Here is a 121,896-nt window from a genome sequence, read left to right on the forward strand (position 1 = left end):
GTGAGGTAGGTTTTGGCTGAGAAAAAAGAATGTCCCAGGATCCCCTGTAACTCAAGATGGGTTTTCCAAAGCCTGACACCCTACAAAATTTGGTTTGGGTGCGGAAGAAAGGGAGTTACTAGTGTGTTGTGAGAAATAAATATTAAGGGCCATAGCCCAGCGGTAGATAATCTGCATTGCAAGCAGAAGGTCCCAGGTTCTTGTCCAGGTTGGGTGGCAAGAGACTGCCTATCTAGGTCAGTATCCTCAACACGGACTGGCAGCAGTTGGAGAGCTGCTGCCAGTCCGTGAGCTAGCTAGACCAGAGATCTGATTCCGTATAAGGCAACTTCCTACATTCCTTAGAGTGAAGCAAGGAAAGTCTGCTGGGGTTGGGGCTATGGGCAGCGGTCTGAAGTGAGCCAAGAGTCCAGGAATCAGAAGCCGATTGGGCCAGCCAGTAGCCAGGACTGAAAGGCAAGCTCAGAGGCAGGTCTGTGGAAGAAGCCAGAAGGCTGAAGAATAACCAAGAACACTGAAACACACCATAACTCAGCGGGAAGACCTTGCTGCTTAAACAGGAACAGGAAATCCTCTTCTACCCCTTCCTGTCTAGGAGCATCCAATGGCCAGTCTGGGTGGGCGGAGCCAGTCCACCACTTGCAGTTAAGTGGCAGACCACATGAGGGAGCCACGCACCGCTCCAGCAGCTCCTGAAAGTCCATAGAGGAAGCTTCCTGCTGTGTCCTTGGATGAGTCCTTGCTCTGATTTGGCATCCTTCCAATCTGCCCTGCCTCTGCAATGGGTGGCATATGATCATTGTATTGCTTCTCATGCAGAGATGCGTTAAACGATCCATCCTCCAAGGAGGCTGCCCGTCACAGCTCTGTATGATGTACTGCTCTGGGTTTCCCTCCTTCCACGCAAGAGAAATACTCAAAACAGTGATTCACATGGAAATGGAAGAGAAATTCAATTCAGTTCACATTTAAAGGCAAACTTACCCAATGCTCATTCCCTGAGACAACATATGAACACAGCCATCCTTTGACATTCATACTTGAATTTTGCAGCGCAGTTCTCCAGTCAAGTAAAGTGTACAAAAATTCATATACTTGTGTAAAATGTGTATATAAATGCATATATTAGTGTGGCGCAGCAATTGCACATACTCTTGGATGAAACAGATTCTCTTGACCCAGTCCAATCTGGGTTCAGGCCTGGTTATGGGACTGAATCGCCCTTAGTCGCCCTCATGGATGACCTTTATTGGGAAAAGGACAGGGGGAGTGTGACCCTGTTAGTCTTGATCTCTCAGCGGCTTTTGATACCATCGACCATGGTATCCTCCTGGGCCGACTTGGTGAGATGGGTATTGGAGGCACTGTTTTACAGTGGTTCCAATCCTATCTCCAGGGTTGTTTTCAGAGAATAGCATTGGGTGATCCTCTTTCAGCTCCCTGGCAGTTGTACTGTGGGGTGCCGCAGGGTACCATCTTGTCCCCCATGCTGTTTAACATCTATATGAAGCCCTTGGGAACGGTCATCAGGAGATTTGGGGCGAGGTGTCAGCAGTACGCTGAAGATACCCATCTCTATTTCTCTGTAACATCTGAATCGGGAGAGGCCGTGCAAGCCCTGGACCGCTGCCTGGATTTGGTGGTGGGCTGGATGATGGCCAAGAAACTGAGTCTGAATCCTAGCAAGACAGAGGTGTTGTGGGTTGGTGGTTCCCAACTTCAGATAATTGGTCAGTTGCCTGCTTTGGATGGGGTCGTACTCCCTCTGAAAGAGCAGGTCTGTAGTCTGGGGGTACTCCTGGATCCATCTTTGTCTGTAGAGGCCCAGGTGACCTCCGTGGCTAGGAGTGCCTTTTACCAGCTGCGGCTGATAAGACAGCTGCAGCCATTTCTGGACCGGGATAGCCTGACCACTGTTGTCCATGCACTGGTAACCTCCAGGCTGGATTACTGTAATGCACTCTATGTGGGGCTACCCTTGAGGTTGGTCTGGAAGCTGCACCTGGTGCAAAATGCGGCGGTTAGACTGCTCACTGGGGCAGGGTATCGCCAACATGTCACGCCGCTGCTGAAAGAATTGCACTGGCTGCCCATTTGCTACCGGGCCAAGTTCAAGGTTCTAGTTTTGGCTTACAAAGTCCTATACAGCTTGGGACCAGGATACCTGAAAGACCATCTTACCCCTTGTATACCCAGCCGATCCCTGCGCTGTGCAGGTGAGGGCCTCCTGCAGGTACCATCTTATCAGGAGGTCCATTCTGCACAACATAGGAAATGGACCTTTAGTGTGTCAGCACCTACCCTGTGGAATTCTCTCCCCTTAAATAATAGACAGGCACCATCTGTGTTATCTTTTCGGCGCCTATTGAAGACCTTCCTCTTTCAACAAGCCTTTTAAGTTGAGACCTATCCCAGTCTGCGTCTGTGCTGAAATTGCTTTTTAATATGTTCTTAAACCTTTTAAAAAATGTTTTTAATCTCAGAAGATGTTTCGAAAGCTTTTTTTTAAAGAGTCTGCCTCTGTGTTGGAGTTGCTTCTTAGTTTGTTTTTAAACATTTTTTTAAAAAACAACAACACGTTTTTAACCTTTTTTTAAGATGTCTTCAAAGCTTTTTAAAAATGTTTCTAAAGATGTTTTGTTTTAATGTATTTTAAAGTCTGTTTTTATGATGTTTTAAAGTGTTTTTAATGCTTTTGTTTGCTGCCTCGGGCTCCTCTTTGTATACAAAATACCAAAATGCATTATATCAGGAAAAACGGCTTGCAAAAATGGGTATATTAGCATTTAGCATATGAAAATGTGTTTGTTAGGAGAAATTCACACTTCAGTGATGATGAACTTTCATGAGGATTATTTTAACTAAAATTTGGAAATTGCTATGGAAATGTAGAGAACTGAATTTAAGAATGGAAAAATTGAAAACTGAGAGAAGTGAATTTGACAGATACATCCATCCCTAACTGAGGGCAGGCAATCCCTCATCACCACTCAGCCTAACCTACCTCACAGGGTTGTTCCAAGGATAAAATGGGGGCGGGGTCATTTTTACACACTCTGTAAGTAAACAGCTGTTGCACACTTCTACGCCGTGCTGTTTGTTTGTGAATTAAGGGCCATTTTTACTATTTGCGCATTGTGAAGACCGAGCCAAGGATGATAAAGTGTTTCATGCAAATCCTAAACAAGTGAAACTCTCATTTGTGGGCAAGCGCAACGCTCCTGCTTTGAGTCCTGCTCTTGCGGATTTAGGAAAGCCAGCCCTGGGTATGGGTGCGGACTGCATACTTGAAGCCGTTGGAATGACCGTCACACCTTACCTGCGAAGGCTGAAAAGGGAGGGCTTGTGCTGGCCATTTGGGGGAGAGAAAATGTGGTGGGCATTTACGATGAGCGACAGAAGCGAGTATTTATTTATTTACTTATTACATTTATATACCGCCCCATAGCCAAAGCTCTCTGGGTGGTTCACAGCAATTAAAAACAAATATACAAATTTTGAAACACAAAAACAATTTAAAAACACAATTAAAAAAACAACAATTTAAAAACACATGCTAAAATGCCTGGGAGAAGAGGAAAGTCTTGACCTGGCGCCGGAAAGATAACAGTGTTGGCGCCAGGCACACCTCATCCAATCATTCCATAATTTGGGGGCCACCACTGAGAAGGCCCTCTCCCTTGTTGCCATCCTCCGAGCTTCCCTCGGAATAGGCACCCGGAGGAGGGCCTTAGAAGTTGAGTGTAGTGTATGGAAAAGTTATAATATTTGGGGCTTTTCAGTTTAGAAAAAATGGAAAGTAAGGGGGAGTCTTGACAGAGTTTTATAAAATTGTTCATGGTGTCCAGAGGAAAAAGCTGCCCCCCTCGACTTGAAGGCAGTCCATTTCCATTTCCCGTAATACTAGAAGGCAGTGAAGGCTGGACATTGGCAGATTCCAGGACAGACAAAAGGAAGGGCCTTCACACTGAGTCCACCAGCTGGGATGGCTTTAAATCAATGGAGGTGAGCAAGGCTTCCAATGGCTACTCGCCACCTCCATGATCAGAGACAGTACCTCTGAATGCCAGTTGCTGGGAATCGCCGGGTGGGAGAGTCGCTACTGCGTTCAGGGCCTGCTTGTGGGCATCCCTTTCAGGCATCTGTTTGGACACTCTGAAGCCAGGATGCCGGACTAGATGGGTCCAGCACTGCAGGGCTCTTCTGAAGTTCTTCAACTTGGAGCCTTCACTATACAAAGCAGGTGCTCGACCACTGATGTACATCAGATTCGAATCTGTTTACTGGCTCCCAGCCACAATGGCCTACCTCCATCACTGGAAGCAACATGCCTCTGAAGACCAGTTGCTGTGAATCACGGGGGGGGGGGGTTGCTGCTGCACTCAGGTCCTGCCTCGCCTCGCGGACGTCCCTTTTGGGACCTCTGGCTGGCCTCTGCGATGACCGGAAGCTGGACTAGATGGGCCCCCTTTGGCTGGCCTGATCCAGCACCGCAGGGCTCTTCTGAAGGTCTGATTGGGTGGAGGGATTCAGGGATCCTGCTCTTGCTTGGAGGGAGCAGTCGGGGGCCACGAGAGCATCCCTGACTACTCCCTACCTGCTCGACCTGTATATATTAAAAAGTCAATGGATGTTTATCAAACCAGGCAAAGGGTTTTGTTTTGTTTTGATGAGGAAAGGAGACTGACGCATTTGAGCTTCATTGGACCAGAACCCCTTTTGATTGGGGGAAATGGGAGAGCAATTATATTATTATAATGGCACGACTGTGCCTGCCATCCTCCCCCCTCCAATTTCCATCCCTGTACCAGGTGGGCCTCATTCCCTGCTAGAAGCATTGTAAGCCCTGCTGCTCAAGAAGACCTTCGCTGCAAAGGGGTTCATTAAGGAATGAATGGGATCCTTCTTTGGCAACTGGGTTCATTAGCAACCAGGACCCGAGTGGAATAGCAATTAATTGTGGGGGGCTGAGAGGGAGGGCGAGCAGAGAGGGTGGGTTTTGGGTGGGGGGCAGGCCAGAGAAAGTTTGCATATACACAGTCAGCTGCCTGTTTAGCATTGGAGAGGGGAGTATCCTGTCCTTTGTAGCGCTGGACACAATCTCTGGTTGAGAAGGGCTTGCAATCACCGGCAGACAACAGCCTTTTGAGGGAGGCTGCCAGTAGGAGCTTGCTGCATGGGGTGGTGCCACCAGTTGCATCCATTAACTGCTGCTGTTGTGGACAATGACATATTTTGAGACAAAGGGTTGTTGCACACAGAAATATAACATGATCTGTGCGTGTAACGATAGCAATATAGGGGTTTATCTAATCAAGTTCTGCTGGTTGAAGTGAATTGGCCTAAGTGAATCATGTCCAGCCTTTTCAGTGGGTCTACTCTGTGCAGGTCTAACACTGAATACAACCCATACTATAATCGGCTTGATATGGATTTATTAAATATAGATATAAATAAATATAGCATGCAAAATTATAACAGTATGTTAAAATTATTAAAGTATTTTAAAATACACCATAATACAAACCTTTTCTATGGCCATACTACCCTGAACACGTCCAATCTCGTCTGATCTCGGAAACTAAGCAGGGTCAGGCCTGGTTAGTACTCAGATGGGAGACCGCCTGGGAATACCGGGTGCCGTCGGCTTAGAGGGAGGCAATGGCAAACCACCTCTGAAGACCTCTTACCATGAAAGCCCTATGAATATATCTAAAAAAGATTCATAGGGTCGCCTTAAATCGTAACAGACTTGAAGGCATACAACAACAACAAACGTTTTATCTCTCATTCTGTCTCTCCTTCAAGTAAAACAACGGCATGCAAAGCTTCCTATTTGTTGTTAAGTCCTAACGCTTCTATACCTTTCCTAAACAGGGGTTTGCAGGGAAAAACAGAAGGGAGTAGAAAAAGAGGAAGGCCAAACCAGAGATGGCTTGATTCCATCAAGGAAGCCACAGACCTGAACTTACAAGATCTGGACAGGGTGGCTCACAACAGATGCTCTTGGAGGTCGCTGATTCAAAGGGTCACCATAAGAGAGTTGCTGTTGTGCTCAGGTCCTGCCTGTGGGCTTCCCCAAATAGGCATCAAGTTAGCCACTGCAAGAACAGGATGCTGGCCTGATCCAGCAGAGCTTTTAGAATAGAATCATAGAATAGTAGAGTTGGAAGGGGCCTATAAGGCCATCAAGTCCAACCCCCTGCTCAATGCAGAAATCCAAATCAAAGCATTCCCGACAGTTGGCTGTCCAGTTGCCTCTTGAATGCCTCCAGTGTTGGACAGCCCACTACCTCTCTAGGTAATTGATTCCATTGTCATATGGCTCTAACAGTTAGGAAGTTTTTCCTGATGTCCAGTCGAAATCTAGCTTCCTGCAACTTGAGCCCATTATTCCGTGTCCTGCACTCTGGAACAATTGAGAAGAGATCCCAGCTCTCTTGTGTGTGACAACCTTTCATGTACTTGAAGAGTGCTATCCTATCTCCCCTCAGTCTTCTCTATTCCAGGCTAAACATGCCCAGTTCTTTCAGTATTCTCATAGGACTTTGTTTCCAGTCCCCTGATCATCCTTGTTGCCCTCCTCTGAACCTGTTCCAGTTTGTCTGAATCCTTCTTGAAGTGCGGACACCAGAACTGGATGCAGTATTCAAGATGAGGCCTAACCAGTGCTGAAAAGAGGGGAACTAATACTTCATGTGATTTGGAAATGATACTTCTGTTAATGCAGCCCAATATAGCATTTGCCTTTTTTGCAGCCACATCGCACTGTTGGCTCATATTCAGCTTGAGATCAATGACAATTCCAAGATCCTTTTCACATGTCGTATTGCTGAGCCAAGTATCCCCCATTATTAAGTTCTTATTTCTATAGGGGGAAATGCCCACACCCTGTAAAAACCCCACACCTCTTCTTTGATCCACAAATGATGGCTGACTGGTCTGTAGTCCCGAAACTCGCTCCTGGGACTGCATCTGGCTGCGAAGCCATGCCTGTAAATCTTTACAAGACGGGATCCTTGTTCCTGCATTATTGTCCATAACAAGCGATCTCAGCGCCGGAGGCAGAGATGGCAGATTTATATCCCAAGAGACCCGAGGACGGGGGAAGGGAGTTGACGGGCAGCGCTTGAGAGATTTTTTTTCCCGTCATAAAATGCAAGCCCTGGCAACTAGAGAGTGCTTGGGGAGGGGAGGGCTGCTGGAGGTGTCGCTCTTGACTGGGAAATGGATAATGGCTGGGGGGGGGGGAGGACGGTTTTATGTCCTGTAAATTCTTGCAGAGAAGCATGAATGTTTTGATGGACAATCTGGAGGGGATTCACCTCTGCTTCTGAACACCAGTTAAGATGCTGGGAATTGCAAGTGTGGAGAGAGATGATGTTGCACTCAGGTCCTATTTCTGGGCTTCCCATTGGGGGCTCTGGTTGGCCACTGTGAGGACCGGGGGCTGGACCAGTTGGGTCTTTGGTTTGATAAGACCATGAAGATGATGGATCAGTCCAAAAGGGGGCCATCTGGGCCTCGGAGGCCCTAATGGGAAGCCCCCAAGATAGAACCTGAGTGCAACAGCAACTCTCTCCTCACTTTGGATTCCCAGCAACTGGAAAGGTGGGATGGAAATGTAATCATAAATAAAAAGAATCAAATGTCCTGCTTCTCCAGTGAAGTGCGCTGGTTTCTACATACATAGAAGCATAGAATAGAAGCATAGAATAGTAGAGTTGGAAGGGGCCTGTAAGGCCATCCAGTCCAACCCCCTGCTCCATCCAAATCAAAGCATCCCCGAAAGATGGCTGCCCAGCTGCTTCTTGAAGGCCTCCAGTGTCAAAGAGCCCACTACCTCTCTAGGTAATTGGTTCCATTGTCGTACCTCTCTAACAGTTAGGAAGTATTTCCTGATGTCCAGTCGAAATCTGGCTTCCTGCAACTTGAGCCCATTATTCCATGTCCTGCACTCTGGGATGATCGAAAAAAGATCCTGGCCCTCCTCTGTGTGACAACCTTTCACGTACTTGAAGAGTGCAATCCTATCTCCCCTCAGTCTTCTCTTCTCCAGGCTAAACCTGCCCAGTTCTTTCAGTCTCTCCTCATAGGGCGTTGTGTCCAGTCCCCTGACCATCCTTGTTGCCCTCCTCTGAACCTGTTCCAGTCATGGAAGTCAAGTTGTGCGGCAGGTGCAGGGCCCGCTTTGGAGCCGGTGCTCAGGGGCAGGGCTGATGCACAGACGTTGTTCCAGAAGCCCTCCCAGCCTAGCCCTGTGGTTGGGGGGCTGGAGCTGCTGGAACCTGTTGATCAGACAGACGTTTTCTCCCGAGAAGTCCAGGGATGCAGTCGGGGACTCCTCCGGACAGGCCGGGTCTCCATCTGGCATTTGAGGCAACGCCTCTCCCTTGGGCTCGGGACCCATTCAGCCTCGATGTCAGAGGCCGAAGTTGCCCCGGGTGCAGACGGCCTGTCCTGGGCCTTGTCACAGGATCCTGGCCCCTTGCCCTCAGATGGAGAGGGAGCCAGGACTGGGTCCAAGACCAGAGCCTCCTGGCCTTCCTCTGATGACGACTCCCCCAGCTCAGACCTGGCACTCTTGGCTTGTTGAGAGAGGCCACCAGGCATTAACAGACACTGTCCCTTGACTGTTGACCAGGCGCCGTTGGAAATCTGATCCCTGTTAAAAAAATTCGTTTCTTCCTCCCTCAGAAGCAGCCAGGTTCCGTCTTGACATCTGCCAGGGTGACACCTGCCCTCCCCAGAGCCCTGACTGAGGAATGTGTGGACTTTAATTGGGCCTCCTTCTCCCTCCATCTTTCACCTTGTCTCTCCTGGAGTTAATTTCTAAATCTGGAGCTGTCACTTCGGTGAGGTGCGCTGTCCCCACAGGAGGGGCAGCTGCAGAGGTTGACAGGCAAGGAGCCGTCGCCGTGGCATGATTCTTGACCTCCTCAAACCTGCTGTCACTTCCCAGCCGTTTCTCCAGATTCTCTTCCTTTGCACCTTGCAAACGGAGCGGAGGACCACTTCGTTTCATCCTTTGCAATCTGGCCACCCGGGAGAGCCTGGCTGGATCAGACTGAAGGCTTGTTTTCTCTCGCATCCTGTCCCCAGCAGTGACCAGTTAGATGCCTCGGAGGGGGTCCTTTTGGGGCATGGGCCTTTGGCGGATGCCCGACTATGCCAACCTTTGGCGCCAGCCCTGTCTGGGATGTCCACGGAGGGAATGGAGAGAGAGAGAGAGAGAGAGAGAGAGAGAGAGAGAGAGAGAGAGAGAGAGAGAGAGAGAAGACTGTATGGCTGCACACATTTTTTGCTCTAGACCTGCCCACCACTGCTTTCAGCTCTATCCTCATTTCGCCTGCAGGTCCTGATAGATTTTCCCCGAGGCAATGCAAGCTTCAACATTTAAAAAAAAGTTGCCTTCCCCTCCACGAACATACATGCAGGCCCTGGAGTAGGGATGGACTTAGGGATGGAGTTCGCTATCTGATTCCCTTCCATTTTTCCGTTAGTCAAATGGGCCGCCAGTTCCTATTCACTATGAATTATTTTTAACCTTTTTTCTTTAAGATGTCTCGAAAGCTTTAAAAACTGTTTTTAAAGATGTAATGCATTTTAAAGTCTGTTTTTATGATGTTTTAAGGTGGTTTCAGTGCTTTTGTTTGGTGCCCTGGGCTCCTGCTGGGAGGAAGGGTGGGATACAAATTAAATAAATAAATAAACAAATTGTGTTCCGCTAGTTATCACGATTCCCTTTTTATTGTTATTGTTTTTTCTGAAAAAATGATGTAATTTCCTCCATTATTCCTTATGCAGCTGTATATTTATTTTATTTATTTATTTATTTATTAAATTTATACCCCGCCTTATGGCCCAAAGGCCCTCAAGGAGGCTTACAAAAAAACACGAACATAATACATCAATAAAACATAATACATCAATAACATAATACAGTTCTCAAAATTAAATAACAATTCTCAAAATTAAATAACAAATAACATTTGCAGTAACTAACTATAAAATCTGGTGATTCCCGCATCATAACGTAAGTTAGCAAAAAAATAAAAACATAAAATGTGTACAGCGGCAGCAGATTACAAAAATAATTACGTAAATAATTACATAACTCTCGATGCAGATTTAAAAAAAAAAAAAAAAGCGCAGTGTCGCTAACAGCAGCGAACGCACCCAAAGAGTGGCAGCCTCTGACGATGAGACGGACTTGCGGATTATCCCAGAATTCGATACCAAATTCAATACTGCGAACGGTCTACACCATCCCTAGCTGGGAGACAAATTTGATGCAGTTCACATCTAAAGGTGAATCAGAGTATTTCCCGCTTGATGAGAAGGCCCATAGCTCAGTGGTAGAGCCATCCCTTTGCATGCACAAGACACCAGGTTCAATTCCCCAGTGGCACCTCCAGGTACAACAGGGATAAATTCCTGGCAAGACTGGCCTCGATAGACCAATGGTCTGACTCAGTTTAAGGCTGGCTTCAGATGTCTTGAAAAGATGTACCCTATCACCTACATTGGACCCTGCTGTCCTATATGTTTGAACCCCTAAATTCCGCTGTGGCGGGTGGTTCCATGTCAGTGGGGCCGTGGAATCTGCGCCAGGTTTTAGCCTGAACTCTCAATTTATTTATTTATTTTAATTTATTTTATTAAATTTATTAGTCGCCCATCTGGCTGGCTGTCCAGCCACTCTAAAAGTAAAAACATACAAATACATTAAAACATTAAAAATCTCAACAACAATAATAAAACCTAACCCACCCCAAAAGCCTGCCTGAAGAGCCAGGTCTTCAAGGCCCGGCGGAAGCTCATCATAGAGGGGCCATGGCGGAGATCATTTGGGAGGGAATTCCACAGAGTGGGGGCCACTACTGAAAAAGCCCTCTCCCTAGTCCTCACCAGTCTAGCTGTTTTAACTGATGGGATCAAGAGAAGGCCTTTTGAGGCTGACCTTGTTGGGCGGCATCCCTGATGATGTTGGAGGCGCTTCTTCAGATAGACTGGGCTGAAACCGTATAGGGTTTTAAAGGTCAGAACCAACACCTTGAATTGGGCCCGGAAAACAACCGGTAACCAGGGCAACTCCTTCAGCACTGGAGTGATGTGATCTCGCTGGCGGCTGCCTTTAATCAGGCAAGCAGCCACATTCTGTACCAGTTGCAGCTTCCGGACCATTTTCAAGGGTAACCCCACATAGAGCGCATTACAGTAGTCTAGGCGAGAGGAGACCAGGGCATGTACCACAGATGGGAGCAGATGGTTGGGAAGGTAGGGACACAGCCTCCGTATCAGATGGAGTTGATACAGCACCGCCCGGCTCACAGCTGGGACCTGAGCCTCCATGGACAGCTGGGTCAAGAATGACCCCCAGGCTGCAGACCTGGTCTTTCAGGAGCAATTGTACCCCATTGAGCACCAGGTCCACATCCCCCAGCCTTCCCTTGTCTCCCACAAACAGTACCTCGGTTTTGTCAGGGTTCAGCTTCAGCTTATTCCTTCCCATCCAGCCACTCACCGACTCCAGGCACTTGGACAGGGTTTCTACAGCCAACCTCGGTGAAGATTTGAATGAGAGACAGAGCTGCGTGTCATCAGCATACTGGTGACACTGCAGCCCAAATCTTCTGATGACAGCCCCCAGCGGCTTTATATAGATGTTGAACAGCATCGGGGAGAGGATGGAGCCCTGTGGCACCCCACAAGTGAGAGGCCAAGGATCCGAAACCTCATCCTCCAATGCCACTCTTTGGTACCTACCAGAGAGGAAGGAATGGAACCACTGCAATACAGTGCCCCCCATGCCTAACCTCTTCAGGCGGTCCATGAGGATAACGTGGTCAACGGTATCGAAAGCCGCTGAGAGATCCAGGAGGACGAGGAAGGTGCATTCGCCCCTATCCAACGCCCTCCTCATATCATCCACCAAGGTGACCAAGGCCATTTCAGTCCCATGTCCAGGCCTGAAGCCTGATTGAAATGGATCCAGATAATCTGCTTCCTCCAAATGCACTTGCAACTGCTTCACTACCACCCACTCAACCGCCTTGCCCAGGAATGGCAGACTTGAGACTGGGCGAAAGTTGTTCAGATCTTGGGGATCCAAGGAGGGCTTCTTTAGAACTGGTTTTATTACTGCCTCCTTGAGAGCTGATGGCATTACTCCCTCTTCCAGGGACGTATCTACCACCAACTTGATCCCCTCGCCCAGTCTGTCCTTGCAGCTCAAAATGAGCCACGATGGGCAAGGGTCGAGTAAGCAAAAAGGGATTGTGAAGAGCTCCAAAAAGATCTCTCCAAACTGAGTGAATGGGCGGAAAAATGGCAAATGCAATTCAATATAAACAAGTGTAAAATTATGCATATTGGAGCAAAAAATCTTAATTTCACATATACGCTCATGGGGTCTGAACTGGCGGTGACCGACCAGGAGAGAGACCTCGGGGTTGTAGTGGACAGCACGATGAAAATGTTGACCCAGTGTGCGGCAGCTGTGAAAAAGGCAAATTCCATGCTAGCGATAATTAGGAAAGGTATTGAAAATAAAACAGCCGATATCATAATGCCATTGTATAAATCTATGGTGCGGCCGCATTTGGAATACTGTGTACAGTTCTGGTCGCCTCATCTCAAAAAGGATATTATAGAGTTGGAAAAGGTTCAGAAAAGGGCAACCAGAATGATCAAGGGGATGGAGCGACTCCCTTACGAGGAAAGGTTGCAGCATTTGGGGCTTTTTAGTTTAGAGAAAAGGCGGGTCAGAGGAGACATGATAGAAGTGTATAAAATTATGCATGGCATTGAGAAAGTGGATAGAGAAAAGTTCTTCTCCCTCTGTCATAATACTAGAACACGTGGACATTCAAAGAAGCTGAATGTTGGAAGATTCAGGACAGACAAAAGGAAGTACTTCTTTACTCAGCGCATAGTTAAACTATGGAATTTGCTCCCACAAGATGCAGTAATGGCCACCAGCTTGGACGGCTTTAAAAGAAGATTAGACAAATTCATGGAGGACAGGGCTATCAATGGCTACTAGCCGTGAGGGCTGTGGTCTGCCACCCTAGTCAGATGCAGCATGCTTCTGAAAACCAGTTGCCGGAAGCCTCAGGAGGGGAGAGTGTTCTTGCACTCGGGTCCTGCTTGCGGGCTTCCCCCAGGCACCTGGTTGGCCACTGTGAGAACAGGATGCTGGACTAGATGGGCCACTGGCCTGATCCAGCAGGCTCTTCTTATGTTCTTATGTTCTTAAGTGGTTGGCTTTAAGGTTGAAAGCACCTTGTCCACTTCATCAGAAGGAAGAGCTCTCAAGGAGCAAGGTGCAAGGTGCTGAAGTTCAGACTAAAACCGGGAGCGGATTCCACTGCCCGACTGACATGGAGCCGCTACCGCCTGCATTCCTGCTTTTTATACTTACTGTTTTCTTCATGTTATCTTGTCTTTTTCTTTGAATTATTCTTATTAACAGTGAGAATAATTACATTTGTCAGGCAAATGATACAAAAGAAAAAGTCTCAAAGCGACTTCTCGAGATAACGCATGATAATTAAAAGCGACTCGAATGAGATTTTTATATATATTGCACACCACTTAGAGTTTTTTTAAAAGGTTAAGTGGTTTAGAAATGCTTTGAAATCAATAAAATTAAGAAGGAACCGGGAGGGGACATGGAATTGAGGAAGAGACATGGAGACACAGCCCTGGTGCCCTGGTGGAGGAATGTCTTCTCCGCTACTTCCAAAAAAATGCACAGCTTGGAAAAGTTACTTTTTTTGAACTACAACTCCCATCAGCTACAGCCAGCATGGCCACTGGATTGGGCTGATGGGAGTTGTAGTTCAAAAAAGTAACTTTTCCAAGCTCTGAAAAAATGCATCTTGCTTAAATGGGGTGCAGGCGAGGTGTTCACAGTACCAGCAGCATCCTTTTGGGAGGAAGAAGAGGGGAAAGGCAGATTACAAAAGCAAGAATCATACTTATCGTATTAGGACCGTGGCATGAAAAGCCGCCAGCCAACCAATTGCCGTGACGGCTGCCGCTGTGCCACTCAGCCGTATCGCTGCTGTCTGAAGAAGCAGAACTGGGCACCGTCTGTTTCCCTCAAACTCCAAATTAATTTTATGTATTTATGACATTTCTAGCCCACCTGCCCTCCAAGGAGCTCAAGGCAGGCATGCACAGCTCTCCCCCTCCCCTCCACATTTTATCTTCACGACAACCCTGTGAGGCAGCTTAGGGCTAGAACTTCATTTACTTATTTTTAAAAGCCTCGTGGAAATTCGTCTGCATTTTAGTGCGAATTGCTCCTAATAAGCACATACTCATATGCATTTTTGCCTGCTCTGCACCAAAGCTTGGAAGTAACTAGTTACAAGTAATGAATTACTTGTAATTTATTACTTTTTTGAGTAACGAGTGGGTAACTTCATTACATTTTGCTGGTAACAGAACGAGTAGTGACTTCATTACTTTTGAGGAGTAATTGTAATGTTTCCAGCATTACTTTTGCGCGTTACTTGGGGGCGGAGCAGGGGAAGTCTTCTGCTCCTCTGATTTGTGAATAAAGATCATGTGCTTCAAATTGGGCTTCTGTGCAGTGTTGTTCTTCCTTCATGCTCTATGGGTGCTCAGGAGGCAACGAGGAAGGAGATGGAGAGCGAGACAAGGTGGAGAAAACAATTGTTTAAAAATTGACAGGAGTGGAAGGAGAAAATTGTATACTGTAATCCACACTTGTTTGTATTTTAAATGTGGTTTTATCTTGTTGTACACCGCCCTGAGAGCTTGTTGCTATAGGGCGGTTTAAAAGTGCAATTAAATAAATAAATAAATAAATAAAAGAGCTGGAGGCAATATATATATACAAAAATATGTGTGTTGGGGTATCATCATTGCTGGGTGAGGGGATGTGAGATTCTGTTATGCCATTCTGTTAATCTTACAGATAAAAATAATTATTCTACAACCCTCTTGTGTGTATGTGCTTATTTTTAATGTTGTTTTAGGCTACTTAGATGTGCAGCAGCCAAGGCCAGCACCTTGTAGGCAATTTTTTTTAAAAAAGTAACGAAAATGTAATTGTAGCAATTACTTTTGAGTTAATCAGTTACTTTCAGAGCAATTGTAATTGTAACGGTAATTACTACTTTTGGGGGGCCATGTAACTGTAACTGTAATAGATAGATATAGACAGAACAGCCTTCACCAACCTTGCACTCTTGGGGTGTTGGTGGACTCCAGCTCCCATCATTCCTTGGCCAGATTGCCTGGTAGGACTGATGGGAGTTGGAATCCAAAGCATCTGGTTGGTGAAGCCTGCCCTAGGGCAACAAGCAGAACCTGGTGCATAATGGGCGGAGCCTTTGAGAATCTTAAAGTCGGGGAAGGGCTCAGAATAGAATTTGAAGGATGTCAGGAGGAAACAAGGATCACCTGATCACCAGACTAATTTTATCTCATTTTTTGATCAGGTAACCTCCCTGGTAGACTGTGGGAATGCAGTGGACATAATATATCTCGACTTCAGCAGAGCTTTTGACAAAGTGACCCATGATATTCTGATTGAAACAAAATTCAAAGTGATCTTGAAAGGCTGGAAGATTGTGCTGAAAACAACAGAATGAAATTTAACAGGGATGAGTGCAAAGTTCTACACCTAGGAAAAAGAAACCAAGAGCACAGTTATACTTGGCTCAGCCATGCTACATGTGAGAAGAATCTTGGGATTGTTGTTGATCACAAGCTGAATATGAGCCAACAGTGTGATGTGGCTGGAAAAAAGGCAAATGCTATTTTTGGCTGCATTAACTGAAGTATAGTTTCTAAATCGCATGAAGTATTGGTCCCCTCTATTTGGCACTGGTTAGGCCTCATCTTGAGTACTGCATCCAGTTTTGAACACTGCACTAAGTAGGATGCAGACAAACTGAAAGGGGTTCAGAGGAGGGCAACGAGGATGATCAGGGGACTGGAAACAAAGCCCTATGAAGGGAGAGTGAAAGAACTGGGCCTGTTTACCCTGGAGAAGAGGAGACGGAGGGGAGATGATAGCACTCTTCAAGTACATGAAAGGTTGTCAGACAGAGGAGGGCCGGGATCTCTTCTCAATCATCCCAGAGTGCAGGACACAGAATAATGGACTCAAGTTACAGGAAGCCAGCTTTCAACTGAACATCAGGAAAAACTTCCAAACTGTTAGAGCAGTATGTCAATGGAACTAATGACCTTGGGAGGTGGTGGGCTCCCCAACCCTGCAGGCATTCAAGAGGCAGCTGGACAGCCACCTGTCAGGGATGTTTTAAGCTAGATTCCTGCATTGGGCAGGGGGTTGGACTCGATGGCCTTACAGGCCCCTTCCAACTCTAAGATTCTATTAGTCTCAATGGTTGGGTTCTGTGGAGATCTGAAGTTCCCTGGTTTCCTAGTCCCCCTCCCCGAAAACTAGCTATAAGGTAGAACCAGTTATTTACCAGCCAGATACTGATTAATTGAACAATCCATATTTAAGTGAAAAAAGCCCACCAGGAATTAAACTCTGCCTTTGGAGAAGCCCCGGTCTAATGTGTCTGCCAAAGAAGACATGAGTTGCTATGGTGAAGTGGGGAGGGGGAGGAGAGGATAATAAATTCAGGTTTTTTCCTCTCCCTCTCTTCAGCCCACCCACAACCCACGAAGCCTACTCTTCTCTTGGAGCAGGAGGAGTCAAATCGATTTCGTTGGCCTCCAGGGAGCCCTGCAGATCAGCAAAGTCAGTCCAAAGGTGAAATCAGCAGGCAATCCAAGGCAGCAGTTATGCCCCCCTACCCCACCTGTTGGCTGTCTCTTCTTCAGGCACAACGCACACGCACACTAGGGGCTCTGCTCCTGCTCATAGAATCATAGAATAGTAGAGTTGGAAGGGGCCTATAAGGCCATCCAGTCCAACCCCCTGCGCAATGCAGGGATCCAAATCAAAGCATTCCCGACAGAATAGAATCATAGAATCGTAGAGTTGGAAGGGGCCTATAAGGCCATCCAGTCCAACCCCCTGCTCAATGCAGGAATCCGAATCATAGAATAGTAGAGTTGGAAGGGGCCTCTAAGGCCATCAAGTCCAACCCCCTGCGCAATGCAGGGATCCAAATTGAAGTATTGCTCACTTCGCTTGCCAACCCTGCCTACCAGTGCCAAATCCCCAGTTCCCCCCATGGGTTGCTGAAGCTTTCTCCTACCCCCCCCACCAAACCTGCCAATGAACCTGCTCCAAGGGTCTTCTCGAGCCTCCATAGTTGCCCCCTCACCACAGCGGTTGGCGCACCTTGCCTGTAAGTGTCACGCTAGCTCTGAATGCTGCTCTTCCCCCCTTTAGATGGTAATGTGCATTATTTCACTTACTTCAAAATATAGCTAGTCAGTTCTGCTATGTTGGGGGGGGGCTTCTAGTGAATGCTCCCTGGAGGTCCTCCTCAGTCCAACCCTGACGGCACCTTTTGGGATTTTGGCTCTGCCGACTAACACACTTGGCACCTTTCGAAGTGACCCTCATTCCTGTGGGCTCTCTAAGGGCCCTTCCAGGCTGTCGGTTATGATGGCAGTGTTGCAAGGTTGCAGATGTATTTTGCAACATGTCACTGTCGCCTTAATAGTGCATTTGTGGTGGATTTATCCTGGACCGTCCACACGTCATTCCGCTTTATTTATTATTTATTTATTTATTATATTTATATACCGCCCCATAGCCGAAGCACTCTGGGCCGTTGACAGCAATTAAAAACTAGAAAAACAAATATACAGATATTTAGCTCTTCTGCAACCCTTTCCCACCTATTTTATATTGATTTATTATTACATTTTTCCTCCAAGGAGCTCAAGGTAGTGTACAAACACGGTTCTCCCCTCCATTTGATCCTCACAACAACCCTGTGAGGTAGGCTAGGCTGAGAGGCAGTGACTGGCCCAAGGTCGCCCAGTGAGCTTCACGGCTGAGAGGGGATTTGAACCCGGGGCTCTCCCAGGTCATACACTCTAATCCCTTCTCCACACTTGTGCTATAATTACAAGTATGCCTCTATTTTTTAAATGCCAGGGTTATGGGTCCTTTAATATCGCAGTGGAAAACAGGGGGTGTATGTGATATGTGATCTAGCTCAATCCTACATGGCAGGTGTGGTCAGGGCCACCAACAGATAGGTAGAAAGGGTCCATTTCTACTGGGTCCAGGTCCAGCAGGGGTCCCAGACTTTCCCAGCTTTTGTTTATTAAAAAAGTTTGTAAGTGCTCTGGAACAAAAATTATACACCAACATGTGAGCTCCCCCCCCCCTGCAATTTCTGTGAAGTGAGCTAGCCGGCTGCTCCAATCCCCACCCTTGCAGGTTTTTAGCCAATGAGTGAAGTCAGAGCTGTGATTGACAATGGCTTTGTTAACAGCAAGGCAATAGCTAGAAACTCTTGCAAGTGTTGACAAGAGCTGCCTTTTTTTGCTTGTCTCTGGACACTGGTGAATAGCTTGCGTGCGCACATCAAGTGAGCTGAGTAAGCTTATAGCACGGAGCAGTAGCACATGCGCCTGTCTGCCCACTTTTCTCTGTGCGCACAGCCAGCATGAGATCCAGAAATGCACACAGGACACCAGAATCTTGGTAGGCATGCACAGTAAACAATTTCAGCAATGATGATAATAACAGTGTATATGTAAGGGTTTTTTTAATAATTATTTGCTAAAAAATAGCATATTATACATTTTATCTATCAAATAATTTTTGAACAGAAATAAAGTGTGCATGCAGTTTATGATGCCATTGCAAATGCAAATGGACTGCCTTCCAGTCGATCCCAATTTATGGCGACCCTATGAATAGGGTTTTCATGGTAAGCGGCATTCAGAGATGGTTTACCATATGATGACATTACAGTGTGTTATCGTTTTCTAAATATAAGGATTTATACAAGTTTAAATTTTCCTGGGCTGCTGAACAGGGCAGTTTAATCGTCTAATTCATAGCCTGTTTTGAAAACCTTCCCAACATGAGGCTTTAATCCTATACTCACTTTTTTGGGAGCAAAATTGCAATCCTAATCCAACATACCTGGGATTAAACCCCATTTAATTCAATAGGACCTACTTTTGATTAGACATGGTTAGGATTGTACTGTAAATTAATGGGACATGAATAAACATAGCATAGGATTCTGATGATAATCTCCCCCTCTCTACACCCTATCCTATTTTAAGGCAATTAGTCTGCATTTATTTAGGAGACACTGCTGTTATTTGGCAGGAAACTAATACTGTTTTTTTTTAAAAAAAAATCTACATTGACCAACTTGTTTTAACAATAAACGATTACATGGGCTGTATGTATTTTAACATCTCCAGTGTGTGTGTACAGAGTCTTTTCAACAACCCAGTGATGTAAATTAGGCTGAGAGTTGGTTCAGTCAAGCTGCACGTAGTAGAGTATTTGTGTGGGTGGCTTACAGTGTGTGTGTCTTTGTAAGGGTTTTTTTTAATGGTAATTTGCTGTAAAATATCAGGACTGTGAAATGTTGCCGTTAAAGCAATGGGTGGCTGGCTTTGTGCCTGTTTTCCCCCCTCACTGCATGGTTTGTGAATATAACATGAATAGAATAGAATAGAATTTATTGTAACAGTCCAAGACCAGCAAAGCAATATCATACAATACAATGTGATACAAAACAGTACAGTGACTCTAATTTAAAAGGAATACAGTATTGTTTGATATGAAAGTTAAAATATTTAAAAAGAACCTTGTGCAAGCACCCAGGCACGCTGTTTTATAGCTGCAGCGCAAAATCTCGCAGCCGCAAGCGTAACCCTGGGATCCACATCTGCTAAAAGATATTTTGTTAAAAACGCAGAGTCCCGACCGGGAAATTTCTGGATAAGGGGAAAGATATGGCGCTGTCTCATCTCGTTGTAAAATTCACATTCCAATAAAACGTGGCCAACGTTTTCTAAGGCTCCAGTGTCACAAGGGCACACACATTCCGATAATGGAATGTTCTTATATCTACCTTCTAATATGGCTGAAGGTAGCATATTATATTTAGCCAGCATAAAAGCTTTTCTGGTTCTGGGATTTTCTAAGCTCTTCAGATGGTTAGCTAGCATATAGGGTATAACATATGAATCCACATTTAAATTTGCATTAGCCCGCTGGGTTTGAACATCCATGTCTAGATTTCTTTGTGTGATTAATAGGCTGGCTTGATGATATCCTACTGAGAGCAGAACAGATGGGGATAAACCCAGGGAAGTAATTTTTGTCTCTATAGATTTCTTCCAATCAGATTGAAAGGAATCGGTGAGAACAAGAGGAGCCAATCCAATCGGAAGAAATACTAACCTTAGCCAGTATTTAAGTTTCAAAATCCAAATACGGGTTTCGATTTTGGGAAGTCCAGCTTCCAGGCGCAAAATGTTGTTTGAAAGACACGGAGGAACGCCCAGGATAGTTCTAAGAAATTTAGTTTGCACGGTCTCCAGTAAAGTAAAATTTGAGTACGTGCCAGCCTGGGCTCCATAGAGTATTTGAGAAACAATTTTGGCCAAGAATACCTTTATGATTGACGATATATGCTGCCCTCCCTTGTTATAATAGAAAGAGAGAAGGCTTTTACACATCTTTGGGCTTTAATTTGTGCATTTTCCATCTGGTTATGCCACTTGCCCGTAGAATGCAGTGTGATGCCTAAGTATCTATAAGAAGATACTTGTTCTATTACATTGCCATCAAGGCACCAATTATATTTCCTCCGCTTTCTTGTAAAAACTAACACCTTGGTTTTTTCATAATTGAGAACCAGGGATTCGTTCTTACAATAATTGTCCAGGGCTACAAGAAGACGTTTGAGCCCGACACGGGAGAGAGAGATTAATACAGCATCATCTGCATACATCAGTGATGTTTTGGGTCTGTTTGACAATGTAGGATGGTGCTATGGTATTTCGGCTAATTTCCTAATTAGGGAATTCACATAAAAATTAAATAACGTAGGGGCTAATATGCAGCCTTGTTTGACACCGTTTCCTGAGGATATTGGTCCTGTTAAGTTTCCTGCCCTGTTGCATCTAACACGAATCTGAGTTTTTTGGTAAAGCCGTCGTATCAGGACTAAGAGTCTCCGATCAATGTTTGTACTTTCTAGTTTTGCCCACAATTTGTCCCTGGGAATGAGGTCGAACGCAGACTTGAAGTCTATAAATGCCGCAAATAAAGCACCCCCAGGGTTCTTTAAATATTTATCTATAAGATGGTTTAAAACTAGAAGGTGATCTGTAGTAGAGCGATTTGCTCTAAAGCCAGCTTGCTCATCCTCGAGAATGTTATTCTGTTCAAGCCAAGATTGAAGTTTCTCGAGCAAGTGCTTCGCATATAGTTTACTGACTACACTTAATAGGCTTATAGGTCTATAATTTGCCGGATCGGCTCTATTTCCTTTCTTAAATATAGGGACAATGATGGCCAAGCCCCAGTCCTCTGGAATAATGGCTGTCTGATCGATACTTGTAAACAGTGTTGCCAATATGGGGGCCCACCATTTTGGATCAACTTTAAACATTTCGGCCATGATGTTATCGGATCCCGGAGCCTTGCCTGTCCTCATGCTGACCATTAAAGAGGTCACTTCTCTCTCAGTGACTGGCGGCCAGCTTGGGAGATCTCTTAGGGGGATCTCAGGGTAATTTGATTTATTCTGGCCGCTAGAGTAGATTTTATAAAAATGGGATTCCCACACATTCACCGGCATGTGAAAATCTAGAATATTTTGAGAGTTGGGCCACCCTCTGGCAACTAACTTCCAAAAAAGGGAAGTGTTCTTACTCCTAGCCGCCATAATCAGATGCTGCCAGTATTGAGATTGGGCCTCCATCTTTTTTTATAATTCTGTTTTAAGCTCTTATATTCGGGGGGTATCTCTGGCAGGTTCAGAGCCCTGTATTCCCTATATTTACACAACAGTAAATTTTTTTGAGCCTGGCATTCGTGGTCGAACCACCTTTTATTCAGTTTGGAGGCTCTATTCTCCCTTAAACAGGAGTTAGCAGTCAAACTAGTTTGAATAGTAACTATGGACTGATAGACCGAGATCGTGGATTCTCCGTGTGATGTAAATATAACATGATATATTTGCACCTCACTTTTCTTCCTGGCCCCCCCTCCTCCTTTTATCTTTGCAACAACCAGGTGAGGTAGGTTCGGCTGAGAGTCGGTTCAGTCAAGCTGCACAAGTTTTTTTTAGCTGCTCCTATCTTTTTAATGTTATTTTAATGTTTAAATGTTATTTAATAATTGTATGGTTATGGTTTTTGAACCATTTATAAATGCCTTGTGAGGGCAGGAACTCTGAAAGACAGGTTAAATCTGTTAAGAATATTATGGATTTGATTATATATGTATTTTTTAAATCTATCTAATCCACTTCGGGACCTGCATTCCAGGTGAGAGGCAGGCAATGAAAATAAATTTACTATTTATTATTATTAACAGAAGCCCTTGATACTGGAACATTTTCGTGTGGCTCCCAAAGAGCCTGTGAAAAGTTTATTTATTAATTAATCCCTTCCTTCCAGCTGGAGCCCAGGGCAACATCCCCCCCTACTTCAGCTATTTCCACACCAACCAGCCAGATATTTCTGGGAAGCCCACAAGGTGGGCAGCTATTCATGAAAATAGCATGCAAAATGCATTATATTAGGAAATGATTGCTTCGCAAAAATGTATATATCGGGCAAAATTGCACACAAACATAATCAATGAATTTTCATTAGGATTTTTTTATTTAAAAAAATCACAAAGTGATAGGGAAATGTGAAGAACTGGGAAAATGAGAAACCAGAACGGACAGATTTGCTGCCATCCCTAAGCTGCTACTCCCATCAGCCTTAGCAAGGATGATGCAAACTATACAACATCTGGAGGGGCCTAGGTTGGGAGAGGCTCAGCTAATACATCAATATTATAACATGCAAGAGGAGGAGGGGACTTTGTGGAGAAGCAAGACGGAAAGCATTATAAACCAGCCCTATTAATCGCTTAATGAATTAAATTGCAGGTTTGAAAACGGAGACTTTTAATTTGATTTTAATCAGCACCTTCCCCCTTGAAAGCACGTTTACACAAAAAGAGACAACTGTTGTAAACAATTTACATAATTCCCTTGATTGGGTAATGCATTTAGATAAGATTTTTTTTGAATAATACACTGATCATTATTCTTTTTTGGGGGGGGGGGATGCCAAGTCGCAGGACTTGCAGTTTGAACTAAGACTCCCAGCCAGGAAAGTTCAGCCCCTGAACCATGGCTTGGATCCAGACTTATAATGCAATCCAATAAACACTTACCTGGGAATAAGTCCCATTGAACCCAATGGAGTTTACTTCTGAGTAGGCATATATTGGATTGCAGCCTTAGTCATATTTAGAAAACAGAGCACCCACTGAAATGAACTTGTCCCATGGATTTCAGAGTGGGAGCAGATAAGAGAAAAATCAGCTCATTTGTAATGTGGTGCTGGAGGAGAGCTTTGCGCATACCATGGACTGCGAAAAAGACAAATAATTGGGTGTTAGAACAAATTAAACCAGAACTGTCACTAGAAGCTAAAATGATGAAACTGAGGTTATCATACTTTGGACATATAATGAGAAGAGATAATTCATTAAAAAAGATAATAATGCTGGGAAAAACAGAAGGGAGCAGAAAAAGAGGAAGGCGAAACAAGAGATGGATTGACTCCATAAAGGAAGCCACAGACCTGAACTCACAAGATCTGAACAGGGTGGTTCATGACAGATGCTCTTGGAGGTCGCTGATTCATAGGGTCGCCATAAGTCATAGTTGACTTGGAGGCACATAACAACAACATTTTTCCTCAAGCCTTCCTCAAACCGGCGCCCTCTAGATGTTTTAGAACACATTTCCCATCAGCCTCAGCTCTCCTGGGACTCAGGCAAGGCGCATTCCCAATCCCCACCCTTCCTGAAGATGACAGGGATTTAACCTGAGACCTTCTGCATGTGAAGCAGGTGTTCCATGAATTGGTGATTGTCCTTTCCCTCAAAACAAAGAAAGTTTCTAGACCTCAAGATTCCGAATAAAGAGGTGATTTAAACAGGAAGGAGACTCATCCTGAGTCAGACCATCCAGCTCAGCCTTGTCCACACTGACCGGCAGTGGCTCTCCAACATTTCAGACTCAACCTTTCCCTAAAAATAGAGCAAGATTCCAGTCCTCATGATTCTGAATAAAGGGCGGATTGAATAAGAATCTCATATCAAGTCAGACCATTGGTCCATCCAGCTCAGCATTATCAAGACGGACTGGCGGTGGGTTCTCCAGGGTTTCAGGGAGGGGACATTCCCAGCCCTGCCTAAAGATGGGAGGGATCACACCAGGGACTTTCTGCATGCAAAGCACCAATTTCTACCACCAAGCTATGGTTACTCTGTAGATTAACTCCTTTTTTTAAAAAAAGTCTTCTGTTTTCTTAAGAAGGGTGGAGCAATGGCTCAGTGTTATCTTTGCTGAATCTAGATATCCTCATTTGGATAGTTGGGGGGGGACCCCTGCAGCCCTACTCCAAAAAGCCTTCAGCCGCCACTGAGCTGATGGGCTGATTTGTTTATCTGGCAGGGAGAATGCAAGCTCGCTTGATGTATTCTGAATGCCCCCATTCACTGGCTGCTTTACAAAGACGCCTCTAAACAAGAAGCAAATGCTTGTGCCTCTCCGGAGTTAATTAGCGATGGCAATTGATTGATTGCCCATTTCCGGGGAGAGGCAGAGCAGAGCTGAATGCCGAAGAACAGAGTGGGCCTGTCCTGAAGTGTGCACTCTGACCAGCCTGCAGCTTGTGCTGGGGGGGCGGCATGCTCCTCTGATCCATTCCAGGTCTTACTGCTTTGAGTTGAGTTGGACAACGGTCACAAATTCAAGGAGAAAAAGGCAGCCCTTCTGAGGACTGAGCTATCAGTGGCCATAACTGCAAATTAAAAACAGTAATAATCAGTGTGGCGTAGTGGTTAAGGTGTTGACTACGACCTGGGAGACCACGGTTTGAATCCCCACACAGCCATGGAACTCACTGGGTGACCTTGGGCCAGTCACTGCCTCTCAGCCTCATGAAAAGCCTATTCATAGGGTCGCCATAAGTCAGAATCGACTTGAAGGCAGTACATTTTATTTTTAATAATCAAAAACCTTGGCCACTAGTAAATTGTGGGGTTTCTAAGGCCTTGCTTCAATTAGAATAATCATCCCTCACATTTCTCAAACATTCAGCATGCTCAGAGCGCTTTCCCTTGCATTATCTAATGGATGTTGTTATTATTTGAACTTGTTAGTCATTTGTTACACAAAAATGTCTTCAAGTTATGAAATATTTAAGAGAAGCACGAATAAAAATACTTTAAAATAAAAACACATTTACACAAAAACACATGTAATTCATTAAAAAAAATACGCAAAAACAACCTCCAATAACAGCAGCAGTAAGCAGAAAGTTGCAATCCTCATAACACCCCTGTAAGGCAGGGCAGAGTCTCCAGCCCATGGGCCGAATGCAGCCCCCAGTTTTATGGTTATGCCTATAATTATTATTATTGGGTTATAGCCAACTAAATTCTACTTAGAACAGACCCATTGACATTAATGGGTCTAAGTTAGTCATATCCTTTAATTTCAGCAGGTCTACTCCGAGTAGGATACAGCCTATATACTGCTTAATGCCAAAACAGGATTCTAACCATTTGCATTTTTATACAAGGTGGCTTAAACAAAAAAAGCCATAAATCAATGCGACTCAATGACCTGCCCGCAGCCAATGAGCTTTTCTGGCTATAAAGGGATTTGAACCCAGGTCTCCCCCCAGCCTAACGCCCTCTTGACCCCATGCTCTACAGGGCCTCCCCAGGACCATCCTCAGAAGTCTTCTCCTCCTCTGCTGGGCCATCTTATAAATTGTGGGGCAACTGCACAGCATTTGAGCAATACCGCCTGGATCCTCTCTGAGAATACGGCTTCAGCCTCTCTCTCTCCGCTCTCCGCTGCCTTGGATCCGCTGTCACCCGGGGCAAACCCTAAACATCTGTGGTTCTCATCAGCACTCTTCTCCCTTGACAGCAGAGCCAGAGGCAGCTTTGGTTTGGTGTCTGGAACAAGGAAGAGAAAAGCTGGAGTCTTGCACAGAGGATGCACAGAGCTGGCGCCAACGGTCAGCAGAGTCGGGCATCTGCCAAGGGCCCACGGCGCAGAAGAGGGCCTGGTGACAAGACCCTCCCTGGCTGTGTTTTTTCATGCCCACTGCATAACTCACTTGTCCATGTAGCTCAGTGTTGTCTACACTGACTGGCAGGATTTGAGTCAGGGGTCTTTCCAAACCCTACTTGAGCTGTGGTCCTTTCCTTAAACCTAGATTTTAATCCTCCTTGTTCAGAACAAAAGGCTGACTTGAACTGGAGCAGAAGAATCTGCCGTACACTCATTTCTTTCTCTCCCTACTGGTTCTGTATTGCCCAAAATGTTTTCCTTGCTGTTATATTAATTTTATCTCTCGTCGTACTGGGGAACTCAACATGCACTATGCTCTGGGATTAGAGATGCACAAAACTGTCAGTTTCAGCATCTCATGTTTCAACTCTTAAATTCAGCTGTCCACATTTCCACATCAGTTTGAGAAGTTTTTTAAAAACAACAACAAAACTACTCCTCATGAAAATTCATCAGCATTTTCATGAGGATCTCTCCTAATACGCACAATTCTGTATGCCATTTTGCTTAATATTCTCAGTTTTGCAAAGCAATTTTATTTATTTATTTATTGCATTTATATACTGCCCTGTAGCTGAAGCTCTCTGGGCGGGTTACAACAATTAAAAACATTAAAAACAAATATACATATTTTTAAAAAAACATTTTTAAAAACGCATGCTAAAATGCCTGGGAGAAGAGGAAAGTCTTGACCTGGCGCCGAAAAGATAACAGTGTTGACGCCAGGCGCACCTCGTCAGGAAGATCATTCCATCATTTGGGGGCCACCACTGAGAGGCCCTCTCCCTTGTTGCCACCCTCCGAGCTTCCCTCGGAGTAGACACCCGGAGGAGGGCCTTGGATGTTGAGCGTAGTGTACAGGTGGGTTCCTGTCAGGAGAGGCATTCCATCAGGTATTGTGGTCCCAAGCCGTGTAAGGCTTTATAGGTCAAAACCAGCACCTTGAATCGAGCTCGGAAACATACAGGCAGCCAACGCAAGCGGGCCAGAATCGGTTTTATATGTTCGGACCGTCTGGTCCCCGTTACCAATCTGGCAGCTGCATTTTGCACAAGCTGCATTTTCCGAACCGTCTTCAAAGGCAGCCCCACGTAGAGCGCATTGCAGTAATCTAACTTGGAGGTTACCAGAGCATGGACAACTGAAGCCCGCTTATCCCTGTCCAGAAAGGGACGTAGTTGGGCCACCAACCAAAGTTGGTAGAAGGCACTCCGTGCCACCGAGGCTACCTGAGCCTCAAGTGACAGAGATGGTTCTAGGAGAACCCCCAAGCTATGAACCTGCTCCTTCAGGGGGAGTTCCCTAATAAAATGCATATTTGGTATGTTATCTTCACAAACATTTGCATTTTTATGCAGACTCTACCCCAGACAGTGTGAATTTCGAAGGATTGGCTGTGTTCTGGTTCGTATCTTGTTTCAGAAAGTGTGAATTATGTAAATTCGCCTTTAAATGCAAACAAATGAATTCTGCCCCCATCCTTCCCTGCAACTGAACACCAGAGGGCTTCAGATATGCATTGGTCCCAGCTTGCAAACAAAACCAGGACTCCAAAATCCGAACGCGGCTTGGAATTTTGGATCAAGGAACATTTTTGGAATTGCTAACAGAAATCTCTCTTTTTCCCCCGCTGACAGTTCTGCAAAACAGGATGGTTGTTTTCTGGCATTTCCCCGCCCACACCACCCACCCGCCACGTTTAATAGTGTGATAATTAAATGTTTGTGGGGCTTTGCATCATTTCCTCCCCCCTCATTAATATTTTGCCTGACCCTCATGAAAACAGAACAGCAGCAGGCTCTGGAGAGAAATGACAGCCTGGCAAAACAATGGGATAAAAAAGGATCAACACAAAATAAAAGCAACAGATGGAATTTTCCCCATTGCTGGGATTCAGTCACCGGGCGGGTTTCACGGAGGCAAATCAGAGATATGAAAGATCTCCAAACAGGGTGGGTTTTTTTGGCATTAAACACCTCCACACACACATCAAAGGTAGAATTCAGAGGCAACTAGCCAGACCACCATCAAAAGTGTTATGTGATCAGTTATAGAATCATAGAATAGTAGAGTTGGATGGGTCCTCTTAGGTCATCTAGTCCAACCCCCTGCTCAGTGTAAGAATCCAAGTTAAAGCATCCCCAGCAGTTGCCTGTCCAGCTGCCTCTTGAATGCCTCCAGCGTTGGAGAGCCCACCACCTCCCTAGGTGATTGGTGCCATTGTTGTACTGCTCAAACAGTTAGGAATTTTTTCCTGATGTTTATAAGCTGCATTATATATTCCTCTTAAATCAGCCCTTTATTCAGAATCATGAGGGCTGGGACCAGCTTTATTTTGATGGAAAGGACCAGTGCTCAAGGGCAAAGCACATCCAAGGTTCAATCCCTGGGAATGTCTCCTGTCCAAAACCCCGACGAGCTGCTGCCAATCAGTGTAGACAACGCTGAGCAAAACAAACAAGCAGGCTGCAGTGGTGCAGAGGAACAGCAAGTCCAGAGGGAGGTGGCATCAAGTCCAGAATTAAGCTTCCGAAAAATATTTTCATCTTTCAAATAATTTTTTAAAAAGTTTCTGTTCCTCAATGTTGCAAAGATGCACTTGAAAATGCACAGCAGAGGAAGCTTTTTTCAAGCCGAGGGCCACATTCCCTCCTGCGCAACCTCCCAGGGGCCGCATGGCAGTCATGTGCATGGCCAGAGGCCAAAGTGGGCGGAGCAACATATGTAAGGTCTGCCTCTGTGCAGTCGGCTGGTTTCTACACACACTTGCACACCCCTCTCCGCATCCTCCAACACTCAATGAGGGTGCAAAGTGAAGCCACTGAGGAGGGGGCTGGGGACAGCTCCGAGGGCCAGATAAAAAGGCCTGGAGGGCCGCACTTGCTCCTGAGCTAAGAAAATGTCCTTGGCTTTCGTGGCACCCTCCAGGTTGCCGGGGACCCCTCTCTCCTCCGACTGAGCTCAGTTGGACATCCTTGCCCCTCTCTGCCCCCTCCCCGAATCATCCCACTTAGGTCTTGTTCGTGCATTCTTCTGTTCAGGTTATGTGCAGTCAGTGCCAAATGGAGCAGGAACGAAACCTGCAGATGATCGCAGGTTCAGTCCCCGGCAGTGACAAAACTGTTCTCTTACACTTTTGTATTGGAATGTCATGTTATTAATTAGATATGTTATGTTGTTAATTTGATACGTTTTAATTGATTGATAGCCCGTCTTATGATGACTTTAAATGGGGTAATGTTTAGGAAATCAACTGGAGTTATTGCTGGATTGTTATGTCTTGCAATGATTTGGAACGGTGGTTACATTTTCAAAATGGTTGTTACTGATGTAGCGATTTGCGTTTTGGTGCTGCTGTAAGCCACTTTGAGCATATTTATATGGAAAAGGGGGGTATAAATTCGCGTAATAAATAATAATAAATAATCTCCAGGTAGGGGCTGGAGACCCTGCCTGAAACCCTGGCGAGCCACTGCCAGCCGGTGTAGACAATGCTAAGCTAGATGGACAAAGGTTCTAATTCGATATCAGCCTATATTCCCATAGGAATTCCTGTGAGTTTGGTGTGCAACGTGAACCTGGGATCTTGTGGCTCCTGACTCATTCTCTGGAGAACTCATTCATGCCAAGAACATCAGAAGAGCCCGGCTGCTGGACCAAGCCAAAGGGTCCCATCCAGCACCCTTTTCTCAACACTGGCCAACCAGATGCCCTGAAGGGGAGCAAGAGCCACTCTCTGCTTGTGATTCCCAGCAACCTGCGCTCAGAGGCAGACTGCTTCCGACGGGATGGAGAATGTAGGCGTGCCCCTGGCTGTGGAGGATCCATCTTTCTCGTGCAGCTTAACAGGCTTTTATAGGGCCATCTGAGATCATCAGAAGGGGCCTCGCAGGATCAGCTCCAAAGGTCCATGCAGTGTAGGCCAGCATCCTCACCAAGAAAGAATCGCCAGCAATCCTCTCTTAACTCACCATCAAAAGTGTCCATATTATTCTGCCTTAAATTGGCTTTCTCGCTTACCTGCGCTCTGCTATCACCACCTAGTGGCCACTGCGAGGATAGGGCAAACTGGGCTCCCCCCGCATTGTTCATTTGGCAGAGGCGTGCTAAATGCCAAAGAAGTTGGCCGCCTTGTTTGGGGGCCGTGTCACTTTAAGAACTTCCACCGGAAGCAGGAAGCACGTGGAGCAGAGAGCAAGTTCCTCCTCTTTCCTCCCCCGATTTTAATAGGTATATTTTGCTTTCCTCCCTCGCTGGGAGAGACAGAGAGAAAAATAGGTGTGGCGTCCTAGATCTGGGCATGCACAGGGGCAGCCTAGAAGGCCAACTTCTCCTTGCAGTCTTTTGCAGGTTGGTGTAAGCAGGACGGTTGCCAACGTTTTCACTGGGCCCCTTCGTGAGTTTCAACCCGGGAACGGGAGGGGAGGATGGTGGCGATTCCTGCAAATTAAACTACTGTTATATATAATATGCCACAAGAACAGGTCCAGTGTGTGTGTGTACGTGTGTTTCTGGTAATCTGGCAACCCCTTTGATTTGAAAGCTGAGTCTGCACAAAGGAGCCGTTTCTAAATTTTGCAATCCTGGGTGTGCGTTCCTGGGAGCTAACCCCATTAAACACTGGTGGGTGCCTACTTCTGAATGAATGTTTGCACATAGGAAGCTGCCATGAGGCGCTAGTCCTCATGGTTCTGTATGAAGGCCTGGTAACTCTACACTGACTGGCAGGGGCTCTGCAAAGTTTCAAGCAGAGGACTCTTCTAGTCCTAGCTGGAAATGCCATTGGAGACTGAATCTGGGAACTTTTCCATGCAAAGCTCTGTCACTGAGCTAGGGCCCTGTCCCCAGACAGAATCACACCACAGTCCTTTTCCTAGACAAAGAGATTGTCTGTCTGCACCATCATTTAGGCCCAGTCAGGATGGAGCCCCCCCCCACCTTCCTAAGGGTCTTTCCTCATTTTAATTGATCAAGTTGCAGCACCTAAGGAATTAAGTCTCTGCCCCAAGGGGACTACAGTTTAGTAAGGGCAGGGATTTAAAAGGGGAGGGAGAGAGTACATTTTTTTTAAAATTAAACGGGATTCATGTACGGCATAATCAGCTATAACCTCTAAGAGGTTTACATAGAGTACAATGAGGCGTATTCAGCATTAACCATACTCAGAGTAGACCCGTTGAAATTAAAGAGCCAGTGTGGTGTAGTGGTTAGAGTGCCAGACTGGGACCTGGGAGACCAGGGTTCAAAATATCCGCTCAACCATGAAGCTCACTGGGTGATCTTGGGGGCCACTCACTGTATCTCTCAGCCTAGCCTAGCTTACCTCGCAGGGTTGTTGTGAGGATACAACCGGGGAGGGAGGAGAACCATGTTTGTATGCCGCCTTGAGCTCCTCAAAAGAAAGGCGGGATATAAATATAATAAATGTAAGGGCATGGCCAACTGAGGCTCTGTGTCCACACCATATATTTAATGCACATGGCTTCCCTCAAGGAATCCTGGGAACGGTAGTTTACTCTTCACAGAGCTGTTAACAAACTGCAATTCCCAGGATTCTTTGGGGGGAAGTAATGTGCTTTAAATGCATGGTATTATGCAGCCACAGATCCATTTATTTCAATGGGTTTACTCTGCATCTTGGATACACCCCCACATCTTCTCCTTTTGTGGGAGTTTTAACTGGAGTCAAGTCGGACTGCAAGTGGACGGGCACATCCAGATGTTGCCAGACACCAGTTCCCATCGCCTGTGGCCAGGGCTGGAATCCAGCAACGTCTGGAAGGCCACAGATATCCCCCATCCCTCATCTCTTTTCTCTCAGGCGGGCATGTCTCTTCTAAATAGAGGCATTCTTCTCTTTGCATGCAGGAGGGAATGCTTCTTTTTTAGACCAGGGATAGGGGATATTTGCACCGATCCCCATGTCGCTGGACTGCTGGAAATTGGAATCCAACAACACTGAGAGCCAGGGGTGGTGTAGTGGCCTGGGGCCTGGGAGACTCGGGTTGGTCAGGGCCAGTCACTGTCTTTCAGCCTAACCTACCTCAAAGGGTTGTTGTGAGGACCAAATCAGGAGGGGAAAGCTGTGTTTTGTATGAGCTCCTTGGGGGGAAAGGTGGGATATAAATGTGATAGTTACTGTTAACCGCCCGGAGAGCTTCGGCTATGGGGCGGAAATAATTAATGATAATAATATAATAATCTGAGGTGTCAGGTGGAATAAGGTCCACTATCATGCCCCTTCGAGGCCGGTGGTCTTGTTACCTGATTTTTTTTCTTTCATTCCATCTTGGTTCTCCCTGTGCAGTGGTTGCTCTGGAATAAGACACCATCACACACCTGTCTGATTTCTGCCTGCGTCTTCACTTGTGCGGCCAGGTTGCCGACTCTCTGGTGCCAGGATGGCAGACGCTTCCTTGATTTGCTCTGGGACAGTGAGCAGGTGAGTGTGTTTTGCTGTCCTTGGGGGAGGCAAGTTAAAGAGCCTTGCCGAGCACCCAGCTCCCAGCAGCCCGCGTGGGCAATGGTCGGGGTAACGGTGGGGCTTGGGGTATAGCTGCATTTGTGGGGCGAGCACAAAGGTTTCCCCATCTCTAACCTAAGATGCATGCGAGAGTTGGAAGGACGACTCTCTGCAGGAGAGGCATTCCCTCCTGAGAATGGATACATAGGAAGTGGTTAGGCCTCATCTTGAGTACTGCGTCCAGTTCTGGTCTCCGCACTTCAAGAAGGATGCAGACAAACTGGAACAGGTTCAGAGGAGGGCAACAAGGATGATCAGGGGACTGGAAAGAAAGCCCTACGAGGAGAGACTGAAAGAACTGGGCATGTTTAGCCCGGAGAAGAGAAGACTGAGGGGAGACATGATAGCACTGTTCAAGTACTTGGAAAGGTTTATTTATTTATTACATTTATATACCGTCCCATAGCCGAAGCTCTCTGGGCAGTTTACAGCAGTTAAAAACAATTAAGGTTGTCACATAGAGGAGGGCCAGCATTCCCGACAGGTGGCTGTCCAGCTGCCTCTTGAAGGCCTGCAGTGTTGCAGAGCCCACTACGTCTCTAGGAAATTGATTCCATTGTCATATGGCTCTAACAGTCAGGAAGTTCAGTCGAAATCTGACTTCCTGCAGCTTGAGCCCTTCATTTCCTAGGCTGCCCAGCAGCAGTGGATGTCCAATGATGTGCTCTGAAGGGTCTGGTGTCACTGGGTTGCCCAGAATCTGTTGTTCCAAATGATTCCTACCTCTGTGAATTTCACCAGGAGATATTTGGAACTAACAGCCTTTGCCTTCCCAGCAGCGTTGGAAGGTCTTGTTGCAAGCCGCTCAGAGCTTTGGCATATAAATTGTCCAGATAAGTAAATCTATGATAGTAGTCTTCAAATATCTGAAGGGCCGTCACTCAGAAGATGAAGCAGGCCCATTCTCTTGTCGCTCCAGAGGACTACAACCAAAATCTGCAGGGAAGCGGATTTTGTCTAAACATTAGGGACAGGTGGTGGGATCTTTTTTGCCTGGAGGTATTTAAGCAGAGGCAGGATGGCCTTCTGGCAGGGAGGCTATAATTGTTAAAACTTCCTGCATTGCAGATCCCTTGCTGGATAAGCTGGTTGGTCTAGATGACCTCCTGGATCCCTCCCACCTGTTGCAGATTTCAGTGCAACCCTGTTCATGGTGCTTTCTGTATTCCACAGAGTTAGCTCCGTGCTCAACCGAGAGGTGAAGCAGTTTGGGAAGAAATATATGTTTGATGGGAACGAGGAGACCTGCTGGAACTCGGACCAGGTGAGGCAGAAGATGCCAGCCAGAGTGCCTAGTTGTTGTTGTTGATGATGATGATATTATTAATATAATAATGATGATGATGATAAAACCAGAACATGCACAGGATTTCATGTTTATATCCTCACAACCCCCCCTGCAAGGCAGGCAAATATTCATATTGTCTCCATTTTGCAATTTTGACCATAGAAACCTTCTTTATACCACATCAGACCATTGGGGTCCATCTAGCTGAGTACTAATTTTCCTGAATTTCAGACCGGATTCTCTTTCTGGCTTCCCAGTTGATGCAGGGGATTGAAGCTGAGACCCTCTGCATGCAAAGCAGGTGTTCTTCCACTGACCCACAGAAGGGGTTTGTCCTGGGGGGGGTCAGAGCTGTCTTGGTCAAGTTAACGGCAGCGGTGAGATTTGCATCGGGACAGCCTAGTAATCAAACCTATTTGCAAACAGTACAGCCACACTGCTTCTTTCTCTCGTTTGCACTGGATTTTCAAAGCTCTAGGATTGCCAACCATTTTGTAGGGGGAGGCTGCTGTGCTTATAACAGCCAAACTGTGATGATGCCTCTTGCTTGTCTGGACGGAGAGAGGAGCCTGCATAGAAGCCTCTGATGCTTGTGTGGCCAGAGTGTGTTAAGAATCGCATCCTTCACCCCACCCACTCTTATCTCTGTGGCCCGTTACCTTCATGCAGCCCCCGGAAGTTTGTCCAAGAGGGAATGTGGTCCTTGGGTTGAAAAAACACTATCAGTGGTTCCCCGGGATGCTGGGCAAGAGTCTTTACCCAGCCCTGACTGGACCCTTTCTGCATGCAAAGGCATGTGTTCTGCCACCTTCCCTGAAAGGTAAAGTAAAATGCTAAAGATGCTAGTCCTCATGGTTCTGAATTAAAAGGCTGATTTTTAGGCAGGAATATAGGAAACTGCTTTATCCCAAGTCGGACGAAATCATCCCTCTAACCCAGTACTGCCTACTCTGTCTGGCAACAGCTTTCCAGGGTATCGAGCAGAGGGAAGCCTATTGGAGACTAAACCTGGGTATTGAACCCAGGATCATTTTTGTGCCAAGGAGGTGCTCTGCTGCTAGGCTGAGCCTAGTTATTTCACTTGCAAGCTTAACTCCTCTTGTTTCCCAGTGAGGGACCGCTTGCAATGTGCTTTACTTGGGCTGGAAACTGTAGCATTGGATTAAAAGTCCTTTAGTTTGAAAACTAAAGTTTCTCCATCATTTCCTGCTCCTGTTGGTTTTTTGTTGGTGTTAGGGCGCCACCCAGTGGTTGACGCTGGAATTTCCACAGACCGTCCAGGTTTCCCAGATCCTCATTCAGTTCCAAGGGGGATTTGCCAGCCGAAAGTGTACCGTGCAAGGTAAGGCGACCCACCGAGGCTGCGGGTTAGTTGGTAACAGTTGCTAGAGTCGCAAGAGTTCTGCATTGCAGAGCTGACTTGACCAGTGCGTTGGACTAGATGACCTCTAAAGTCTCTTCCAACTTTATTATTACGATCTTTGAGTCAGTCTTTGAATGGTTCTTCCTTCTCAGAACAGGCTGAATGGCCATTCCTTGCGCTCTCTTTCTCTTTCTCTGCAACTCCTTTTTTCCTTTTTGCTGTATGAGGCTGGCTTCGCGGAGATGCGCCACTGAACTCTCCTCTGCACATTTAAACTGGCAGCAGAACTTTCTCCTGCACTTTCCCTCTCGCCGTGCCTTTTCCCTCCACTCAGTCCAACTAGGTCTAGATATTTATAGAGAGTGCAATATTTGGGACAGGTTCTAGGGAGAGAGGGGTTAGGATGAGGCTGTCATTTACTGAGGGTGCAATATAAACAGGCAGCCATGAAAAAAATTATCGGTAGTAATTTGACAAGAGAAGAAAAGTCTTAAGAATTACCAGAGAGATTTCTGGTTTTATATACCTTTATTCAGATTTATTTATTAATTACAATATTTATAAGCCGCACTTTTCATCAAAACATATCAAGGGGGCATGACAAAAAAAAGTAATGGAATTAAAAACCAATAAAAACATCACTGAAAACAGTAATAAAAGCAGATCTTGGAAAAGTTACTTTTTTGAACTACAACTCCCATCAGCCCAATCCAGTGGCCATGCTGGCTGGGGCTGATGGGAGTTGTAGTTTAAAAAAGTAACTTTTCCAAGCTCTGAATAAAAGCATCCCTAAGTACCACACTGGTTGGAAAACAGAATTCCCATTAAAAGGCCTGTGTAAAATGTTCCGTATTCAGGAGACGCCTGAAAGAAAGAAGGGATGGTTCCTGCTGAACCTCCAGTGGCAGGGAGTTCCACAGGGCAGGGCCTGCCACACTAAAGGCTCAGTCCTTAGTGGAGGCCAACCGAACTTCAGGGTCCGTGTGAAGAACCACCAGAAGTGCCTCGTCAGAAGATCTCCATGATCTAGAGGGAACATAACTTATGCAGAACATTTTATTTTCATGATTTTAAATATTTGTAATAATTTTTCCCCTTTTTAAGGTGCATGCTATGATTTTTGCCAAGGAAATTCAGGATTCTACGTTTGTTCAAGGTTGTAGTTTATTTGTGTCCAAGTTAACATTCTGTCTTACTTCTATGTTGTCAAATCTTGTTTTGTAATGGTCGGACGACTGGAAACAAATGAATCTCTGATCTAACAGGAACAGAATCTAAGAAACTGCCTCATTCCGACTCAGACCATTGGTCCATCTAGCTCAGTATTGGCTACACTAACTGGCAGCAGCTCTCTAGGGCTTCAGGCAGGGAGTCTTGTCCCAGGCCTAACTGGAGATGTCGCTGATTGAATCTGGGACCTTCTGCATGCAATCAGGTGCTCCACCACTTAACTACAGCCCTTCACCTAAAGATAAAGTAAGGTTCTAGTCCTCATGGTCCTAAACAAAGGTCTGCTTTTAAATAGGAACCTTAAGAAGCTGCCTTATACTAAGTCAGGGCATTGGTCCATCTAGCTCAGTATTTTCTACACCGACTGGCCGCTGCTCTCCAGGATTTCAGAAACGGGACATTCCTACCTGGAGATGCTGCTAGGGATTGAACCTTCTGCATGCAAACCAGATGCTCTAATCACTGAACTATTTTTCTCTCTCTCCTTCTTCCCATTGCTGGGAATGTCTCAAGTTGGATTCCTTCATGGAGCAGGGGGTTGGACTGGATGACCTTATAGGCCCCTCCCAACTCTACGATTCTGTGATTCTCCCAAAGCTTTTGTCTGCCGCATCCTCAGAAACCTCCTGCCCCTTTCTCTCTCTTTTAAGTGTATTGAGATGTTCTTAATTGTTTTTTAAATGTTTTAAAGATATTTTAATTGTATTGTTTTTCTGCTCTGAAGTTTGGTGTCCTAACCCTTTGGGCGGAAGGGTGGAATAGACATGTAATCAATGATATTTAATATATTGTTATGAATCCTCTATATTCTGCCATGATGACCCCTAGCAATAAAGGGCTTAAAAATAATAATTAGTCACATTCATGGAGATGAGGTTTGTCACTGGCTGTTATCCATGATGGAACACCCAGCCTCAGAGGCAATCTACCTCTGAGTTCCAGATGGTGGGGAAAAAACAGCAGGCTGGTCTGATTAGGGAGGCTATTTTAATGACAGCTAATGATGGGTCCTCCTTTTTCATAGGTGGTTTAACTTTGATTATTGGGTGGAAACACATGCAAACTCTTCCTGGATGGATCTGTTTGGTCATGGTGTGAAATTAGATGCCGAACCAGACAGGGACTTTTGTCCAATCCAGTAAGATGGTTCTAAAGAGAGTTGAATGTAGCCCCCATCTTTAGGGGCAGTCTACCAGCCAGTGTGGCGTAGTGGTTAGAGTGTTGGCCTATGACCTAGGAGACCAGGGTTCAAATCCCCACACAGCCATGAAGCTCACTGGGTGACCTTGGGCCAGTCACTGCCTCTCAGCCTCAGAGGAAGGCAATGGTAAACCCCCTCTGAATACCACTTACCATGAAAACCCTCTTCATAGGGTCGCCATAAGTCGGGATCGACTTGAAGGCAGTCCATCCATCCATCCATCACCTGTGGTGGGGGGCAAATCACAGCGAAGGGCTTATTGGACTGGCTTCATGCGCTGCTTTTGGGCCACTCAGAGGCAAGCTGTCTTGCCACTATCTCAGGCTTTCCTAAGAACCTGAGCTTCCATTGCAGCAATTTGCACGGCTGAAGAGGCAAGCTGTTTTTAATAGGTAAGTGGCTAGCCTCTTCAGCTTTTGGAATCAACATCCAAAGAATTACTGTCATTGTGATGATCAGTGGGAGAACTGATGGCTCCCCATACCTCAATTTTTGAAGACTCTTTTCTCACCAAATCTTGTCCCACCTATGCCTCTCTCCTCTTCTCAAATTCTTCTTAGGCTGCAGGAAAGGAGAAGATCTTTCCCAGGTGGCTGAATTCTATCCCAAAGACACCAACTCTCTCCAAATATCCTTTTTTCCTCCCAGATCACTGGGCCGTGTAGCAAGGCTGAGGAAAGGGCCGTGGCTGCCCGGATCCTCCAACTCCCATCACCCCTGAACATTGGCCATAATGGGAGTTAGCAGTCCAACCACAGCTGGAGAGCCACAGATGTTTCCTCATCTCTGATCTAAGAAGAGGCATTCCCCTCTCGTAGGAGGGAGTGCATCTTCTAAATAGAGGCATTCCTTCTAGAGGCATGCTACCTTTAAGATCAGGGACGGAGAGTTATACGTGGCCCTCCAGATGTGATTGGACTCCAACTCCCATAATTCCTGCTGGGAATTGGAGTCCAGCCACAACTGGAGGGCCCCAGATGTTTTTCCACCTCTGGTCTACAGGCTTGTGGAAACTCTTTGCGTCGGCACAACTGAACTTGGAAAGTGAAATTGGAATCTGCAAGCAGGAAATGGATGCGATCAAATCCACGCATCCTTTTTTTCTTTTAACCATCTGTTCTGTCATCCCCTTTCATTTGTCTGGGAGGAGGGGCGCAGATGTTATTTTATGATGAAGTCAAATAAGTAGTAAGGTTTGATGCCAGCGGGGCTAATTAATGTGGCTTTTATTCAGATACCAGATTATAATTCAGCATTACATTAAGACTCTTCAAAGCAGATAATACTTTAGCAATCTCAGTTATGGGGGAAGGCCCCCTTCCCCATAGCATTGCAGGGAAAGAGCCTCCTATGGGTCAGTCCAGCAGCCCTCCCCAGGCCTTCACAGAGTCTGTACTATTGATGTGTGATGGTTGATGTCTACTGTCTCTGTGTATGTCTCCGTCTTGTGTTGTGACTTTATAGCCAGAGAGGTGACTGTCATAAACCCTCTACTTGTTGAATGAGTCTTCTCCTCTACTCTTTGAATGAATCTGTGCACTTTCAGGTCCCCCAAAGGGGCTACAAATAGGGCATTAAAGGGGTAGATTGATGCATTCCACATATTAACAGACAATGCAATGTCATACCATCTTAACAAAATTGGCAAGGGAGGAGTGCTTGCCAAGCACATTAAATCTGGAAAAGGTAGATCAAACAGGGATTTAGAGAGCCATCCCTCAGAGGAAAGGGTAAAACTTTTTTTAAAAAAACTTTCATACTCATTGGAACCCCTCCCTCGTCGAAGGGCTCCAGGGCAGTGTGTGTGGCCTTCTCCCATCCCCCTATTTTATTCTCACAGCAACCCTGCGAGGTAGGTTGGACTGAGAGACAGCGATCAGCCCAAGGTCACCTGCAAAGCATCATAACGGAGATGAGATTTGAACTTGTCTCTCCTTTGGCTGAATCGCAAAATGTTTTCTCCTTTTAGATTAAATGAGGAAAAGATACTTTTGATGACGTTCAGGGTAAGGGAGAGCGTTACCAAATTCTGCATGGTTCAGAGGAATGGGAAATATTCCTTCCTTGGTCACAAGCCCAGAATTTGTGAGGGCAAAGGCCACCTTAGCTTCTCTGGGTTATTTATTATTAAATTTATAGCCTGCCCTTCCCCCCCCCCCAAAAAGGAGCCCGGGGTGGCAAACAAATGACGAAACACTAAAAACATCATTTGGGGGGGGGAATCTTTAAAAACATATTTAAAACAATTGGGGGGGGGAATCTTTAAAAACATCTTTAAAACAATTCCAACACAGATGCAGACTGGGATAAGGTCTCTACTTAAAAGGCTTGTTGAAAGAGGAAAGTCTTCAGTAGGCACTGAAAAGATAACAGGAATGGTGCCTGTCTGATATTTAAGGGGAGGGAATTCCAAAGGGTCAGTGGCCACAACACGAAAGGTCCACTTCCTATGTTGTGCGGAACAGACCTCCTGATGAGATGGTATCTACAGGAGACCCTCACTTGTAGAGTGCAGTGATCATCTAGGTTATGCTGTTTTTCCGACAGTAACCTACCTTGCAGGATGGTTGTGAGGATAAGATGGAAGGGAGCCTGTGTCCTCCTCGCTGGTTTAAGCATTGGCATACAAAGTTGAAAACTGTAGAAACCGTGCAGCCAAAATCCCCTGGTGGTTTAGTTCAAGTCAATATTTAAAATTATGTCTTCTATTCCCCTTTTAACCACTGTCTCTGTTGCCTCTCCCCCCCGAAGCTTCTTGGGTTCTTGTCTTAAAAGCCATTGCCTGTTTTGCAATCCTCCCGCCCAAGACCTCTTTTCCAAGTCCTCCGACTACCCCACAAAGCAAGCTTAGCCTTGCCTCCAGGGTCTGCACAAGGTCTTAAACCCAGCCAAACGGATGCCTTCACCTTCCCTCTCAGAAAACCAAACTGCAGATATTCCAACAGCTTTTTGTTGTTGTAAAGGGCTGCCCTGGGTGTGTGTGTGTCATGTGATTTGATGGGCAATTTCCTCCAATATTGAGAATTCAGTATCTGTGCTGGGTTGTTTGTCCCCCTTCCCACCTCCCACCCCCGTTCCTTAACTGCTCTATCTACATGTTCACCCTCAAGGAAGCACTTTTGGACAAACTGAAGATCACCTTTGAAAACAGCACGGACTTCTTTGGGCGAGTTATCGTCTACCAGCTCGACGTTCATGGAGAGAAGCGTTGACCCCGGAGGACCTGAGATGATGATGGTGATCTCCATTTGCATGCTGTTCCCCCCACATAAACGGGTCCAAAGCGGCTCGCAAATGCAGATCCTACCGGTGCCTTGCATTCCTTTCCCCCCCAGAGCAGAATCATAGAATAGTAGAGTTGGAAGGGGCCTGTAAGGCCATCCAGTCCAACCCCCTGCTCAAGGCAGGAATCCAAATCAAAGCATTCCCGACAGATGGCTGTCCAGCTGCCTCTTGAAGGCCTCCAGTGTCGGACAGCCCACTACCTCTCTAGGTCATTGGTTCCTATCACCCCTTTGGTGACAGCTCAATCACATCCCATCATTTCAAAAGGTGCCTTTCCTTCCCAGTAGCTGGTGACTGGGACCGCCTGTCTCTCTTTTTGACCCAGGAAGGATGACCTTGTCTGTCTAGCTCTCCCTTTCTTTGGCGTTTGTTAGGCTGCATGCTCCTTGCGGGCGAGGACCTTGCTGTGCTGCCTGTGCAGCTCTGCCTATTGCCATACGCCCTAATAAAAAGAAATCCTAATATTACACGGAGAAGGAAACGAATGGCTACTAGCCACAATGGCCAACTTTTCCTTCCTCTGACGAGAGTTGCTGTTGCGCTCAGGGCCTGCTTGGGGGCCTTTCCCCATTGAGGCCTTTGCCTGGCCACTGTGAGCCCTTTGGCCTCATCCAGCAGCCAGGCTCCTCTGGCGTTCCTAACAGCTTGGGCTATAAGGTTGATGTGGAGGTAGCCCCACTATACGCAACGGGTGGGTGCATCAAAGTACGGCATCAAGGTGCTCTTGTTTTGGTCAAGTTCAGTCCTGGGAAGAGTGAACAGGAGGCATCTCGCAGGAACAGATGATGGTGCTTTATCTCAAGATTCCTGTTCTGCTCGGTCCCTGTATCAGGAACTATGGGCTCTCTGGCACGTTTTGTGGTGGGCACCTTCTCAGCTCTGCTACCTCTATTCAGCACTGGTTAGGCCTCATCTTGAATACTGCATCCAGTTCTGGACTCCGCACTTCAAGAAGGATGCAGACAAACTGGAACGGGTTCAGAGGAGGGCAACAGGAATGATCACGGGACTGGAAACAAAGCCCTGTGAGGAGAGACTGAAAGAACTGGGCCTGTTTAGCCTGGAGAAGAGAAGACTGACGGGAGATATGATAAGAACATAAGAAGACCCTGCTGGATTAGGCCAGTGGCCCATCTAGTCCAGCATCCTGTTCTCACAGTGGCCAACCAGGTGCCCCAAAGGGAAGCCGGAAGCAGGACCCAAGTGCAAGAACACTCTCCCCTCCTGAGGCTTCCGGCAACTGGTTTTCAGAAGCATGCTGCCTCTGACTAGGGTGGCAGAGCACAGCCATCATGGCTAGTAGCCATTGATAGCCCTGTCCTCCATGAATTTGTCTAATCTTCTTTTAAAGCCATCCAAGCTGGTGGCCATTACTGCGTCTTGTGGGAGCAAATTCCATAGTTTAACTATGCGCTGAGTAAAGAAGTACTTCCTTTTGTCTGTCCTGAATCTTCCAACATTCAGCTTCTTTGAATGTCCAAGAGTTCTAGTATTATGAGGGAGAAGAACTTTTCTCTATCCACTTTCTCAATGACATGCATAATTTTATACACTTCTATCATGTCTCCTCTGACCTGCCTTTTCTCTAAACTAAAAAGCCCCAAATGCTGCAACCTTTCCTCGTAAGGGAGTCGCTCCATCCCCTTGATCATTCTGGTTGCCCTCTTCTGAACCTTTTCCAACTCTATAATATCCTTTTTGAGATGAGGCGACCAGAACTGTACACAGTATTCCAAATGCGGCCGCACCATAGATTTATACAACGGCATTATGATATCGGCTGTTTTATTTTCAATACCTTTCCTAATTATCGCTAGCATGGAATTTGCCTTTTTCACAGCTGCCACACACTGGGTCAACATTTTCATCGTGCTGTCCACTACAACCCCGAGGTCTCTCTCCTGGTCGGTCACCGCCAGTTCAGACCCCATGAGCGTATATGTGAAATTCAGATTTTTTGCTCCAGTATGCATAATTTTACACTTGTTTATATTGAATTGCATTTGCCATTTTTCTGCCCATTCACTCAGTTTGGAGAGGTCTTTTTGGAGCTCTTCGCAATCCCTTTTTGTTTTAACAACTCTGAACAATTTAGTGTCGTCAGCAAACTTGGCCACTTCACTGCTCACTCCTAATTCTAGGTCATTAATGAACAAGTTGAAAGTACAGGTCCCAATACCGATCCTTGAGGGACTCCACTTTCTACAGCCCTCCATTGGGAGAACTGTCCGTTTATTCCTACTCTCTGCTTTCTGCTTCTTAACCAATTCCTTATGCACAAGAGGACCTCTCCTCTTATTTCATGACTGCTAAGCTTCCTCAGAAGTCTTTGGTGAGGTACCTTGTCAAACGCTTTTTGAAAGTCTAAGTACACTATGTCCACTGGATCACCTCTATCTATATGCTTGTTGACACTCTCAAAGAATTCTAATAGGTTACTGAGACAGGACTTTCCCTTGCAGAAGCCATGCTGGCTCTGCTTCAGCAAGGCTTGTTCTTCTGTGTGCTTAGTTAATCTAGCTTTAATAATACTTTCTACCAGTTTTCCAGGGACAGAAGTTAAGCTAACTGGCCTGTAATTTCCGGGGTCCCCTCTGGATCCCTTTTTGAAGATTGGCGTTACATTTGCCACTTTCCAGTCCTCAGGCACGGAGGACCCGAGGGACAAGTTACATATTTTGGTTAGCAGATCAGCAATTTCACCTTTGAGTTCTTTGAAAACTCTCGGGTGGATGCCATCCGGGCCCAGTGATTTGTCAGTTTTTATATTGTCCATTAAGCCTAGAACTTCCTCTTTCGTTACCACTATTTGTCTCAGTTCCTCAGAATCCCTTCCTGCAAATGTTAGTTCAGGTTCAGGGATCTGCCCTATATCTTCCACTGTGAAGACAGATGCAAAGAATTCATTTAGCTTCTCTGCAATCTCCTTATCGTTCTTTAGTACACCTTTGACTCCCTTATCATCCAAGGGTCCTCCCTAGATGGTCTCCTGCTTTGAATGTATTTATAGAATTTTTTGTTGTTGGTTTTTATGTTCTTAGCAATGTGCTCCTCAAATTATTTTTTAGCATCCCTTATTGTCTTCTTGCATTTCTTTTGCCAGAGTTTGTGTTCTTTTTTATTTTCTTCATTCGGACAAGACTTCCATTTTCTGAAGGAAGACTTTTTGCCTCTAAGAGCTTCCTTGACTTTGCTCGTTAACCATGCTGGCATCTTCTTGGCCCTGGCGGTACCTTTTCTGATCTGCGGTATACACTCCAGTTGAGCTTCTAATATAGTGTTTTTAAACAACTTCCAAGCATTTTCGAGTGATGTGACCCTCTGGACTTTGTTTTTCAGCTTTCTTTTTACCAATCCCCTCATTTTTGTGAAGTTACCTCTTTTGAAGTCAAATGTGACCGTGTTGGATTTTCTTGGCAATTGGCCAGTTACATGTATGTTTAATTTAATAGCACTGTGGTCACTGCTCCCAATCGGTTCAACGACACTTACATCTCGCACCAGGTCCCAGTCCCCACTGAGGATTAAGTCCAGGATTGCCGTGCCTCTGGTCGGTTCCATGACCAACTGGTCTAGGGAATAGTCATTTAGAATATCTAGAAAATTTGCTTCTTTGTCATGACTGGAACACATATGCGGCCAGTCTATGTCTGGGTAGTTGAAGTCACCCATTACTACCACATTTCCTAGTTTGGATGCTTCCTCAATTTCATATCTCATCTCAAGGTCTCCCTGAGTATTTTGATCAGGGGGACGATAGATCGTTCCCAGTATTAAGTCCCTCCTGGGGCAGGGTATCACCACCCACAACGATCCTGTGGAGGAGTCTGCCTCTTTTGGGGTTTCGAGCTTGCTGGATTCAATGCCTTCTTTCACGTATAGAGCGACTCCGCCACCAATACGTCCTTCCCTGTCCTTCCGATATAGTTTATATCCAGGGATAACCGTATCCCACTGGTTTTCTCCATTCCACCAGGTCTTCGTTATGCTCACTATATCAATGCTTTCCTCTAAGACCAAGCACTCCAGTTCTCCCATCTTAGTTCGGAGGCTCCTAGCATTAGCGTACAGACACTTGTAAACAGTGTGTCTCTTCAAGTGTCTTTGGCACTTGTGGTTTGGCCTGTGGTAATTTTGCTCTTCTGAATTTATATCCTGTGCCCCTGCTCTCACAATGCCTACCCCTTTTAAAATTTCATCATTTCTTTGGTTTTTATCCCAGGGGGGAGGTTTTTTCCGAACCGGACCTTCCTCAGCTCCTAAGATAGCACTCTTCAAGTACATGAAAGGTTGTCACATAGAGGAGGGCCGGGATCTCTTCTCGATCATCCCAGAGTACAGGACATGGAATAATGGGCTCAAGTTGCAGGAAGCCAGATTTCGACTGGACATCAGGAAAAACTTCCTAACTGTTAGAGCCATACGACAATGGAACCAATGACCTAGAGAGGCAGTGGGCTCTCCGATACTGGAGGCCTTCAAGAGGCAGCTGGACAGCCATCTGTCGGGAATGCTTTGATTTGGATTCCTGCATTGAGCAGGGGGTTGGACTGGATGGCCTTATAGGTCCCTTCCAACTCTACTATTCTATGATTCTACCTGGAGGGCTGAGCCCGAGACCTTTTGCATGCAAAGCGGCTGCTCTGCCGCTGAGCTACAACAGCCCTTTCCACTAAAAAATAAAGTAAGATCCCAGTCCTCATGAATAGGGCTTATTTAAACAGGAGCACCGAAAGCTGCCTTATACCAAGACACATCATCATTCCATCGAGTATTGTCTACACAGGCCGGCAGCAGCTCTCCAGCATTTCAGACAGTGGACATCCGCCTGCCTTGCCTAGGAATTGCACAGAGGACCTCCTCCACGCAGGGCAGTTTGTCTTCCACTTAGCCGTGGCGCGTTTCCCACAGGCAACTGGTTGGCCACTATGAGCACAGGATGTTGGACTAGAAGGGCCACTGGCCAGATCCAGCAGGCTCTTTTGTCTATAGTACAGTCCTCCAAAGGCCTGGTTTATTGACGGCTGTATCTTGAAGCACTGTGGGACAGATTTTCCTCCACCGCCGAAGTTTGGCACCTTGATTGTGAACATGGTGACACACCCACAATATCGAGACGTGTATACATATACTAAATTGTAAGACTGGACCAAGAAAAGGAGAATATGGGTTCATTCAAACACAGCTTGGAAAACAAAGTCTACAGACCAGGAGCCTTTGCCTTTATTATTTTATTGTTTAAAAAGCGACTTATTTTTCATCATTTTTTTACAAAAGCTTTCACACCTGCTCGCTTGGAGGGATTCCCTGTTCGCCCCAGGTGAGCGACTACAACAAGCCGGCAAAGAAAAAGCCGTTTTGGTTTGCTTCCTAGAGACACCACAGTTTCTTTGGATATCGGATGTGCAGTTGGTTTTAAAAAATAAAATTACTGTGCATACAGACTTTTTTGCTCAAAACGGTAATGGAAACCGACAAATTTCTCTCTCCCGTCACGCATCCCAGCTCAGAGGGGTTTGCAAAGTGCGGTGGGAGAAAAATCTGGTGCTGTTTTGCTTCTGGTTTGGGGCGTGGATCGCTTCATGGGCCACCTGGATTTTTTTTGCCTCTGTCAGCGTCTCCTTTGGTTGCGGTACGTAGCTCACGGGGCTCCCAGGGGGGTTAGTGGTTATCCCCTCAATAGCAGGAAGCAGGATGTTCAGGGAGTCTTGCCATCATAAATGCCCCATCATCTCTGTTTAAGAAGCCCTGCTGAATGCCCGCTGGGTCTCACATATCCAGCCGCTCCCCCTCTTTGCATTTGTACGTGTTGCCCCCTCAACCGGTCAGTTCAAAAGGGTACGTCTTGATCCAATCTTCAAAGCAGAGAAAATTCGGGGTGCGGAAGAGATAATCCTTGCCCCCCCCCCTCAGTCTGATGAAATAATCTTTTCACTCTGGTTCCTTGCTCTGCAATAACTCGAGAATATGTTTCTCGATCACGTGTTGGACTAGGAAATCAAGAGAGCAAACACGAATTTTATTTATTAAAAAAATAATAATTCAGCTTCTATGCTATTGGCGGTGGTGGGGAAGGAGGGGTAATAAGCTAATTATTTGATCCCTAAAGCTAGTTTTACTTTTAAAACACACAGTAAGGAAGTTTTTCCTGATGTTCAGCTGAAATCTGGCTTCCTGTCACTTGATCCCATTTTTCAGTGTACACTTCTCGATCATCCCAGAGTGCAGGCCACAGCATAATGGGCTCAAGTTGCAGGAAGCCAGATTTTAACTGAACATCAGGGAAAATTTCCTAACTTTTAGACTGGTATGAGAGTGGAACCTCAGGAGGTGGTGGGCTCTCCAACCCTGGAGGCATTCAAGGGGCAGCTGGACAGCCACCTATCGGGGATGCTTTAATTTAGATTCCTGCATTGAGCAGGGGGTTGGACTGGCTGACCTTAGAGGCCCCTTCCAACTCTATGATTCTGTGAGTCATACTCAGAGTAGACCCACTGAAATTAATGGACATGACTAACTTAAGTCCGTTGATTTCACCAGGTCTGCTCTTAAGGAAAGCTTAGTTGGATTCAACCTCACACACACGCCAACATCTCATGACAGTTCTGAAAGAGGCACAAGTTCGGGCTTTGGGAGGAGAACCCAGAGTAAATGGGGCAGTGTCAGCCCTACCTCTGACTGGTACCAGACACCCCACAAGAGGATCGCCTTGAAAGTCCCTCGGGGGGGGGGGGACCCACAGAAAAACCCTTGGATCTGACAGTGGAGACAGTGGAACCATCTCTCTGTCCTCGAGACAGCCTGCACCAGAAGAGCTGTCATATGGCTTGTGAGTAAAGGGTTTCCTTGGGAGTAAGCAATCCTGGACATGCCTTCAGAACCAGCCGCTGGGATTAGCGTTCAGCCTAGGAAGCAAGAGCGTATAAGGCCTCCCAGTTGCTGGAAATGCCACAAGCCTTTGGCAACTTGGCCCCCTAAGTCTAGATCTCCCCCTTGGCTGGGTTGTAGCTTGCCTGAACTCCCTGCAATATTGACCGTGGCCAGCTGCCTGACCTTGCCTCCGGGTCACGTTTTGAATCTGAACCTGCTTGACTCTGGCCTGTTTGGAGACTGCCGCACCTTCCACCCTGCTCTCGTCGGTGAGTGTTTTTGCTAAGAGGCTTATACCTCTGGGGACCGGAACCCAAGGCCCTGAGGGCACCCATAGGACCGTGACAAGGAGCCAGAGAGGGCAATCCTGGCTTGGCCCACAGCAGTGTCCTTCTGGAAAAATGGCTGCCCAGTAGCGCTTAGGCAAAGCTCAGCAGCCAGCGTGGAAGGAGGGAGAGGTCAAACTGCCTTCTTTCCATGCTCAGAGGTAGTCTAGCTCTGAATTGTCAGATGCCAGGAAGCAAAGGGGAGGGCTGTTGCCTGTTGATGGGCTTCTTGTTGCAGCACCTGGCTGACCACGGTTGGAGACTAGGCTACAGGGAAGTTTCATTTCATCCACTTTCCTTTTAGAGGAAGGTTTGCCCATGTGGGACCAGCGGGTGCCCACCTGCTGCTGAAATGAGGCTCGAATGAAGCGTTCTTCTATAGCTGGTAGCAGAGGTTGCGCTGTGTGCTCGCTTGCAGGGAATACGCATTTAAGTGCAGTCTGTTTACAGACACAGTTCAAAGTGCTGGTTATGACCTATAAAGTCCTATACGGCTTAGGTCCAGGCTATTTGTCAGACCGTATCTCCCTATATGAACCTGCCCGGGCTCTGAGATCTTCAGGAGAGACCCTTCTCATGATCCCAACACCTTCACAAGTGCGACTGGTGGGGACACGAGATAGGGCCTTGTCGGTGGCTACCCCTAGGCTCTGGAACTCCCTCCCTAGGGAGGCAAGAATGGCCTCCTCTGTGCAGTCCTTCCGCCGACAGCGAAAGACTTTTTTCGTCCGGCAGGCCTTTGGAACTGAAGGCTTTAGGGTAGTGACTGAAGAGGATGCTGTATGTTATTGTTTTACTTTTATGCTCCTAAACTGGGTTGCAGTATTTTAAGAGTATATATAATTGGTTTTAACATCTTAATAGTTTAATCGTGTTTTAATGCTGATTTTATATGTTTTATATTTTCATAGGTTCTTAATGATATGTACTTATTTTTTTCTGGAATCCGCCTTGAGTTCCAGTTTGGAAAAAGGGCTGGGTATAAATAAAGATGATGATGATGATGATGATGATGATGATAAAGTGTGCTCCTCATGGCAAAGTGTGCCTTCAGGCCCCAAAAAGTTGGCAGCCCGTTTTTAGGTCTGCCAGCAACTACTGCCCACAATGGAGCCTCCATGGTTAGAAGCAGTTTACCTCCAAACAGACAATTTAGTTAGATCTGCATTTTAAAACGAACCAACCGTTTCACACATTGCAAAAATTTGTACTTTTGGGGGGGGGCACCCCATATACAAAAATGCATATTTTAAAGAAAATTGCAATGTAAAATTACACACTTGTGTAGCTTTTGTAAGGAAAAGCCAACAGAAAATGGGACATAATGGACTTAGGATGATCAAACACATTTGGATCCAAATGTGATAACCAGGCAATGGGGGTAATTTAGCAGGAAGCAGAAATATCCCGCTTGTAGGATTTCAACAGAAGCGTCTGTCTGGCCCCTGCAGGAAAGCTGGATTTTAAGATGGTCCTAAGCCTAGCTGGGCTTTAAGGTCATCAGAATTTCTCTGCTGATCAGGCCAAAGGCTGCCCAGCGGCCCGTTCTCAGTGGCCAACTGGATACCCCAAAGGGAAGCCCCAAGCAAGATATTCTTAGGAATGCTGTGGTTCTTTAAACAGCCACTAAACACACACATGTCCACGCTAACCTTTCTTATGACCCAAAGCGACCGCAAGGTCCATTGGGGTGTACCCAGAATCCGCTTCGATTGTGAGATCAGCACCCCAGGCTGAAAAGGCAGAGAAGAGAAATCTTTTTAAGTTATTATTATTTATTAAATTTATATCCCACCCTTCCCCCTAGGAACAGCCCAGGGCAGCAAACTAACACTCTAAAAGATCTTAAAAACAGATTTAAAAACGTCTTTAAAAAAACATCTTAAAAAAGACCTTTAAAAGCATCTTAAAAAGCAAGTTGGCTGGAAAGCTCCAAGGGCCAATTACATTTTTTGTGGTAGATCCCCATCCAGCATCTCCTAACTCTCACCGAGCAATCAGGGACAGCTACCCATTGCTGGCATACTCTGAACATCTTGCTAGAGCCATCAGCAGGCCTCCTTTGTAGCATTTCGCCAGCTTCCTAATTTGCGCAGACTGTTGGTGAGAGCTGTGCTTAAGCCACCTATCACCAATCCTGGGTCTCATCCTTGTCACTCCAAATGCTGCATCACCTGTGTGTACCTCGGGGAGACAGCTACTTTTACAAGCACTAGGAGAGGCAGGACCTATGACATCAAACAGAACATCGCCTGCAGGTCCTGCAATATAATTTATGTCATCGAATGCAAAAGACCAGGATGTAGTACCCAATACGTAGGTAAAACCACAACTGAGCGATGCACACGCTTCAGAAACCACAAATCGGCAATCTTAAAAAAAGTGGAGCAACCAGTTACAAAACATTTCAACACTGAGGGTCACAGCCTGTTGGACTTTTCTATAACAGCGATAGAGATGCCAACAGATCCAGCAGCATTGACTAAAAGGGAGAACTTTTGGATATACTCTCTGGACACATTGCCACCACATTGCCTGAACCTGGAGGAGAGTCCCAGCATCCCTTTGCTTCTGCAAAGAAAGCCCCTCCGAGCAATCCATCCTCGGAACTCTATAACTGCCACCTTGGTAACAGCACTGGTATATTATCATAGAATAGTAGAGTTGGAAGGGGCCTATAAGGCCATCAAGTCCAACCCCCTGCTGATTAAGGCGGAAGTCAAAATGTTTTGCTAGTGAAATAAGAACCACACCTCGGCAAGTAGTAAGCAGGAGTCAGGTGACTCAAGCGGAACCAATAGGACATTACCCGGGCTTATAAAAGTGCAGAATCTGGCTCGCCTTCCCAGTCCAGATAGCTCAGGTACAGGCTGCCCACTTCTCCCTCTCCCACTGGTAGCCGCCTACCCAGCTTACCTAGCAAGGCCTCGATACACTTCACGTGGTTGCCCCGCACAGCATAAAGGAGCGGAGTCCCACCATTCTGCGGAGGAGAAGCATTAGTGGCAAGGAGACAAGAAGGGGGGGCCGGAGGGAGGACTGCCCCTCTTAAAAAAGGCTGTGCCACTCAGTCGCTTGGCTTTAAGGGCCATAGCTCAGTGGTTAGAGTACTTGCTAGGAAAGGTCTCCAGTCTGAAACCCTGGCGTTTTCAACATCTGCTGAAAGACTTTTTCTTTTAAGCTTTGAGAAGCCTACCCAAGAGACTTTTTTAAAAAAAAAAAATGGTTGATTTTTATCTATGTATGTATCTTTTTATTACATCTACTTGTTTTTATTGCTAATCTTTAATGAAGATTTTATACTATTTTCTGTAAACCTTTTGAGTTAATTTTTTTATTAAACATAGAATCGTAGAGTTGGAAGGGGTCTCTAAGGCCATCTAGTCCAACCCCCTGCTCAACACAGCAGTCCAACTTTAAGCATCCCCGACAGGTGCCTGTCCAGCTGCCTCTTGAAGGCCTCCAGGGTTGGAGAGCCCACCACTTCCCTAGCTTGTTGGTTTCATTGTCGTACCGCTCTAAGTTAGGAAGCTTTTCCTGATGTTCAGCTGAAATCTTACTAAATGGTATATAAATAGTTGCTAAATAAAAGGGTTGTATTCAATATGAATCCTACTCTGAATAGACCCATTGAAATTAACAAACATGACTACCTTGGGTGGTACTCAGTGTAGGCCCATTGAAGGTAACAGACATGACTAACTCAGGTTCATTAATTTCAATGGGTCTACTCTGCATAAGACTTAGTGGACTGCAACGCCTTTAAGCTCACTGGGATTGTATCCCAGCACGCCATTCTGCTCATGCAAAACCAAACTCCTTCCTCTCCCTTGCAACCCCACCCACTGTACCCCTGCGTTGGATACCAACCATTGATTTCAATTGGCCTACTCTGAGTAGAACTTGGTTTGGTATAACTAAAAAATAGATTATATTTTTTAAAATGAGGTTGTAATAATATTAACGAATATATATAAATAGATGAAATGATATTTTTTTAAAAAATTACAAAGGACCAAATAACAGTTGGTTTGGAACTATCAAACAATAATCATTCAGTGGTCTGTTGACTGTAACAAACCCTGAATTCTAAAAAATAAACAGCTAGATGCCAGGGATTGAACCTGCAAAGCAACCACTCTGGCAATGAGCAATGGCCTCTTTCCCCTAAGGTTGTGACACCCCCCCCCCCCCGCAAGAATATATCTCGTGAATTTTTAGATATATTTTATCTGTCATATTCTTTTTTGTTTTGCATATGATTTACTTTGTTTTCATTTTATGTACATTGTTTAGGGATTTATTGCTGAATTATGTTACTGAAAATGTGGATTATTGTTGTAGAATTTATATTGATTTTTGTTGAAATGTAAACCACTTTGATATTTTTTGAAATATAAAGTGGTATACAAATTAAATACATAAATACATCTCAGCCTTCCCTGTTCTAGCCAGCGCATCCTACCGCCTCCCCAAATAATTCAACAGTGCTGACTGTTCAATAGTGGCTGGTGCCCGTGGGGCGGAAGGCAGGACACCCAAACCATAGGTGGAGCCAGAGGCGACAACAGGCGGAGCCAACGCATTCTAGCTTTGCCCTCCTGGCTGAGTTTATTTATTTATTATTTATTGCATTTGTGTACCGCCCCATAGCCAAAGCTCTCTGGGCGGTTTACAGCCATTAAAAACAAATATACAAATTTTAAAACCCAAAACAAAATTGAAAAACACAATTTAAATTTGTTTAAAAACAATTTAAAAACACATCCTAAAATGCCTGGGAGAAGAGGAAAGTTCTGCAAAAGCAGCACAAAGGGCAGAGGAGAACGGAGCCGACAGCCTGGGCTGGTTGTTAAGGAGGTAGGTAAGTCAGGGCTGGCTGAAAGCAGACTCAGGTTGGCAGAGCGGAGTCCCACCTGCCCTACCGTCCAAGCCTCCACTGCGACACTTACCCAGTCATAAGTGTTGACGTCCACGGCCTTCTCCAGCAACAAGATGACAATGTCTGTGTAGCCGCCGGTGCTGGCAAGCGACAGGGCACTCTCCCGCTCCTTTGCGAGGATGTGGGGATCAGCACCCTGCAAAGAGGACACGGGGATTGCAATCCTAAAGGCAGATTCTACACGCACACCCCGCTGTCTCCCTACCTCCCTGCGGATCTTTCTTACCCATTCCAGCATACTGCGCACTGTCTCAATCTCCCCAAAAGCCGCAGCCCACATCAGTGGGGTGAAGCCTCGTTCGTCGGGCTTATTCAGCAGGTGCTCGCCTACAAAACATATATTTTTTTAGCACAAGGGTGTGGAAACGGCCAGATTCAGCCCACCCAGCCTGTTCACCTGACTCTCCAGGCCAGAGGAGCTGGAAACAGGCCTTAAAGGCAGCAATCCTTGTGCTTACTGGGAATCAATTTGGCCTGCTTCCGAGGACACCACTTTGGAACAGAGAAGGGCAGAAGGGTTTAAAATTCAAGCCTGAATTGCATCACGGTCTAATCTCAGCTCTGACTTTTATCCTTCAGGATACGGTACACACCGGATCCAGGATATCTTAAGGACCGCCTGATCCCTTATATCCCTGCCCGATCACTGAGAGCTTTGGGGGAGTCTTTGATGGGGACCCCCTGTGGTTGAGACTCACAGCGTTGTGGGCCCAAGCCTGTGGCACTCCCTCCCACCTGAGATACAACAGGCACCCTCATTGCTGAAATTCAGGTGTATGACAAAGACTTTCTTGTTCCAGCAGGCATTTTAAGGTGGCGTTCAGTTTTACGATGATTTTACTACTTCATTTTATGCACGACTTGTTTTTAAGCACGTCACGTAGAAATTTTAATTATTTGTTTATTATTAGATTTATATCCCGCCCTTCCTCCCAGTGGGAGCCCATTTAAGGTGACTGCTTATTATTTAAGCAATTTATTTATATGATTCTACGAGCAGTATATCAGTGCCTTAAGTAATAAGCAAACCCCGTGAGGTCGGTAAGCCTGAGGGGCGGCGACTGGCCCGAGGTCTGCTGGTGGGCCCGAGGAATCAGGAGGAGGTGGGTGAGGGATGGGTATCCACAACTCACATTTCCGTAGAGTCTCTTTCAACAGGGCAAGCTCACCCTGTGCAGCAAGCTGGTGAACAGACAGAGCTAGAATTCAGAAACAGAGAGAACATCATCAAGAAATGAAGTGAGGTATAAAATAAAACATTATAGCAAGGAGTTGCACGCAATCCAAACCACCAGTCAGTTTTTTAAAGTTATTACTCACTTATTTGTTTATAAAGTATGCAAATAAATGCAAGCCATTCTGTTCCGTAAGGAAAAAGAATGGCATGAAAGGCGTTACAAACCATCAGTTTACCCAAGTCATTTGGGAAGTCAGTTCTGGGGAACACACCTTATTTATTTAATATCCCGCCCTTCCTCCTAGAAGAAGCCCAGCATGGCAAACAAAACACTAAAAACACTCTAAAACATTTTAAAAACAAAAGACTTATTAAAACAAAGCATCTGTAAAAACTTCTTAAAAAGCAATTCCAGCACAGATGCAGACTGGGATAAAGTCTCTATTTAAAAGGCTTGTTGAAAGAGGAAGGTCTTCAGTAGGCACCAAAAAGGTAACACAGATGGCACCTGCCTAATATTTAAGGGGAGGGGATTCCAAAGGATAGGTGACACTACACTAAAGATTAGCTTCCTATATTGTGCACAATAGACCTCCTGATAAGATGGTCCCATCTGCAGAGTGCAATGATCGACTGGGTGTATAAGGTGTAGGACGATCTTAACAAAATCCTCAGCCTTGGCTGATCTTAACAAGCATGCAACAGATTTTTCCCTTCAAGGAGCTAGCTTTCTTGAACAACAGAAAAAACGGTCTAAACCATCAATTTAACAAGTTGCTTGGTAAGTCATTTCTGGAAAAAGCAGTACAACATAATCCTGAATCTTAACTGAACTTAACAACACGTCTCCTTCAAGGGGCTAGACCTCTTGAACTACAGAAACGGAGGAGAATTCAGGCCACCATTTCTTCCGTCTAAAGAAAAACACTCAAGACAGTTCTCCCCCTTCAGCCCCCCCCATTCTTTCCTCTGCAGCTCAACATGGGCAGCTACCAGAACAGGATGCTTTGTAGCCCTGGAATAACTCACTGTCCAGAGTGGCCGGCAAGGCAGACATTTCATTCCCTCGTTGCCGGTTTGTCAGGGCTGTGGAAAGCTTCAGGATCCCTCCATCTGTATTTTTTAAAGAAGGAATAACAGATGTTAAACCAGGAACCTTTGTAAAAACAACAACAGTGTTATCCAAACAAATCCTAAAAGCTCTAGGGGGGGAGCAATTTCCCTCCATGCTTTTCACAGAGCTATAATTGGATAGGATTACTCTGGAGGTTGGAGGGAGAAGAGGATTCAACAAATGAACATTGGTTCATCAGTGGAAATTCAGAACACGCTGTTTTTAACCAGGCCTCAGCCTACTATTAACTATTTCTGCAGGACTATGTCTCTGACCACTTCTTTCAAAGTGCAAGACAGAAATCTCTGCCCCAAAAGGCTTGCAATCAAAAATTCAAAATAAGGGGGTACAAGTGAAGGTAAACGAGGCAGGATAAACACAGAAAGAATTACGTGGTGCTTTGCAAAATGGGCACTTCTTCCACCTCCAGAGGCTTGCAGTCCACATCAGCACTTGGAAACATCTGTGGCCCTTCTAGATGTTAACCAACAGATGAAAGTGGATAGCATCCAAACCCAGGAAAAAGAAGAAAAAAGGGGGGAACCCCAAGATGACAGAAAAGTATTTTATATTTTACTCAAGAGCCCAACACTTTTCAGCCACTATATACAGGCCTTCAGTTTGTCCCTGCTGTTTTATCATATTTACAGCCCCTGATGAAGGCCTGAATACAGTGGCTGAAACACGTTGGGCTCTTGAATAAAATATATTTTTCTAGTGTCTTGGGGTTCCCCCCTTTTTTCTTCTTTCTTCCTTCTAGATGTTGCTGGACAAAGCAACTCCCATCGTCCCTGACCACTGGCCTTGATGGCTGCTTGGTCATTTCAGTTCAACAGTATCTGAGGGCCGCATGGTCCTCTTCCCTGGTTTATGGCTGATCGTGACCTGCAAATGAAGCCAGCATTTCCATTTTGAATTCTGTAATCAGGATGTAAAGAGAAATTATCCCAAATTATCCCATTTTTCTTCTTCGTTCAACGCTCCGGATTTAGTGACTTACCATTTGGGGCAGAACCGCCCTGATCTGCGTTCAGATCATCTTTGCCCTCCGTGTATGGGTATAACTGCAGGATTATTGAGGGACTGTCATCTTCCGGGTCGCTGGCGGACAACTCCGGGTCTCTCAAGGTGTCGCTTTGGGTCATTTCAGCGATGGGATCTCTCGGAGAACTCACAGAGCCTCCCAAAGCATAGGCAGGTCCTCAAAGCCCTGAAAACTTTTGGACAACAAAGTAAGAAGAACATAGGAAACCATTGGTCTATATAGCCCAGTACTGTCTGCACTGACTAGCAGAGGCAGGGTTTCAGGCAGGGAGCTATTCCCAGCCCTACCTGGAGATGCCGTTGGGGAATGAACCTGGGACTGCCTGCTTACAAAGCATGGTCTCTATCTTTAGGGGAAGGGTGGTAAAGTAAGGTTCTAGACCTCATGCTTCTGAGTAACAGCTGAATTAACAGGAACAGAGGAGGCTGCATTATACAGAATCAGACTCTCAGTCCACCTAGCTCAGGAGGGTCTACACAGACTGGTGGCAGTTTTCCAGAGTTTCAGACTTGGTGGGGCAGGGGGCTACCTTGAGAAGCCAGGGATTGAACCTGCCCCAGGCCACAGTGCCATAGCCCAACCCCCCCCCCCATACAGGCAGCGCAGAGTCAGTAAGCCTGCCCGTGCGTCCACCTACTCCTGACCCTGTGAATGGCAGGTGCGCTGGGTGCACATGTCTGCCATCAACCAAGATGGCGGTGGGGGCGTCAGCTCCTTACGGAAGCCTCTGTCACCATCTTTGTTGATGGCAGGCATGCGTGCACGTCATTCACAGGAACAGGAGAGGCAGGTGGAGCATGCATGCAGGCTTATTGAAGCCTGCACTGACTGTATGGGGGGGGGGGTGCCTGGGAACTCCCTCTCTGTGATCCACAGCAGTGTTGGAAGCTGACGCTGCCGTGGATCACAGAATGGGAGCGCTACCCTCCTAGCCTAAGGAGGGGCCCTGCAGGGGCCCTCGGCCAGGACCCAAACTGGCTGCCCTCTGGTGACGGCCCTGCTGGGACCCTCTGCATGCCACACTAGTGGTCTAACACCAAAGCTTTTGCATCTAGAAAGCCACAGGATCCCTGTCCCCAAGATAAAAAAAAAAGACGGTCGTTTGAGATCTAAATTGTTGTTATGTGCCTTCAAGTCGGCTACGACTTATGGCGACCCTATGAATCGGCGACCTCCAACAGCATCTGTCGTGAGCCACCCTGTTCATATCTTGTAAAATCAGGTCTGTGGCTTCCTTTATGGAATCATTAAAAAAAAGAAAATCCACTCTGGAATGACAGTGCACATTGATCGCCCCGCAGTAAAAACAAAAAACACAAGAGAAGGAAAAGCCAAAGGCTTGCGTAGAGTCTTGGGGGGCCAGCCTGCTAGGCTGGACAGAGGGAGGGCTCCTAAAGCTGCACACTAAATGGTGGCGGTGACGTTAAGGCAATGAGACAGCCAACATTGCCGGTGGGGGGGAGAACTTGAGAGGTGGGATATCTGCTTGCATGCTGGTGGGGGAAGCATCAAGACCCCTTGCAAACTGGGGCAACGGACCTAAGCAGCAAAATGTTGTCTCCTGCGGGGGGGGGGGAAACCACAGGCCCTGAAGCCTGAATGTGTGGCCCTCCAGGCCTCTCTACCTGGCCCCCGGGCCTCTCCTCAGCCCACGCCCCTCACTGCCCTACTTCACCCCTTCCTTGAGTGTTTTCACCTGGCTGGAATATGGGCTTGAACGCTGGTGATGCCTCTTAGATGCCAGGATAGAGAGGAGCGTGTCAGAAACGAACCTAGCCCACTTTTGCCCCTGGCCTCCGTCCGCCTCTTGTAAGCGGCCCCTGGAAGGCTGCCCAGAAAGGAATACGGCCCTCCTACTGGGGGGGGGGAAGCTCCTTGCCATGGTCTATTGCAACTACTCTTAAGTCACCCCTTGTGGCACATGGTCCTACCTGTGATGTAAAAACTCACCTGTCTCCCTTAGAAGGGAAATGGAGCCTGCAACGTCAAGGCATCGCTGCCTGTTATGGTCCAGCCTTGATCAAAGTCGGTTATAGCAATAATAATTAGAATTGTGGTGGTGCCCCCACTCTCCCCCAACGCACCTTTTCCGCTGCCGCCTCCGTCCCTTGGTGCAAAACTGAAAGTAACTTTCTCTTCCCACAATGCATCTAGCTGAGTTGCAACGGGGTGCGCTGGCTCTTTAAGAGAGCTTCTCAATGAGGTTACGGAAGGAGGCTTTGGTTATGAATGAGCGGCGCCGGCTTGGCCTCCGCCCCGCCCTCCAGCTCCACCAATCAGCCGCCACCAACGAAAACAAGGCGGGCTCCACTCGAACGGCGTTAAAGGGCCAGCCGTTGCGTTCGTCGCTTTCAACCATTGGTTCTCAAACGTTTTTGGTTCGCGGCGCCCTGTGAAACATATAAAAATTTTCTGCCGCACTTCATGAAAATATATTAATATATTTTAAACTATGAATAAAAATATATTAATATATTTTTAATTTTGTACATGAAGTGCGCCAGAATATTTTAAACTATGAATAAAAATAACTTAAACTATAGAAAACTATTACTTACCTTATTTTAATAAATTAAGCATGGTCATGTGAGACATGAGCTTTGTTTGCTAGCTGTGTACAATAATAACGATTACCCTAGGGGCCTAGCCTAGCTATTAATTGATCATGGATGTAATAAATCTCCATACAGATGGGTTTCTTCTCATTTTTAAAATATACTTTCATAATATTTGTGGCACACCTAGCCACCTCTTGCATCACACCAGTGTGCTGCGGCGCACCATTTGAGAATCACTGCTTTAAACAAACAAACAAACAAAAAACCTCCAGAATTTTTTATTTTAATTATAATTTAATTAATTAGCATTGAGTCAGCCGCTCTTCCGGGCAAATCCAAAGTGGCTCACAGTTCAAAACAATAAAACGAGAAAAGAGAATCCATGTTGTGACATTTTAAAACTCAAAGCTACAATTTGGCAATGCTACACATAAAGGGTTGTGGCCACCGCTAGTCCTTACAAAGAGGAGACCCGTTGGAATTAATGGATATGGTTAACATATAGATCCATTAATTTCAATGAGTCTTCTCTGAGTAAAATTTAGTTGGATGCACTCCAAACTTTTTTTTAACAGAACAGGTAATACTATAATTCAACCAGGCCATCTCCCAACTAATAAATATCAGCCTGTTTATCTACTAAAATTGATAACCTTCCACCTCACACCCCCTCCCCAAAACCAGAGGGTTGGCTCCAGCCAAATTCTATTCAAGAGGAGACCCATTGAAATTAATGGACTTAAGGTGGCCATGTCCATTCATTTCAATCCATCCGTTCTGAGCATGATGAACGTTGAATACAACCCAGAGGCTTTGAACAGCAGGCAGGCATTCAGCTGGTCTAATTCTCTGCAGGCTGTAGAGCTCATCTACGACCTAGCACCCGTAGTGTAGTGGCAAATTCAGAGGTGCAGGGTTCCTTCATGATAGCTACTGAGAAGAGTCTGGTTGACTCACCTCCTTTCACTCTGATTGGCTCCAATCAGCAGGAAAGGACAAGGAAGCATGGGAGAAGACTCTTCTCAGTGGCTAACACTCCCTTTCATGCTAATTGGCTTGTAGGATGCTGGAGACATAGGGGCCCTGCTGGAGCCCTGATCCCAAAAAAGTAAGGGGTCTAAGACCCCCTGAGACCCCAGACAACTACACCCCTGCCTAATGCTACAACTTCCAATGGCTTGTATCCAACTGAAGTTTACTCCAAGTTAGACCCATTGAAATGAATGGGCCTAAATTAGTCAAGTCTGTTCATTTCAGTTATTCTGTTCCAAGCATTACTTAGCTGGATGCAACAAAATAGTTTTAAAACTTCTAAGAAAAATAATGAAAGAAAATATTATTTGTAAATGGTTGCATTGTACATCACCTCCCACCCTCCCACACCTTTTTCAAGACCCATTCGATGCAATACAATTGCCCACTCCCATTTCTGTGCCTGGCAAAACTTTGCTTCCAGCAGAAGTCTAATGCAGCTGCAGTTCTAAACACATTTACTTAGGAGTAAGCCTCATTGAACACTGTGGGGCTTACTTTTGAGTAACCATGCTGTAGTTGCAAGACTGCTGCATTGACTGAACCAAGGGGTTCGATTAGATGACCTCTAAGGTCTTATAACTTCTAAAATTGTATGATACAAGCATTGGTTCTGCAACGGTCCCTCTGAGACTGCAATCCTAAACATGCTTATTAGGGACTGGGAGTAAACCCTACTGAACACAATGCAGCTTATTTCTGATAAACATGTATAACAAGGCAGTCAAGTGCTTTATTTATCAGACTGGAGGGGTAGTGGCGGTTGGGGGCATGTCAGCTGGGGCTCATGGTCAGACATATTGCCATGGAGCGTGGTCCCACAGTTCAAAATAATCTCTGAGGGTCCCAGGGAGGGCATTTTTAAAGGAGTTGTTACTGGGTATCCATGTTTTCATTCAAATGGCTTGCACAGGGAAGCCTCTCTACCACGTACAAGCCCTGACATTTGGATTGAGGCAAAAATGGTTTAAACTAAAAACAAAACAGGATGTGAATATGGCCTTGCAAATGCTTTTACACAAGTACGTAGCCTAGCCAAATTCTTAGGTAGCCTGCTCATCCACCAGTAGATATATGAATTAAAAAGCAAATTAAAATTAAAAACTGCTGCTTAAAATTAAAAACTGCTGCTTATGTAGCAGAATTCTTACAAAAAAAAGAACGAAGATACTGAAAACCAGACATCACAGTGTATAAGATTTGTTAAGAAGTTTTCCAAAAAGACTTTGTGAGAATCTTATGAATTATTGTGCAATGTACCCCCATGCGCTACTGTTTCTGTTCAATTTCAGGAAAATTTTATACCTCTAGTCAGTGTTTCTGTAGCTTCCAATCTAAATTTGTGTTCTTGGTTCATACATTAAATTTTATGTGTCCATTTGTGTCCACTGGGTGTCCAAGGACCGGGCGTCCATTTGGACACACAACCGTTGATTACATAAAAATATATTGCGTAAAGGGGTGAATTTGTTGATCCCAATTGGGGAGAAGGAGCTAGTGGGAACCTTTCTCACCAGACGGTGTTTCCGGGCGGTTCCTCTTATGGCGTTGCACCCGGCCTGTCGGAAATTGTGGCGCAGCTGGGCTTCCGATCCGGTGCCGTGGTCCGCGTTCTCTCACGCCGGTTCGGACTCGCCTCGGGATCATGGAGGAGCCGGAGATGCAGCTGAAAGTGAAGAAAGGTAACCGCGGCGGAGCTACTTCCGGGTTGTGTGTCACTGAAAGGCGTCCGGGCAGGAATGAGGTGTCATGATCTAAACGTACACCCAACGCGAACAGCGAACATGTGTGTTTGTGTTTTTGTTAGTGAAACTCTTACAAAACTGGGCAGGATTCTGACCTAGCAGCTCTTTTCAGTGCCAGAGCTTATCTCTTTAAATTAAATGCCATGGATCAAGAGTGTCTCTGAGCCTGTGCAGAGAACAATTCCCTGGCACGCTGGAGCCCCAGCACCTCTTACTTGAGCAGGGAAACGTTGTCCTTGGTTAATAGCATGTGGTAGAGAAGTCAGAGGCGTCTTCCCATCATTAGAAATAAAGTGTGTGTGGGGGAACGAACTTGTGTAATATGCGGGGGTAGAGTTAAGCAATACTGCAGTCTTATACGTATTTATTCCGAGTAAGACCCACTGATTTTATTTTATTTTTAGTGGCACGGGGTCCGAGGCATATATGTGCAGGATTGCCGTCTTCAAAACTGGGGAGAGTCTGAGGCCCAGGTTCAAACCCACAAATCTTACCTTGGGCCAGTTTGCCATATCTCCGCCTAACCTACCTGGCAGGGTTGTTAGGATAAATGGGGGGAGGGGGAGGAGGGAACCACATTTGATTTGATTTTGATTTTAATATTTCTACCCCGCCTTTCGGCCAAAAGGCCCTCAAGGCGGCTTACAAAAGAGCACCAATATAAAAATAGATCAATAAAACATCAACAGAACATCAGTAAAACAAGAAAAACAATACAATTTGCAAAAGTTAGTTAACATTCATTAGATATTGATGGTGGAAATCATACAAATAGCACCTGCCGACCTTAAAAAGGCAGGCATGCGAGCATCTTTTTAAAGTTCATGACTCAGCTAAACAGCAAGTCATCTGTTTTCTGCTGGTTCTGAAGAAAGTGCAATTGCTACGCCCTTCGAACGTCCCCAGATTCTCAGGTTCCAGAATGGTAGCCACCTCAAGTCTGCTGCCTCTTGGGGAATCCGCCCACCCGCCCGGCGTGCTCTTTTTCCCATGGCCGCCCTCCTCGTCCCAGTGCCTCTCTCAGCAGCAACATTTAAAATGTGGCCGTCCTCTTCGGAGGAAGGGTGGGATAAAAATATTAATAGTCGTAGTAATGATGTGTCATAGTAGTAATGCTTTTTTTTGGTATTTTTGTCAATTTATATACCACTTAATTACTATTGTCTCTGATTTACAAAAAAACTTTATACAATGAAAATCAAGAGCAGTTAAAATTATGAAATCGAAACTCAGTTAAAATGTCTTTAGTAGTTAATGTTTCCCCTCCTTTTGTTCCAGTAACTGACAAATTTACGGAGAGCATGTACGTCTTGGCCAATGAACCTTCCGTCGCCTTGTATCGGCTTCAGGAGCACGTCAGGCGCTCCCTCCCAGAGCTGGCCCAACATAAAGTAAGCCAGAATCAGAAACGAGAAAACTCAAAGGGCCCATCCTCACGAGCGGCAGATCAGCAGGTTCAACCTCTCCCACTTTAGCTGGCTGATGGGAGCTCACACAATCAGAAGCTCCACCTATATAATTTCTGACCTAGTGACCACCAATAGTTGCTGGACTCCAAGTCCCATCATGCCTAACCATTGTTCATACTGGCTGCCGGGACTCCTAGGGATTGAAGACATACACACACACAATGGATTACTGAACTTGACGGCCTGGTGCAAAACTGTTCTCATGTATGTTCTAGTGTGGTGTAGACACAGCCCGGGTGGTAGTGCATTGGGGAAGGACTATAGGTGAGCATCTGTTGTACATACAGAAGGTTCAATCCCAGAATATCTCCCGATGGGACTGGGAGAATCCCCTGCCTGAAACCTTGGAAAGCTGCTGTCAGTCAGTGTAGACAGTATTGAGCTAGGTGGACCAACAGCTTGACTCATCAGAAGGCAACTCCCTGTATACCTATATAAATAATCCATTTGTTCAGAACTATGAAGATTAGAATTTTGTTTTTTAGGGAAAGAGCCACATCTGCTTTGCCTCAGGAGGTCCCAGGTTCAATCTCCAGATAGAGATCTTAGAATGGTAGAATTGGAAGGGGCCTATAAGGTCATCAAGTCCAACCCCCTGCTCAAGGCAGGAACAAACTTAAAGCATCCCTGACAAGTGGCTGTCCAGCTGCCTCTTGAAAGCCTCCGGTGTTGGAGAGCCCACCACACCTCCCGCTCTAACACTTAGGAAGTTTCTCCTGATGTTCAGCCAAAATCTGGCTTCCTGCAGCTTGAGCCCATTATTCTGTGTCCTGCACTCTGGGATGATCGAGAAGAGATCCTGGCCCTCCTCTGTGTGTCAACCTTTCAAGTACACAAAGAGTGCTATCCTATCTCCCCTCAGTCTTCTCTTCTCCAGGCTAAACATGCCCAGTTCTTTCAGTCTCTCCTCATAGGACTTTGCTTCCAGTCCCCTGATCATCCTTGTTTATTTATTTATTTATTTATCATTATTTTTACCCTGCCCTTTTTCCAAAACTGGAACTCACGGCGGCTTCCAGATAAAAGCACACATATAATTAAAAACATACAAAAGTCTAGATTAAAATCGAATTAAACAATTTACAGTATTAAAACCATTCATACATACAGTTAAAATAATTCAAACTCAGTTTAAAATAATACCATTAGACAATAGCAATGCAGCACCCTTCAAGTCCTGTCCTTAACAGCTTTCAGTTCCAAAGACTTGTTGAAATAAAAAAGTCTTTGCTTGCTGACAGAAGGACTACAAGGAGCGGGCCATTCTTGCTTCCCTAGGAAGGGAGGTCCTCTGCCCTCCTCTGAACCTGCTCCAGTTGCTGCTACACAGGGCAGACTATCCCATCTCCAACACTGTGCCCTCCAGATATTTTGAGCTACAATTCCCATCATCCCTGACCACTGGGGCTGTTGGACGTTTTAGTGCAAGAGCATCTGGAAGGCACCAGATTAGGCTAGGGTGGTGTGTAGTCAGTACTGTGCTAGATGGGCCAATGGTATGCCTTGATACAGGGCACCTTCTTAGAGGGACAGGCTGAAGCTTAGGAAGAACACGTTTTGCATGTAGAAGGTCAGTTCCATCTCTGGTGTCTCCAGTTAAAACGGGTGGGGAACCTGGTCCCCTGCAAATGTCGTTGTGCCCCCACCAGCCTCAGCCAGTTTGATGGGCATCAGAGCCAGCAATGCCTGGAAGGCTGCAGACTCACCATCCCAGAGTTAAAAGGAACAGGCAGCAAATGAATGTAGTAAAATCCTGCATCAAGGAACCTGCAGCCTTCCAGATGTTGCTGGACTGCCCAGCATGGCCAAGGGTCGGGGAGTTGGAGTCCAGCAACATCTGGAAGGCCACAAAAGTCCTCCTCCCTTGTCCTACCTCAAAAGAAGGCCGTTTCTCTAATCTCACTTTTAAAAGAGAGCTTTTACATTTATAAACTCCAAAGAATGTGAGATAGTGTGCATGCTTTTCCTCACAACAACCCTGTGAGGTAGGTGTCACTGAGAGCGTGTGACTGGCCCAAGGTCACCAAGCAAGCGTCATGGCAGAGTGGGGATTGGAATGCTGTTCCCCCGGGTCCTAGTTATGTGGGTCAATCTGTGGGGGGTTGATTCTTACTGAGGAAGGAGGGTGCTGGATGAGAGAGTATTTAGGGTCCCTACTTCTCTTGCAAGATCTGAACAGGGTGGTTCATGACAGATGCTCTTGGAGGTCGCTGATTCATAGGGTCGCCATAAGTCGCAATCAACTTGAAGGCACATCACAACAACTTCTCTGAAGGGGATAGGAGGAATCTTACTGCCAATGGCAGGGAGGGAGATATTATCCAGGTCCCTCTTTACTAAATTTATTACAAATCCCTTGATTAATTTAGGGTTGTGTATTAATAACGGTGCCATGAGGAGGGCTGGATTTTGGAAGAGGACGCTGGTGAAATGGAGAAGGTCACCCTGACATCTTCCTAACGACTTAAAAAAATCACCAAGGACTTACTCTTAATATTTTCCTCTCTTCCAAACATGCAACATCTTGCTGATGAGCTGCGTCCTGGCAAGAGAGAGAAGCTGTTATTCCCCAGCACTGCAGTACAGAAAGCAACATTCTTCTCACTGATTCCCCCCCGCCCCTGTTATCTTTCAGGGTCCTGGACCGGCTGTTTCCTACTTCACTGCACTGTGATCGTTCCATTTTTTTGAGCATTAGCTGCCTTTAGTTAACACGCGCCATCCGAGGGAGACAATTTGAGATTTGCAGCCTAAAGCTGTGAAAATCTGGATTTGGGCAAGGCTGAGAGTGTTTTGCATTGAGCCACAGATGCCTTTCATTCATTCTTTTAAGAAAGTCTGCCGTCTCTGCACAGAAGGTTATCCGTTGTGTCTTGTGCTCGTTTCCTTCCCACCAACCTTTGTTGATAAATCTGCCATCCATCTGCAAGGCTTACTTACTGCAAGCATAGAGACTTAAGTGTAATGGGCCATCTTTGGGGGGGGGGAGGCTGCCTGTTGCCCCTCTGAATCTGTTGTGGCCTTACCTCCTTGGGCAGCTTGTGCAAAAAAAAAAAAAAGACACACAAGGGGTGTTCTTTTGAGGTGATGCGGTGCAGGTGTGGTGAGTGTTGGACTAGGGCTGAGGAGATCCGAGTTATTTCTCAGCTTGGCCTACCTCACAGGGCTGATGTGTGGGTAAAATGCAAAGGAAAGCCTTGGAAGAAGGGTGATGCTTCCATGTCACGAATCGATAAATATATTTGCTGTACCCCCCTCTTCCTTGGGATGTAAGCACCTGCACCTTATTTTAATTGGGAAATAAGTGCGACTTGGAGGTTTTTGAAACGCTGACTTGCTTTGGGTTTCTGGACAGAATAGGGTACGGGTGAGGAACCCAGAATAGGGTACGGGTGAGGAACCCTTTCCAGGCCATGGGTGACCTGCTGGGGCCCACATGCCGGCAGTGGGCGAGGCCAAAGGAAAAAGTGGGGGGGCCATGAACCTTTATACAATAGGCTCCAAGACATGGAAACATCAGACTTTTGTACTTACACACCCTTGTCTCTCCATCCAAGGCAAGCCAAAGGGATTACTGCAGTTGGAGGACGCATTCCTATATTCCTGTGTAAAAGCAGCCCATTCTTCTGAACCATGAGGACTAGCATCTTCCTTTTAGCATTTGCCTTTAGGGGAAGGGCCACAGCTCAGTGGCAGAGCGCGTGGCTGGCACCCAGAAAAGGGGCTCCCACTGGGAGGAAGGGCGGGATAATAAATCAAATAATAAATAAATAAAAGGTCCTGGGTTCTGTCCCTGCATTCTCCGGATATTACTGGGAAAAGACTCATAGTCTAAAACCGTGGAGAAGTGGAAAAAGACGTAGATATATTTTCAGCCCGAGGGCCACATTCCCTCATGGGCAACCTTCCAGGGGCCACATGACAGTGGGCGGGGCCAGAGGGAAAAGTGGATCTGGTAAAGACACACACATGCCCTTCTCTCCAGCCAGGCACAAGCACTCAAGGAGGGTGCAGGGCAGGGGCGCTGACCTGGGGAGAGTCCCAGGGGCCAGGCAGAGAGGTCTGGAGGGCCGCGTTTGGTTCCTCTCCCTTGGAGTAGGAAGAGTGGCAGAGGATGTTGGTAAGAGGGTTTAATGCTGTTGCTGCTTCTCCCAAACCAGCAGGATTTGACCTTGTCCCCTCGTCTTTGCAGGCTGACATGCAGAGCTGGGAGGAGCAGAGTCAAGGAGCCATTTACACCGTGGAGTACGCCTGCAGGTACCGTCGAAAGCCTCCAGGCCCAGGGATTGGAGGGCCTCAGTTTTCAATCCCCATTTCCATTGCTAAATGTGCTAAACAAACACACCCACCCAAATCCACACTTTCAATTTGCAGCAGTGAGGACTAGAAGCTTGCGTACGATTCAGACTTACAGTGCACACTTCCAAGCGTATGTTGGCAGCAATGAGGTCTAGGAGCTTGGTCACAACTCCCAAGCAGATCTTACAATTTGCACTTCCCGAGCAGGGTTGGGGCATCAGGGCAAATACCTTCTAGGAGGTAGAAAGGGAACACACTCTCACAATGACGCTGTTCCTAGGGCTCACTCTCTCTCCCTCCTTATGCAGCGCCATCAAGAACATGAAGGACAGCGGCGTGTATTTCAAGAGCATCGAGGGTTTGCTCAGACATACCATCGCTATGAAAGATCGGCTGAATTCTGCCCGCAGGTAGCTCTAGAGACCCCCGGAAGTCCCCGTGGACCCCCGTGCCCCAAGGTGCACCAAGCTCCGACTGGCAGGGAGGACAGCTGAGACAGCAATACGTGTTGGCCTCCGGGTGCCAATTTTTTTTAAAGAAAAAATGAACACATTATTAATATTAAATCTTGGAAAGCAACGAGCTCGAAAGCTAAAGAACGTTTATTGCAATGGCTCGAGAGAGTGAACTGTGCTCTAGCCTCTAGTGGGGCTCTTGCATGCAGCTGCAACTGTTCCATTAAAAAATAAAGTTAAGATCCTGGTCCTCATGATTCTGATTGAAACAGGAATCTAGGAAGCTACCTTATGCCGAGTCATACCATCGGCCCATCTAGGTTGGTCGTGCCCGGGTTACACCTTGCTAGCATGAAATGATTGCATAACACATCAGACACGGGCACTCACACACACAATACCTGCCCACCATGAGCCAAATTGTTCCTCTGGGTTCACCAAACTAGAGGTTGTGGAATAGGAGGAGTCAGGAAATGGTCCCCTGGAGCTGAAAAAGCTTGTGTGTACGTGCCTGTGTTTTTTCAAGGCTCTCATAGACTCAGAGAATAGTAGAGTTAGAAGGGGCCTATAAGACCATCAAGTCCAACCCCCTGCACAATGCAGAAATCCAAATCAAAGTTCTAGTCCAGTTTGATGTCAAAATCTCTTCCAGATGCATCACAGGCGTTCAATTTTTCGAAAAGCCTTCTCGATATTAACACCGGGGCCTAGATCTATGTGTGCATCAGGGTGAGGAGGCTTCCTGGACTTGACCCCACTTTTTCAAGGGCACATCCCAGGCAGGCCAAAACCATAAAGGAAACAGGGTCAGTGAGGGGTGGGGGGCCTGGAAAGAGTCCTGAGGGCCACGTTTAGCCTACAGGACTGAGGTTCCCTACCCCTGAGCTCTGCAATTAAGCCGGGACAGAGAGGAGGAATCTGTAGCCCCCCATGTGTTCAGACCCCCAGCTCCCATTGTCTGACCATTGGCCATGCTGGCTGAGGGGAGTTGGGAGCCCAACAGTATCTGGGGGGCAACAGGATCTCCATCATTGACACGAGAGCCCTGCGAATCAGACCAAAGGTCCACTCCAGAACTGTGTTCCTCACAGTGGCCAGCCAGAGGCCTCTGGGATGCCCCCCAAACAAAGCCCTTCCATATCCCTGCCCCTCCCCAGCGACTGCTGTTCAGTGGTATATGCCTCTAATGCTGGAGGATCCATCACAAGTAGCTATCGACTGCACCAACTTTTATGCTCCATGGAATCTTCCAAGGCCTCTTTCAATGCTGTCTCAGCAAGCAGCCACCACCTTGTGGCAGTCAGTTCCATAAACGCTGAAGAACTAAATGTCCTGAGAGGCAGGGAGCCTACCAAGGGCTAGCAGGTTCCCAGAGACCGCCACCAAGACAAGTTTACTCATCTGTGAGGTTTTTTTCACACCAAGGTCGAGTCTTTCCCTGCGCCGGCCTGTTTCCGGGACAGGACGTTCCTCATTTCTTGCGTGACCCCGTTCCAGAACTTCCCGTGCAGCTGTAGAAGACCAGACTCCGCTGAGAGGGTCCGGTGCATCCTGGGCACGCTGTAGGAATCTTTCTCAGGTGTCCGCTCTGTGCTCCCCGAGGAGGTGACGTCGCTGCTCACCGGGGTGGTGAGGTGGGACTTCTGCTCGACGTACGGTGGGTACGAAAACTCACGGTGGATCTCTGGGCGCGGCCGGGGGGCAGCGGGCACGCTCTTGGAGTTGTCAAGGGGAGCGGTGGGCAGTTCCTCGCTGCGGGCCGAGTCGTTTTCGTAGAGGGTGTGTGAGAGTTCTCCCTGGCTGAGTCTTGTGGCTTTGCCGGCCCGGATCAGAGTGTGGGTCACCGTGATGAACAAGACCACAATGCCCGATGACAGGACGCATGCACTTGTGATCCCCGTTTCGGTTTCAAACTGCACCAGCATATACATAGAGAGGGCTGGAATTGAAGAGCGGTGCACACAATTTAATACGCAGCAATGATAAAAGTCTGGAATAGAGGCGGAGGGAGGAATTCTATGGCTCTCTTTGCATGTAACCGTAAGCCATGGTTTGCTTAACCATGGTTTGCTCAACAGCCTGCAAGTCACAGGAGGGGGCACAAAACTGAATATGCAGCAGTGATCAAAGTCTGACATGGAGGCAGAGGAGGTGATTCAATTATTTGATTTGCATGGAAGAGTGAGCCATGGTTTGTTCAACAGCCCGTGAATCACTTGGCAGGTGAGCAAAGAAGCCATGGTTAAGATAGGCTGTTGGGTTTGGACGTAGCACCAAAACAGAATCAAAAGAAGCCACAGTTTGTCAGCCAGCAACAAAGCAGGGCTCCACGTCATGGGGTTTGTTGCAAGACAACAAATCATGGTTAGTCTGCTGGGCTGGGATTTGTACATAGAAACAAGCCACACTTTGACACACACCATGGCTTAACGTTTACGTGCCAACCAGGCCAGTATGTCTTCCAGCATATTGAGTCAGCATTCGTTTCCACATCCAGGTTTCGACAGCTAGAATGTGAGAAGTAATATGGGACAAGGGGGTCCAACAAGCATGTGCAGAATGCCTTTCAGTCCCCAGCAAGTAGTTTGCAAGCAGCCCACTCTGTCCATGCCAAAGACTTAATGGAAAATGATGGGGCTCTAAAGAAATTGGAAGGAAGGGACTCTTGTGAGCGAGGTTATTAATAAATGCTGGTAGATTTTACACTGATTGTTCAGAAGTAAGTCCAACCAGTCAATGGGGCTGACTTCTAAGCAGGCACGCAAGCGTAGGATTGCAGCCTTAGCTAAGAGAGGATCCTCCGCAAATTACAAAATCAAAGATGATTTGCTTGCATAATAACAATAATAATGTTTTGATCTGAAATCTCTGTATTTTTTTTTAAATAGAAGTATTTGTTGATAGATAAATACACACACCTTCTTAAAAACTGTAGTGGGTTTTAAATATTACTCAACTCATCAGGAGCCAGGAAGACAAGAAGGCTCCCTTTTCTTACATTTTTGTTGTTGTTAAGTGCCTTCAAGTCGACTACGACTTATGGCGACCCTAGGAATCTCCAACAGCATCTGTCGTGAACCACCCTGGTCAGATCTTCTAAGTTCAGGCAATATTTTGTAAATGATTTTTGAGCTTGTCTCCCAGCAGAGGGCGGGCAAGAGCTTGTCTAAAGAGAGAGGAGGGAGAGGGGGAGGGGAAAACCACTTACCTGCAAGGTAGGCCGAGACCCCACAGCAAAACAAGCCGACTGCCACATGGCGCACCTTACGGCTGTCCACAAGGAACCAGTCGCCTCTGCGACGGAAGAGGAACAGAACGCTGTGAGTATTCATTTTCAGGTATTTATATCTAGCGCCTCGCAACACACATCTGGCTCTTACATCACGGGAGGTTACCAGTGCATGGACAGCAGTGGTCAGGCCATCCCAGTCCAGAAACGGCCGCAGCTGTCTTACCAGCCAAAGTTGATAAAAGGCACTCCTAGCCACTGAGGTCACCTGGGCCTCTAGTGACAAAGATGGATCCAGGAGCACCCCCAGACTACGGACTGCTCTTTCAGAGGGAGTAAAGCAGGCAACTGACCAATTATATGAGCTCGGGAACTACCAACCCACAGCGCCTCTGTCTTGCTAGGATTCAGAGTTACGTCAGCAAAGCAAGGAAATGTCTCTGCCCCAAAGAGCTTGCACTGCGCTTGAGCTAAGCCGCAATTTGGGCTGGCGTTCACAACCAAGTCCGCAGTTTAGCTCTCTCTAGACGAGCCACCAGCTGCGACCAACTTTTGCCCAATGGCATTACAGCTTGTAGGTTGTCTGGGGGAGCTATACCACAAGCCCAGGTTCAGACGCCACATGGGTGGGGAATTTATTTATTTATTTTATTTATTTCATTCCATTTCTATACCGCCCCTAGCCTATGGCTCTCTGGGCGGTTCACAGCAAGGAATAAAATACAATACAGTAAAAAAGAAATCAGATAAAATCCCTAAAACAGACAGCTTAAGCGTTTAACAACTTGATATAAAATTAACATTAAGCAATTAAAATGCCTGGGAGAATAAAAAGGTTTTAACCTGGCGCCGAAAAGATAGAAGAGTAGGCACCAGGCGCACCTCAACTGTTCCACAATTCGGGGGCCACTACTGAAAAGGCCCTAGATCTAGTAACAGCCCTCCGAGCTTCCCTATGGGACGGGACTCGGAGGAGGGCCTTAGATGTTGAACGCAGTGAGCGGGTAGGTTCATAGCAGGAGAGGCGTTTTTCAGATGGAGGGCCGCAAAAGCAGGCAATTTTTGGTTTTTCTAAAGAGATGTGGGATGGGTAACCTTTTTTTCCGCATTCCCTTGTGGGCAACTTTCTGAGTGCTGATGGTGCTCATTCTAAGTAGCCTCTCATTCTTCTTCCCCTCCGATCCAGCGGAGTTCTTCTGATGCTACTGAGTAGATCCACTGAAATCAATGGGCCTGCCTAACTTTAGCCCATTAATTTCAATGGGTCTGCTCTGAGAGTGACAGTTTTCCTTTGACCTGTGTTGTTTAAAAAGTTGCCAAAAATATTTGTCCTAAAAAAAATGTTTGTGCAAGGCTAGCTTATTTTGGGGGACTGGGGTTGCCCCCCCCCAGCTCTCCTCAAGGAACAAGTGAGCATTTGCACATCAATCAGTAACTGGGGAGATGGAGATTTGGGGCTGTAGGGGGAGTCAGCTGCCCGACGGTGTTTCTAAAACTGTCTTTGCAAGGAATCACCCGCCCAGGAACAAAAGAAATGTGGGAAGCGCTCCCTGCTCTTCCCCCACCACACACACACGCACACACACACACACACACACACACACACTTCTGTTGTCTCCCTGCACAGAGGGTGCTTTGTTTTTTCCAGCTTCAGAAAGAGGAAAGGGGTTGCTGTGGGCCAGGAGAGACTTTGTTTGCAAAACTCTGAGCATCTGAGAAAAAGCAGAAAGGAGAAAGGGGGAGTGGAGCTGGGGGGGAAAGGGACAAAAATCTCAGAGCAGAAAATCTTGAAGCGGTCATTCAGGATGACAGCAGCGGCAATGTGGGAAAGTTGACAAGCGAGCGTGAGATGGAGCTGTAATGAGCGGAGCGGAGTGCCAGCGCACCAGGATTGTGGTGCTGCTCATTCAAAAGGAATTTTTAGATGGGAATGAGAGCGACATGGGCGGTGTGGGGTGCTTCGTGGAATAACATAACCAAGGCCATGTGGCTGCTTTGAATATGTACGAAAGGCTAAGAAATCCAGAAATTGTCCTGTAAAATTCACCTTCTTGCAATTCTGTGTGGGATGTTGTTTTTAAAAAACAACTAAGTTTCTAGACCTTATGATTGTATATGTGATTGAAACTGTGTGGGTAATGGCTACTTGAATCTGGTGTGTGTGTTTAAAAAAACACCAAGTTATGGGACCTTATTATTGTGAATGTGCTTGAAAGTGCTCAAGAGAGCAACAAGTGTCTATTTTCCAGCTACGGCTGGATCACCAAGTATGGCCCCTTTAAAAACCAAACAAAGGGAAAACTTAAGTTTCTAGACCTTATTACTGTGGGTGTGCTTGAAAGTGCTCACGAGAGCAACAAGTGTCTGTTTTCCAGCTACGGCTGGTTCACCAGGTATGGCCCCTTTAGAAACCAATCAAAGGGAAAACTTAAGTTTCTAGACCTTATGACTATAGATGTGCTTGAAATTGAAACCAAACAAAGGAAAAACTAAATTTCTAGACCTTATAACTGTAGATGTGCTTGAAATTGTGTGGGCAGTGCCTGCTTGAATATATGTTGTTTTTTAATTTTTAACTTTATCATTATGGATGTGCTTGAAAGTGTGTGTGCAATGCCTGCTTGACTCTGAGACACCTGCTAACGTGGTCCTGGCTGTGTTAACCCAGGGCTCTCTCCTTTCTGATTCTGTGCGTTACACCTGACCTTTTGACATTTGAATGTGGCGTTTCAGAGTCGTGCTAACGCACGTAATGGGTATTTTTTCTTGTCTGGACCGGATTTGGACACGGCGTTTGTTAATGATTCCGAGGAGCACAGCCATCCAAATTGCAAAACTGGTGAAAATCAGCAAGGACACGAGAGGTGAAGTCACCTTGCCGAAGTCGGCTGGCAAAGGGTAACTGGCCTACGACTTTCGAGCGATGTGCCTGAGTTACAGGCCCAGAGGAAGGTGAGAAAGACGATGGCAAGTGACGACCAAATCCTAGGGAGAGAGGGTGAAGGAGCTGGGTATGTTGAGCCTGAAGAAGCAACAGTGAAGAGGGGATATGACTGGAGGAGAGCCAGAACTCAGTGGCAGAGCCCATGTTTTGCATGCTAGCTAGACCAACCATCTGACTTGGTACAAGGGAACTTGTGTTCCTATGATAGCCGTCTCCAAATATTTGTCGGGTCGTCCCTGGGGCAAATGTGATCTCTGTTGCTCTAGACCAGGGTGGGGAACCTCAGGCCTGGAGGCCAAATGCAGCCCTTAAGGCCTATCTGTCTGGCCCTCTGGACTCGCCACAAGCCACACCCCTCCCCAGCCCTGCTTTCAACCTCCTCGTGTGCCGGGAAGTGTCACCAAACCCTGATGATGCCTCTTCCTTGTGTAGGCAGAGGACAGAGAGGGGGGTGCGTGTATGTGTAGAAATTAGCCTACTGTGCCAATGTATTGCACGCCAACACTGCTGTGCAGTCCCTAGGAGGATGCCCAGGAGGGAATGCAGCCCTTGGGCTGGGAAAAGACACCCCACCTCGCTGCAGAGGACAGGACCTGAACCAACGGTTTAAAATTACAAAAAGAGAATTTTCATTAAAAATACGAGCTGTACCATCAGCGAAACAGACAGTCTCCGATGGTGGCTCTCCATCGCTGGAGGCTTTTAAGCAGGGAGCTAGATGGCCAGCCTATCAGGGATCCTACAGAAGTGGATTTCCTGCCCTCAGCAGAGGACTGGACTAGATGACCTTTGAGGTCCCTTTCACCTCTGTGATTTTATGGACTTTGGTCAGGGATGGTGAGAGGATTTTCCCTGTTCCAGGAATGGAGAATGTCTAAAATAAATTTGAGAAAATGCTCCCCCCACACACAGCATCTAGTACAGAGAGGTAGGCTGCATCCATGCAATGAAGCTCTATTTTGTGATTGTGGCTAAAGTCATCAACAGCCCTCTCCTCTGTGAATCTGTCTCAACTCCCTTTTTAAAAGCCATCAGTATTTTCAACGTGAATTGGCAGCAGCTCTCCTGAATTTCAGACAGGCATCTTTTCCATGCTGGAGACTGAACCCAGGACAAAGCAGGTGCTCTGCCAGTAAGCTACCAATCTACATTTTAAAACAAAATATGCCCAGCCTAATTGAGAGCCAGCATGGTTAGTGTTAGACCAGGCCCTGGGGAGACCGGGGTTCAAATCTCCACTCAGCCATGAGGCTCATTGGGTGACCTTAAAGGCCAGTCACGGTCTCTCGGCCTAACCTACCTCACAGGGCTGTTGTTCGGATAAAACGGGAAGGGGGAGCGCTTTCTCAGAGGATAAGCAGGCTATAAATGTATTTCATAATTACCTGCGGCTCCTTGGTGTCGTGGTTAAGGTGTTGGACTACAACCTGGGAGACCAGGGTTCGAATCCCCACACAGCTATTAAGCCCACTGGGTGACCTTGGGCCAGTCACTGCCTCTCAGCCTCAGAGGGAGGCAATGGTGAACCCCTCTGAATACTGCTTATCATGAAACCCCTCTTCATAGGGTCGCCATGAGTCAGGATAGACTTGAAGCCAGTCCATGTCCATTTTTCCCTTGGCGGAACATTACCTGGTGCCCCTTAGAAGGGAGTGTGATATCTTAATTAATTAACTGCATTTATGACCCACCCAGGCGAATCAGTCATTGAAGTTTAAAGCCCCAAACCCCAAACAACAGCAAGCAATGTGCATCAGCCCGTCCCCACGAAGGTCCCCAAGCGAGGGCCCGCTCAGGCCAAGGCAAGCGACCCACCTGTCCGGCCCCAGGGCGCCCCCTGGCGGCGCGCACCGCTCCGCGCCGCAGTAGCCGTGCAGCAGACTCAGCAGGAGGCAACTGAGACTCAGCACCAAGCAGAGCGAGGCCAGGACGGCCGACAGCGGCATCAGCACCCGGCTGGCTCCCTCCGGCGAGCCCCCGGCGCCCGCCGCGTCCGCCCGGCGCCCCGCCTGGATCTGGAAGACGAGCAGGGAGGCCAAGACGGCCATCAAGCCGGCCGCGGTGCCGAAGAGCACGAGTGCGCCCAGGGCGCGCTGCCCGTACGCGGAGGAGGGCATGACCGCGGCCGCGCCTGGAGGCTGGCACGGCGGGATCGGGCGAGCGCGCAGCCTCGGCGGACGGAGAAAGTGCCCGGAGGAACTTTCCGGCGTCGAGGCACCGCCTCGGGGACGCAAGGGGAGGCGCAGACGAGAGAGAGGAGGGCTCGGGACGCCCCCTTCCCCGCCCGCACCATCACCACGCTGTTTCTCTGTCTTTTCTGCTTCCCCACCGCAGGGACTAGCGCCTTCAAGGCAGTTTATCAACTGCAGCGGAGAGGAGGGCCCGGGAGATCTGGGCTACCGCCATCCCCCTCACCCAATTCCCCATCCATGCTTCGACTTTTCTGCTCCCCCACCGTAGGGACTAGCGCCTTCAAGGCAGTTTACAGGATTTTTTTTGGTTTTTAAGGGAAGGAGCAAGCTGGTATGGCACAGTGGGGAGGAGAACGTGGCTGGGAGTCCAGAGTCTGTGAGTTCCAATCCCCCCTCGTGTCTCCTGGGTGTCAAAGGCCAGCTAAAGATCACCCCACAGAGAGTGGGTCAGGGGTTATGTGCCCTGCCACCTGTGCAGCCGTGGGCAAGCTGCACAGTCCCAAGGTGCCCAGATGCCCCCCAGTTGGCAGTTGCAAACAAGGAAGGGGCTGGCTTGTGCGGCTGTGGCAAGCTGAGGAGGCCCCGGCCAGCTGGGGAGGACCAGCCTCAGAGGGAGGCAGTGGGAACCCCCCCTCTGAATACCGCTTACCATGAAAACCCTGTTCATGGGGTCGCCATAAGTCGGAATCGACTTGAAGGTAGCCCATTTCCAAGGGAAGGCACATAACGCAATGCTATTGCTCATTAACAGGGACAAACTTTAATTCTTGGTCTCTTGTCACTGATAAATTGTGACCCTGTTTTTTGTTTTTGCGAAAGTGGGGTGGGAATACTCCCAAACTGGACCTTAATATTATAAACAAGTCACATACAGATATTGCAAACAGGGCTTTGATAACATATCACACACACACACAGAGGAAGGGGTAAATTGAAATGAAATGGATTCTGCAAAAACTAAAAGATCAGTTGTGCGGAGGACCTCGTGATCAACACCCTCCTGGAAGCACCTATGGCTGTATGGAGATGGCAATTAGCATTTTATTAGGGGCACCCTGGAGGTCATTTAATCCCACCCTCTCTCTGAGCAATGTGGGTATTTAGCAAAAATTAGGGTTGCCCTTCAGGATGCAGATCCCTCCCGGCCCAGAAGTTAACTCTCTGACTGGGGCATGCAGTGTGCGGTGCACATATCTGTGTAAGCAAACACGCATCCAACGCTCTGCCTTCAGTTTCGTGGGGTGGCGAAGTTCATTTTGATCCCTGATGGTAGGACAATTCTCTTTTCTTTTTCTCTGGGCCCAGGAGTGAGAAACAACTTCTCTCAGACCTGGCTCTGGGGTGAGTTAACAGTAGTTGTAGCAGACCAGAGGTGTGGGGACGCTTCTCCAACGTGAGGGCCACATTCCCTTCTGAAGGCCTCAGGCCAGCAGTGGGCGGGGCCAGAGGCAAAAGTGGGCAGAGCAACATATGCAAATGTTACCATTGTACAGTACGCTACGTACACCCACTTGCACACCCCTCTCTCCGTCCCGGCAAGCGGAAGGCATGACACATTCCCAGCCAGGCAGCAACACTCAAAGAGGGTGCAAAGTAGGACCTGGGGAGAGGGGAGAGTCCCCAGGGCAAGGCAGAGAGGCCTAGAGGATCCCATTTAGCCTCCCAGCCCTGGATTGTAATATCTGACTAGGACTAGGGAGATCCAGGGTCAAGTCCTCACTCAGCCGTGGAGCTCACTAGGTAACCTTAGGCGAGTTATCGCCTCTCAGCCTGGCCTACCTCACAGGGTTGCTGTGAGATCATTGGAGGAAAGGTGGGATATATATGTCCAAAATGTGCAGTGGGCACCATTGCTGTGAAATGGAAAAAGCCTCCTCCTTCTCGGCCTTTGTTTGTAGGTTAGATTTGTTGGTGTTGTATACGTTATTTATACTAAGCTATATCGTTATATTCAGTGCCATCCTAGGGCTGTATCCGGTATTGGTCCAATTCAGAGTAGACAAATTGAAATTTTATTTATTTATTTATTAGATTTATTAGTCGCCTGTCTGGCTGGCTGTCCAGCCACTCTGGGCGACGAACAGAATAAAAACATGCAAATACATTAAAACATTAAAATCTCAACAATATAAAAAACCTAACCCACCCCAAAAGCCTGTCTGAAGAGCCAGGTCTGAAATGAATGATCATGGCTAACTATGGCCCATCAATTTCAGTGGGTCTACTCTGAGAAGAATTAGCATACAACCCGTACTGTTTTGTTTTTACCTGTTGCTTCTTTCTTAATTTTTTTTTAAATGTCCAAAATAATGAACATTTAACTAGGCGACTCACACATACACTCCTCTGGCACCATGAGGGCTGGGAACTTGTGACCTGTCTCCTTATAAATATGATGGTGTGGGAAACAATCTCCTGACACCGAGAGGCCACGATCCACAGCCACGTGTTCATGTCATGCGCTGGACATCATCATTTGGAGGGCCAGCCTGTCCTTTAGACAGGTAAGGCCAATCGAGTGCTAGTCCTGAGCGACTGGGAGGCCGGCACAACTCTTACCAGACTGGGAAGCCTTTTCCTCTGTCCTGAAATGGGGCAAAAGTGCGCCCAGGTTGCCGTAACGCTTTGCTGGCATCTGAAGCTGATGCCCGAAACAGCTCTCCGTCCCAGCGTGAGAGACTTCCGATCCAGACAAAAAGGTCAAGAGAGATCCCTCCGTCGTCCCTTGAGTGGGTGGTGCAAGCCCGGCTTCTTCCGCCACAGAAAAAGCAGCTAATTTTGAAGGTTGTTGTCCTTGGCAAGTCTGGCCGTCTGGGCTCCCAATGCCATCCAGCCCCCTGGGATTTTGCAGATCCTAAGTTGCTGGACTGTGGTTCCTGGCCGGAAACAGAAAAGATGTTCTTAAGAGACCTGAAACTGGCACGAAAGAGGTTTGCGTCTATTTTGGCCTAAGGAGCCCCCACCTTTGGTTGCACAGATTCAATAGGCTCCTGAGAAGCATCAAAATATATTTCTCTCCTCCACCATACCGTCTTCAAAATATAGTCTCTTTGCATGCCCCTGTATGTGACACACACAGAGAGATGGGATCACAAGGCCTCTGTATCAGCTCTGCTGAAAGACCAGCACTCTTTGCCTGCTAGAAAGCTTCCCATTTCACCTTTTCATTCCAAGAAACCTACAGCTAAGAAGCAGTGCCTGAGTTTGTTTGTTTTCCTCCTTCCTCGCCAACGCTTTTTCCTTTTGTGATGTGACTTTTAGATTGTAAGGTGGAGAGGGCAGGGATTGTCTGAGCATAGACATTTGTTGGCTTTAAATAAATGGGGCCAAAAGATCCTAGCAGATCCTGCCTGCCCTCTCATTCCAGTCAGGAAAAAATATAAAACTAATATAAACTAATAGACCAAAAATGGTCAGCATGGATTGGGAAGTTTCCCCCCTTAAATTTCCTTTATACTGGAACTAACTTTCTCCCCACACTGAAATGGATTGTCAAAAGTCCAAATAAAAGGATGCCTTCCTTCAAAGAGCAATTAACTGATGGAACTCATTTCCACAAGATGCAGCAATGGCTCTGAAAAAGATTTGAGGCTCCCCAAAAGCTTAGATGGCTCAAAAATGATGTGATGGGTGCGGGAAATCTTAGAAGAAGATAGGTCTACTGATGGTCACAATGGAACCTCTGTGGTCAGAGGCAATGTACCTTAAACATAGATGCTAGAGACATAACAAAGAAGAGTTGGTGTCACATCCTGCTTGTAGGCTTCCTAGAAGAATCTCATAGATCACGTTAAGAAACAGGGTGTTGGATTAGATGGATCTTTGATCACAACCAGCAAGGCACCTTTTGCTCTTTCTGGGAGGAAGGCAGGAGATAAATTTAGTAAATAAATAAAATAACAAGCAATTCTGTGCTGTGATGTGCAACTCGTCTAGCCTGAAGGGGGCGCTAAACCTTTTCTTGATAGGAAAACAGACACGGCAAGCTAAGCTCAGCGGACAGAAATTGACCCAGATCGTTGGGACCAAAAAATAAAGTGGAATTGTGCCATCTTTGTTTGTTATGTGTAGCGGTCAGAGTGTCGGACTAGCACCAGGGGAGGAGCGTTCAAATCATCCTATTCAGCCATATAGCTCACTGCGTGACCTTGGGGCCAATCACTGCCTCTCAGCCTAACCTACCTCGCAGGGTTGATGTGAAGATATAATAGGGAGGACTGGCGAACCACGCGTGCCACCTTGAGCAGCTTGGAGGACAAGTGGGGTATAAATGTAAAAACAAATGTCCCTTGTTGCGACAGCTCCACTGGCTGCCAGTTTGTTTCCGGTCACAATTCAAAGTGCTGGTTTTGACCTATAAAGCTCTATACGGCCTAGGTCCAGGCTATTTGTCAGACCGTATCTCCCCATATGAGCCTGCCCGGGCATTGAGATCCTAAGGAGAGGCCCTTCTCTCAGTCCCAACACCTTCGCAAGTGCGATTGGTGGGGAAGCGAGATAGGGCCTTCTCAGTGGCTGCCCCCAGGTTCTGGAACTCTCTTCCTAGGGAAGCACGAATGGCCCCTTCCTTGCTATCCTTCCGTCGGCAGGCAAAGACTTTTTTATTCCGACAGGCTTTTGGACTAGAAGATGTTTAAGATAGGGCCTCATAAGGTCTGCTGTATTGTTCTATGGTCCTATTCTTAATGTTTTAAATTGTCTTAGTATCTTAAGTGTATGTTTCATGGTTTTAATGTTACCAGTAGTTTAATTCTATTTTAATTGTATATTTTTGTATGTTTTTCACCTATGTGTAGTTTTTATTTGTAAGCCGCCCTGAGTTCCAGTTTTGGAAAAAGGGCGGGGTAAAAATAAAGAGTAATAATAATAATAATAATTAGGCAAAAGACGTCAGAATGTCTTTCAAATTTTTAAAGATTACAGAATGCACAGCACACAGCAGGTCAGAAGCATGACTTCTCTCGTTTAAAGCTTGTGCAAAGTTCTCTCCACGCCCTGTGGAAAAGGTCGGTTTTGTGAAAGGGTTAGATCAGGCCAAAGTCTTGTCAAGTCCAGGATCCTGCCCTGTCAGTGGACAACCTGATGCCAGCAAGGCATAAGAGCTAGAGCCCTCATCTGCTTGTGGCCTCCAGCAACGGGAAGTCAGAGAGGCATAGACTGCTTCAGAACATGGAGGCTCCACACAGCCTCGACAGACCTATCCTGCTCTGTGAATTTGTCTCATTCCCTTTCCAAGCAAGTGGTTGTCATTGCCACATCCTGCAATGGTGAGTCCCACAGATCTTCCCTTTGTCTGTCCTGACCTCTCTCCGTCTGCTTTCCCCTTGCCGAGAATAATTTTATGCAGTGTGTGTGTCCCCTTTGCTCACCTTTTTTTCTAAACTAAAAGCCTGGGTTTGCTTTTTCCCTCCTCCATCCCAGTCCCTTTTTCCTTTCATGTCGTGCCTGTTAGATTGTAAGCCTGAAGGCTCTATCTTCGTACTGATCTCTGGGGAGATTTTTCACCAAACAAGCAGGGTAAAAAATAACAACCCTTCAAATACATAAAAATACCTTTTAAAGCCCCAAGTGTTGTAACTAGGGATGGGCGAGAAATTCGATTCAGTTTGCATTTCAAGCCAAATGATCAAATCCACACTTTCCGAAAGTGTGAGAATGAAACACAGCCGTCTTTCGGAATTCGCACTTATAAGCATGTTGCAACGCAGTTCGCCAACCAACCAATGTTTGCAAGAATGCATATGTTAAAAGAACGCATTATACGATGAGAAATCGTTCCATCCCTTGTTGTAACCTTTCCTCATGGAGGAATTGCCCTACCCCCCGGATCATTTAATTACCCTTTTCTGCACCTTTTCCCAGCCCTACAACACCATTTTTGAGATGTCTGTGTGACCAGAACTGTACCCATTATTCAAAATGAGACCCCCATTTGTAGGAAGGTATTATACAATACAATATTTTCAGTCACCCTTTTAAGATGATCCTTAGCATATAATTCATGCTACCGGTACACTGCCACAGAATCTGGAGAATAGGACCCCAGGAAGCTGTCATACTCAGTGGTGTAGTCGTCTGGGGTCTCGAGGGGGTCTTAGACCCATTACTTTTTTGGGAGCAGGGTCCCGATGTCTCCAGTGCCCTACAAGTCAATCAGCATGAAAGGAGAGTGTGTTAGTCACTGAGAAGAGTCTTCTAACATTCTTCCTTGTCCTTTCATGGTTATTGGAGCTAATCAGAATGAAAGGAAGTGAGCTAGTCACGGAGAAGACTCTCTTCAGTAGCTAACACCCCTTTCATGCTCCTAGGGGCATCTGTTGTTGTGGGAGAAGCATTAACAAAGATCTCATTCTCAACTCACAGTAAAAAAAAGGGGGGCATGGCTGTAACTATCATGAAGGGACCCTGCACTTCTGAATTGGCCACTATGCTACTGTTTATATTGAGTCAGAGACCACGGGTATCATCCGCAGTGACTGACAGCAGCTCTCCAGGCCTTCAGTTGGTGGACATTAAACCTGGGGCTCTTTGCATGCAAAGCATGCACTCTACCTCTGAGCTACAGCCTTTCCCCCAAAAAGTAAGGTTCCAGTCCTCATGGTTCTAATAGCTAATTTACAGAGGATGCTGTCTTAGAGCGAGTCAGACCATTGGTCCATGTAGCTCTCTACCGTCTACAGTGACTGGCAGGAGCTCTCCAGGATTTCACACAGGGGTCTTTCGCAGCCCTACCTAGAGATGTCAGCAGGGATTGAACTAAGAACTTCCTTCATGCAAAGCTGATGTTCTGCCACTGAGCTGCGGCCTTTCCCCTAAAAATAAAGCAAGACACCAGTCCTCATGATTCTGAACAAAGGGTTGTTTGAACAGGAGCCTTGGAAGCTGCCTTAAACAAGACCAGATTTAGCTGGGTCTGAGTTTGTACAGTCAAAGCACACAGAGGGAGTTATTTTTATTTTATTATATTTTTTAAAAATCTATCATAATGTCTGCATTTTACCATGCGGTGTGCTTCATAAAACGAGGTGTCTGTGTAGTAGGATTGAGGGGAGGGAGAGTATTGGGAAAAAATTAATATAAATAGTTATTTATTTTCTATTTATTTATATCCCACCCTTCCTCCCAGTAGAAGCCCAGGGTGGCAAACAAAAACACTAAAAACACTCGAAAACATCATAGAAAAGAGACTTTAAAATATATAAAAAGAAAACATCTTTTAAAACAAAAGTCTTTACAAACATCTTCAACTCATGAACTCATCGTCTCCCCGTCAAAGGATGCAAGGCACCTGATCCGCCCCTCCAGGACTCCCAGATCTCCGCAAAGCTCCCCCACCCCACCCTCCTGGCCCTCTGCCATCGTCGCTCATGCAACCGGAGGCACCAGATTGCATCAGTTTCCCCTCCAGCGCTTGTAAACACAAACCTTTCTCCAGGGACTCCAGCGGCCTCTCATTCTCCAAGGATCAAGGATCCAGCGGCCAGAGATCTGTCTGATCGGAGGGATATTTGGTGTGTGGGTGGGCGACAAACAGAGGTGTGAGCACTTCCGGGTTGCTGTTGCTGTCATTAATAGTCATAGTATTTAATGAATACTGTTAATAGGAATTGCAACATTTACAGCTGGCAAGGTGCAGAAAGCCGAGGTATCAACCGTAGCACAGCGGCAGAGCATAGGCTCCGGATTCAATCCCCACTGGCATTTCCAGGTAGGGCTGGAGAGACCCCTGCCCGGAACCTTGGACAGCTGCTGCCAATCAGTGCAGGCAGCACTGAACTAGATGAGCCAATGAGCTGACCCATATAAAGCAGTTTCTTCTATTCCTGTGGGTAGATCCCGATGACCCATTTATTGAACAATCATCCTGGTTTGTTTGCACCGCATACGGTGAACATACGTTTCAACCACATGGCATCCCCAGAGAATCCTGGGAACCGTAGTTTACCGTTTGCAGACCTGCAGTTCACGGTGTCCTGAACAAACTACAGCTTCCAGGATTCTTTGGGGGAAGCCATGCGCTTGAAATGTGCTTGAAATGTACGGTGCGGATGCGAGACGTTGGCTGTTGAATGTGAATTCATTCTGATTAGATGATGCTGGGACAAAGCCAATGTTACCCACCTTTCCAGTGCATTTTCACATCACTTTCCATATTGCAAAAAGGCTGAGGTTTTCTTAGGGGGCGGGTCGTGGTTTTTTTGCGCAATATCTTCCAATCAACTCATCGCGCAACCTGAATTTGCCCATATGTGACTGTATCCCACCTGAAAACAAGGGATGGAAAGTACCAAAAGATTAACGGTGGTGAACCTCAGGCCCAGTGGCCTCATGCGGCCCTCTAGGCCTCTATGTCTGGCCCTTGTGACTCTGACCAAGCCACGGACACAACTGGACCTACTCTACAGCCTCTTCTAGTGATTTTCACCTGGCTAGGATTGTGTCCTCGAACTGCACCAATACCTCTTGCATGCTGGGATGGAGGACAGACAGGGGTGTCTCCCTGGTGATCATGTTTACCCACCGTTGGGAGGTTGCCCTTGGGTTCTCCACCCCTGGTGTAGAGCAAGGAGCGCCCCCAAACGATGCAACTCCTCTTTGAAGGAGAGCACAAGCCTGTCGGGAACAGGGTTCAGACCACCACCAGACACTGGTTCGGGACTTCTCTCCGGAAAAGATGGAACAAGGAGACAGAGACAGAAAGGTTGCCACACAGAGGTGGGCCGGGATCTCTTCTCGATCGTCCCAGAGTGCAGGACATGGAATAATGGGCTCAGGTTGCAGGAAGCCAGATTTCAACTGGACATCAGGAAAAACTTCCTAACCGTCAGAGCCATATGACAATGGAACCAATGACCTAGAGAGGTAGTGGGCTCTCCGACACTGGAGGCATTCAAGAGGCAGCTGGACAGCCATCTGTCGGGAATGCTTTGATTTGGATTTCTGCATTGAGCAGGGGGTTGGACTTGATGACCTTATAGGCCCCTTCCAACTCTCCTCTTCTATGATTCTATGAAAGCTGGGTGTCGTCAGACTGTTCCCAGCAGCTTCAAACCAATCAAAGGTGGGGAACCTTTGTCAGCCCAGAGGGCCACATTCCCTTCTGGGCAACCTCCCGGGGGCCACATGCCAGTGGTGCGTGGGGCTAGAGGGAAGAGTGGGCGGAGCCACAAATGCAGAGTTTGTTGCATGAGGCCAGTCTTTGCGCACACCCCGCTCTCTGTCCTCCATCCAGTCAAACAAGGGGCATGATCAGAGTTCAAGGACACTTTTCCAGCCTGGGGAAAATGACACAGGGGGGGTGAAGAAGGGCCAGCGAGGGGCGTCGGAGTCCTGGGGGACAGATGGAAAGGCCCGGATTTGACCCCAGGCTTCAGGCTCCATTCCTAATAAACATGTTGAATGGCACAGGCGACAAGACTGAATCTTGCAGGACGCCACCAAATAATTCCCAGGGGGCCGAGCAAAATTCACCCCATCGCTGTTTTCTGGAACTGTCGTTGGAGACAGGAAGAGGACCTCTCCCCAACTTCCAACACCTTCAGGTGGTCCATGAGGACGCTGGGGTCAGTTTTTTAAACCCGGCGGGACTTACTTCTAAGTAGACCTGCTTAGGATGGGGAAGTCCATTGTGGTGTGAGAGGGTTGGACCTGGAAGACCCGGGTTCAAATCCCCACTCAGCCATGAAACTGACTGGGTGACCCCTGGGCAAATCATTACAGCTCTCAGCCCAGCCTACCTTAGAGGGTCATTATGAGGATGAAATAGGGAAAGGGAGCAGCACATATGCTCTCTCGAGCTCCTTAGAGGAAAGGTGAGGTGTAAATTATTATTATTAGATTTATAAATATCTATATTTATAAATAGATTGGGAATTCTAATCTGGGGAAGCCACTGTGAAAATTGAAGAGAGAGAGAGAGAGAGAGAGAGTTTATTCTGGGTTGATTCATCCAGGACATTGTTGTGTCTGCCCTCCCCATCTCCCTGTCTTACTCCTCCCCAAAAAAGTTGTTCCATCTTGGGGTATAGGATTACAGCCTTTTAAGCAGATGCATAAATAATTCCATGGAAATCCACACAATTTTAAAGGGTTGATACTGGGGCTGGCCCATGCAATCTTTAACAGGGTACACCCCCAAAATGGGGATGAAGGGTGACCTTGGGAGTGGGGGCTGGGTGAGTAAAAGTTCCAGGAAATACTCTGGGATGGCAGCTCCTACAGGGCCCTTGGCTTTCATTCCTCACACATTTATGATTCCTCAAGCTGTGGACCTCTGAGAACGTACAGAGTGCATTGCTACTTGAGGAAGACAATAAATATTTTGTTCACACTTTTATTTAAAAAAAATAAAGATGACATCGCCTCTTCATCCTCCTTGCAAGCTATATCCTGCTTTTGAATGGAAATGGACGGCCTTCAAGTCGGTACCGACTTATGACTGCCCTACGAATAGGGTTTTCATGGTAAGCGGTATTCAGAGAGGGTTCACCATTGCCTCCCTCTGAGGCTAGTCCTCCCCAGCCGGCGAGGGCCTGCTCAGCTTGCCACAGCTGCACAAGCCAGCCACTTCCTTGTCTGCAACTGCCAGCTGGGAGCAACTCGGCTCCTTGGGACAATGCAGCTTGCCCACGGCTGCACAAGTGGCAGGGCACGTAACCCCTGAGCCACTCACTGTGGGGGTGATCTTGAGCTGTCCCTTGACACCCAGGAGACATGAGCGGGGATTGGAACTCACAGACTCTGGAGTAAGGCAGTTTGCCCACATTCTTTAATTGCCTGCTGTTTTCTCACTTGTCAGTTTTCGTTTGTAAGTTCCTTGAGTGCAGAGATCTATATTTGGTTACATATTTATTTTAAAAAATATTTTAATGCCTCTCTTCGGCCAAAACAAAGACTCCCAGAATAACCTCAAATCACTTAAACAAACCAACAGGCTTACATGTGACATATCTAAAAAGAAAAAAGCAGAAAAGGAAAATGTTTTGGGACAGAGAAAGAAATAAGCAGACTCAGATTCAAGTTTTTAGCTTCTTGTTACCCATGTAACTCTGAAAGGGATTACGCTCGCCTTCTTATATCTGGAATTTAGGCACAATGACTTGTATCCAATGTTAGTCATACTCAGAACAGACCCACGAAATTAAAATAATGAACATAACTATGTGAATTTCAGTGGGTCAGCTCTGAACAGAACCTGGAAGACCAGGGTTCGAATCCCCACACAGCCACGAAGCTCACTGGGTGACCTTGGGCCAGTCACTGCCTCTCAGCCTCAGAGGAAGGCAATAGTAAACCCCCTCTGAATCCTGCTTACCATGAAAACCCTCTTCATAGGGTCGCCATAGGTCGGAATTGACTTGAAGGCAGTCCATTTCCATTTCATGTGCATTTCAGTGGGTCAGCTCTGAAGAGAACTAAGGTGGACACAATCCAATATTAGTTATATTTATTTACTTCTTACATTTGTATACAGCCCATCCAACCAAGTAATCTGTAAGCTGACCCACTGAAATTCATATAGCCATGTCCATTACATAAAGAATGAATTCACATTTAAAAATAAATACTAACGCCAAGATAAAATAAAATAAAGCAGACAAGATAGAATTCAAATGTTTAAACGCAATTGCAGTTATTGTATTTTTGTGTTTGTTTAAAAAGAGCCTCTTTAAGAGCATCGCGTGTCTAACCACGTGTGAATGGAATTACAGGCGAGTTTCCGACGGCTGGCAGTTTTTAGAACCACGTTGTGGGCGGAGCCAGCAGGGATTTTGAGGGCGGGGCGTGCGCGTAGGCGATTATGTTCCTCCTCCCCGTCCTCTCCATTCTCTCGCTCTTTTTCGGCCAATCGAACCCGAGTATGCAAACGACCCGGTAAAGGCTGGCCCAATCAGAAACGAGACAAGAGGCGCGGCTATGCAAAAGAGAAGCCTTCCAGCCCAGGCTTAGCCCCAATGTGGGATCTCAAGCGAGGGCGAGACGAGGATTGCTGTAGGGACCGGAGCTCGCCAGCGCTTTTTGTAGGGACTTTTTTTTTTTGGCAAAAAAAAAAAAAAAACTTATTATTTTGCAATTAATGCAATGCTGTCTGCCAGAAGTGAGTGCCACCTGGCAACAGGACTGGTGCAGAGGATCTGTTGCTGAAGAGGCGAGAGAGCCGGGATCTGCTTGGCAGAGGGGCACCGGGGACACACCTGAGCGCAGGTGTGTGTGTAAGGTAAGCCGTCAGGGAAGGCGGGGTCGTTAAAGAATGAATGGGCTTGAATGAGGATTGAAGGCAGAGGAGGCCAAAAATCTCTGAAGACTGGGCAGAGGTGCTTTGGATTGTTGCTTTGGTCTGAAGGCCCCTCGCATTTTTTACTGTTGTAAGGTAGGCAAGGGATGCACTCTGTACGTGCTCAGAGGTTGCACTCCCCACGCCAGCTTGCCTTGCGCCTTATAGAAAACTGACCCTTCTGATGTTAGCCAGTGCAGCCAATTATGAGATATATCCAACTAAGGCTGCAATCTAATACACACTTACCTGGGAGCAAGCCCCATTGAACCCAATGGAGCTTACTTTTGAGTAGACGTGTTGGACTGCAGCCTAAGTTCTAGGCACAGTAAACCCACTGAAATCAGTGCACCGAAGGCATTCATGAATGACCATTAATTTCAGTGGGTCTACTCCAAGGATGACTAATGTTGGTTTATGATTTATTTTATTGTGTTTATGGGTCACTTCCTACAAAGCGTCTCAAAGCAATCTCACAATAAAAAGTATATTGAAAAATTGCATATCTAAAAGCACTTAAAAAGATTCCATGTACAGAAAGATCATTATCATTTATAAAGTGCTTAAAATCTGGGGACTATACACAGATTGAAACACGAGGCTGTTCCTGCTTGCAGGTTCCTCCTTTAATAGATACGACACAAAAGGAAGAATGAACGGGGAGGGAAGAGGAAAGCAAGCAAACTTGAGTGCCAAGTCTGAACCTTACAAAAAATTGGCTCAGTTGCCTTCTGGTGTCGGTCTGGAATGGCAGCTGACTGAGCACTACTAGCAGGGGATGGCATTGTATCGTTGTGAAGAGGCCAAGTTGCAAATGAGGTTTGGCTCAGGGGTGGGGGATCTGCCTTGAGGACTGGGACCTTACTATATTTTTAGGGAAGCACTGTAACTCAGTGTAAGAGCATCTGTTTTCCATGCAGGAGGTCCCACGTTCAGTCCTCGGCAGCACCTCCAGGTGAAAATGAAATGGCCTGCCTTCAAGTCGATTCCGACTTATGGCGACCCTATGAATAGGGTTTTCATGGTAAGCGGCATTCCGAGGTGGTTTACCATTGCCTTCCTCTGCGGCTGAGAAGCAGTGACTGGCCCAAGGTCACCCAGTGAGCTTCATGGCTGTGTGGGGATTCGAACCCTGGTCTTCCAGGTCGTAGTCCAACACTCTAACCACTACACCACAAAAACTCCCTGTGTGAAACCCTGAGGAGCTACTGCCAGTCAGTGCAGACAATATTGAGCCAGATGGACCGTTGGTCTGAGCTGACATAAGGCAGTCTTCTTAGGATCCCTTGTTGTTCATGATCAGTCTTGTCCCCAACCCGTGTGGCTTACGATGTGGTTGTGAGAGCTACGACAAGTTTTTAAACACTTTTTTCGGTGTACAGTATGCGTATTCCAGAGTAGGTTCCACTGAATTCAGTGGGGTTTGTTCCTGCATCTGTGTGTGCAGGATTGCAGCCTTAAGAGTGCTATATAAATAATAACTGTTGTTATTATTAAAATTATGCCTAGTACTATTCCTTCTCTAGTAGTATTCCCCCCCTAGGATGCACACTTAACGTGGTGAGGGGGTTTGAGAGTGTTGAAGAAGCTGACAGCAAAGCCGTCAGGAGTCTAGACCAAGAGGCTAGAACTCCTAGCAGGGGCACCCAAGACAGAATGGTCAAAACTGAGATATCAGACTAAGATGCACCCAGACTCAGAGGAAGGCAATGGTAAACCACCTCTGAATACTTCTTACCACGAAAACCCTATGAACAGAGTATCCAAAATGCAACATGAGATAGTGCTGGAAGATGAGACCCCCAGGTCAGAAGGCACTCAGCGAGCTACTGGGGAAGAACAAAGGACAAGTACGAGTAGTGCTGTGACTAATGACGCTGTTGGGTCAAAGCTGAAAGGAAGCCCAGAGGCTGATGCGCACAGATGCGAAAGGAGAGTCTGGAGTTGCACGACGCATACAATAGGAACACGGAATGTGAGATTCCATAAAGGAAGCCACAGACCTGAACTTACAAGATCTGAACAGGGTGGTTCATGACAGATGCTCTTGGAGGTCACTGATTCATAGGGTCGCCATGAGTCATACTCGACTTGAAGGCACATAACAACTAGTAGTATTAATTTAACTCCCTCCCTCAAGATCATCCAATCCAACCTGCATCACGGAGTTTGCGGTTCTGAATCTACCAGCTGTTTGTTTGTTTGTTTATGATGTTTATAAGCTGCCTTTTAGGCTAAATCTTCAAAGAGCAGAAGAACAAAATACAAAGATTAATAAATTAAAACCCATTCTACGTCTTATGAGATATTGGCCCTCCAAATTGCTGGGAGGTGCTGGAGTTAAATGGTTTAGGTTTGTGGTTCTAAAACCAAATATGGGAGGGGGGGTCTGGGGGTCCACAGTGCAGGAAATATCCTGGAGTCCCTAAACTTGGACCTGGCTTTAATTCCAGATGCTTTTAAGCATGAGTATTGTGGCATTTGCCGTATGCGTGCAAGAGATGGAAGCTGGATTTTGAACCCAGCTCTCAAAAGTTCCTTATCCAACACTTAATTTTGGAGTGGTGGTGGTAAAAAGACCTCGTGTTTGTTTCTTCCAGAAAACACCACCTTGAGATTGGGGAGGTGCTTCTCTTGTGTACTGAGGGGTTGGGGAAGAGCTTGCTAACAATTCTGTGACAAGGGAAATGCACTCTGTGTGTTTTCAGAGACACTCTTGTCTTTTCTAATTTTCTGTCTTTCAAGATTGCACCTTGACACTGAAAACAGGTCATTGTGCAAATTAAGACCCCTCGGTATCTGAGGGCTGTGGGCCTAGGATTTCATCTTCAAGAAAGAGGCAGAGTTCTTGATTTTTGGCAGGGGTTCAAGAAGGCCTGGACTATTCTGTGTCCTGCACTCTGGGACGATTGAGAAGGGACCCTGGCCCTCCTCTGTGTGACAACCTTTCAAGGACTTGAAGAGTGCTGTCCTGTCTCTCCTCAGTCTTCTCTTCTCCAGGCTAAACATGCCCAGTTCTTTCAGTCTCTCCTCACAGGGCTTTGTTTCCAGTGCCCTGATCATCCTCATTGTCCTCCTCTGAACCCGTTCCAGTTTGTCTGCATCCTTCTTGAAGTGCGGAGTCCAGAACTGGACACAGCACTCAAGATGAAGCCTAACCAGTACCAAACAGAGGGGAACCAATACTTCATGCGATTTGGAAACTATTCTTCTGTTAATGCAGCCTAAAATAGCATTTTGCAGTCATATCACACTGTTGGCTCATATGCAACTTGTGATCAATTAATTTCAATGGGTCTACTGACTTGGCTGTAACCCATAGGGCTGTTTTACTCAGAGTAGACCCATTTAAATTAATGAGTTGTATCCAAAGTTAGTTCTAGTTAGAGTAGATCCATTGAAATTAAAACCGTAGGGGTATTAATTTCAGTGGGGTTACTCTGAATAAAACTTCGTTTGGCCCAATATAGTCATGTTCATTAAGTCACGTTCATTAATTTCAAAGGTTCTAATATGAATATGACTAATGTTGGATATAGCCTAGAGAGTGATATCCACCTAAGTCATATTCAAAGTAGAATTGTTGAAATTAATGGACTTCAGTGCAAGTATGATCAACACTGCCTTCAAAATTGCTTATTTCAAGGGTTTCCAAATTGTGGTCCGTGGACCACCAGTGGTGTGCAAGCTTCATTCAGGTGGTTCGCGGCATGTCCGTAGTAAATATCCATATTGAATTATAATCGTATTTTGTTGCTACTTTTATTTCCATATTGTATTTGATTGTATTACAATCTGAATTCGATGGAATGCAAATCGTAACAGAATAAAATGCAGTATATAGGAGGCAATAAAAATATAGTTAAAAATCATATGGCATCTAGCAAATTAATTTCTAGGCGGCCAAGACCATCAGCAAATTTCAAGTGGTCCATGGGGGAAAACGTTTAGGCACCCCTGATTTATTTCATTCCATTTATGAATCACACCCCATGAAACTTTTGAAAATGAATTTTTTAACAATAAAAATATCTGTGATTTAAAAAGTATATAAAAACCATTTCAAATCCAATACAGATATAGACTAGGATATTTTTTTTAAAAAAAAAAATCTCTACTGAAAAGGCTTGTTGGGGAAAGGAAGGTCTTCAATAGGTGCCGAAAAGGCAGTAAAGATGGCTCTGATATATGTAACGGCAGAGAGTTCCAAAAAATAGGTGCTACCACATTAAAGGCCCAATTCCTGAGTCGTATGGAACAGACACCTGTAAGCCTTTCTCACAGCAGTGGCTCTCTGTGTAAAATATTCTTACACTGCTATTTCTGGAAATTCTGAATTTCATGTTCATTCATTCATTCCTCAGCCTTCACCAAATCCAAAATCTGTATTAGTGCAGTTCTTTTATTGGGCCAAACAAAATGTCAGAAAATAGCGTGTCTGTCAAATCCTCTAGCAGTGCATGTGTGTGTCGATAAAACACTTTACAAACCCTTCACCCACACACACCAACAAAATCTTCTTGTGATCACATTTACAGTTATATCAAGTGCGTGGCAGAGTTTTTGCCCCTGTTGCCTCCAGAGAATCTTTGATGCCATTACTTTGGGACAGGATTTGGGGGGAGGGGGTCAGTGCTGTTGCCTGCATGCACACTATATCTTTAAAGCACGTTCAAAGGGCATACACCTCATCAGGATCCTGGGAAGTGTAGTTTGTGCAGGGTGCTGGGAATTGTAGCTCTGTAAGGGGTAAATGACAGTCCCCAGGATTCTTTTTTGGGGGTGGGGGATATGTTTTGAATGTGCTTCAAAGGGAGGGCGTGTAGGCAGCCGTTGTCCATGTTTTCTCTGTGCGCTCGCTTGCGTTGGGAATGTAGAAGTGGGGGGTCGAGGAAGAACACAGCAGCCAACTTCAAAGGAAGTGAAAGTTGCACCAGCGTGGCAATTCGACATATAAGAATTTTGTGTGCAGGGCAGGGTGTGCTATGGAGCAAAATGAACCCGTAGTTTTCAGCCAGCTTTTGGATAGGGGGTGGAGCAAGGCCTGTGGGGGGGGCAGAGCCCCAAGGGCCAGATGAAGAGGCTTGGTGGGCCAGATTAGGCCCACGGGATGGAGGTTCCCCGACCCTGCGCTGCGCTGTGTGAAAGGCTTTCTGTTGCCTGCCATGAATCTACTGACAATGAAATTTCATGGGTAACCCTGAACTGGGGTACCACAGGGAATCGCCTCTAGCACTCCAGATATGGGTGGCCCCTCAGCTGCCGCCAGCCAGCACGGCCAGCAGTTGGGGATTTCCTGCTGCATGCAAGAGATGGAAGAATGCCACTTTTTTAGAAGAGGCATTCCCGCCTGAGAGTGGGGAATGCTTCTTCTTTGATCCGGGATGGGATCACCTGTGGCCCTCTAGATGTTGTTGGACTCCAACTCCCACTTGCATGGTCAGGGATGACCTTGGGTGCTGTAATCCAGCAACATTTGGACAGCCATAGGTCCCCCACCCCTGCTCTACGCTGTCCCCGCCCCCCACACCTGGTATGCTTTAACTGGGATTCCTGCATTGAGTGGGGGGTTGGACTTGGTGACCTTTTAGGCCCCTTCCAACTCTACATTCTGTGATTGAGTGCAATGTGATGTCTATACGGCTTCTTCAGTTCAAGAAGATTTGCTCCCAAATTGCAGCCTCAGTTGCCTTTTATTTTTAGATCGCCCCCCCACATCCACTTATTGATCATTTTGCTTTCAATTTTCTTCAGCTTTCTTGCTTTACAATATCCCTTTTTTGAAGTGGGGGTGGGAAGTGACCAGAACCATCCACGTGTGTGTTTTGGGGGGTACACGAGGCAATTTTCTGGTCTGGCACCTCCACAAAAGCATCTCCCCAATTGTTTTTCCAAGGACTAAATGGGGAACTTCAAAATAAAAGGATTTGGGGGGGGGCAGAGAGTTAGAGACGTGATCCAACCTTCTACTGCATCATTGGGAAAGGGGAATTAAATATACTAATTTTTCCCAATTTTCCAATCTCCTCTGGCTTTCCCTAGAGCAAGTAAGCTCGATTGTTCAAGCGTTCTAAAATCTAATCCCTTCCTTCTTTCAGAAAAGTGAGGGGGGGATTCTCAGGGATTTGTGGGAAGCTTTAAATGATGACTTGGTGCTCTACTTTGGAGGGCGATCTCCATAGTTTTCAAGGCGCCCGTAGTTTCTTGTGCTTGCGATGAGAGGAGTGGAATTTTCAGTTTTTAAAGTGAAGTTGTGGCAGTAGGAACCATTGTTAATTATATTAATGTTTAAGATTTCCCATGGCACCATTAATGTGTATGGCGCTATATAATCAAGTCTCTTGGAACCTAAGCAGGGTGGGAGTTAGAGTCCAACAACATCTGGAGGGCCACAGGTGATCCCATCCCGGATCGAAGAAGAAGCATTCCCCACTCTCAGATGGGAATGCCTCTTCTGAAAAAGAGGCATTCTTCCATCTCTTGCATGCAACAGGGAATCCCCAACTGTTGGCCATGCTGGCTGGCGGCAGCTGAGGGGCCACCCATATCTGAAGTGCTAGAGGCCCTGTGGTACGCCAGTTTGGGGTCACCCATGAAAATTCATTGTCAGTAGATTCACGGCAGGCAACAGAAAGCCTTTCACACAACTGGGGAAGAGCTGCTGTAGCGCTCAGGTCCTGCTTCTGGGCCTCTCTTTGGGGCATCTGGTTGGTCGCTGTGAAGACAGGAGGTTGGAGTAGATGGGCCCCATTGGGCCTGATCCGGCTCTGAAGGGGTCTTCTGATTTTTCTTTGCAATAGAATGTCTCTAGTATCTGGTATTCAGAGGTAGACTGCGTCTGACCCTGGAAACTTTACTTACCTATTATGGATGCTAGTTGCTGATAGACCAGTGTGCATCTGGATATTTTGGTTTTGAAAGACTCCTAAAACAACAGCCATCGTTGCATCACGCCAGGGAGATGCCACGTTGGTGCAATCATAGCTTCCTGTCCTCCTGTTTGAAGTCAGAATAATGAGGACTGGAATCTTAACGTTGGTTTTAAGGGAAGGGCCGTAACTCAGTGGAAGAAGACATACTTTGCTGGTAGAAAGTCCGAGGGCAACACAAGACTCGGGGGGGGGGTTACCTGAAGGTATGTAGATAAGTGGTTGAGCATCTCAGGTCCCAGGTTAAATTCCCAGAATGTTCCATGCCAGAAATCCTAGAGAGCTGCTGCCAGTCAGTGTTGACAGTACTGAGCTGGATGGACTAGTCAGTGGCCTGACACGGTATAAGGCAGCTGGGAGTTGGGGGTGGTGGTGAAGGCATGAAGTAAGCAGAGGATCCAGGCTGGTTTCCTGCACTGCTTGGCTGAGGCAGGACTGAACGCTACTCCTTCCCCACGGGGGGAGCATAACGCAACATATTCTCCTCAGGCGTCTCTCCTCCCCACCTGAAATTAATTTCCGGAAATGGCTCGCCCTCGGGAGATTTGACTCTTTCAGTGGTGGAAAGTTTCCCAGGACTGCTAACTTTAGACCCGGGCTTTTCAGCTGTGGACAGAATTAATTTGTGAGGATTTTCGGATTCCTTGAACCAGTTAATTGAAGGATCCCATACCCAACATGGCTAGGATGAGACCCCCATGTCCCTCCCCGCTGCTAGAAAATAATTGAGACCTTTCATGGCTGTGTTTTCTGTTTTTATTTGGTGGTGTCTTAATGGATCATGGACTGAGACATTGGAACAAAATTTGGTCCACAGATCTGGAATCCTAGACTTGGAAGGTGCATCCTTGGAGGTCATCCAGTCCAGCCCCTGCTGTTGAATGCTGGAAATCCAAAGTTAGAGCATCCTTGATAAGATGGTTGTCCACCCTCCACTTGAAGACCTCCAGTGATCCCTCTAGGTCACTGTTTTTTTTGTTCAGCTGCTCTCATTACCCATGAAGTTTCTCGTAATGTCCAACCAAAATCTACCTGCCTTAGGCTCTTTAGATCTCGCCTCCCTCTCTGGCACAGAGGAGAAGCTGTCTTCGTCCTCTTCTGTGTGATGAGATTTGAGAGACAGCTATCATGTCTGTCCCTAATCTTCTCTTCTCCAGGTGACATGTGCAAAGTTCCTTCAACTGTTCCTCATAGTACTCTACAACCCTTGTCTTCCTCCGAGCTCATTCTAATTTGCCCCTATCCTTCTTAAAGTCTGGTCCCCAGAACTGGACTCCAAGTGAGGTCTAACTAGCATAGGATGAAGTGGAACAATCATGTCCCACGACTTACAGTTCTGTTATGGCAACTTACAATTGTGTTAGCCCTTTTTTGCAGCTGGATCACATCACTGGCTTGTGCTTAGCTTACGCTTAGCTACAGTCTCAAGACCTCCCATCCTTGTGAGCTGATGGACTTTCCTTCACTGAAATTATTTAAGCAGACATTGGGACCCCATCTGTCTGGGATTCTGTAGTTGCAAGATTTCTGCATTGCCGACCTTGGGTTGTATTCAGTGTGAGTCATATTCAGAGCAGGGATGGGGTCCTTTGGCCAGTGCTGCTTGAAAGCATTTTGTCGACCTAACAGGACGGTATCGATTCGATTTGTCCATTAGCCGCTGCTTTTACGAATCTGTCTCCCCCCCCCAAATATTGATATTAATATTCATGTAAAGGAAATACAAATATTTTGAAAGGAAAGATTGATAAAATTATCGCTCTTAATATTTTAGAGGTGGATTTTCTTTTTAAAAAATGTTTTCAAAAATAGTTGCTACATAAAAACCCAATAAGCAATTGAGAATAAGCGAATTAATGGAAATTCAGTACCAAATCTGAATTGGGTGGAATTCTGGTGCATCCCTAATTCAGAGTAGACTCACTGAAATTAATGGACATAAGTTAATCCTGTGCATTAATTTCAGTGGGTCTACTCCAAGTAGGACATTGAAATGAATGAATAATTTATTTGTCATAGACCAGCCATAGCAATACAGAACAGTTCACTTACAAAATAAATATTTACAGAGTAGAGGCTCGATTTGCAAAACTGTCGTTAAGAGTATTGTCAATAAAAACTAGAGAGACGTTTTAAAATCTTTAACTAAGACCCTCCTGCGAGCGATAGCTGCTGCACAGAATTTTGCTACCAAATCTGTGACCCCGGGGCAGCGATCCTCGAGTAAGCTATAGACATATGTTGCCTCTAGGGCTCTCGGCATTTTGGCCAGACAAGGGGAAATAAAAAGATCACGGAGATCATAATATAACGGGCAGTGTAAGAAAATGTGGTCCATGGGACATTGAAATAGATATGACTAATTTAGGTCCAATTATTTCAGTGGGTCTACTCTGAGTAGAATTTACTTAGAGACAACCCATTATTTTTAATAAGGTTGTATCTAATACAAAAGTCCTGCTCAGAAAAGACCCATTAAAATTAGTGGACCTAACTTAGTCATGTACATTAACTTCAGTGGGTCTACTCTGAGTAAGACTAATGAAATACAACCTATAATTTATTTATTTTTATTTATTAAATCCCGCCCTAGAAGGAGTCCAGGGCAGCAAACAAAAACACTTAAAGGACTCTAAAACATCTTAAAAACAAAAGACTTCAAAACATATTTAAAAAATCTTTTAAAACATAAAAACATCTTAAAAAAAAAAGCTTTGAGAACATCTTAAAAAGCAGTTCCAGTACAGATGCAGACTAGGATAAGGTCTCAACTTAAAAGGCTTATTGAAAGAGGGGGGTCTTCAGTAGGCGCCGAAAAGATAGCAGAGATGGCGCCTGTCTAAAATTTAAGGGGAGGGAATTCCACAGGGTCGGTGCCGCCACACTAAAGTCCATTTCCTATGTTGTGTGGAACGGACTTCCTGATAAGATGGTGTCTGCAGGAGGCCCTCACTTTCAGAGCGCAGTGATCCGCTGGGTATATAAGGGGTAAGACAATCCTTCAGGTATCCTGGTCCCAAGCTGCGTAGGGCTTTATTGAAAGTTTTGCCATGCATCCTTTGCAAATACATTTTGGAATTTCTCCAGTGATAGAAACAAAAACAGTAGAAATTTAGAGATCAAAAGCAGTTACACATAAATTCTCAGACAAAAGACACCACATGTGCAATATTAAAATAGATGTGTGTATATTAACTCTGTAAGGAGTTTCATATTTAAACAGCCGGCGCTTACACACCCCAAACATCTATTCCATGGCACTCAAACCTCCATTGAAGACCTCATTGTACGTTGAATGTAAATGGTTACGTATTGCTGTTGTATGACTCCGCCTCCAATCTAGAATACGTTACAGGAGGAATCCTGCTCACTGTTGTTTGTATATATGATAAACTTAAACCAAATGTCTGCAGATTTATCTGGCGTGCCTTGAGACCTCTTGCTCTTGTCCATTTTTGCACTGATTTTCCCCACAAGGCTGTTTGCCAAAACACATACAGAGAAATATGTTTTATGTTGTGCACCGCCCAGAGAGCTACGGCTATTGGGCGGTATAGAAATATAATTAATAAATAAATAAATAAAATAAGAACAGAATGCTAACTTAAAACAATACATATGCATTAAACCAATCTGCACAAACAACATAAACAATATGTTGATTTATTGTTTTCATTCATCTGAAAAACAAAGACACCAACAACTGTGATCTGCTCATTTTCTGAGTTACAGTGCAATCATAACCAGGTTTGTTGTTGTTATGTACCTCCAAGTCGACTACGACTTATGGCGACCCTATGAATCGGCGACCTCAGAGTTCATCTGTCATAAACCACCCTGTTCAGATCTTGTAAGTTCAGGTCTGTGGCTTCCTTGATGGAATCAGTCCATCTCTTATTTGGCCTTCCTCTTTTTCTACTCCCTTCTGTTTTTCCTGGCATTATTGTCTTTGCTAGTGAATCAGGTCTTCTCATGATGTGTCCAAAGTATGATAACCTCATTTTCATCATCAAAACCCTATGAACAGAGTAACCAGTTGTACTCAGAAGTAAATCCTAACCCTAATGGCTATGGTCTCCTTCCACTGTTGAGACAGTACAAGTTGTTGAGGAAGTTGCTGAGTGGGCAGAGTTGCTCTTGCGCTCAGGTCCTGGGGGGGGGCTTCCCATTGGGGCATCAAGTTGGCCAGTATGAGAGCAGGACGTTGGACTAGATGGGCCCCCTTTGGCCTGATGCAGCTGTCTCTTCTTGTGTTCTGTTGAATTTAACAGGGCTTATGTCCAGGCAAGTGACCCTTGTTGGGTCAGACTGAAGGTCCGCACCTAACATCCTGCTTCCAGCTGTGGTCAGCCAGATCCTTCTGGGAAGCCCATGAGCTTGCCACAGCCCTCCCATATTCCTGGTCCCGGCATTTAGTAATCTGTTGTAGACTGCCCCTGTGTATGGAGGATCCATTTTACTATCTCAATGGACCTCCATATAAAGAGTCTTGTTGGATCAAACTAAGGGTCCACCTATGTCTTCCTCCTGCCCTGGTGACCAAACAGATGCTTCCAGCAAGCAGGTAAACACCTTCCTGTTTTTTTTCTCCCCAGTGGCTGGTGTTCAAAGGTAGGCTGCATCTCTGTGTGGACGTTCTATCTTGCTTTGGGATTTAGATGTTTGTTCTTCAAGTCCTGGGTGGGAATTATTTCTTTCTTGCTTTCCTGTCTCACGAAACCCCCTTTTCCCCCTGGCCATTTTACAGAAAAGGCTTGTCACCGGAACAGCAAATGGAGAACTGCTTCATCCCAAAATAAACTGCAACTTTCGCTCTGTGTCACTTCAGAAATTAGCCAGAATTGGCGAGGGCAGGTGGCATTGTCGTGCATGCGCTACAAAAGTTAGGCCTAATTTTTTATTTTTTTAAGAAAAGAGCATTTCTGTATATACTGCAAAACCTACTCAATGTATTCAGGCAAACCTGATACAATCTCCAGATGAGATTTTAAATTCAGAATTTAAATATGTTCCTGAATGTTTTGTTGCAAAATGCCCACATATCAAATTCTTCACATAGGCAAGGCTTAACCCTTTGGCCTGATTTCTGCTTATGATCAATATGTGCTATTAAAAAAAAATTCTTTAATGCAGATGTCAACATGATTGGATGGGCTTTGGCTAATAAAGGTCCATTCTCTTAGAGTTTGTGCACACACCCTCTCTGTCCTCCATCCGGACAGGAAAGAGGCATGCTCAGAGCATAAGGACACATTTCAGTTGAGCAGAAATACTCCAGGGTGCGAAGCAGAGCCAGTGAGGGCTGTGGCTGGGGAGAGTGCCAAGGACCAGTTAGCAAGGCCTGGAGGGCCACATTTGGCCGCTCGACCTGAGATTCCACACTTATGTTTGAAGATACTTTGAAGATGGCGATCTTTGCTTTTTAAAAATATTTGTAGCTATCTCGCTGCACATGTGCCATTTGTGGGAAACTAACTTTGACGGCGATCTTGAGGGGGGCCCTTAAGAGCGTCTTTTAATGTATCAAATTTTGGGAGGTTCTGTGAAAGGGAAAAGGGGCCTTGTTGCTTTTTTGCAGTACTAATGTGCTCTGTATGTGCGTGTTTCATAGAATTGTAGAGTTGGAAGGGGCCTATAAGGCCATCAAGTCCAACCCACTGCTCAATGCAGGAATCCAACTTACAGCATCCCCGACAGGTGGCTGTCCAGCTGCCTCTTGAATGCCTTCAGGGTTGGGGAGCCAGCCACCTTCCTATGTCATTGGTTCCATTGTCGTACTGCTCCAACAGGAAGTTTTTCCTGAAGTTCAGCTGAAATCTGGCTTCCTGTAAATTGAGCCCATTATTCTGTGTCCTGTACTCTGGGGTGATCAAGAGGAGATCCTAGCAACCTTTCAAGTACTTGAAGAGTGCTATCATGTCTCCCTTCAGTCTTCTCTTCTCCATGCTAAACATGCCCAGTTCTTTCCGTCTCTCCTCATAGGGCTTTGTTTCCAGTCCCCTGATCATCCTCGTTGCCCTTCTCTGAACCAGTTCCAGTTTGTCTGCATCCTTCTTAATGTGTGGTGTCCAGAACTGGAAGTAGTACTCAAGATGAGGTCTAACCAGTGCCGAACAAAGGGGAACCAATACTTTATGTGATTTGGAAACTATACTTCTGTTAATGCAGCCTAAAATAGCATTTGCCTTTTTTGCAGCCACCTCGCACTGTTGGCTTATATTCAGCCTGAGGTCAACAACAATCCCAAGATCCTTCTCTCATGTATTATTGCTGAGCCAAGTATCCCCCATCTTATAACTGTGCATTTGGTTTCTTTTTCCTAGGTGTAGAACTTTGCACTTATCCCTGTTGAATTTCATTCTGTTGTTTTCGGCCCAATGCCCCAGCCTGTCAAGATCACTTTGAATTTTGTATCTGTCTTCCAGGGTATTAGCTATCCCTCCCAATGCTGTATCATCTGCAGATTTGATAAGCATTCCCTGCACCTCCTCATCCAAGTTATTAATAAAGCCGTCTTGAATTGGTCAAATCTTGGAGGTTCTGTTAAACGCAAAGGAGTCTCTCTCCTCTCTTCCACAAGGTCCTGGGCGCCTCTTCTGAAAGGCCAGTCCTTCTTCCTGGCTACCTATTTTTGTGGTCATGACAGCCCTCGTCTGCCGGTTTCCTGCCGTCTGTTCTATTTTTGGCCCTTGGCTAAGCTGAGCACTCATGTTTTCAGCCTTTGTTTCCACATTATATTCTTCCCATGGTGAAACGTTTGGAAACAAATGCAAACCAACAAAAAAATCCAGGATAGGCATCGGAGAATATGAATCTCTCTCTCTGTACTTTTGTCCAAGAACGGATTTTGGGATTATAGGGTTACAGATGCGGAGTGAAGGTAGGCCATGGGGAAGAAATTTGATTCAGTTTGTGTTTAAAGGTGAGCCAACCTAATTTGCACTGTTCAAAACAATGGGCGCACCAGAATGCAGCCATCTGTTCATAATTTCCACTTCTCCAAATTTTGCAATGCAGTTGTCCGGCCAATTACACTAAGGTAAAGTGTGCATAAAATTGCATACATTTAGTGAAAGTAAGATTCAAAAATGCATTATATTAGAGGCAAATTGCTTTGCAGAAATGTGCCTGCTAGGCAGAATTGGACACATATATGTGCATATTAGGAGAAATCAGCGCTAAGATGCTGTTTACATGAGGACTTTCTAAAATAAAAATAAAAATCACAAACCCATCCCTGTGGTGGAAGGAACCAACCGTTCTGGGATGCCCCATTTGTTATAAGGACAGAATAGAGGCTTAATCACTCTCTTCACTGCTAGCAGATGTAATAGTTCAATTAAACTTCCAGAGTCAGAGGCAGTCTACCTCCAAATACCAGTGGCTGTGTGTGAGAGTGAAATGGTGAAGGAAGGATATTACTCTCAAGCCCAGTTTGCGTTCTGGGGGTGTCTGGTTGGCTGCTGTCAGAACCAGAATCTGGGGTCTGTTGTGCCTAATTAAATGGAGCTTCTGCAAATAGAACCAGTCTACCTCCAAAGTTGGGGCAAACGGCAAGAGTTAGACATAGCTGTCACATTTGTAGCCGACTAAATTCTACTCAGAGTAGACCCGTTGAAATCAATAGATCTGTTAGCCACGGCCATTCATTTCAATAAGTCTACTCTGAGTAGGATTAGCATTGCATATAACTTGTCTCATTGAATGAATGATTCTCGGTATTGGATTTGAAATTGATTTTATTTATGCAATTATTTTAATTGTTTTTCCATATATGAAATTGTTTTTATATGGGGTGTTATTGTTGATTTGTTTATTGATAAATTGCTTTGAGATGTTTCAGAAGAAGAGATTCATACATGGAACAAAATCGTTTACAATCACCAATTGCGTTCTGATCCCTATATGGACTTGCCTGCCTGCCTATATTAATGTATACCTTTAAGCCAGGGTGAGTGGAATAATTATTGTCAGCTGACAATATTTCTTTCTTACTTCTACCCCCCTTACATTTGCAAAAAGGAAAATTAAAAATAAGTAAAAGGAACGAAACATGCTACTTTCTTGGCTGTCCACTGTTACAAACAGGATATGCTGGACCTTTGTGCTTACTAAGTGAGACTATTTTTTGCTTATATTTTTCGACTTGCAAATAAAATTTTTAAAAATTCAGGGTACATGTGCAGGGATTGTGGTTTTAGTTTCAAACTTGCCATAAATGTATCTCATCGCAGCCGGCAAATCAGCATAGGCACTGGTGAATGCACCCGGCTTGTATGATTAAGAAGCTTTATGGCTCATTTGCATCATGGCAGAGTCTGTAAACTTCCTACTCAGAGCTGTAATAAGAGATGCAGGACGAGAGAGCGCAAAGCCCCTAGAGGCGCACTCTGTGGTTTTTTTTCATACGGCACCAGTTTCGAGGTGATTGCAGGAGGCCTTGCTCTCCAAGAAGTGACAAAGCCTGGATCTGGGCCACACCATTACAGATTATAGGTGGGCTTGGGAAGGAGGGAACTCACATGGTTGGTCCATATGAAGAATTTCCCGCACACAGAAAACTAGAGAAGGGTTGCAACATGTTTTGTTGTTGCTATGTGCCTTCAAGTCGATTTCGACTTACGGCAATCCTATGAATCAGCGACCTCCAACAGAATCTGTCGTGAACCACCCTGTTCAGATCTTGTAAGTTCAGGTCTGTGGCTTCCTTTATGGAATCAACCAATCTCTTGTTTGGCCTTCCTCTTTTTCTACTCCCTTCTGTTTTTCCAAGCATTATTGTCTTTTCTAGTGAATCAGGTCTTCTCATTATGTGTCCAAAGTAGGATAACCTCAGTTTCATCATTTCAGCTTCTAATGATAGTTCTAGTTTAATATGTTCTAACACCCAATTATTTGTCTTTTTCGCAGTCCATGGAATGCGCAAAGCTCTCTTCCAACACCACATTTCTAATGAGTTGATTTTTCTCTTATCCGCTTTTTTCACTGTCCAACTTTCACATCCATACATAGAGATCGGGAATACCATGGTCTGAATGATCCCGACTTTAGTGTTCAGTGAATTGCATTTAAGGACCTTTTCCAGTTCTCTCATAGCTGCCCTCCCCAGTCCTAGCCTTCTTCTGATTTCTTGACTATTGTCTCCATTTTGGTTAATGACTGTGCCGAGGTATTGATAACCCTTGACAAGTTCAATGTCCTCATTGTCAACTTTAAAGTTACATAACTCTTCTGTTGTCATTACTTTAGTCTTCCAAGAGTTTCCAAGAGTGGACAGCTAAAAATCCCTTTGTGCAGTTCGCAAGCAGGCCACAATGGAGAAAGCTATCTTATTGTTTCTTTTCCATGGTATACTATCGTTGAATATGGAGTCTCTGTTAAGCAGTCGTGCCTAATAGGCCTCAACAGACCGCTTTCATTCTTCATGAAGTTGTCTAATAATCCTCTTTTAAAGCCACGTAAAACTGATCCCTTCAACTATCAGAAGAGCTGTCATGGAGAAGATTCCTTCTCTGTTGAAAGAGGAGTTTTCCTCTTGTGTCTCTTTTTGTGAGACAACCCATTGTATGCTCTTTTGGAGTGTAGGTCCACATCGATGAGGGCTAGCAACTTGCTTCCCCCCATTTCATTTTTAAATAAAAAGAAAAGGAAGCTGCAATTCTCAGGAAATCTTCCAGCCAATGCACCACTTGAGTGCTTTATGACGACACTCCTGCAGAATCATGCTTTATACATGTAACGCACCAGTAGGAACTAGTAAAAAGAAATTCCATTCACACACACACCCTCAGGCAAGCAAGAGGCATGATCAGAGTTCAAGAGCACGTCCCAGCCAGGCCAAAACACTCAAGGAAGGTGTGAAACAGGGCCAGTGAGGGCTGTGGCATTCAGAGAGTCTCGAGGGCCAGGCGGCGAGGCCTGGAGGGCCGTATTCAGCCCCGCAGCCTGAGGTTCCTCACCTCTGAGCTACACCTTGGCGCTTCTGAGATTTGATTGGACATTTCCACACATGCACACTCTGGTCCTTTGTTACTCGGGAAGTCCACTCTGCACTGCTCCCAGATCCTTAATTCTGGCTTAATTGGGAGGATTTCTCAACATCGGAAGAGCCCTGCAGTGCTGGTTCAGGCTGAAAGGGGCCCATCAAGTCCAGCATCCTGTTCTCGCAGTGCCCACCCAGATGCCCCAAAGGGAAGTCTGCAAGCAGGACTTGAGTGCAACATCAACACTCTTTCTGCTTGTGATTCCCAGCAACCAGGATAGCCACTGATAGCTCCATCTTCCCTAAATGCACGAGTGTGTTTTAGCGTTCAGCTCACGTTGTGAGCAATGCGCTCATGTGTCTGTTGATAAAACACTGCAACAAAGCCATCTTGCTGCAGCCAAAGGGATGAGATTCTCATTGTGCGTCCATGTGCTTACTGGTGTACAGACGCACAGTTGTGCCGGTTCGGTTCCAGTGCATCTCCACCTCTCTTTTCTGAAAACAGAGGTGCATGGCGCTAGTCAAACCCCGTCCATTTTTACTGTAAACCTGGTGGGATCACTCGAGTGCATTTTTCCCCCAATTCAGCTTCAAACAGATTTCGCAAGTGATTGGCAGAGCAACCTGTCGCCCCTCCAGGTGCTGTAGGCAACTTAGGTGCCCACAATCGCATCAAGATGGCCGTGTGTTGTTTAAATCAATGCGCACATCTGCGAGGGAGAGTGGAAAACACAAATAGATCTGAGGGAAGTGAAAACTGTGACCAGCTCTGGGTTTTTTTTGGTTCTGTTTTGACAGAGCAAAATGGAAGGTGTCAAATCAGTTGGGTTGTATTCAGTTAAGTCCTACTCAAAGTAGACTCCCCTGAAATTAATGAACCGAAGTTTTCACGTCTATTAACTTCAATGGGTCTACTCTGCATAGGACTAGCACCCATCATGTCCACTTTGGAAAACATCTAAGGAGATATTTGGAGAAGAGTTCACTGGCCTCACGTTCTCAATGAAGCGTATCTTTGCAGTCATGTGGGCTAGATGCTTAGGGTTGTATCCAACTAAAATCTGCTAAAAGTAGACCCATTGAAATCAATAGACCTAAGCAAGTCATGTCCTTTAATTTCAGTGGGTCTACTCTGACTAGGACTAATGCTGGCTACAACCCTGAATTCTTTATATACCTATAGGAATACTGTCAGGAAGTGGCGTTCTCTTCCCTAGATGATATTTTGTGCTTTGATACCAAGGGAAATCTGGCAGAGGTGCTGCCTGGATTTTGCTGGACCCATTTCAACATAGAAAGAGATTTAATCTCTGAACAGCAGGTTCAATCTTCTGAGTGCCGTGGTCCTTATATTTATTTATTTTATTGTATTTATAAATATATTGGTATACCGCTATTTTGTTAAAAAAACCTTCAAAGAGGTTTACAGCAAGTTAAAAACAAGCAAGCCAGCAACCATACGATAATAACATTAAAAATACATCGCCGAAATGGCCCACCCACGCTCAAGAGGGAGGGGTCAGGAGGACCCGGGGAATCCCGAGGCTTGCGGACGAAGCAAAAAAAAGTTAGGTTAAAAAAATTTTTAAAGCCTCTAAAAAGGATAAAAATGTAAATGTACTTCCTTCAAGTCGATCCGACTTATGGCGACCCTATGAATGGGGTTTTCATGAGGCTGAGAGGCAGTGACTGGCCCAAGGTCACCCAGTGCGCTTCATGGCTGATATACGTGTCTGACCCAAAAAAGCTCAGTGATGAGGACTCAGCGGCCATCGAAAGGTGACTTGATTGTTCAGAGGGGGAAGAGAAAAAATCTGGAATGGAGGATCCTGGGAAAGGTTGGGCCCTGCATGCCACACTGCAACATTTTGCTGCAGGTCCTAAGATATGTAGGAGATATAGTAAATGGTTTTCTTTAGGGGCTTGGGGTGTTAATGGTTACTTCTTTGTTTTTAAAGATTGTTTTATTATGTTCATAATGTTGAAAAGTTGTTTTTGCTTATTATATTTGTTATGTCACTGTTTTATTATTTTTTGTTATTAGGAAATTGTTTTTGGAATTGTTTTTTGAGATGTATTTTTGTTCACCTTGCTGTAAGCCACCTTGAGCACAATTTTATGTGGAAAGGCGGCATACAAATAAAATGATGAAATGATGAATATGGAGTGGGGAACATTTTTGAACCGGAGAGCCGCATTCCATTCTGGGCAACCTTCCGAGGGCCACTTGCCAATGTGGGGTGGGCCCAGAGGTTTCCACACTGAGTCACAAACCCCTCTTGGCCTCCTCCATCCAGGCAAGCGAGAGGGCGCATCCCAGCCAGGCCAAAACACTCAAGGAGAGTGCACAGTCGGGCCGGTGAGTGGCGTGGCCTGGAGAGAGGGAGAGTGCCTGGGGAGAGTTCTGAGGGCCACGTTTGGCCCCTGGCCCTGGGGTTCCCCACCTCTCTCCCAACACAGACAGCAATTGCACTTAATATATTCCCCTTGCAGGAAACTCCGAGCAGAAAACGAGTGAAGCGGTATGAGATTGTGTGCAAGAGTTGTAAGAGCGTTCCCCGTTCATTTCAGATCAAGCTGGATTTTGCTGGATTGTATTAAAAAGTTTTAATATGATTAGATTGTGTTTTAATTTTATGATTGTATTTCCTGCTTTTACCCTCTGGTGTACAATGGAGAAAAAGACAAAGAATTGGGTGTCAGAACAAATTAAACCAGAACTGTCATTAGAAGCTAAAATGATGAAATGAAGTTATCATACTTTGGACACATCATGAGAAGACCTGATTCACTAGAAAAGACAATAATGCTGGGAAAAACAGAAGGGAGTAGAAAAAGAGGAAGGCCAAACAAGAGATGGATTGATTCCATAAGGGAAGCCACAGACCTGAACTTGCAAGATCTGAACAGGGTGGTCCATGACAGATGCTCTTGGAGGTCACCGATTCATAGGGTCGCCATAAGTCATAATCGACTTGAAGGCACATAACAACATCAACAATACAACTGAGTATGTTTTCACATTGCCAAGGCCAATAAGAAATGTTTTTGACAACGATGCCCTTGAAGGAACAGCCGTAGACCCCCAATGGCATCTTCAGGGAGGGCAGGGAGAGAGTCCTGCCCTGAACCCTGAAGAGCTGCTGCCGGTTATGTGGACAGCACTGAGCTAGATGGACCAATGGTCTGACTCCGGAGAAGGCAAACCCTTATAGACAAACCATCGACCATCCGTCCCTGTCTCTCTCCGGTGCGCACGCCCCCCCCCTCGACTCGTTTCCTCCTCTAATGAGTTTCCCAGGGAGGAAGCAGCTGATGAAACCAGGCGACTCCTTACATAAGCTTTGCCTGCCGACGAGTTCCAAGAGGCATCCCAGCCAGGCCAAAACACTCAAGGCCAGCAATGGGGGATGTTTTGGGGAGAGTTCCGAGGGCCACACAGAGAAGCCTGGAGGGCCGCCTTTGGCTCCCGGGCCTGAGACTTTCCTGCCCCTGCTTTAAAGGTTTCTAGATGCTGCTGGAGCCCTGTGGCTATTGCATTGGTTAGGCCTCCTCTTGAGTACTGCGTCCAGTTCATCCTTTAAGAAGGATGCAGACAAACAGGAACAGCTTCAGAGGAGGGCAATGAGGATGATCAGGGGACTGGAAACAAAGCCCTGTGAGGAGAGACGGAAAGAACTGGGCATGTTTAGCCTTTGGAAAGAGAAGGCTGAGGGGAGATGTGATAGCACGTTTCAAGTCCTTGAAAGGTTGTCGCCCAGAGGAGGGCCAGGATCTCTTCTCGATTGTCCCAGAGTGCAGGACACGGAATAATGGGCTCAAGCTGCAGGAAGCCAGATTTCAGCTGAACAGAAGAAAACTTCCTAACTGTTAGGGTGGTACGACAATGGAACCAATGACCTAGAGAGGTGGTGGGCTCTCCAATCCTAGGGGCATCTAAGAGGCAGCTGGACAGCCACCTGTCGGGGATGCTTTAAGTTGGATTCCTGCACTGAGCAGGGGGTTGGACTAGATGGCCTTATGGGCCCCTCCCAACTTGACTATTCCATGATTCTATGCTCTTGGCCTGGGGAGAGGGGGCTTCCCTGCAGAAGCATTTCCAAACTTTGCCGTTTCCAAACGGAGGTCGCGATGCAAATTTTTCTGGTTTAATTTTTTTGTTTTTACCATTTAGCGCCCTGTGTGGGTGGGTGACATAAACAACCACTGCGGAGGGTTGTGAGAACACCGTCATAATTTCCTTCCGCATCTATTTAAAATGAGTTCTGATCTAAATATATAGGCTGATTGGCTAAATATAGTCCCCGATGCTCGATAGGGCAGGGCAAGGCAAGGAGGGAATTTTTTAAAAGCCTGTGATCCAAAACTTGCCAGCGGAAAAGGAACCCTGTGACTTGCAGCGGGTTCGTCTTTTTTTCTTTTTGAAATGTTTCAAAGATGTTTTTATTTTTAGTGGTATCATTGTGCTACTTGGTTGTCTGCAGCCCTGGGTACATCCATTCCCCTACAAATCAAGCAAGACTCCAGTCCTTACAATGTTTGCAAAAATGCATGCGCTGGGGGCAAGCGCGCATAAAAATGAATATATGACTGAAAATAACATACAGAAATGTATTATATGATGAGAAATGTGTAGGTTAGTCAAAACTAGGGACAGAAGAATTAGCCAGTTTTGGTTCTCTCTCTGTTCCTCGTTTTTCCAACCTTAAATTCAGTTCTCCACATTCCTGCAGCCATTTGCGATTTTTTTTTTTAATCCTCACAATAAACACATTTTTGTGGGCGCTTCTGACTCATTGACACATTTTTGCAAGCCATTTCTCACCATAGAATGCATTTTGTTATTTTCATGCACATCTTTATTTTTGGGCCCCCTAACCCTGGTGCATGCATTTTTGCAAACACTGGTTTGCAAACTGCATTGCAAAATTCGAAGAAGTGCAAATTTGGACGGGTGGCTTTGTTTTGGGTCTCATTTCGTTTCAAAAAGTGTGCATTTCATAGATTCAGCTTGAAAGGGGAACTGAATCCACTTTCTCGCCCATCCCTAGTCAAAACTGCAGGCAAAAATGTGCTTATTAAGGGAAATTCTCACTAAAATGCCGGAGAATTTTCATGAGGATTTTTTAAAAAATCACAAATTGCTGTAGAATGTGGAGAACTGAATTTAAGATTGGAAAATTGAGAAAAGTGATCGAAACAGAGAGATTCTTCCACCCTTATGCTCTTGAGACCACAGTTAGATTATATCCCCCTTGGGGCAGAGACCTGTCCTCTTAGAACTCAATGGCAGAACTGGCAGAGGATAACAATGTGTACGTTACAACGGCTGTGAAGGCGGATGAAGGCTGCAGCAGATAAAGGACTTCCAATCGTCATGGTACCCATGCCATTGGATCCAAGCCTTTTTCTGTCAAGATTGTGTGTTGATCGTCGTGCGCCGATCTCCCCACATAAAACAAATTCATGCACAGGCGTCTTCCAACCAGATTATCTTGGAAGACAATCTTACTCGACCACGGGTGATCGCCAACCTGAACCTGTAACCCCCTTGGGGCGGAGACTTGTCCTCTTAGAACTGTAGAGTTGGTAGGAGCCTATAAAGCCATTGAGGCCAACCCCCTGCTCAATGCAGGAATCCAGATTAAAGCATTTTATTTCAAATAAATTCTCTCATTTCTTTGAAAAGAGTCATGTTTGTGGATAGTGCTGAACAAAGACAAATCTCATCAGACGCTGGGAAGTCCCACCTCCTCCTCCTCTGTCAGTAAAACAGGACCGTGTAGGGTAAGAAATCCCCCTGTGAAATGGGCAAAGGTATGTTGCAAGCATTGACAGATGTGTAGCCAAACTAGGGCAATGGAAGAACAAGAAGGTACACATACTTTTAAAAAAAACCCTAACATTCAGGGACCCCCCCTCCAAAAAGACCCAGCCCGCCCAGTGAGGATTGAACATGCCAAGTAGCTACAGAATCTTATATGTCAGGTCCCATCTGCACTATACATTTAAAGCAGTTTTATACCACTTTAAACAGTCATGGCTTCCCCCAAAGAATCCTGGGAACTGTAATTTGTGAAGGGTGCCGGAGAGCCCCTCACAGAGCTACAATTCCCAGAGTTCCCTGGAGAGAGGGCTTGACTGTTGAGCCACTCTGGGGACAATAGCTCCTCTGTGATGGGAATAGGGGGTCTCCTAACAGCACCCTTCACAAATGACAGTTCCCAGGATGCTTTAGGGGAAGCCGTGACTGTTTAAAGTGGTATAATGGCGCTTTAAGTATAAGGTGCAGGGGGCCTCAGTTGGGAAAGAAAAACAGAAAATAGGGGGGAGGAACAGTGGAGCTTCCTCAGAGGCTTCTTTGGGGCAGTGGGGCAGGTGGAGTTTTTCAACTGGTTTGAATTGTCCTCCCAAATGTATTGCCATCTCTCTTAAGAGTCTTCAACCCGGCTCAAAAGCGCCTGAGTCTGGTCGCTTTCAGTTTTTTTCTGCATTTGTCCTGATTTGTTTGCACAAAACAAATCAGGCTCTGTGTTCCGCACTTGTTCTGATTTGTTTGCAAGGAGGTTAGATGACATTGCATGAGCAAATGTTATCCCATGCTTTCTAGTGCTTTTCCCCATTATTTCACTTGCAGAAAAAAGTCTGGAAGAAGCAGGCTTGTTGTTCAGGAGGTCCAAATCAATTTTAATTGCACAACTTGAATCTGACAGTACATGATTGAATCCTGCCTCTGTGTGTGCGTGCGTGCGTGCGTGCGTGCGTGCGTGCGTGTGTGTGTGTGTGTGTGTGTGTGTGTGTGTGTGAGAGAGAGAGAGAGAGAGAGAGAGAGAGAGAGAGAGAGAGTCTAACATATTTATTTTATTCCTTTATCCTACAAAGCCACCTTCATCTCCACCAAACCACAATGGGCCGGAAAAAGATCCAGATCAGTCGGATTTCGGACCAAAGAAATCGGCAGGTAGGCACTTTTTAAAAAATATGGAGGGGGGCTGCAGCGATTAGACAACGTCTTACTGCAAGCATGGGAACCTTTGACACAGCATTGCTTCAGATACAAAGTGACTGAATTCTGATCTGAAGCATCCTGACCCCCAACTTCCAGACTGATGTGCAAATCAAGATGCAAACTTTGGAGACATTCAGAATTACAATAGCCATTTCCAGCCTGAAAAATGCACCCAAATGCGGTGAGATTCATCCCCAGCTCAAAAAGCGTGCCCAAATATATTTTTTAAGGTGTGTGTTTTAGGTAGAAATGGACACCCTGAAAAAAATATTTATTTAAATACATCTGTTGTGATCAAATACGTAAATAAATAAGTAATTAAATATGTTTTGGTCTGAGCGTAAGGCAGCTTCCTATGTTTCTATTAAATCACTGCTTTATTCAGGGCAATGAGGACTAGAATCTTACTTAACCCTTGGGGAAAGACCACAGCTCAGTGCAATAGCACCTGGTTTGCATCCCAAAGGATGAACACAGAAACTGGGTGGAATGCATGAGTACAGATTGAGTGCAGCACTAGTCATACTTTGAATGAACCCAACGAAATTAATGGATGAGACGAACCGTTTCGAGAATTCTGTTGAAATGTACACATTAACGGTTGTGTCTAACTAAAGCCTACTCAGAGTAAACCCATGGAAATTAATGAGCCGTGTCTTTGTCTGCTCTGACCTAGGACTAACGTTGGATGAAGCCCTCAATGAATAAAATGAAATAAACTTAGGTCCATTCATTTCAGGGGGTCTTTTCTCAGTGGCAGAGCATGCAGACGGTCCCAGGTTCAATCCCAGCGGAGACTAGGAGAGAATCCTGTCTAAAATCCTGGAGAGCTGCTGCCAGTCACTGTTGGTTTGTTGACAATGGTCTGATTTGGTAGACGGCAGCCTCCTATGTTCCTGTGAGGAGAACTTGATCCAGGCATCATCACTCACCCGTCTCGTCTCTTCTCTTCTCCTGCTTCCAGGTCACTTTCACCAAGAGGAAGTTCGGCCTCATGAAAAAGGCTTACGAACTCAGCGTCCTGTGCGACTGTGAGATCGCTCTCATCATTTTCAACAGCGCCAACCGACTCTTCCAGTATGCTAGCACAGACATGGACAAGGTCTTGCTGAAGTACACAGAGTACAGCGAGCCCCACGAAAGCCGGACCAACTCTGACATCCTGCAGGTAGAATCATACAATCCTAGAACAGTGGAGTTGGAAGGGGCCTATGAGGCCATCAAGTCCAACCCCCTGCTCAGTGCGGGCATCCAAGGTAAAATAGATATGTACTAATTTGCGTCGGCCATCAACTATATATTTAATAGTAGTACACGCCTATATAAACCGCCGCTAAGTGTGGTGTAGTGGTTAAGGTGTTGGGCTATGACCTGGAAGACTAGGGTTCAAATCCCCACATAGCCATGAAGCTCACTGGGTGACCTTGGGCCAGTCACTGCCTCTCAGCCTCATGAAAACCCTCTTCATAGGGTCGCCATAAGTCAGAATCAACTTGAAGGCAGTACATTTACATTTTAAACTGATAGAGGTTGTATCTGGGGTTGGTTCTGCTCAGAGTAGACCCATTGAAATTAAAAGGCACAACTCCCTAAGGTCCATTTATGTCAGTGGGTCTGCTCTGAGTAGAATTAGTTGGCTACAAGCCATAAAATGGCCACACAACTGTTGTCATTTTGTGGGTGGGGCTCAGTTGCATCCTGGCAAATTCAGGTTGCAAGATAACAGCTGACTAGGAGGGTCTTGTGCAGTGAAAAACCGGCCTCCCCAAAAGATTGGACTTCTTGCAAGAAGGAAAGCGATGGAAAAATGCGCCAAAAAGTGTGAGATTGCACTTGCCTCGACGCAATGGAAGTGGAAGTGCCCTAATTTTTTTTAAAAAAATGCTGCTTTAAAACTCAGAGAACCCTTATTTTAATGGCACTTACTAAAAATTGATGTCATCAGCTTATCTTGATCTGCAAGGAGAAAGGTCAACTGAACACACCCTGGATGTAGTAGCATTTAGGTTAGTATTAATTGGGGGGGGGGTTAGATATAGATATAAATATATAATTTTTTATTGTTTTCGAGAAAAGAAACAGCAAAGACATCAATCAACAATACTGGATTTACAAAATCCACTTAAGATTCATATAACAAAACTTGGGGATTTTTTTTCCTGGGGTTGTGTGTGTGGGGTTGCTGATTGTTTTTCCCCAACAGTGTTGCTGATTGTTTTTCCCCCAATCCCAATCTCTTGCTCTGTCATCTGCATTCTGTAGACCCTGAAACGAAAGGGCCTGGGCCTTGAAGGCACAGATCTGGAGCTGGAAGAAGCTTTGGACCCTGCTGGGAAACTGAGACGGCTTGGTGAGGGAGTGGATCTCACACTGGCTCCGCCAAAGCTTTGCGTGAGTAACTCCTTTGCAGGAGGGAATTGGCATGCGCTCCAAGTGGGGATCTTCGGTAGGAACCATGTTCAGCCCTTCAGCCAGAGCTGGCTGTTGGCAGACAGGAAAAATTTCCACCTGAATATCTCTCGGATACCGAGTTCAATACCAACCACGGACTGAAGCTCTCAACGCCTTCTTTCAGTGCTAAAAATTCTTTATTGCGCCATCTTCCTTTCAGCCAGCACCTTCCCTATCCAACCTGGAAGGTGTATCGATGGGGACTCCCCCCTCTGTCAGTGAAGGTAGCACAAAGGGTACCCAGGATTCCCCTCTTCAACAGAGCCATTTGCAGCCCTTCAAGCCATCCCTCTCCAAGCACGCTACTCCTCCGGGACGGTCTCCAGGGCCACTGGGACCAGGTATGTCATCCGTGGGGCCTAACTACGGCAAGGACTTGCAATGGATAAGGGGGTTAAAGCAGCAGAAATTAATCTTGATGCACTCTTATATCAGATGACATCAAGCTTGCTTTCCTTAATGCTTTTTTCAGTGCAGAAGGCCACATCTCTGTGGTCACATCTATACCACATATTTAACACACATTTAAAGCACATCCCTGCCCCGAAAGAATCCTGGAAATTATAGTTTACCGTTCACAAAGCTATGGTTCCCAGCACCCTTAACAAACTACAGTTCCCAAGATTCTTTGGGGAAGCCATGTGCTTTAAATGTGCATTAAATGTGTTGTGTGGATGTGAACTAATCTTCCTCTGCGTCACCGATGTACATGGATTTTTTTTAAAAAAAGAAACCGCAAAAATTAAAAAAGATGCTTGTGGCTCCTTCAAGACACCTTTCCTTTGTTTCTTTTTCACTGATGCACAGCAGCGCGTGTGTGCATCAGTGGAAACAGAGCAGGAAAAGATAGATCATCAAAGTCAACAGTCAGAAGGATTGGTTTCAATGTGCACGCTTTGCCCAGGTTGCAGAATCTTGCTTTTCTTTGTGACGCAAAAAATAGTCTTGAAAGAAAGCGGCGCTCGCTCTAGGAGTCTGGAGCGGCCGACTTCTGCCGTCATCAGCCTGTGCTGTGCTCTCTTTTTCTGGCTCTTTCAGGGATCGGGTACTCTCTCTTCTCCCACGGTGGTGGCACCCTCGGCCGCATGTTGTCGAGCAAAACTCCTCCTCCGCTGTACCTGGGGGCCACCCCCCGTCGAGTGGAAGGACACCTATCCACCAGCAGGAACACCGTGCTGTCTGCCGTAAGTAGCTCATAGGATCCATCTCCCAGGCAGGATGAGGAGAGTGGCATATTAATGGGCAGGTTTCAGGGGATGGCGAGGTTGGGCATTTGCCGGGTGTGTGTGTGTGTGCGGAGATGAGCTCACCACCACCTGTCCCCATTTTTGCACAGAGCATCTCTTAGGAGCAGAGGAAACTACCTTTATCCTGAGTCAGAGTCTTGGGTCCATCTAGCTCAATACTGCCGACACTGACTGCCAGCAGCAGCTCTCCAGCGTTTCAGGGAGGGATGCCATCGGGGATTGACCCTGGGGCCTTCTGCCTGCAAAGCAGAGGCTCTACCCGTTGAGCTACGGCCCGTTTCCAAAGTGTTTGCTACCCACCTGACCCAAATGACCAGATTATCTCCCTACAGCGCTCATTGTATCCCGGCCCTCAGAGCATGAATCCCGTGTTGCCTGCCGGAAGTGCCTGTCTCCCGGGACATCGAGTGCCAGGCTACTATTCTCTCTCCTCTAGCCAATCAGGTACCATCTCGTTAAGGGTTTGGGGGGGGACTGTAGACCCCCATGCTGACCCCCGCAAGCTCCTCGTGATTCTAAGCCCAATTAAGACACAGAATGGGGGAGGCTGCCTCATGCAGAATGACGCCGCTGGTTCATCTATCTCAGTGCTGTCGACACTGACTGGCAGCAGCTCACCAGGGTTTCAGATATTTCCGGCCTTACCTGGAGATGCCGCTGGAGGCTGAACCCGGGATCTTCCGCGTGTCAAGCAGCCGCCCTACCACTGAATTATAGCTCTTCCCTTAAATATAAAGTGAGATTCTAGTCCTCATGGTTCTGAGTCCAAGGGCTGGTTTAAATGGGAGCTGTGTTCTACCGGATCGGACTATTGGTCCATCTAGCTCAGTACCGTCTACACCAACTAGCAGCAGTTCTCCACGGTTTCAGGCGGGGAGTGCTGGGGTTTGAACTTGGGACCTCTCAAAGCAAAACAGATCCTCCCCCGCTGAGCTACAATCCTTCCCTAGAGGGAGAGAGAGAAAGCAGGGATGTACCAACCACAGCCCCCGTAATTGGCAGACAGTGCAAAGCCTTCAGATTGGTTGAGCTGCTGGGGTTTCTGCCCTCAGCAATCTCACATCACAGCTGCTGCCCTGCTCGCCTCCAGACCCCCAATCCTGACATTCTCCTCCGTTTCCAACCATTGCTTTGCAGAGTATATCCCCAGCGACGGCACCTGCCATCCCTTTGGCCTCCAGGCGAGAACAGTGGCCGCATGGCAGCACCGAGATATGGCTGTCGCCGCTCACCCAGTGCTGGGGTACGAGGGGAAGTGGGGTTGCTCTGTGGTCCAGGCAAACGGGCTGAGGCAGTGATCCACAGCCGCCAAATATGTGCAGAAGCGTGGGTGCATACGCTAGCAACGTGCTGGAATTCTGCCCCATTTGGGTTTTCCATTAATAGGCTTATTCTCTGTCGCTACACACTGGATTTCTACGTAGCAATTTTACGCAGCTGTTTTTGAAAATGGATTTAAAAAGAAGAAAAAAGCCTGCCTCTAAACTATCGATATTAAGAATGATTGTTTTATCGATATTTCCTTTCAAAATATTAATATATCCTTTAAAAATATCTATATGAATATCAATATTTTGGGGGAGGGGGAGAAATTGGTAAAAGCAGCAGAAAGTGGACAAAGAACAAACCCTAATTGATATTGGCCAGTGAGGACTCAGAGCTTGGAAAAGTTACTTTTTTGAACTACAACTCCCATCAGCCTCAGCCAGCATGGCCACTGGATTGGGCTGATGGGAGTTGTAGTACAAAAAAAGTAACTTTTCCAAGCTCTGAGTGAGGTGAATGGAATGCTTTCAGACCGGCACTGCCAATGGATCCCATTCCTAGCATGCACATGTGAGAGAGTAAATCCAATACAGTGCCAGCCAGGTGCCAGTGTACCATTTTGCAACTGGCGCCCTCATCACGTTCTCAAGATTCTGAATGTGCCCATTGACCTAAGTAAGTCATATCAATTGCGGTGGGTCTACTCTGAGCACGACTTAGTTGGATGCAAGCCATTGACCATTGATTGACATGGCTAATTTAGGTCCATTCATTTCAGTGAGTCTACTCTGAGGGGAAACTAGGGGTTTGTACCTGATGGGCTGTCTTGCTTCAGTAGCTCTCGTGGCTTGTGTCACTGATCCACTTGGTTCTGCTGGTTCTGCATCAGAGGCCTGGCTAGCACTCAGGGTTGGAGAAAATCAGGGAGAAATTTAGGAGAATTCTAGGAGCATCCCTGAACCACTAATGTGCAGACACCATGGGGAAACTCTCCAACGCCTTTCAAGCATGCAAAACAATCTCTCAAAGAGTACAATTTGATGAGCTTTATGCTGCCACCGTGTGTGCTCATAGAATCACAGAGTTGGAAGGGGCCTATAAGGCCACTGAGTCCAACCCCCCTGCTCAATGCAGAAATCCAGATTAAAGCATCCCGGACAGGTGTCCAGCTACCTCTTGAAGGCCTCCAACGTTGGAGAGGCTACCTAGGCCATTGGTTCCATTGTCATACCGCTTCAACAGTTAGGAATTTTTTCCTGATGTCCAGTCGAAATCTGGCTTCCTGCATTTTGAACCCATTATTCCATGTCCTGCACCTCCATCTCTGAGACCCTGTTGCCACATCCTAATTTTCTGTGTTACCAGGGGCACAAATTCAAGGGCCAGTTCTCAATGGCATCACTTGACACTTAAGGGGGATTTTTGGGGATCCCATGCTGGAGCATGTTTAATGATGATAAAAAAACAGAAGGTTGTTTCCAGTGAAACTCTACTCAGAGTAGACTCATTGAAATGAATGGACCTAAGCCAGTCATCTTCATTCATTTCAATGGGTCGACTCTGAGTATGACATGTTGGGAACCACCTAGAAAGACAACAAAAGAAGTTCTTAGAAAGGAAAATTAAATTTAGTCAGGGTTGATTATACAGGCTGCTTTGCTTTCGTAGACAGACAGTTCCCTTCCCTGAGCAGCTTACAATCTAAAGAAAATTGTTCTGAACCGCTATCATTTTTTCTCTTTTCTTGTTTTCCCTACAGATCAATGAGTCGAATTGGTGATCAGACTCCGGTGATCTCTGGCTCGCCTCCCCTGCGTCCACCTGTCAGTGTCAAGTGTGAGCGGGCCTCTCCTACAGCTACATGTGCTTCGACCATTCCCCAGGCCCCTTCGGGTGCCCGTCCCTCCCTCACTGATGCCCCTGTGGACTTCCACTCCCGGGAAGATTACACCAAGGCTTACCATTACTCTTTCCTTCTCTCCCACCCTCTGGCAGATGAGCAGAGGCATCCCAGCATCCCTACACGTCACCCACAGCCTGCTACAGAGGAGTGGCAGAGATAGTTGAGTGGTTAGCTTGTTCACACGTACAGAAGACACAAAGGAGGGAGTATATGCATAAGTGGGCTTGTGTACTCACACAAGTAGACCTTGGTCACCTACAGATCACAGTAGGGTCTTGGGCATCCACGAGAGTTTTTCCAGGGGAGGGTGCAAAGTAAAACACTGAAGGGGGGGCAACAGGCTAGTTTGTTACAAAAAATGTGACAAATAGTGCCTGTGTCTTGTATCCAACTGAATTCTACAGTGAGTAGACTCATTGAAATTAATGGAAATAAGTATGTCATGTTCTTTAATTTGCAATTGGTTGTATCCGAAGTAGGGATGGGGTTCAGTAGCTGGTTCCTGTCCGTTTGAATTCTGACTTTCAGTACCTATCTGCCATTTTGTTTGTTCCCAATTGTTTGATTCACAGGTTTTTTCCCAGCAAAAAAAACAATGTAATTACCAACAAAAATGAAAATGAAAATGTGTAGCACTTGTTCCACTAAGTTAAGAATGCATCAGGTTAGAGGAAAACTGATTATGAAGACAGTAACGTAAAATTTGGAGTGGATTTTTTTTTAAAAAAAAACAAACTCTGCTGATGACAGCTGCAGCTTGCCACAAGAAATCAATGCCAGTCCAAAAAAACAGTGGATTGTCAGATTATGTCAAAATCTGGTAATAAATCTGATTTAGTGAATATTCTCCCCCATACCTAATCCAATGTTAGTCCTACTCAGAGTAGGCCCATTGAAATTAAAGGACATGACTAATTTAGGTCCACTAGCTTCAGTGGGTTTACCCTGAGTAGTTGGATACAACCTAGTGGGTTTACTCTGAGTTGGATTACCGTTGGATGCGACTGGACATTTTGCCTCATATTTCTTGCTACAAATGCTAGAAATTTACCTCATTTTTAAAAATGAAAGTTGGGAATCTGAGGGTTAGAGTTCATCTGGGGAGGACAAATGGCCTCCTCCCCAAGGATGCCCATAGGGGTGCAAAAGAGGGCAGAACTGCTCAACGGACAATCTAAATGCAGCAAGGAGATTGGACAGAGATTATTGATCCTCCCTCCCCCCATTTCTCCCCTAAACCTCCAGAAGTTGGGGGGAGGGAAGTTGTCCCCCAAAATAGATCTGCAGCAGACAAAGAAAAGAAAATTATTTCTTTCCTGTTATATAACATTTACGCATGAACACCTGGTCACAAGCTCTGGTGAGGGCCCCCTACCTTAGATGACTTTTAAAAATAAAAAAATGGATGAGGCAATGCTCAAAGAAGAAAGTCTGTCATTGGTTACGTGCTCCAGCAGGTAAATGGAACCTCCATCTGCAGGGGCAGTATACCTCTGGATACTAGATGGTGGGACAAATGGCAGGGATGGAGGCAAAAGGCGCCTGTAAGTTTTCGTACTTCTGAGATAGGAAGGGTGAGAATACCTGGGTGGCGGGAGGGAAAGGATCAAGCCAGGGCCGATTTGGAAAACTGCCAAGTCAGCTGAAAAAATAAAATAAACAGTGAATGGAAATGTCAACCTTGAATGTATTAGATGTTTTGCATTGGAATTCATGGATGTATTAAATAAAAAATGCCTCGTACTTTGTTGAGAAGCAGGTGATAAAAAAATAGACCCCCAACATCTTATTTGTTAGTATGAGTATTATTGTGACAATTTATGTACCGCTTAATTACAGTAGTCTCTAAATGGCATGCAGGAGACTCAATTACAATGAAACTAAAAAGGCGTTAAAATGATAAAATCAGAATTCAATTAAAATGCCTGCTGGACAGGGATGTAGTCACTCAGGGGTCTTAGGCCCCCTTATTTTGGGGGGAGCAGGGTCCCTACATCTCCAGCATCCTATGAGCCAATCGGCATGAAAGGGGAGTGTGTTAGCCACTTAAAAGTATCTTCTAACCTGATTCTTTGTCCTTTCCTGCTGCTTGGAGCCAATCAGAATGAAAGTGAGCCACTGAGAAGACTCTTTTCAGCAGCTAACACTCTTCCCTTTCACGCTTATTGGCTCCTAGGGATGTCTGTTATTGTGGGAGAAGGCATTAACGAGGATCTCATTCTCAACTAGGCAGCAAAATGGAGAGCGTAGCATGGTGTGACCA

The 121,896-nt window shown here is 46.2% G+C and overlaps 5 protein-coding genes and 1 pseudogene across 10 annotated transcripts; 4 read left to right on the forward strand and 2 right to left on the reverse strand.

Annotated features, from left to right (window-relative positions):
* The first annotated feature begins 5,530 nt into the window (after window positions 1-5,530).
* Window positions 5,531-5,649, forward strand: LOC133373022 (5S ribosomal RNA; annotated as a pseudogene).
* A 24,815-nt stretch (window positions 5,650-30,464) lies between these two features.
* On the forward strand, window positions 30,465-52,706 carry NR2C2AP (nuclear receptor 2C2 associated protein). Its single transcript, XM_061602002.1, has 6 exons — window positions 30,465-30,632; window positions 32,590-32,724; window positions 33,979-34,069; window positions 35,330-35,435; window positions 38,448-38,515; window positions 40,983-52,706. The coding sequence occupies exons 2-6, from the start codon at window positions 32,684-32,686 to the stop codon at window positions 41,097-41,099; spliced, it is 423 nt and encodes a 140-aa protein (XP_061457986.1). The 5' UTR covers window positions 30,465-30,632; window positions 32,590-32,683; the 3' UTR covers window positions 41,100-52,706.
* RFXANK (regulatory factor X associated ankyrin containing protein) lies at window positions 46,389-58,864 on the reverse strand. Of its 4 annotated transcripts, none has more exons than XM_061601999.1 (9): window positions 58,731-58,864; window positions 56,602-56,811; window positions 55,517-55,600; window positions 54,444-54,509; window positions 53,537-53,637; window positions 53,321-53,446; window positions 51,285-51,351; window positions 50,021-50,101; window positions 46,389-47,162 (listed from the first exon to the last, which is right to left on the reverse strand). In XM_061601999.1, the coding sequence occupies exons 2-9, from the start codon at window positions 56,744-56,746 to the stop codon at window positions 47,104-47,106; spliced, it is 729 nt and encodes a 242-aa protein (XP_061457983.1). In that variant the 5' UTR covers window positions 56,747-56,811; window positions 58,731-58,864; the 3' UTR covers window positions 46,389-47,103. The 4 variants fall into 4 exon arrangements, with proteins under 4 accessions (XP_061457983.1, XP_061457981.1, XP_061457982.1 ...); XM_061601997.1 differs by having other exon boundaries at window positions 56,602-56,818; XM_061601998.1 differs by having other exon boundaries at window positions 58,597-58,864.
* A 2,905-nt stretch (window positions 58,865-61,769) lies between these two features.
* On the forward strand, window positions 61,770-68,444 carry BORCS8 (BLOC-1 related complex subunit 8). 2 transcript variants are annotated; one of them, XM_061602000.1, is made up of 4 exons: window positions 61,770-61,918; window positions 63,260-63,372; window positions 67,643-67,707; window positions 68,058-68,444. In XM_061602000.1, the coding sequence occupies exons 1-4, from the start codon at window positions 61,882-61,884 to the stop codon at window positions 68,161-68,163; spliced, it is 321 nt and encodes a 106-aa protein (XP_061457984.1). In that variant the 5' UTR covers window positions 61,770-61,881; the 3' UTR covers window positions 68,164-68,444. The 2 variants fall into 2 exon arrangements, with proteins under 2 accessions (XP_061457984.1, XP_061457985.1); XM_061602001.1 differs by lacking the exon at window positions 61,770-61,918 and adding an exon at window positions 61,933-62,022.
* Window positions 68,341-76,494, reverse strand: TMEM221 (transmembrane protein 221). Its single transcript, XM_061601995.1, has 3 exons — window positions 76,193-76,494; window positions 71,413-71,498; window positions 68,341-70,143 (listed from the first exon to the last, which is right to left on the reverse strand). The coding sequence occupies exons 1-3, from the start codon at window positions 76,492-76,494 to the stop codon at window positions 69,620-69,622; spliced, it is 912 nt and encodes a 303-aa protein (XP_061457979.1). The 3' UTR covers window positions 68,341-69,619.
* Window positions 76,495-88,538: 12,044 nt separating this feature from the next.
* Window positions 88,539-121,406, forward strand: MEF2B (myocyte enhancer factor 2B). Of its 2 annotated transcripts, XM_061601034.1 has the most exons (10): window positions 88,539-88,786; window positions 111,447-111,544; window positions 112,640-112,718; window positions 113,731-113,934; window positions 115,029-115,157; window positions 115,378-115,558; window positions 116,256-116,401; window positions 116,797-116,908; window positions 117,602-117,707; window positions 119,490-121,406. In XM_061601034.1, the coding sequence occupies exons 3-10, from the start codon at window positions 112,665-112,667 to the stop codon at window positions 119,791-119,793; spliced, it is 1,236 nt and encodes a 411-aa protein (XP_061457018.1). In that variant the 5' UTR covers window positions 88,539-88,786; window positions 111,447-111,544; window positions 112,640-112,664; the 3' UTR covers window positions 119,794-121,406. The 2 variants fall into 2 exon arrangements, with proteins under 2 accessions (XP_061457018.1, XP_061457017.1); XM_061601033.1 differs by lacking the exon at window positions 111,447-111,544.
* The last annotated feature ends 490 nt before the right edge of the window (window positions 121,407-121,896 follow it).

The sequence above is a fragment of the Rhineura floridana genome, chromosome 18 (genome assembly GCF_030035675.1).
Source record: "Rhineura floridana isolate rRhiFlo1 chromosome 18, rRhiFlo1.hap2, whole genome shotgun sequence".
In the NCBI taxonomy this organism is placed as follows: Eukaryota; Metazoa; Chordata; class Lepidosauria; order Squamata; family Rhineuridae; genus Rhineura; species Rhineura floridana.

Coding starts and splice junctions, on each gene's coding strand:
- NR2C2AP (XM_061602002.1), top strand. CDS start 32,684: ATGGCAGACGCTTCCTTGATTTGCTCTGGGACAGTGAGCAG. Junction 35,436..38,447: donor CCGAAAGTGTACCGTGCAAG/GTAAGGCGACCC, acceptor AATTCTTCTTAG/GCTGCAGGAAAGGAGAAGAT. Junction 38,516..40,982: donor AAGACACCAACTCTCTCCAA/ATATCCTTTTTT, acceptor TGCTCTATCTAC/ATGTTCACCCTCAAGGAAGC.
- RFXANK (XM_061601999.1), bottom strand. CDS start 56,746: ATGACCCAAAGCGACACCTTGAGAGACCCGGAGTTGTCCGCCAGCGAC. Junction 51,352..53,320: donor ACGTCAACACTTATGACTGG/GTAAGTGTCGCA, acceptor TCTCCTCCGCAG/AATGGTGGGACTCCGCTCCT. Junction 47,163..50,020: donor CGCTTTGGGTCATAAGAAAG/GTTAGCGTGGAC, acceptor TTGATTTCCTAG/TCCAACACGTGATCGAGAAA.
- BORCS8 (XM_061602000.1), top strand. CDS start 61,882: ATGGAGGAGCCGGAGATGCAGCTGAAAGTGAAGAAAG. Junction 63,373..67,642: donor CAGAGCTGGCCCAACATAAA/GTAAGCCAGAAT, acceptor TCGTCTTTGCAG/GCTGACATGCAGAGCTGGGA. Junction 67,708..68,057: donor ACCGTGGAGTACGCCTGCAG/GTACCGTCGAAA, acceptor CTCCTTATGCAG/CGCCATCAAGAACATGAAGG.
- TMEM221 (XM_061601995.1), bottom strand. CDS start 76,494: ATGCCCTCCTCCGCGTACGGGCAGCGCGCCCTGGGCGCACTCGTGCTC. Junction 71,499..76,192: donor GGCGCCCTGGGGCCGGACAG/GTGGGTCGCTTG, acceptor CTTCCGTCGCAG/AGGCGACTGGTTCCTTGTGG. Junction 70,144..71,412: donor GGTCTCGGCCTACCTTGCAG/GTAAGTGGTTTT, acceptor CTTCAATTCCAG/CCCTCTCTATGTATATGCTG.
- MEF2B (XM_061601034.1), top strand. CDS start 112,665: ATGGGCCGGAAAAAGATCCAGATCAGTCGGATTTCGGACCAAAGAAAT. Junction 115,559..116,255: donor TCCAGGGCCACTGGGACCAG/GTATGTCATCCG, acceptor TGGCTCTTTCAG/GGATCGGGTACTCTCTCTTC. Junction 117,708..119,489: donor GCCGCTCACCCAGTGCTGGG/GTACGAGGGGAA, acceptor TTTTCCCTACAG/ATCAATGAGTCGAATTGGTG.